Source organism: Nylanderia fulva, unplaced genomic scaffold (genome assembly GCF_048542155.1).
Source record: "Nylanderia fulva isolate GAGA-0341 unplaced genomic scaffold, ASM4854215v1 Scaffold3, whole genome shotgun sequence".
Taxonomy (NCBI): domain Eukaryota; kingdom Metazoa; phylum Arthropoda; class Insecta; order Hymenoptera; family Formicidae; genus Nylanderia; species Nylanderia fulva.
Window position 1 is genome coordinate 4352752 of NW_028190368.1, and position 144179 is coordinate 4496930.

The window sequence follows — 144179 nt, forward strand, 5'->3', positions numbered from 1 at the left end:
CGAGTATATAAAAAGAAATAAAATCGTATTTAGAAATATGTCGACCTTAGAGAGAGAGAGAGATCTCGCTCGAGAACGAAATATCGTTGAATATGAAACAAACACAACAAATGCGAAATAAAATCTAAGCATCCCTCTCGAGAGGAATTTTATTGCGCCTATTGAAAGAGGAAAAGGGTTGGATGTCACTCAGCTGCGATACGCGCGCAGTAAAGCGTTACTGTCAAAAGGACAAGCACGAAGCTGACATGTCCGGCATACATTTTCCAGAATCAAACCAGGAACAGCAATCCCTCGCTATTGGAAGATCGAAGATCGGAAGATCGTTTTGCGAAGAGAAAAACCTCGGGGTGTTATGTGTATAGATATACGAATATCTGGTATGTGACTCGCGAATTACCAACGGTCGAATAAATTCTCAACGATATTTTCTATCCTATATTGGGTGCTCTCATCGCGAGTGCAAAGGTGAACCCTGAACAGAATTCTCGCAACGGTCGCAAAAGTCGCATGAATGCAACACAAACGCTTATATACAGTCGGCGAGCTGCATACAATTGCATACGGATTTACATAAGAACAGAAGCTTAAAGCATGAACGGTTCTGATTCACGAGATGCTATAACATGTTTGTTATATTTCATATATGCCACTTGCATGTACAGAAAAAGAATAATACAAAGATACTTTAAAACATTTTTCTGATATTTTATTAACAATAATTAACGTTACTTTTATTCAAATATTTATATTTCAATAATGGCAATACTAGTTAAGATTTAACATGATAATTTTTATATCATTTCAAATCTTAATCAGTATTGTCATGTAAAGCCAATAATGTAAGCGTAACATCTTTCTTAATTTATCTTAAATTTTTAAAATAATAACTTTATTTTATTTTGTCTCTTCTTTCTTTTTTTTTTTTCATTAATTTTAAGGATTGAGAGAGAAAAAAAGAAAAAGAGGGGGACAAAAAGAAATAATTATAATTGATCGTGCTTGCTTCTACTTTCGTCTTACTTTTTTCTCGATAAGCCAATAGGCAATTTATGCAATAGCTTTTGGGAAATAAACTCGCACTGCAGTTGCAAGATAACAGCCAAGCAATAATCTTATAACCGGAAGTCGTACAAGTCCTTGCGCGCGATTTCCACATTATAGGAACATCTTCGATCGACAGGTCGCGGGTTCAAAAGCTAGTCCTGTAACCCGATTCATGCAGATTGCCCGAATTCAATATCGGGATTAAATCCGGCTCGGCTATCTGCGGAAGTATCCACAGGCGAGAACTTGGTTCTGAGATCTTGGTAAAGTTCCCTTTGCTAGCAAATCCGAACGATCTTATCCGAACTGTAGCTACGCACACTTCGAACCATTTCCATAATGGGTGTTAAATCCGATTCACGACATCTAGTAGTGTATAAACTGATAATAATTAATGGAATAATATCGCAGCCACGCGTTCAAGGGTCGACGTCCGCGAATCCTAATTTGCACGGTTCTTCTTGCGCGCGATACAGAATTGCGGCGCTTTGATATTCCGAAACTACAACTCATGCAAATCCGTTAGTCCTAACTCTGATTGCGATTTTAATTGTCATTTCCTGCCGCGCGTAAATACGTGCTCCAGTCCGATCGATCTCGTCTCTCGCGCGATTTGATATATCTGAATGAGAATTAATTTACCTCTCTTATCGAGAAAATTTGTTAAATATTTTATTCATTATTTTTTTTATCTTATATAAAAATATAATATCTTATATTTAAACATTTTTATTCTCATATTTCTTATTTATACACATTTTATGTTTTGTTATTTAAACACATTTTGAATTGATACTCTAATTAAGGAAAAAATCTGAATGAGAACTAATTTATCTCTCTTATCAAGAAAATTTTTTAAATATCTTATTTATTATTTTTTTTATCTTACATAAAAATATATCTTATATTTAAGCATTTTTATTCTCATATTTCTTATTTATACGCATTTTATATATTTTGTTATTTAAACACATTTTGAATTGATACTCTAATTAAGGAAAAAATCTGAATGAGAACTAATTTATCTCTCTTATCAAGAAAATTTTTTAAATATCTTATTTATTATTTTTTTTATTTTACATAAAAATATAATATCTTATATTTAAGCATTTTTGTTCTCATATTTCTTATTTATACACATTTGATATATTTTGTTATTTAAACACATTTTGAATTGATGCTCTAATTAAGAAAAAGAGCATATAATTTGTTAATATAGCATAAAGATATTTAACGATCGAAAACGTTTGGAATAATTGACGGAACTATTTCATTTAGTGGAGAAAGGGTGTACTGTTGACGCTAGTTCAATGATCTCGGAAGACGACGTCATAATGGTAAAAAGCAATGCTTTCCTACGTATATATCTAATACCGCTCGACCCACTTTGCTTCGCATAACAGGCGATGCAAATTTTTGTCGCGCCGCGCAATCGCGAATGCTATTGCCTCGCGGTCTACTTCCGAAGCAAATACCGCGACATTCTTTACGGACGGAAACTTCGCAAACAAGATATGAACGCCGATTGTAGATGTACCGCGAGATCACGGCTCTCCAACTCTTGCATTACAATTACATTAATTGTAATTTTATTAATAAAAAAACTTAATTGAGAAAGAGAGAAAAAGAAACAAACACATTAAAACGTAATTAAAATTTACCATGCGTGTGATAAAATCCTAAGACACAAATATAAAATTATCATATAACATAAGGTTTAATATATTTTAATTTTAATATAATAAATATTGAATTCAGATAATCATACATTTTTTTCAATAGTTGAATAAATATGGGAAGAACATTGTTATTATTTCATTTTTTTTTCACGACACAATGGATAATACAGATCAGAAATAGGCAATTATTTTTGAATAGAAATATCAGTATATTGTTAAAAACGTATTTGGTTGATTTTAGTTGAATCAAAGTAAACAAAATTTTTAATGCATCTCTTTGGATTTAAAATAAATAGAAAAGAGAATATCGAGACTAATTATTAGAAAATTATTCTATTTCTGCTGTTATCAATTTCAATTGTCAAATACAATTGATTTTCTCTTAAGTTTCTCAAGCAGTGAACTAAATAATTTTATATATAAATAGCTTTTAAACAACAAATCTACAAACTCTCAACATAGCAAAAATTTTCGTGCGACGAATCGAGGAATTACAGATGGAAAGAATAGAAATGAGATGATACAAACAAAGAGTGCACTTTGTTCAATTTATGGTCTTTCAGCATATATAACCCCGTTACTCAAATTACGTTTTACTATTTCGAGTTTGGATTATTTACTTTCATCCCCGAGATCGAAAGAAAGCAAGGATATTTTCTTTCCGCGTTCTCTGTCCTTCCTCATCATACTTCCTGTCGGTGGAGTTGTGTGACGTGGAAAGGAATAAGACGGGTTTTAGCGGATTAGAAACTCGGATTGCTCTTTTTCGTAATGATGTAACGGCCTCTCGACGAAGGAAACGCGATCGCGCGAGTTGGCGAACGCGGGTTCGGGTCGGTGAGAGAGAATAGTGCGCAAGAAAGGTACAGGCGGATGCATACAAACTCTGCGAGATACTCGGATACACGGCACGCCAAGTATACGTGCGCGACTCGCGAAACTTTCAAGTTTGGAAACTTACCAACGGATAAATGGTGATGGTAGTTGCGAGAAGACGTACCTCACGGAAGAGGACAACGCATCTTCTAGCCGCGTTATATCTTAAAACTTGGCAACTACAGCTTTTAAGCATTTTCAGGAGCGCCAGTGTAAGGCATTATTGCGTAACACTGCCAAAAGTCTCGTGGGGGTGCGAGTGACGTTTGTCTGTAAACGCGCGTGAGAAACGTGTCACAAAGACTTGAGAATCAATCGCGCCGAGGATTACGCATTTATATATAAAGAGGGGTATTCTCATTTCAAGGACCCAAAAATAAGTAATTTTTGGTGAATTTTTTAAAATAAAAAAACCAAATTCTTTTTACAATATTTTTATTAAACATAATTAAATAGACTCAGAAATAAATATTTTTATCGGCTCTCAATATAAAGAATATAAATATGCTGTTTTCTAAGTCGGACAGTAATTAATTTTTCGTTTCTTTGGTTCTATTGTTCGACTTAGAAAACAGCATATTTATATTTCATAATTAAATAGATACACAAAATTGTGGCTTAAAACAATCAATCAAAGATTCAAGTTATCCTAGTGTTTTTTTATGAAGATATCCCTATAAAGGTTTTTAGAAAGCAAGATAGGGTCGATTGTCGAAAAAAAGAAAAAACTTTCAAGGTCCCAAAAATAAGTAATTTTCGTGAATTTTTTAAAATAAAAAAACAAAATTCTTTTTACAATATTTTTATTAAACATAATTAAATAGATACACAAAATTGTGGCTTAAAAAAATCAATAAAAGATTCAAGTTATCCTAGTGTTTTTTTATGAAGATATCCCTATAAAGGTTTTTAGAGAGCAAGATAGGGTCGAGTGTCGAAAAAAAGAAAAAAAACTCGCATCTTCTACAAAGGTATAGATTGAAAATTACGATACTTTTATATAAATATATGTACAATACATTTTTTACAAATTCAAAAAATGGTGTTTAAAATAATTTTTAAAAGAGACGAAAACATTGCGTAAAAGAATGTCGAATTTGAGTGCCTTTATGAGTATCTTCTCTCAGAATAATTTTCGGTAAATAACCAAAATTTTGAGCTATTTAAGAAATAAACCATTGTTTGCTAGAACTTTGTCGTTAATTATATTAAACCGAATCTTTCTTTGTTATCAGTATTTCCAAGATGAAACTTTGCATTGTATCGATAATTTATAGAATTAATAAATTAAAAGAATAATATTATTTTTGACGGATATTTCAAAGATAAAAACAGAAAAAAATATAAGACTTTTTTTTATATATACAGATATAAAAAGCATAATCTTTATTTTGATTGATCGCGCATAGACTTGTATTAATGTCATTGACAAATATTAAACGTGAGATCCAATAAAACTGCTCGGCGAGGTTCAGGAATGCAATAAATATCGAAATACTCAGGGGGCCAAAGTTGGAAACGAAGACAATTGCGTAATAAATTATTCATGCATCTATTGTCATGAGAACCAATCCAATTGCGTTGACGCCTGACGCTCCCCTAATGTATGGTCCATCGCAATCGTATTCAATGACATTCAAAATCGTGTACGTTTTCAACGTAGGGTGATCGTTTTGGAAGTACAAGCTTTCGCGAAGCGCAATGATCTGCATAAATTATGCAACCATTACCTTCGTACGTGGCTGCTTTGTTCATCCAGTTTTACCGAAAGTTTGTATACCAGAGAAGCACAAGCTTTGAATAATATACTTTATTTATACACTTGCGATCGCCATCTATATTTTACACTTAAAATCTCTTTATTCAGCTAATTTGCAGAAAAATTCGAAAAAGAAAAAAATACGAAAAGTAAATTGCTACGAATACATAAACTGATATATCTTAATATTGTAATACTCGCGTATATTAAATGATGGAATTATTTATTTAGAATAATAAATGATTTATCAAAGGATTATTTAGATAATATCACTTAAATATAACTTAATTAATAACTATAATTACTTTTTCCCTTAAAGTTTCGAAATTTTGTATTTTCTTATTTTTAGTTTGCAAATATCTCAGATTAATGTCAAAATTATTAAATAAGTATTTTGTACTAATCCTATATATACAAAATTGCATTTCTGAGATATTAAGAAGATTATTCATTATATTAAAAATATTTTATAGATAAAACTTTGCGACAAAAATGAAATGTTGACATTGATGGATTAATCGACGCTAATCAAATAATATTCTATTCGAATAAAAAACGTGATAAATCAATCTCCTTTATCTACAAATTACCTTTTTGAAATATATGAGAAAACGTGTTAAAACTCTTTAAAAAATGATTTATTTAATAAAGTAGCCGAGAAATAATATCGTGGACATTTAGTAGAGAAGCTCTATAAATAACTCGCGATGCCGAAACATAATTTCCCAGCGCAAGGCAAACCATGGACGTTAATATCGACCGGTTAAGCTCCCAATATGTATGCAATCAAGAGGAAGTCGATCGTTCCAAACTATCGGGGAAGAATGTGACGGGGTGTGACAAGAAAATTGCTTTTAAACCACAGTCGCATCCGCAGCTACCTGTTGGAACTAACTGCACTTTTCTCACCCTTGTTCCCCAGCTTCTTCGTTCGTTTCTTACACTTTGAGATGTACTTGGACAGGATCGATTTTATATACCTTGTGAATGGATGTCTTCCGATTATATTGTCTATATATTTTCTCGTTGGTTTCTCATTATTTATGCCGATAGAATGAGATTTATTTCTTTACTTTAAAATATGAAAAATTAATTTTAATATGAGATAAAATATGAATATGTGATATGGGCAAAAATAAAATGTATAAAACTATGTATGATATAATCGCGCGATTTAAAAAAATTTAATTAATTTTTTAATATTTTAACGTCTAAAGTATATTTAGTTATTTAATTAAAATAATTTCGTACTTTGTTAATTTTTTTAATCGTTTAATCGATAAATTAATATATCAAATACACGAATGCACTTTTCATCGAAGTAGAACTAAAACGATAACAAATTAATAATTTTTCGTCAGCAAAATTTATGAAAACTGCAACGATAACAAATTAATAATTTTTCGTCAGCAAAATTTATTAAAACTGCAACGATAACAAATTAATAATTTTTTCAAACTTTAATTAAAATGCGTAGTAGAATATATTTTCAAGCGAAAAAAAACATCAAAAAAATTAGTTTTTTATCCCTTTTTCTATATATATATATATATATATATATATATATATATATATAACTATAAAAGAATAGGTACTGTGCAAATTTTGTACAAAATTATTTCTAGGAATCCATTAATAATTGATATAGTCTGAAGGTTTAATTTCCGTCTGTGTGCAATGAGCGCCAAAGGAGACATCAATTCCGTGGTCGCAGTGGAAATGCATAGAAACGTAGCAAGCCATAGTTTATGTGTGTTCGACGTAATATTACGAGCTCGTTTGCTTCTAATGTAGCAAGATGCCACAGAAATGAAATGTTCGCGGACCGTAATCTGGCCCAGCTAATCACTAGATTGAAACGCGCGTCCATCTTCACGTCACGATACTCTACACGAATAGTAGTCCTGTTTCTCCTCGTATCATCATTCGCGTCTTTTCGACGTCTGTGTTGTAACATCTTTGTTCCCGTTGCATATTTTAATTTTCCATTCAATTTCCACCGCCTCGATAAGAAAGAGATATAACCCTTTCGATGCTGCTCCCGACGTTACATTAATCAAAGTGGAAACAAAAAGAAAACAAAAGAAAGAAAATGGGATGAAGTGGACTAAAGAGCGAGGTGCTGCTAAAAGCCGCGAATTCGATGTGACGACACGCCCTTCCTCGGTTCTGCGCGAAAAGTCGCCCAGTTCGGCGCGGTTAAGAGAGTCGCCGTACTTTCCAATAAGCACTGCGACACTTCTCAAGAGCTTCCGGAAGCCGCTGGATATTACGAGCTCCGTGCGAACGCGTTAAGAGCTTCTGCTCGCGTCGTCGACTTGAAAAATCGACGTCGCGGTTTATCGCCGAGCCGATACTCGGTGTGTCCTAAACCTATTGTCGTTATCTCTATCTCTCTGACAGACGTACCGCAATCGCATAGACATATATCGAGGAGGAAGTATCGTTTTCTCGATCGACAACCACTAAATGATTGTTTTACACACCGAAAAAAAATTAATTTCTCACTAAATCTTTCAACTAAATTACTATTTTGTTAATTGGGCATATATATTGGTATTTAAGTCGAATATATATGTATATAGATTTAATATGTTATAGTTAATTTAAATATGTTTATATGTTCAATTAACAAAATAATATTTAGTTGAAATTATTATCATTAAAAAGATGTCATTTCTATTGAGTTAGATTTATTGAAAAAAGTTAGATTTATTATATATAATATACATATAAATGCAAAATTCGACATGATTCTCTTTTTTCTTTAACATTTTTAGACTTTTAAAAGTGATAAATTGAAAAAATAAATTATACGTATGTCGAAACGAATAGATTTAAAGGCATTCGATCTCGTAAATTAACGGGGAAAAAATGAAGAATAGAAAAATAAAATTCTGAAAAAATGATTAAAAATTCAGAACAATGGGTAGAGAAAGAAAAATTTAAGAGATAATTACAGTTAAACGAAATTATATATCTCATCGGATAACGATGAGAAAAAAATTTGATCAAGATTGAAATATCTCCTTCTGTATTTTTAATCAATTTTACGTCAATTCGAATTGAAATAATAAAAATTTTAGTCATAATTAAAATCTATAACATTATTTTGAAAACATAGTTAGAAAATTAATTATTGCTTTCGTACTTTTGCGTCGTATATCGATTATCTTAGATATCCGAAGATTGCGTAAACTTCACGTAAACTTTGCATCACAAATCCGATATAGTGTACGCTACGCTAAGCAACAGAAACAAACGCCGTCGTATAAAGCGCACAAAAGGCATGAATAAATCACCGAGGTGCAAGGCGAAGTTTGCGGACCAAGGGGAAACTTTTCATAGAGTGGTCGCGTCGATTCCAACGTAGAAGTAACTCACTGGGACAAATTCAAGGTACGCTGTGCGCTGGCGCTACAATTTTTACACAAACACGACCGTAACTCTTCTATCCGCCCGGCCGTGCACTCTCCTTGTTCGTCCCGGTAAATATATAGCGGTATTCGCAGGGTGACTCCGCGCGCTCGTAGGTTTCCTTCTGATTCCACCAGGAACGAAGGTAATTGGAAAACGTTCGATCACACGGCTATAGGGGGTCCGGAGATCGTGGGAATCGAAAAGAGCTGAGCTTCGTAGGACCTTACAATTAATGCGTACTCTAGAGATGGGATATTAGTGACGTATATATTCACTTAACTTATACAGGGTGTTCGGTAACTAACGGACCAACGATTACAAATGGATTCTTTGGTCAATTTGGGAACGATTTTTCCTCAACGAAAATGTCGAAAAAGGTCATCATTTTTTACAACTTTTCAATATTTGTCATTATGTATCTTTATAACTAAGCCTCAAATTAAAATTTTATTATAGTAAACTCTACCTGAAATTAACTGAAGAATGTAATTATGTTAGACTTTGAACTCCAAAACGTTTAGTTTTCAAAAAACCCATTTTTTTCAATCGCTTATAACTCGAAAATTATTGACTTCTCAACATTTTTGCTAAGGAAAAATCGTCTCCAAATTGGCCAGAGAATCCGCCCTTAATCATTGGTCCGTTAGTTACCGGACACCCTGTATAGTTTTCTTTAAAATACCAACGAGCGACGCTTAAATAAATCGGATAAATATACAACTCATTATTTGTCATAATTTGATTCCGCGAAACAATTAAGCGAGAAGAAGGTAATTATATGTTTAAATGATAAAATTCAATTATTTATTATATTAAATAAATCACACCTACTGAGATGCTATGTTTATTCATATTACGATTTATTATAATTAACTTAATTAATTTTGAAATTCCAAAATCCTTCTCCAGAACAGAAATAATTATTATAAAAAAATTTAATTTATATATGTAATAATATAATTAAATGTTTGTCATAGCGGCAAGGATAATGTATACGTATAATTTCGTGAGGAGATTCATCAAATGGAATCTTGATATACTAACATTTAACGTTATTTTGCAAACAAAATAGATAAGCGGGGAAAGGAAAAGTTTTGAATAGCTGACAGATTTGCTCTTGGGTTGTATTTCGAACGAGTCAGAATGAGAGAGGGAAAAGCTATCATTTTTCACACATAAACTATACATTGTATGAATGAGGAATGTAGATATTCTATAGATACAGCTTTTGTCCGAAAAATGATGCTTCTTCACTGGAAACTGACCCGAAACAAAAAAAACACCAAAAAATGTTATTCAAAACCGCCTCGAGTGTTTTCAAAACTTTTTTCTCGTTTCTACTCATATTTCCCTCTATTGGGAATAGCTCATCTTTCAACGCGCTCACGAGCTTATTCGATTTCCGGCGGTTAACTCTTTCCCCGGCGAACTTTACACGGCGAATTACGTAAATGGACAGAGCGCACGATTGAACACATATGAACGTATATAAAATCCCAGACTAACTCGCGCAACATCCATAGCACAATCCAGTTTTGTTAGGTGAATTGTTAAGGCTTACTTAGCAGTATAAGCGTAGAGTCCGGAAATGAAGGGGCACCCTTTAGTTTTCGCTATAAATCACACGCTCGATTACCTCGTCTCGCGGCTTCGCTTTGATAAGGATTTCTTGTCTACGGGCGCTGAAGCCTTTCAAGTTTCGTTCCAGGAAACTAGGCCTTTCTGTGCATTTTCCACCGTCATCACTGCGGTATGCGCTTGCTATTTCAGGCGGGGATGTTAAAAGAGACACTCGAAGCCCCGGTCTGCAACGCTGGCGCAAAACGAATCTTTAGGCATAATTACTGCCGGAGAAAAAATCTCGGGGAAATGCCGGGCACGTTGTCCGGCAGCCCGGCTGGCTGACGGACGGCGAACGTGATTTTCATTCCGGAATACCGGGGGCTCTTGACGAAACGCGCCTTTTTTCGCGCCGAAGGAGCTTTTCATGCATGAAGCGTGCCGGATCATTAATTTGTCATACAATCACGTCCAACGTTCATAGTAAATAAACTGCATAGTCGTTTGTACCTGCAGAATTGCACGATACAGTGGAAGAATCGAAAGACAAAAAATGTGGGCAAAGAATATATTCTGGAGAGTGAAATAAAAAAAAAGATTTACGAGATAATACATTTAATACGTAAAAAATCAGTATTCTTCGTCCTGCCGAAAAATATTTTGTATTACACGTGCAGGCAAAGTGGCACTTTGTGTGCGTGTTTTCTGTGCGGAAAGCGGCCGATTTCCCACGCCGCAAGATGGAAAGCCACTTTGTCTGCACTTGTAATACAAAATAGTATGTGTATCATGTGCGGATTGACAATTGTTCACTCGTGACCAATTGTCAACTTTCCGCACTTGATACACAATATACTATTAAATAACAGATTTTTAAACTATTCTCATATCGATCATATGTTGTCTCAAAAATTTAATCTACGGAAACATATATTGTATTATCTTCATTCCAATTTTTTTCATCTTATATGTAGCAAACGTCGTATGGAAACGATCGTTATCAATAATAAATCATTTTTATGAAAGATACATACTGCGCGCGTTACGCATATATAAGCAAACACGAAGTTCAACCCTTTCTAGAAAGAAAGCAAATGGATCAATTTTACTCTGTTTGATTTGGAGCATGATGGGAATTTATGACCGAGAGTACGCCAACCTTCTCTCGCAACCAGATGGTTACAGCACGACGTCGAGATAAGACCAAGACAAATTCTCCGCAATGGCAGTAAGAAAAAAAAAGAGAGAAGAGGAAAGACGAGGTGAAACGACACGAAAATTCGTCACGGTGAAGATCGATGTAGCGTAAACGCCACCGCGCAACGACGCTCTCGTTAGGAATCCAGCTTCTTCGTTCTCGGCGAAGCGTTTCAATTTTATCCGCTTGGGAAAATGTACTTTATAATAACGGCTTTTGATGATCTCATTTAATAACGAGCATGTCGAACGAGCACCGCGCAGTCTCAATTTTTCAACAAAGACATTTATATGAAGCTAAAATTACAAGGATAGCCGAGGATATATCTGCATTTTTGTCGTTTGTATATTGTATTCGCATCGAATAATCTCTAAATACATCGATTAAGTTTAATTAATATTTATTGCCATCATTTGAAACTATAATAATAATTAGATTAATTTTATGCACATTTCTAATGTTCTATCTTTGATATAAAGTTATGATACTCATATATTTATTAATAAAAAAAGTTTAAACAACATTTCTAAATAATCGAGCGATACATTGCTTTAAATAATTATTTCCTTTTTATTTAAAATAATTACATTATTTTCAAAAGTTGAGTGCTAATTTCAAAAGATCTTTTTAATCTTTTACTTTCTTTTTGTGTCATTATTTCGTGTCCACGAAAAAATGCTGTTAAACGTGTAAGCATATCCTACATAAAAGTTCCTTTTACGCTGTTTACAAATGTGCTGAAATAAATGAGCAAGCTTGTCAGCATGTGAGCCATTTTTTTGACAACCACGAGAGCGCATAAATATTTTTGCGTTTATAGAAAAATTGCATAGAAGAATTTCCACGCGCGTGTAAAAATAATTCTTACCATCTGATACATCTTGCTCTTCCACGAATATATATCGCCCTTATATATATCCCGGGGAGGATTTTCCAAATTTGCGAGATTTCGAGGCAAAAGTCGCGCGTAAAGTTTTCCCACAAGAGCCAACCTTCCCCAATGATTTTATCTTATCCACCCTGGCCACATCAACCGATCGTTCCTCCAAGCCCTCAAGCGTCAACCTCAACCACATCGGAATCGATCTGGTCGACGACGACGAACCGATCGATCGAAAGTCGTAACGGAGCGCGCGAAAAGCGGAAGGGATAATTTTTCGCGGTGATTCCTCGCACAGCGGAGAAGCGTCGAGATAACTCGGTGGCGCACAAGCGAGAGTTTCCATTAGCATCGGTTAAAAGTGCTTTCCATTAGCAACGCCGCCGGGCCACGCCGAACAAAAGGGTTGGGATACGAAAGGCGGGTTACGTGCGCGCGCGATGGCAGGCCGTTGAAACGAGAACGATGGGGTGAGTGAGAGAGAGAGAGAGAGAAACGATAGATGAGGAGGGCAATGACTGGGGAGAGAGCAAAAGAGAGAGGACCGACAGATAATAGGTCTTGCTGCGCGGCCGTTCCTGGCCTAGACCGAGCACGCGCACCTACTCAAAATAATATCGCAGGACGATGGCTCGTCATCAATCACGCTGCGTAATGAAAAGCCCCGCTCGACGTTAAGGGTATGTGTGCCATAGTGAATGGCGCCGATCTGCCAAAGCAATGCGCAACGACGACGTCGCTAGAGGGCAAGCGTAGGATGTTGTTCCTCGTCGGGTTATTCTGCGTAATCGGAGCGACCTTGTCCCTGACGTTCATTGCTCTGCCCTCATATTTTTTATTCGAAATTGATAGAGGATATGCATTCGAGGTTTTTTATATAAATGCGCTATGTTATATGAGATATTATTACATTATTGTTATTGTTGTCTGAAATCTCCTGCGAATCTCTTAAGTTTAAAACTGTCTATTAGTTTCTCAATTACAGTGATTTAATTATTACTATTGTAGTAATATCAGCTGTTTCATAAATAAATAATTTCAGGGTAATTCAATATATGTATATATATATATATATATATGTTGAATTAATCCTGAAATTATTTATTTATGAAATAGCTTATATTACTACTATAAATATATATATATATATATATATATATATATATATATATATATATATAGGTATATATATATATATAAAGAAAAAAGTATATACACTTTTTCTTGTTCTTCTGTCTACTCATTTAAAGAAGGATAGTACATGTGCTTAATCTTTGATCTGAAATTACAATAAGGATTTAGCTAGAAAGAACTTTATCCTCCTGAGAGATAGGTCGATGAAACAGTAGTCGGGAGTGAACGTTTCCGGTTTTCTACTTCCTAGATAGGTTGCGCACTAAATGAGACCTATCTTGCATAGCGAGTAGTTTAGCTTGCAGTGACCCGTAAAGTGATCCGCCAGAGTCTTAGCGTCTGCTGCGTTACGGAAGAGAATTTCTGCCAACAGTAGCTAGTTCTCCTTGCAGTAACACCTATCAGACGAGCTGGCTGCACAGAGAAGCTCATCTGATAGACATTTTACTGCACTAAAGCTCTGTTTATTAGGAACGCACTTGTGATGTGTCGATCAATCAGAGTTCCTTTAATGCCTTATGAAGCTGGCAAGATGAAGAGATCTTAGTAAACTCGTATATATAGATGCTATTCTGAAGCACATGCTTATTTCCGGGACAAATCCATATAGAGATAGTTTCGAGAAGATTCGCTTAACACATATAGCGTATGTATTATAGAAATATAATATATTCTTATTCCATCTATTGTTCACGTTTTAACGCTTTGAATTTTTTTCGCGTACACAAATATTTCTACTCTTCTTGCATTTTTCATCGAAGAATTTCAACTTTTTTTCTAACTATCTGATGTTTTTTGGCCGTTATCGTAACGTGTATTTTGGAAAATAAATTCCCTCCCTCCCAAACTGTAACTTAAACAAGGAAAAGAGGCAAAGTTTCGAAACTTTGCTTTGTTGCTTTTCAGTTGCGAACGCGTTTCAGCGTGTGCATAATCGTCGGCTTGTACCGGAAAAGTGAGGCGGAGTTTTGCGGGTGACGCGTTTGAGAACGTCACTTTTCTTGTAAAATAGAACTTTTGCAGTTTTTTTACACGACAGTATAAAAATACAAGAACGGACTTATTAAAGTCCGCGAACTTATTTTTCTTCCGTAAATATGGCAGATCTTTCGGGCCAAGTGCGTCTTAATATTATATAAGAAAATACTGCGACGGTAATTCACAGGGGGTTTTAAAGCGACTCATCAAGAACGTATTCTTGTGTCGGAATTTTATTATCTTCGCGCTCCAAATGCATAAGACCATTGAGTTTAACCGACAGTGACTGCATAATATTTGATGAGGATTAAAACGAAGGCGGTGAGAGACCGCGAACTTGTATTTAACCTGGCAACTTGTTCCGCTACTTGACAACCGCTTCATCAGAGTTACGTAGTAAAACTTGTAAAACAACAAATCTATGTTGTTATTTTTTAATATCGCACGAATTTCGAATTACATTTTAAATGTAAAATAATAATAATTATAACAAAAATTTGAAATAAAAATGTTGAATGTTGTTATCTACATGAAATATTATATAATGTTATAAAATTAGTAAAACTGTGTTTAGATTCAAGATTAAAAAGTTAAACTGTATAATTTAAAATTAAAGTCTTAAAGATTAAAGATATCTTGCCCGTGTTACATACTTGATCTTATAAAAATCGATCTCAAAAAATCAATGCCATGAAATAATCTTGGATTAACACGTCTAATTTTAAAAACGATCAAATTTATTTTTAAATCTTGTGATTAGAAACTATAAGTATTTAAATCAATAGAAAAACGTTTTTCAATTTTTTTAAATAAATTTTATTATTGAACATATATATATTTAACAAATCATATACCATTGTTGAAATCTAATTTATTGAATTAAATAACAGTTTCTTAAACAACGATTTTGATATTAGGCGAACAAATCCGCGCACTGCAATTAAGTGAACAGAAATGACCTTACGGAATTGAATAGAGAATTGCGTACGTTTAGCATTAACGAACGTATTGTAGAGGAACAGTGAGCACATTTATACGATTAAGGCTTTTGTTTCAATCTTGTAGCTTGCGGATTAATCGCAATACGGCTTCGGATCTATGTATGTCTCTATCAAGCTTGCTCATGCGAACTTTAATTAGCGTCACGCTCATGTTCGTGCGTCGATGGCGGAAGAGAAGAACGGAACGCTCGAATGGCTCCGAAAATGGAGTGTCCGGGGACGAGAATTGCAACGATAATGCGACCACGATGAGAGAACGTCTCTTAAGTTTGATACGCGACTATGTTAGCTCGGTAGACAATGGCTAATAATTGGAAACGAGTGAAACGCATCAGCGCGAAAACTATAGGCGTCAACGCGAGACGCAAAAGTTCGCTCACCAAAGTGTCGCGTGTTTACGCAAACTCGTATTGTTCGTAAACGAGAGGCAATTGCGCGAGAAATAACAGCGCTAACCCACCCAGTGCAGGCGTGTATCACGGTAATTAGCAGTTACTCCCGGATAACAAAGCACTATTTTTGCTGTTGTTTGTTCAGTCAGGAAGCTTCTAAAAGAATGTGTATGATGTTTGAAAAATAGTAGCAAAAACATATAAATAGTTGCACGAATGAATAGATGTATTTTCCAGGTAAAAAGGAAAGAGCAATCACTTAACCATTTGTTTTTTTTTAAAAAAGAATCGTTAACATGTTGAATTTTAAAATACTCTAATTAGACAAACAAAATATTTGAAAATGAAATTTTGGCCTATATGCGTGTGTATGTATACTTTTATATCAAAGTAAAAAGAATTAGAGATTGTCTTATGTTTGAAAGATTAATTACAGGAATTACAAATTATTTACAGGAATTCTATACGGAAATTAAAACACAAGTTATAAATTATTTTCTATGATAGGTATTAATTTAGGCAAGTAATGCAAAGTTTTTCTTCCTTGTAAAATATTGCTTTTTTACTTATTCGCGACGATTTATCTAATTGATTTTAACAAATTTAGAACAAAATATTCACAGTCTACGCAATCAGGCAATGATGTCCAAATGAAATTCAATTATCGGAGTGCAATATTGCCGCAGATTGCTAAACAAATCGGTAACGAGCGACTATAGCTCTTCAAAAAGTCGCGAAATGAAGAGGCAATGCAGTACAGACGTCACAGATCGCAAAATTTGATTAAACTAATTTGACTCCGCTAACGAGTTTAAGTTCTGCCTATGAACTCGATATTCGTCGCAATATTTCCTCAGCTAGATAGCCGAACGTCGTAATTAGCGGTAATTACCACCGAAGTGGACACAGCAGTTCAGTATTTCATTATCGATAATAGTCGTCCCGTTTTATGACGTCGAAACGCTGTTGGCGGGAGACTGAAAATGGGGTCGGTGAGCGAGCCGGTCAGCGAGAGGGCGAAAAGTCAATCAGAAATCGGGTGTTGAGGGCCAACTGGATAGGAAGCTGAGGGAGGAAAGTTGGTTGGTGGAAATGGCGGATTAACCCGAATAATCTGTGGAATATAGGCGAGAAGAGGAAAAGTGGGACTGCATGTTGAGAGCGTGAATGTATATATATATATATATATATATATATATGTATGCGTACGTGTTTTGTGAATGTATGTGAGAGAAAAAGAGAGAGGGAGAGAGAGAGAGAGAGAGAAAAAGGGATGGGGAATGTAGATGGGAGAAATAACGGAAAAAGGGACGATGGGAATACATGGAGCGATAGTTTTGGATCGGCAGTCTGTGAACGAGTTCAGGATACCTTGCACGTGACGCTCGTACGATCTGCTAATTGAAGGAAAGCAATTAAAAATGTTTAATCGAACGTTCGTTTATGCCACACGGTACATATAGAAAGGATGGAAATTCCCAATCGTACTACAGTCAGTTTTCATCAGTGCTGCGTGTTGTCCGACCTACGGATCGCGTATTTTCTTGGTTTCACTTCCGGTCAATAATAAATACTTATTAATTAATGCATTGATATCAATGTATCAAGTACTATTATATTGAATTATTATTATTATTATATATAATTTCCAAAATTTTATAATTACAGTATGAATACATCAAACAGAACATATTTATGTAATTTATATTAATAAAATAAACGCGAAAATCCAGCAATATATTTTTATTATATGCAGTGCTATTTAACTAATTCAATTATATAGAATAATTGAATAGTTCGATTGAATTCATATCACGCGCTAATCTTGATTAAACATTAATTAAGTGAAATTCAACTATTTTTTTATCAGAGCATAAATTATATTAATTTGATTATTATTTTTGTGTATAACATATAATAAATAATCAAGAAGTATGTTTCAAAAATGCTGAGAAAATAATATTATAAAAGTCTGGTTAAAAAAATATAAAATTTTAATACTTATAAGGATAAACTCTGAAAAAATTTTTTCAAAAAGTTTTATTCTTGTGATTATTTTTACTGGCGTTTTTACAAAATATCCTTCTTTTCTTATTATATTTAATACTTATGTTCCGTATTTTTTTTTATAAAATAATAGAAAAAAATTTAAGTAATTCTTATGTGAATAATTGATAAACTTTTCTTATTTATTTTAACAATTCTAAATTTTTTTTGAAATTTTTGCATATATATATGTGTATTATTGCATATTATACACATACTAGTGTACATTAGACATTAATGTAAGCGTAAGCTCATTATTTTATTTCTTACATATGTACAGTTCAGGTTGCAACCATCCTGTTGATATAAAAAAAAAAATTTTTATACGAGCAGTGTAACGGCATTAATCTTTTGTCACAGTTAAACATGACTTTGCATTTAATATGGAACTCTTGTTTGTACATGGTACACATTCAGAGCATTTTTAAAAGATGCTTTTTGGCTAGTTTCATTATAAGAAGATCAAAATGAAATAAGAATTTCTTGTGACAAAAAATAAAAGTAACAAAAAAATAAAATTTTTTAATAATTTAAAAAAATTATTAAAATTGCAATATACGTTCTTTTAATCTACATATTTGTTATATAATAATTTCAATTATATATATCTTAATATTTTCAAATTTTTTATGTATACATGTTATTGGTTCTATTAAACATTTATTGCAGTTTTATTTATAATTTATGTTATATCACGCAGCAGATATATTATTTTTAAAAAATAAGATTTTGATAAGAACTGAATTCTGTTTCTCTATTTTTATTATAAGCTACACTTTATATTGTTAAATTTGCTGCAATGTATTATATACAATATTTAGATGCTGAGAGCTCATAGGATATTAAGAACAAAAATGGGGTTTTATAATATCGTCTTCCTCTCTATCTTGTCAACACGTACATGGAGTAGTGCATTTTCCATTTCCTGCGACTTTGCGTGCTCTCATACCATTTCCTAGCCGAGACTCATCTTTTTCTTGAAGGAAAACATCATGACTTCGTAACGAGCTGGCAAGACGCTGCTCTTTACGCAGTCAGTGCACATCGGCAACGTAACTTAATTATATGCCATATTGCGAGACTTCTGATGGAATAGCTAGTCTTTTGCTGGAATCATAAATATTTTTATTAAACCATCCCCCAATTTACCGTGAAAGAAGCCAGAGTGAGGTTGAGATTCATGGACATTTATGATTAAAGTAGAAAGTGTAGAGCCGATTAGCAAAACGATTACGTCGAGAGATAGAGAATGAGAGAAAGAGAGAGAGAGAGGGAGAGGAGAAACAGAATTTTATTCGTATTTCGAGAAATGCTTTATGCTTCTACATTTTTTAATGACCATTATACTGTATTATGCTACTTAGCCACATTTTTTTCAAAAATACATTCATATGTTGTAATGTCGTATATATGATATTAAAATATGAATATCGCCGTTAAAGCGAAATATTTGTTGTTTTAAGAATTTAAGGCATATTTAATATAGTATAAAGTTTAATGTATATCTCGAAATATTTTTAAACAGTTTTCTGGTAATTGCAAACACGAAAATCGATGAAAATCGAAAATTGATGCATATAAAAAAATAAAATCTCTGTATTAATCTCACATAATAATACGTAAAAAATTAATATAAAAGTAATACAAAAAGTGATATTATCGTGTAATATAAAAAGTAATGTTAAAAGTTATTATTGTGTAATTTTTTTTAATTTTCAAAACATTTTCAGTTTTTCTACATTACAGTAAAATATATTTTAATTAATAACCGCGTTTTAATAATAATTAAAAATATATTATTAATTAAAAAAAATATAAAATGTGTTAATAAATCGACCACAACTGGCAATGTTATTCTTTAGTTATTTATTCAAAATTCAGACAACGTTTTGACCTTAGTTCAGGTCCTTATTAATTAATTTTTAAGTACTTAATCTTACATACTTCGAAATATATAAAAAAAATTTTTTTGCATTTTTTTTTTACAAAATGGCGGTGACAGAGCTCTGCAACGATGACCACTCGTTTCGGACAGTGCCTTACGGGCGACCTACTAGCTGCTCCAATTTTTGCTGTAGAACAAAAAACCAAATTTTTTTTAATTCTTTATATCATTAGCTAGCGAACTACGTACGGAAATTAAAAAATAATTGTTTTTGTAAAAATGACACAAGTTTGAAGAAAAAGTTTCATTTTTTGACGAAAAATTTTGCACAAAATTGTTTGTAAAAAAAAAAGTTTACAACGAAACGTAAAATCCGTACGTAGTTCGCTGACAAATGTATCTTAGAAGCTACAGTTTAAATTTGAAGTAAATCGGTCAAGATTTGTGGGAGTTATGAGGTCGCCCAGTTTGAAAAAAGTGATTTCGAGAAAAACGCGTTTAAAGTTTTATGTAACTTCCAAAAATGACACTTAGGAATTTGTGTTGTTATTTCTTTTATACAAGAACTATGTAGCTTTATGAGTTATAAGTTACAAAAAGTGTCTCTTTGCAGTATAATTCAAGTTTTCCATAACATGTACAATTATATACTAGGTCAATAAAAGGAAATTTGTTCTCATTGCCGGAAACATTTCATCGCACTTTTATGTAACTTGGTTTAAATTAGTTTAACTGAGTTACATAAGGCGCGACAAACTTCAAGAAATAAAGACAAATCTTCTTTTATCGTGCCCTCGTTAATAATCTTTGACTCATCGCGTAATTAACAGCGTGCTATGCCTCAACATTAAGGAGAATTTGAGCAGCGCTGCAAGAGAATGTGGTTGTACGGACCTCAGGTAGTTGTACGCATTGTCCGTATTGTTCGGGAAAACAATGCTGGAATAGCAGCGAAATGCGGCACAGGCGGTTCTATGACGAGCTGTATGTAGAAACTGTCGGTACGCGATGTGAAATCCGGTGACCACTCTTGTTTTCCGGGTTTTGGATCTCACACCAATTTCGAGACAGTAATCGTCCGGTTCATGCACAGATTCACAAAGAGAGAGAAAGAGAGAGACTAAAGTAGTGTAATATTATATTTCGAAATTAGCATCGACTGAACTCGATGCAAAGATGCATTCGACTCAAGTGAAGAGAAATACATATGTAGGTACGAGATAAATTGTATATTTTTCAAAATGAAATCTGTGTATTATCACTGATAAGCAATGTTTTCAGTTATTGCTAACCGAGAAATTTCAATGATTTGAATGAATAGAATTATAATAATTAATTGCGGCTGATTTTTTAATGAAACTTTATTGCCAAAATCGGTGAAATATAAGACAGAAATAAATGTTTACCGAAGATATCAATATAGAAGATTCGCAAATTCTAAATAAAAATTTATTATTGCTTTATGCACTGATATTTTCATATTTTCTGATTTAATTTAAAAGAATAAAGAATAAAAGCAATTTTATAATTATATATTTTTGTCATTTTACTAAAGAGGCAAAATGTGTAATGAAAAATTATTTCTTATTATCCGCTTATTTATCAGAATTAATCATCATAAAAAATATTTTAAGATATCATAAACGTTTCTTATTTTTGCAATTTTCATTAAGGTAAACAAGCACTTGCAAGATTACAAACGTGACTACATTTACGCCAGAATGTAATTTGAAGTATTGTGTCAGAGAGCAGAAAAAATTTCAATTATAGTCTATCAAGATTTCTCTAGACTCCTTATGCATTTAATCGATTTGGCAATTACATAATTATAATTAATAAGTTTTGAATAAGAATGTTAAGATTAGAGAGTGTTTTTATGTTTATTTTTTTATATATGCATATGTATGTGCATGTAAATTATACATTTTAATATTTGATATTTTCGTATATAATGCAAATTTATGGAGGAACATTACATCTCTCATTAAATAAATTAAATTAAATTAAATTTACTCATTAAACTTACGGATATGATTATTGAAGATATCTATATATTTACTTCAATGGCTTATATATTTTTCGTATAATAATTGGAATATAATGTAGCCAATAATCTGATCCTTTATTAAATATTCGAAATAATAAACAGTCTCGAAAGGGAACATACATTTTGCTTTACATTTGCATAATACGTAGTCGTTCAAAAAATTTTAATATAATATATCTATGCGGATATTATCCTTGATATTTGATTACCTACTAGAGAAAATTATGAATGTCTGTTCTCTCTTTTATTTATACCAACGTAACATATATAATAATTGAGTTTTTATACAATTTTTTATTATGCTAAAATGTTTCAAACTGTATAAATGGGAAACGTATTATAATATACATAGTTTAAAATATTTCAGTGAAAACAATATTATTCTCGATACTCGCGCGCGCGCGTTACATAAAAATCAATACAACATCATAAAACAGTATGTAATTTTTTGTTATGGATAATCCGAGTATATGGAAGACAAAAATTGCGCACATTATTGCATTATAAAATAAGTAAAAAAAAACATGTTGATCTAAGTGAGAAGTATTAATATATTTCGCCGTATATATTTTCGCGATTACTTACGACCGAATGCTTTCGAAAATGGGATGTAAATTGAAAAGCATTGAAGCATATTATAGATATTTATAATGGACTATCTGAACATCAGATATACCAATTGACGATAAAAGTACTTGGATAAAATAAACTAAAGATAGAGACAGAGTTTAATTTGCCATTTAATTTGAGTTGTTTCAATATATACTGCATCAAATACGCTTTTACGAACATTGTTGCAGTTTTAAATGAATACCAACCAATGTGGCAAAATGAAAAAATCTAATATCTTTTCAATGCATTTAATTTTTCTTTTAAGTTGGAAAAAGCATGAAATTATATGTGTCCATGGCCTGTAAAGCAAAATATCCATTTACATTCGTTCAAATAACTTTATTGATCTCGATATTCTCAATAAATTTTAGTCATACATGTCGACAAAATATTTCAAATTGAAATGGTATTATAAAATAGCTGAAATGACATCTATTTTGTTATATACTTGATGCATTACTACAAATTTTATGAAAATATTCTGTACAGTTTGGCTAGTTTAATAACTGATGATATCCCGCGATGTTTCAGCTTTATTTTAATTGTTTCACAATCAGTTTGTTTCATCTATTTACACTTTTCGCAAAAATTGTTCAAAAATGTTATGTATTAAGAATATAAAGAAAAAAAAATGAAATATATTTAGTATATAAAGTGCAAGCTGACTTGCTTTCAATGCGAATAAGCATTGAAAATAGTATTTCTCAGAATTGTTTTATATTCTTCAATTATTTTAATTCCGCAACTATATATATATCATTTATAAAATTAATATTATTTATTATTCTTATTATTCTTTTATTTTTTTACATTATTAAAATCTATTTAAAAAATGTATAGACGTTCCATCAATTGTTTCTACACATATGCAAGTTCTAATGAAATTCTAATTCTAATTAATCGCTAACATTGAGTTTTACGATATATTGCGCATTATTTTCTTTTCATAATCTAAACTATAACTATAACGCGAGAGCAACTCTTGCAATTTTTGCAACATGTAATTTTTTTTTATTTTGTGCACGCGCACCGGAACTTGCGAGTTACACCATCGGCGATATATTCGCGAAAAAAATAACGTGGCACTGAAATAAACACTAAAATAAACTGAGTTTTCCTCTTTTCGCCTCGCGCGTTATCGCGTTTGGCAGAGTCTCGGCTCTATTCAAATATATTCCAAGCACTCCAGTCACGTGTGTACACTGTGCATCCTATAAAAAGATTTTTTTTCTCTATTGCCATATGCGCACAACGTATGCACTTCTGGCACTAGAATCTCCAGGGTTTGCTTCTGGTTGAACGTGCCACGTATCTACTTTGCCTTCTACGGAGTATCATTTATATTGCTCAAATGTTATAGTTTCTAGTGATGTATTTCTAGTGATGTGTTTTAAGTAAAAGGAACATTTTAAAAAATCTTTCCAAGCTAAGTTTAAGATTTTTATTTTTTTCAATCAAAATCATCCAACTATTTCATTTACAAAAGCAACAATGTAATAAAGAAATATTTGTCTGTCAAATATTGTAAGGAATCGAGTGAGTTGACAATTAAAAAATGTACAGTTTTATTAATTTTTCGTTTCGATTTAGCCAAAGATTATTCTTTCTCGCAACATTTATTTGAAATATTTTTAAATTTTAAATCACATAAATGAAAATTCTTAAAATAAAATTAACTTTAAATTAGAGAAGTAAGAATCTGTTTTTCATTTACATCATTGAAGCTTAACTCACGAGAGAGAATTCTTCGTCCTGGATAGCTTATTACTCGGAAGCCATCAATGTTTCCGCCATTGAAACTTAGAGCATTCTTCTTCGTTTGGTCCTTTGGCGTTTGTACTATACAGAAAGCACTTGCGAAAATGCATTCAATGACATTTTCCGTAAAATGAGAGAGAGAGAGAGAGAAGGTTAACGAAAAGTTAAACGGAGGCAAAAGAGGAGACAAATTTCTATCGCGCGGGTACTTTAATTCAAAATTGATTTTTTCTTTCTCGCCGCGTAAACCCTCTATTCGACTTTGGGTCCTTTCTGCCTCGTCTCGTCATCTCTAATCTTTCCGATCGATTTAAACTCAATCGTTCTTCCTTTCGCCCTTCCCCATTGCCATTCTTTCCTTTTGGCGTTCTCCTTTCGAGGACACCTCTCCGTTGACCCGATTGCTCAGGTTTTTCCTTCCAGCTTGCTGTTTCGCAACTGCCTTTCCGGCGACTTCGATGCATCTCTCCTCAAGCGATGCGTCCGTGCCATTTCACTCTTAAGTAATTCGTCCAACCAAAATGATCTTATTCTCGTCCATTTCCTTCAATTTCATTTCCGCTCGACAAGCGATGGTGCAGCGATATATAATGATATTGAATCAGAAATAGAAAGGTAGATGCATCAACGACTAACTTTTCTGAAGGAGTATTTTATTAGATAGTATAACATTTTCTAAATATTATTTTCATTGTATATTTACTCCTTTTCTTCGAATTTAAATTTTTTATTAGTATAATAATGATGTATCTTATGTAAGAAAAACACATTATACGTGATTAATGCGAAAAAATATATAATATAAATATATTTTAATATAATTAATATAATATATATAGATATATATTCTATAAAATAATTCAACTAAATTTATTTTTATATAACTACATATTTTTATATACGTATAGTATCTTTAAATGTTCAAACATAATAAAATAAATAATAAAGTGAATAAAATTATATATATCCTGAAAATACATCTGCCATATAAAGCAGAGCAGAAAATATCGCAACAGAGATGAAAGTACTAAATACGACAAATGCGGATCGACTTCATTTTCAATTATACGAACATTACTGCTCATTAGTGTTGCAATGAACTTAATTAAACGTACAAATAGGACTCTAAATTGATCGTTTTCAGGTGCTTCGACATCCCATGTGCCATTATCTATGGCTGCAAATATATAACGCAAATTAGAAGCGCATAGAACTGAAAGCCTTTACTAGAATTTAACGCAAATGACCTAAATGTTATTGTTTAATCACATTATCAGTAATAAATTAGCTAAACACAGAGACAATTTACTTAACCTCCAAATGACGTGTTATAATTTAATATTCAAATGTGATATCGATATATATGATCTTGACGTAAAATACATATATGTATAACGGACAGCAAATATAAATATTGTTACAGAAAATACATTTTCCAGCAGCAAACTGATTTTAAAAATATAAGAGAATTGATTTAATCTGATTTCTCTGCGAATTGCATGAAATTATAATTATATTGTAATAAAATAATTAATATTGTTTAAATTAATAGAATCTTAAATCACACTAGCATCGATTATTATTATATAAATTGATGGTATAACAATTAATTATTTCACTAGTCGCATTAATCTCATACTTTTTTTATCAGCAAGTTTCTTTAACAATATTTAATAATTTTGTTATAGATTTTATTATTTATTTTATTTCAAAAGGTTGGGTTATTAGAATATTGCTCTATCTCGAAAAGTTGAATTTAAGTAGAAATTAATGTTTTTTAATCTAATTGAAAGATTCAAAAGACAAGAAGGTGCAACTCTCTTAACAGGATCCTCGACTTGTAGCAGCGGCTCGCTGTCTGATCTTATTAGAGAAATTTAACGCAGTAATATGCGAAAGGTAAATAAATAGATAAATACAGCCAACGCACTTTGAGATGCCGCAAAGCCGGCTGGCGAGATCAAGAAGCAATTTCCCGACCCGTCAGAAAGTCTTCAGCGTGAACGAATACTTTATGAAAGACAGCAGCGCAAATATAAAGAAGTACAATTTTTACGCGACCAGCAGAGCCTTTGGCACGAGTTGTACGGTGTATAATTACCAATTAATCGCGTGAGCGCTTATAAAGCGCGCACGTTCGTGAGATGTGAAATAATTGCTCATAAAAACTTGATATGATATGACAGATCGAATCTGATAGAGACTATGCTTGAAAGAAAAGAAAAGAGAGAAAGAAAAGAGAAAGAAAGGAAGGGTTGGAGAAGGAAACAGATCTAGAGGGAGATTTAATTTCTTTCGTAAAAAGCGAGATAGTCGTGCAGTTCTTTGAAAACGCGGACGAGAAAAACATTTAATGTTTCTCTGATTGCACTGCTAATAAGAGTGCCGGTCGAATTTGTCTAAGCATCATTGATAAAGCATTAAAAGTCATAATGTATTATATATAAAACATATATCAGAGATAAAATAAATGAATTAAATATTTTTACATTGATATTAATTTTTTTTCTATTTTTACTTCATATAAATTTTCACACAGATACAAGAAATTATTTAATCTTAAAAAAAAATTATTTAATCTTTTATAAAAGATATACATATTATGATACAGATATTTATAAAAATTCATAAATTACAATTTTTATTATTTTATTATTATATATCATTAATATTTTTCACTTATTTTTCGTTTTGACGTGAATAATGTTCACTTTTTTATGTATAAGCAGTAAACGTGTCAATGCTTAAGAAAATTTGAAAAGGTTTTTGAATATTGAAACTTGTATTATCTATTTTAATTATCAATAATATTCTGTTACAAATCTAAATTTAAGAAAGTTTCTAATTTTATTGTATTGACATTCAAGAATGGACATGACGTTTGCGTATGGGGAAAATGCAATCTTTCTTTTTTAATATTTTTTGGTTAAACAGCTGATAAGAGATTTTTCGACCCTCGCATCAAGAGGAATTTCGGTATCTACGTCCGTGGCAAAGCTTTCGCTTACGTAGCGGAATTTCTGAGAGAATCGAGCAAAAGAGTATTCGCAAGAATGCTCCGAAATGAAAAATTCTGATACGTTGCACGCGATATTCATCCTAACTGTTTTAATAATAATGGGTAAAATGGAGATTATACTAATGTATAATATTGTACAAAAGCTCATATGTAAGACAAATTGAAACTGATATTCAAGAATGCGTAAAAAATTCTTATAAGAAATAAATAAGATATATAATTCTTTTTAGAAAGAATTTTCTTCTGATAATAATTATTTTAATAATATACAACTTAATTCACATGATTAATATGTTTTCGTTTAATCTAATCGAATATAATAAAATTTTTAAAATTGCAATGCATAAAAATTCAACATCTAAATTCAATATTCAAATATTTAATAAAAATGCAAACAAATAAAATAGATTTTTCTACAAGAATCTTTCGATCAAAGTACCTGTGCTTCCATTAGGCTCACATATTTTCATACGTCTACCACACTGCACGTCTCGCGCGAGATTGATCATGTCGCATCTCGGTCTCGGCTGGGTTCAGCTTCATTCTTAACTTTGAAGTTAGGTTTGGATATAAGTTGGCGACACCGCATGCGTATAGAGTATTGCGGTCGGTGTGGATCAGTCTTGTGCGAGATGTGCAACGTGGTAGATACATGCATGGCGACGAGCGAGTCTAATGGAAACGCAGGTATTTTTATATATATTTGTATGTATATATTGCAATATTTTTTTTATTTATGCATTGAATTTTTAATATTTTATTATCAAATAATATTTTACTTCATGCACGTATTAATATTTGATTAAATTACACGAAATGAGAAAGATATAAACAAGAGGCATTTGTAAAGTTCGTACTTTTGTTTATAAGCAAAAAATGAAATCATTGAAACTGTACACATTTGTTAGTCTTTCTATATATAAATCCTGCAAAATTATACATTTTTTGCAGGGATGCAATATCTATCGGATTTTAACAGTTGATTAATTTATTAAATTAATTTATATCCAATTAATTTTAATAATATTTTAAAAAACTATGTGTTGATTTTTACAATAAATTGTATCCGACAAATCTTGCATTGTTGGGAGAAATGTGACTCTGCAGGATTCATATGTAGAAAAGAACTAATGAATATGCACAGTTTATATCACTTTATTCTTTTTCTTATATAAGCAAAGATGCAAAAGATATGAAAAAAGGTATAAACACTCTACGTATATGTCCGAAGAATATTCTTCTAATTACAAGATTTTATTCTAGATGAAAGAAGATGCATTTATATATGCATTTATGTATAGGCTGTTTAATGACTGAGATTTTTTTGTAATTATAAGTTCATAAAAAAGGCTTATATCTTTTTAGGCGATAATTGTAATTATTGAATAAATAATCATTACATCTTTTATACCAAATAACATATTTTTATTAGTAATTGCATTTTAAATTCGACATAAGAAAATTCGACAAAATTGTGCCTTGTTAGAATAAATAATTTTATAAGTTCTCTTAAAAAATTTATTTTGCCGACAACAAAGAAAGTACATAAAAAACAATATCTAAAATGTATACTTACAATTAGAATGTTTTAAAGTAAGAATAATGTTTAATAATAGCTCAATATGCTTAAAGAAGAAAAATTCTTTAGTTTATATTAAATAATTTGATATTATAAACAATTTTATAAATAAACTTGTTCTGAAATTTATGCTGCAAAAATGTGATTTTAAGTTTCGAAAAAAGTTGGCGGTTGCAGGAAAATTCGATAGAGATATGTCAATAATTCTCCATGTTATTTCTGTCTTATTAGAAATATTATGCGTGCCAACCATTCTATAACGTCGTTCCTGGCATTACAGTCGCGTCTTAACACCTTTTGATGGAAAATCGATCATTGCAGAAATAAAGGCTGTCACCGCGACTATATGAATAAGACAGATCTTGCAACCCGACCTCACTATCCTTTTTAAAATACACGTAATAAAACCAAAAAATCACTTATACAAACTCATATTGGATGATCGCGTGACTCATCGTTCTGTCGAAAAACGACAGGATCATATCCATACCACAAGTTCCAGGATCACATAAAATTCAACATAAATTTTTAGCAAGATTAAGAATGCAAGGAAAAGAGACATAAATTTAAAAAATATTTTAAAAGAAATATGAGTTAGAGATCGTACTAAAAATCACATATTTGTGAGATTTTTTTATCTATATTTTATTTATTAGATTGAATAACTTTTAATAAATTTCTTAAAAATGCATCTAATTCAAGTTAATAAAAAAATTAAGGAAGGATACTTATAGAAAGAGCAGTTTTTTAAATTAATTTGCATAAGTTTTTAATAAAAATTTTAATTTTATCATTTAACAAAGAACATTAATTTTAATAATTACATGTAATGATTATAATTTATATTGTGTCGAGCTTATTTTTATTTGTTATAGCTTATCCATCTATGTTTTAGAACTTGTTTAGTAAAAGTTGTTCTTAAACTTTGCTTTAATTAATTTAAAGCCAAATCATCAATGAATTAAATTTTCCATAATGTGTATTAAATAACATAAATGTTTTATTAATTTTATTTTATTATAAATTATATTTTTATAAATAAATTACATATTACTACAAAAGTTTCAATTCATCATTTTCATTGAAAACATGGCTTTATCTTATTGTTAGTTAAATTAAATATATATTAAAATCAACGTTCAAGAAACGATCGTAAAATCGCACGATCGTCAATGTAAAATATTTACGCTCCTCTGCCGGCGACGATAATTAGCCGACACAATAAAAGAAATTTCTCTTCTTTAATCTAAAAAAAAAATGCACGTATTTAATAAATTTTCAACGTAAATGAGCATACGCAAAATGCGTTTATTCGTTGACAATAATAAGTATTCGCAATAGAAGGAGGGTTCATCTCCTTTTTTAATATTTGGCTGGAGTCAAAGTGTGGCCAGAAGGTAAGTCCAATTGGCCTTAAAAATGACACAAGGACACATAAAAGCGGTCAAAATGTGTAACAAGCGAGATACATAAAGTATCTTTGAAAGTACGGAAATATTTTGCGTATTTTATGTTTTACTTACGTGCAATATAGCAGGAATGTCGATGTATTCGATTAGTGTTCATCTCATTTTCTAATCTTTGGCTGGAGCCAAAGTGTGGCCAGAAGATAGGTCCAATTGGTCTTAAAAATGAGACAAGGACACATAAAATAGACGATCAAAATATGTAGCAAAAGGTACGTATAAAGTAACTTTGAAAGCGTACGGAAATATTTCGCGTATTTTATGTTTTACTTACGTGCAATTGCAGAAATGTCGATGTATTTAATTAGGGTAAACGAGTAGAGCACGCGAATAAAGCATACGTGTAAAGCACGCGAATAGAATACACGAGTAAGGTACGCACCCCAAATCTCGTATAATTGCGGATTCCCCTGCGGCTTAATCAGCCAAGTAGAGTTGTTAGGACTATTAGAGAAACATCAGTTCTTAATACTCCATAATAATTCTAAAGGAACCAAGTTAGAATATTAATAAAACTAGAAATAAGCTTAAAATATAGATAATATTAAATTTAAATTTATTTAACAAAATTGTTTTATATTTAAATTATTTATATAATTATATAAAATTACATGTTGTAAAAAACTGTGAAGTCACCAGATGATAATTAAAAAATGGTAGTAATTTAATCAACCAACTCTGGACAAATTAAGTGATCTTTATTCAATATTCATTACTTTTTATTTTTTTAATTTTCTAATAATTGTCATTATTATATATTATAGCACTTGATAAGGGCCGAAACCCATGGCCGAAACGTCGTGAATATTGAATAAAGATCACTTAATTTGCCAGAGTTGGTTGATTAAATTACTACCATTTTGTAAAATTACATGTGTCGTCAAATCTTTTCATAACCATGTATATTTACGCGTCTGACCATATAATATCATTTTTTCTCAGATATATATTCACACGCATACATACCCGAAGTATATCATGTAGCGAGTTAGCTCCTTGTATCGCTATCTACATCGAAGTTGTCAGTAGTTGTAAACGGGCTTTGGATTTACACCGAAGCGGATACATTACGAACGAATACGTTAATCGAATTTCGTGGTCTCGGGATAGTTAACGAGGTTGCGGCGCGAGACGTGTTCCGCGATAATACGAAATTGCAAGTTCCGTTCCAACTCATCACCGTTTAACAAGTTACTTGTTAACAATCGCGATATTATTTTTCGCATTACAAATTATTAATTATATCAATCGAGTACATCATAACGTTAATTTTCGTCTTGTCTCCTATAATCCTAGTAGCTATACCTTTGATAAACTGACGCCACGATTACGCAAACTTTAATCGAATCTTCTCGATATACAAACGAGCTGGCATAATAGCGGCGTTACTTATGAGAGAATAAACCGATAACGCAACCCCGAGTCATCCGCCGGAACAGGCTACAAAACTGGTAGATATCCCGATAATAATTTCATTCAGCTTTGCGCGTGCGTCGTGCATCCGCACGTGCACCAGGATAATGCATGATAATCGGGCATTAAGGAGCGAATTATACGGCGCTTAACGTGCATCTCGGAGTTTCGCAAACAACCGGGTTTTTACTCACTTGCGTTGTGTACGCTCCGCCAATTAAGGACACGGCCGCGATTAGAGCGAACGGGGCAAGTCCCCTTTAAGGCTTCGGCCGTTAAGACGGCGCTCTTGAAATGAAATTTGCATAGCTTCTCGAGAGAAGAAGAGAGCTTTCTTCGGCTCTCTCACGCGCGCCTTTTCACCGACGCGACGCGCCAAGTTACCCTGGCGAGAACGGAGACACGGGCTGTCCAAGTTTCACCATTTGTTTCTTAGAAACGACGCTGCAAAGAATTAATGAAGATTAGGGATAAGCGCCCAAGAGTTGTGACAAAATTACGAAAAGATTGCCCGACTATTATGGATTATTTTGCCGAGCGTTTTCCGTTTTATCTCTCTTTTCATTTTATTATTTTCAAAATGCAATTCTAGATTAATTGCAATCGTCATATAGTTAAAACTATGAGTAATTTATTGTAAAATTTTATTAACCTTTAATTTTAATTGTATATCTGCTGAAGAAGGTTGGAAAAGACAACCGAAACGTTCGAACGAATTTATTTTTGTCTGTTATTTAATATGTTATACATCCTTTCACAAATAAATTACTAATTGATAGAATTTAATTAGCTCTTATTGCCTTTTAATTGTTGATTAATTTATTAAAGAGCTTTTACAAATTATATTAAAACTATAAGAGTCTGCTTTAGACGATCTATACAATTTGCGATAGATTTCAAAAGAAAAATAAATATTTATAATGTTATGTGCCGCGTATTTTAATTTATGATTCCTGACATATTCTTCAATTCTTTAAATCCTTTTTTATATTGGACAAAACAAAATCTTTGTTCTAAATTTCTGAATATACAAGTAATTCATTCTGTCAATTTCGCAAATTAACGTTTACAAAATTTTACATTGCATTTTCGCTGATAAAAAAAATATCGAATGAGAAAATATTGAAATTTAATAAGGAAAACAATTAGATATTTAAAGACAAGGCTCGTGTGATATTATAAAATTAAGATTTAGAAAGACAGGGCCAACTATAACGAGCATATTAAATTAGTGAGAGATGTAATGTCAACACATAATTGATTTATTTCTTAGTAGATACAATGATAATAAAATTAATAAAATGTTTCGGCTGTTACCTCAGCCTTCTTCAGTAAATATAAAAACAATAAAAATTCTTTTAAGAAAAATTATGACATATTACGCATTAGAGTCTATTTTTTAATGAACATTTTGGTTTAATAAGTCGATGAATTTAAATTGGGTTACGCTTATAACATTTATTAAATTAGATATTTTTTCTAATCGGCTAACCATTTTTTAGTTAAGATGGTAAACTTTTTGATTATGTCAAAAAACGTGTAAACGAGTTCCCTGTTGTTAGTAGAACAGGTTGACGGTCCATTCCACGTCATCAATTCTTTTGAACATTATTAGTTAAAATTATCGTCAGAACCGCTTGATATGAGAATTGAAAACAATTAGATGTTATCCAGCATTAAAAAGTTAGTCCCCATCATCAAGGATATTTCCGAGTAAGTTCGTCATTGCAGTATATTTCACCGTGATTGTCTAAGTATATTTTTATTTTTTCGGTATATTAATTTATATTAATAAGTTATTTTTTATGTGAAAGATCTTAATTGTGATTAGAATTGCTTACTTAAATTGATGAGTAGTCAAGATTCCGCCAAGTTGATGTGTTCACTATACAAAGTCACAGTATGATGTGTCGAGTTCAAACTGTGACTCCTATTATTATTATTATTTATTTATTAGATAATTCTTCTAGAATGTCAAAATATGACTCGTCAAGCATATCGGTATCTTTTTTTAGGTTTAGACCGTTTTTTTGTTCCTTTATATGGATCATTTCAGAAACATTTCTCTTCTGGAAATTAGATTCGGAATCTAAAATTTTTATGTCTTCCCAATTAAATGAGTGTTGGTAATTAAGAATATGTTAAAATATTGAAACATATGAGAGGCGATAAAATGACATTTACCGCATAACAACTTCTGTCGTGTAAGGGATTGCGTAAAGGAAGCAATTGGTTATGAATGGTGCTAGGTTGATGAGAAGAGCATTAGAGCGCAATGGTTAACCAGGCACGCATATGGCACATCATGGTAATCTTCGACTTAAGCCGCGGCTCAGCCCGATTGGCAATTGCGTTGGCTGGTGAAGCAAGAGGGCTGCTTCCCTCATAAGCTCGTAATCCGAACGGTTGAATTGATCGAAATTCGACGATGGATGGAATTTTATTATCAAAGAAAAACGTAAAATTCGATGAGAGACAATTTTTCTCTCTCTCTCTCTCTTTCTCGATGAAAAATGTGAATGTAAACGAGCGATAACTTAAAAGGCTCGATCTTAACTAAAACTCGCAGGGATTCGGAAAAGAAGCGCTTTCAATGTCGCGGAAATCATGCATAATAAGAAGAGAAGCGAGAGGTTCGTACCCCTGATAGGGAACGATTGTATTATTACTCTCGCAATAATTTCGAAGAGCCGTGTCACTTATCTGTCGATAGAGAATCGTTAGATCGCGAGAGGTCGATCACTTCACCATCGTCGTCCGTGAGCCGCGGAGATTAAAGCACGACGGTCGACAGCTTAATTGATGTTGACCGACAACAAACAACTCGATATTACTCCCGACATCGCCTCCGCGCACGCCATTGATCGATCTCGATGTCTTTGAGTTCACAGAGTTGACGTGAAGCTCCTTGTTTGTGTAGAGATAATGACTTACCAAACGGCAGTATAATCGATTGGGTCGCGCTCGTCACATATCGTGTTGAATTTAATAGATACAGCGATACCGGAATATATTTCGTCACTGACTACGAATGATAGACATTAATAATGAATGCATATTAATAATGAATAGTGATTCAATTTGTGCATTTAACAAGGACATTAATTATTTAATCTTAATTTCTTGAAAAAAATTTTCTACAAAGAAACACAGGCCGAGCGAAAAATATTCAAAATATAAATTACAAAAATAAATTGTTAAATTCTAAAATATTATTAATTTAAAAAATTATTTAATTAATATATTACATTATATGAGTACAAAAATAAAATCTTTCAAACATTTTGTCATAATTTATTTCATTATCATTTATTATCATTATTGTGACAATTGTGATATCACTATTTATTGCGATCCATGTCTGAAAAAATTCGCGAACGTTTTTCCAAAAGCAGCTTACGGAATTCAATTTTTTCTTCTCAAATAAATAGAGATATACGGGAAAAAGGATTAACGCAGAAACGTTTCATGCATTTCGTATAATCGTTTCATGTTTCCTCGGAGCGCAACACTGCTCAGAGTCGTTGCGTGCGCGGATAAGTTCTATCAGTCTATAGATTGAACGAATTCGTAAAAACCGATTCATTCGCAAACGATTTCGAGATACGCCGGTCACATAGCGCTCGTAAAACCACGCGCGACAACAGCGGGAACACAACCCGACGTTTTCTCCCTGTTATCACGGTTCTTTCCCCTCATCGCGTCCTCGATGCTGGAAACAGTTGTAAAACCTGCCGTTTGCCAGGCGGACGCGAAACACATTCTACCGGATCCACTTTAAAATACTCCACGAGCGAGCGACGCGAGTTTTCCCCTTCCGTCCAGGGGTTTTCGAACCACATCGGGGGATGACCCGTGAAAACGTCGCGTCGGAAAATTGAGAACTTTTTTTACCGCCGTTCCTCCCGGCACTCGCGCGTGTTATCAGCTAATCATGTTGACAGCGTCGACCGTAAAAAAGTTTAGCGCGAATCATCTGGCAGTGACGCGCCACGCGCGCAGTCTCGTATATCGTTGCATCGATTCTTCAAAAAGCAAAGCGAATAGTGTCATTGAAGTGTTTGACAGTGCAAAAACGACGTCAGCTCTGTGTCGTTCAGCTTTTTGCCGGAAATGACTTCTTCAATGTATATCGCCGAGAGGATCGAAAGTATATTTCGATAAATAAATATACCTGCTTTCTTCAAGATCGCGAACTGGTTTCTCATGGAAAAATAGCCGATTAGTTACGCATCTCAATCAGAAAATCGAGGAGAAAGATATAAACTCGTTTCTTATAATTTTTTATGCTTGATATGATTTAGACATCACAAACCGATTTGTGATCCTTAATGACTTAATTTAATCACAAAAAGTTTTTTCAAGAGTAAGAAATTATAATATATTATATATTAATTTTAAATAGGAGAAAACTTTTCCAATACTTTATGTATCATAGCTGTAGCATATTAAATTACATTAAAATATTCTTTCCTTATAAATTGAATCTCAAATTTGTTAAGAAGAACACTAAAGATCCTATTGCACCAACGTTATTTTGGCTTTAAGCGGAACTTAAATATATGTGTCTCTTTATCTTTTTTATTAATAAATGAAGACAAACGCATATTTAAGTCTTCCTTAAAACCAAAATGACGTTGATGCAATCAGGTCTTAAAAAATAAAAATGGCTTATTAAGTTAAACAAATTGAGAGGAATAATCATGATTTTTGGAAAAAAATGTTATTCAAAATTTAAAAAATAATCAGCACAATTGCTACAAATGTAAGTTATTTTAACTGTTCGCGTTTTCTTTGATGAAAAATGATTTTTTGATATTTTCCATTTTCTTGATTCACACGCATACACACAAATATAGTTTTCTCAAATCTCTTAAAAAGAGATATTATGCGGTGAAAAGTTTAAGCGTACTGGCAAGTCGCTCGGGAACTTTTATACGCATGAACTTTCGAATACGCCTCTCGAATTACTTCGCAGGAAGTGCAGGCACTGTATATGGATTTAATCTATTTCCGCGGCTTCTCCAACGTGTAAGCGGAAACTGGAAGAATTTTCATGCGCGTCCACGATCCGAATCCGATTGCCTAAGCATTGAGCTGTGCTATACAGATACTTTTATTTGTGCCTCAGCCGGATTTTTTGAGCTTATGCGAAATAGCTCGGGCACATCTTGCCAAAACATTTTATATGCATGTATATTCTATAATATCGTGCACACATATATATATCTTACACTGAATCAAAACTTTTGATACAGTATAATGAGAAAAGTTGGTTTAAAGTTTCAGATTTAAGAAAGGAGACAAATATACATCAAAAATGATAATTCAAAAAGACAGATCATGTATTTTCGATTAATTCTTATTCTCATAAATCTGTACAGAAATAGAACACTTGAAATATTTTATAATAAAATTAAATTTAAATGAATTTTATAATTAAATTTTTAAATTCGTAAAAAATGATAAGCCATGAGAAAAGAGATATGATATTTGCAGAGACTTTCTTCATATTTTTAACATGGCGTAGAAACGTAGAAACACTAATTTTAAAATTGTATATAACTTGCTGTATGTATCCAATTTCGGGGCTATGTGTTTTATAGACGCTCGTGAAAATAAAATATCGCACTAGTTTGCAACATGCGATTCGATATACTAGACTTTCTTTTTATTTCATATCCAACAAATCGAATAAATTGTTGAATGAAAAATTGGTAAACTGTATCATGCATTTAATTCCAGCTTGTTGTACACATTCTATATCTGCAATGATCTGCAGAACAAATTTTTTAGATGATTGAGAACACATACAACTTCTCTCATTACTTTTAGCAATGCGGTACACATATTGCTTTTTAATTATAATATACATATATATATATATATAGGTATATGAATTATATATATAATTACATTTTATTTTTTATATTTTAACCAAAGATAAATTATCTGTTAAATCAGAAGAATCACAGAAAATAAAAATTTATATAATACTTGCGAAACATATATCGACGAATTGTAACTATTACCTGAGTGACACAATCCACTTTTCTCTCTGTAACGTTTTGATTTTATCGAAGTATATATAATCCTTTGTAAAAAAAAAAAAAAAAAAAAAAAAAAAAGACGGACGATCTTGTTACATGATGAAAACGGAATTTCAAACAAATTGATCCATATCCGACCCCATTTATTCGAACCGAATGGGATTTGACACCGGACTGATGAAAATTACAGTTCTCTTTCCGTGTAACACGGACAAAAAACGTTACAGCCATGTAGCAGCAGCCTGGCGAGGTCAAAGTTCTAAATCATCGCATGCAACGTACATTTAAAACGTTCGCCTCGGGGTTACTCGCGCGCGCGCGCCTATGTGTGTCCTCTATCAATTTTATCCTTCACAAACCGCTACCGTATCATGCTGCCTCCGCGGGAGATGCTTGCGCTTTTACCGTTTTGCATGCTTTTCTTTATGCGCTTACATACACATACGTGTAAGATGTGTGTACACGTGGCCGAGCCGCCGATGTGCGCGACAAAGCGACCGATGTTATCGGAATGGCATGAAAGAAAATGCAAAGTTAATACTAACGAGCTTAACTTTGCTCTATAACCGCTGCAAAGCCGGGAGGATCAGACGGGAAAGTCCGCTTTGCCATCTCTTCCTGTCACGAACACAGTGTGTAGATACGCGTCGCCAAATCTCATTTTGCCAACTTGCAGTTGACCCTCCGCATTAGACGCCCTTTTCGGATTTGACAGCGCGGCAATTAAATCCGCGCCGATATTAATGAGCGGCGCGGCCAGTTTCGAGCTATTTCGAGCATGCGTCAAATGAGCCATTGGACGGAATCGGTATGTGACAGTTCATGCGCGAGATTGAGAAATCAAGTACGTAATTTGAAAGTTGTTGAATGTATTGAAAAATATATATAATTTCAGAAATATGTTTTACATATGCTTCTTGAATTTACGCGCGCTTTATTTCTTTATTTCTTTTTCTTATTTTTTTTTTTTTATTGAAAATAAATAATAAATAATAAATATGTAAAAGAATAATAATTTTAATTTTAATCTATACAAAATAACATTTTAATTTATTTTAATATTAGATACGACAGGAAAATGCATTTATTAACTTTAACTATATACACGTATAAGATATATTGTGTTGTTTTCAGACGAGCTATTGTGTCATTTTAATTACACAATATTAAATAATCAATATTAAATTTGTTAAATATAACAGATTTTATCTTCTCTTAGAATCAGTAAATTTAAAGATTTCTCTATTTAAAGTATTTCCTATTTAATTATTGTATTTTCCGCGAGTTTCAACATGCAAAAATCTACAAATCCCTATGACTTGCTTGAAAATATTCTCTTTCTAAAAATGAACCACATAACGTAACGGCAACATTATCAAGAGATGTAAACATTTTATCTTGTCAAATTATGGGAAAATTATTCTCTATATTATATGATCGAACGCCAAAGCCTAGGTTAATTTCGTTTCGTTGACAAGTCCTCGCCCCGAATTCAGACGCGTAACAAAAGCGTGATAAATGATTTATTCGCCACGGTAATTACTCTCGCGAAATAATTCACTCGGGCCCGTCCGTCGTTTCTCCCTCGTTCGCGGCCCATTATTTGCGCTTCGGCTTATGCGAAGGGCCGCCGCGTGTACAGTTTCTCATTCTGCCGGTAACGCGGAACGCGTCCGGTATTTCGGCGGTTGAATTTCCACGCGAAAGTGCATATAGGTATATGTAAGATGTATGTAAATGAGACACTTGCATCAACAATTTATCGTTGCGCCCGTACGTCACCGCCATTCGTACCTGTCGCATAATAACGTACACGGAATATTTTTCTGCTCTCGCATCGCGCCTTTCAGTCAAGAAAATTGTTTGTAATACAAGGGAAGAAAAAATGAAAGAAGTGGAGAAAAATGTTTATTTAAAAAAAAACTCGCCGTATATATTCAGAAAATTGCCTGAGATTATTATATCAAAAGTTACTCGTCAGAAATATGTACATATTAACATCTATTGTATACTCTTCGTTTTGAAGCCTACTTTCAACGTTACTGATTTGAAAACGCAAATGTCAAATGTAAAAAAAAAAAAAATATGACGAGCCGAAAAGAATGTTTGTTGAGTTTCACAGTTAGAAGAGAAAAGAAAACAATAACTCAGTGTTTCCCCGATCTCTTTATTCCCTCGGGGTTACATTATATCGCGGTGTCCGTTTCACAGAGAAACCCCTAATAATTAATTAAAGAAATAGTATACATATATAATCCTCTCCGATAATTCCCTCTAAGATACAATATTTATCTGGGTAATAAGGATCTAAATTTCGCCACTCTGGTGCGCAGGCGGGATAAGAATCAGTAATGAGTATCATTTCCGTTTTACATATTCATATATATAATTACAATTTGCATATTCTATTTATCATACAAAAATATATTTACATTTATTTCCTCGTTGAATAAATTTTAAAGAAACAAGGCAAATCTTCAAGGCAAAATTTTCAATTGTAACAGTGCGAAATAAATCTTTTTACGTATATTACTCAATTAAGCTTTAAAAATGGGGATAAGAAATAAAATGTTACTTTACATTCAATTTATTTTTATTAAATTTTGCTCTCATAGGTTTTTAATTTGCTGGCTCAAAAAAATTTTGTGAACAAATAAATGATGTTTCGGATATAGCCTGTGTATATATGTATATATGAATGGAAAGACTGTATGTCACTGTCAAGATTGCACTCAAAACATGTCGCGCTTGTATACACGTCTAAAATATTTACGTATACCCAAGTACCAGCATGAAAGAATATGAATATCCTGGTTGTCTGATCCTTTGTATCCATTGAATTTAAAATAATGGCCATATTTTTAATGCGTCACCTGAAAGTACATCGCGTCACGATGATCTACTATACATAAGAATTTTTGTATTAACATCCTCCCGGTGAATAGAAATTTCTCGCCCCAAGATTGAGATAAATAACGGTCATTTATCGAAGTACGCTTATAGAACTTAATCGATTTTTAGGTATAAAAAAGAATGTTACCGTAAATGAAATTTATTATACAAAATTTGTCTTCGTGTGTCAAGCCCGCTTAAGTTGTCTAATAAAAGACACTATCTCTTAAAAAGTGAGAATAAGCTATTTGTAATTTTGAAACATTATTCTTTTTTACACCTCACGCGTAATAAATAAAATTTAAGAATATAAACACGATGAGATACGTAAAATGATTATGAGAGATACTGTACTTTGTATAAAAGAATGATGAAAACTGAAAGAAGTTAACAGTTTTTGTTTCATAAAAATATCAAAGTAAAAAATCAATATATTTTTGCGTTTAAAACACATGACATAAAAAAGTTAGTTTTATTTTAATTATTTTATTTTATTTTATTTACTGTGCTTTTATCTTACGGTTCAATATTTAGTGACGAATAAAAGTCATGTATTTACGGTGAATAGGTACGAGGTCGAGCATCCGGCGACATATTCGCCGAACAAGCGAGTGTAGCCGAATACTCATATTCTCGTAACTATGAAATATGGAAAACAAACGTGTGCCTGGTTGGAGATGGACAGTGCTTGTATAGCTCGTTTCAGTCACTACGAATATTCCATTACATGTCGGAGTTGAATTCACTATATATAATTCACTTTATACATTTATAGATTAGAAATTCGAAAGTTATTTTTTTTTTTAAATCTGAATTATATATTTTCATAGAAATGTACAATTTTATTATTATTTTCATGTAAAAACTAAAATTATTATTACCTATCATAAGAAGAATATTGGAGTAAATTTTGGTTTACAAAATTGAAATATTATTGACGTTAAATTAATTTAAGAGTAATATTAAATTTCAAATAAATATGTCATAGAATAATATTTATTAATATATGGTATCTTTCATAAAGGCAAAATTATTATATATATATATATATATATATATATATATATTCATAGAATGTACAATTTTATTATTATTTTAATGTAAAAACTAAAATTATTATTACCTATCATAAGAAGAATATTGAAGTAAATTTTGGTTTACAAAATTGAGATATTATTGACGTTAAATTAATTTAAGAGTAATATTAAATTTCAAATAAATATGTCATAAAATAATATTTATTAATATATCTTTCATAAAGGCAAAATTATTTTAAAATGATATCCTTTTCTCTCTTTCTCTTCTTTTCTCTGCAAAATATATATACATATATATATATATATATATACATTTATTAAACTTTAACATTTTAGTTTACGGACAGAATATTTCTCTTCTTTCTTAAAATTGCAAAAAATTGCAAGTACAGTCGAGTACGTTACGGTGTTCGCATACCGCATTCCAAACAGCAGACACGCTCGAATCTATCGCCCGATTACTAGTCCCTTTACTAGTCCTTCTCCGTGAATGCCCTCTAATTGAGGACTGCTTTGGATTCTGCAAGATCCAAACGCGCGCGAACGGAAGTTGCATAGTCACTGTCGTTAGCGGATGCACGTGCGAGTTCTCGCTCCCCTTTTCCCGGCCTAATTGCGAGGCGCGAGTCAACGAGAAAATCGAGCGGCAGAACTTGTTTGCGGTCGTCAGAAACGAGTGACGAATTAACAGTCGCCGCAAACGACATGCCGATGGTCGGATACTGCGGTTAGCGCGACTGCAACGTTTGAAGCGACACATAGGAGGCCGACGTTCACCCCGTGGGTTTTCATTGAAATTCATCGGGGAGAACGAAACAACTGTGTGACTACATACAATGCGTGCGCGAGGAGTGCGTTTTATATAGAGCACGGAAACGCGGAAGGACAACGGATGGGATAGCGATGGATGGTTGAATATTGGCCCCGACCTGACGCGAATGTGCGACCTCTCCTGCCTTCTCTTTGTGTTTACGGAATTTTTTTGCAATATTCAAAGATTATTAACTCTTACTAGCTCTCACTCACTCGGACTTGAGTAAATCTTTCGTTTCAATTTTTTATCGTAACGAAGAAGGTATGTAAAATTTATTAATGTTAAGCTCTGTATAAAAGTGTAATAACTGATGTTATTTAACAATTGCTAGTCGTCGATTCATATGATCTGGAATCGAAATAATAATGATTATTTAATATTTGAAAATGAGGCAAGACAGATTTGACAGAAATTTGGTGACAAAAGATATTTTTATTATTCTAATTTTCTTTAATTTATTATTTATTAATTTCAGTTTGCCGAATAAAACTATCTATTTTTTTGTTTTGCTTATTTCCTTAGAATATTCAAAATTTCAGAATAAGATACGAAATAAAGCTAATAAAGCTGTTATACAATAAATAAAGATTTAAAAATGAATAAAAATGATCATTTATATGTATTATACAAATTCAACTTAGTTTAGATTAACAAAACAAATTTATTTCTTATTTCTCTTTTCTTATAAAGAATAAAAAAAGCATTATGTATTTGTGTGTAACTTTCTAATACGTAAATACAAAAGTTTCTTAAAAAAGAGAGAACATTTTAAATGCCTATGAAAATGTGAAACAAGTATTTTGTCAAGCTTTTTAAATAAAATTAGTTTGCCATGTTTAAAGATAGTTGGAAAATACAATTAGGTGTTACTGGAATTTTTCAAGCACCGTTTGAGAGGAAATGAATTGAAGCAGTGACTGGAAGCACTATGGGCTTTTATAAGAACTTTCAAAAGGGATTTTAATAAGAAAAGAGTTTTTATAACGCGTAATGCATGAAGAATGAGAATTTCATTGAGTTAAATAAACGGTATAATCGATTCTATGTATAATTCTTTGTAAAACTTTGCGATATAAAGAATGTCGATGTCGAGTACAAATTTAAACCTCGCAAAGTACTTTAGTTGAAAAATTTGATATTGCAAATGTTCGGAATTTTCTTTACAATTACATATCAGCTGAGACAAAATATTTCTCTTTCAGTATAATATTTTTTTTTATGTAATAAATGTGACTCGAAAAAACGCAAAAGGTAAATTATAATGATAGGAAAATTTTAAAATTATACAAATATTAAAAACTAATATTTTATTTTGTCATATTATATAATATTACATTTATATAATATATTAAAAAACAATATCAATTGTACAAATAATATACTTCAAATTTTTAGCGACATTTGAGGAAGTGCAGTTATAGGGAAGAAGAGTTTAAAATTTCTTTTAATTATTTCTCATTCGCCAAATTTTAAAACACAAATATTGCATGTAATAATATCCAGCCTTTCATATATAATACATATATGTATAAAGCACATGAATAATATTTTTAATTATTTTTTATTTAATTTAATCTTATAACATTCCTTTTTGTATGTAATTCTTCATATAATTTTTATCCATTTTAATAAAATTATTTATGACTACATTTTATAGTAAACTAATCCACAAATAATAAAAAAATGCTTTATGCTTATGCTTCAAAATTTTACCGATTTAGCAGTAAAATACACGCATTTATACTATATAATGAATTTTACCGTATTATTATTATTCACGACATATTATTATAATCTGGGCTTTACTGATCTCAATATGAAACGTTTTAATGTCGGTTACATGAAAATTATAAAAGATATTAATAAAATTGCGCGTAATAACATTTTCCGTCAATCACAAATTGTGAGTTTATACTTAATATTTAATTTAAATACTTCAAAAAATTTAAAAGGAATGTACAGATACAATTTAATATTAAATAATGAATTGATACATTAATTATTACGTATTTTCTGATTGCGAATTGGATATCGAAATATATTTTATTTATTATATTTATTTATTTATATGGCATTTAAATTTATCTTGCGGAATATCGTAGTCTGATTCTTTACTTCATTCAATACATGACACGCTTATACATTATGTTATTGCAATAATCGCGTATATATTGATAATAATCGCGCATTATATATACAAATTACATAAGGCGGCCATTTAATTCCTTAACGTACGTACTCTGCATGTAAATTGTAGCATTTAATATGCTGAGTCTTTTTTTTTCTCGTCGCCGCATTAAAGTGTATGTGTATGCGCGTTTACGTGGCACACGAGATTAGATACATTATGATAAATTATTAAAGAGCTAACCCCTTGGAAAGTAGTACGCATCACAGTTATCCAATCTCGCAAGCATGTCAGGTTTGCTTTAACGCTAATTAATTCCAACAAAGAGCACTCGTGCATCAGGATCTTCATAACGTAGAAAACGCGGCGTACAAATGCACGTTTACAAAGAAAACGCTGCTAAAAATACTTTTCCCGATATAATCTACCGTATAATTAAAAAATAAAGATTATATATTTTCTTCGATATCTTATTTATTACAATTTAATACAATAGCGAACTATTCTGAGACGAAAAATTAACTTTTGCGTATATATGCAAACGATTGCAATATAAACTCAAATTTGTTTTACTTATATTAGAAAAATTCTAATAACTGTCTACCGAAAAAGAAATCAATTTTACAAACTGTTTTGTATATGTTAAAACTTGCGGGAAATATAAAAAAAGAATGCTTTATAAAGCAATTATTTTTCTAATAAATTAATTTGCGCGAGCTATTACATTGTTTTGAGAACGGAAATAAATTATATATATTACTTATCAATACGCCATTATATAATGTGTGCAACATAATATCACGGAGAAAATTTTACACCACAAATTACATTAAAAATATATTCCCTTTTACAACATTTAATGTAAAGCTGGAATATAATGACATTATAAGATATTTATGACGCATTTGTTCTATTGTTAACGATTATATACTCCCTTGTGCATTGAAATATTTGAATAATATTTCTTTACGGTAAAATCTAATACGCATATAATATCATCGAACAAAAATATCATAATTTCTTCTAAATGTAATTATACGAATATATTTCACGATTACAAAAATAATATCGTAATTTTACTAATTTTTAGTATAGGTAATAAATATCACACTAAAATCTCTGATGTATACATTGACAAGCGAAAGAAGGGTGAAAGAAAGAGAGAGGGTCACATTCTTATAATTATAAAAATAAATTTTCGCTGCGCACGTAAATACATCGTTGAAATGAATCTATCGAAAAACATCGCGTGTAGCCCGAAAAAATCTCCAAGGTTTCCACGAGAGAAAATCGGGTTTCCGGTTCTATCTCTACCTCGCCACCCTTCTTTCCACCCTTTTTCACCACCGCCGTTATCCCGCGAACGGATAATCCACGACTGGGAGCCGATAGAGCCAACCATTTTCGTATCAGACATTGGAAAAACGTGTCTATCGAATTGGAATATATAACGGTAGTTGGAGGTAGAGGAGATCCGCGTGGTAGTCTCCACGTATCATCTTCCTCATACACAGCTACTCCTTGCGACCGAAAGTACCATTCTTCTCACTCGTTCGTGCACGAGGCGTGCGCCGATTTTCGTGCAAGAGGAGAATATTTCTTCTTATCGACAAGTCGCAATAGCTAGTGTCTGGAAGATACTCGCTCGCTCGGCAAGATGGGCTCTTTATGAGCGAGGCAGATTTACAGGCGCGAAAAAGGAACTCCCGCCAAAAGAGGGCTGTCCCTCTTGTCCCAGACAAGAACCGTGGTTTCTTATCGCGCAAGATACGAAAACAGATTGTATTGAGCAGGTTATCCCGTCCCCAGTAACGTCTCTATCAGACGAACAGTGTAACTTTATAAAAAGCTCGAAGAAGATGCGATAAATTGGCGTAGAATATGTTAAACGAGGAAAATTGGAGACGTTAACGCGTATACTTCTTCAGATGGTACATATAATCGTTAAAAGTTGTATAGCTAATTCCGAGTATAAAAAATAGCATTTAATAAAAAATCATAAAATTTCATATTTTATCACAGAAAAAACAGTATCCTTGAAAGAATGCAAATATGCCTTGATTCAAGTATATTTTATCCTTATAATAGCGCCAAATATTAATAATTTTGGATAAAGGATAATTTATCCTTAAAACAAAGTGCAAAATATTCTTGGTTGAAGCTGAAATTTACTTATAAATATTGCAAGGACAAGTGACAAGTGACATCGGATACAAGCGGTACTTTCAAGTATATATAATAATTCTTAGTTCAAATGACAGTTTTACAAAAAAAATTTGTGATTACAAAGAGCATTCTATGCTTAAATCAATCAAATAGCGTTTAAGAATAAAAATATACTTGAATCAAGGATTCCTTTTTTTCTGTGATTTTGTTTTGATAGCCAGATAATAATCATTATTATTTTTATGCCAATTAGAAATTATTTGATAAATTAACCATTTAATTTAAATACGATTATACTCTTAAATTATTTCGACTGTAAAATTCCTGTTTTCTTTGCGAATTACAAATCCAGTATTAATTCCCCCAATAAATGAGGTACAATCAATACTCCGTGATTTCCGGGTCACCTAATACCGCATGACGAGATCAGTACGTTTACGGGTGCAAAGAAATCCTCGTGCGACGTATTCTCGGTGTGACCGCAAATAGGAACGAGCTCCGTCCTCCACCGATTGATATAACGAGGTGCATTAATTAGACCGATCGATAGCCTGTGATTAACAGGTCAGCCATCGCTACCTCGTGTCCCACTTGTTTGTGTTCGCTTCGGTTACTTCTCGTTCTATTTTTATTATGCCAATAAAGCAGTAGACTGTTCCAGGAGGCCTCAAATACAAAGACTTTGATATACTATCGGTGATGTATGCAAATGTAAGGATGCAGCTGTGCGGTTGATGAATGCATCAGAATATGATAATTAACGTAGACAAGAAAATATAGTGCCATGACTGGCTTGCGAATAATGTGCTGTGCCCATCAGTCTCTTAACGTCAATTCTAAGCGTGCATACTTTATCATTATTATTTTTTTTTTTTTTAAGATTATAATTGAATCGTAAATATTATATATTTTCTGTTTTTTATTTTAATTAAGAACAAACTTAATTCATCTATCAATTTTATACTTAACATTAAATGAAAAACATTGTTAATGCGTATAGATACATATTTAAATATATAAAAAGGTACTAAAGTTTTACTAAAATTAAATAAAGTTAAATACACATTGTACAATATGTTTAAATATTTGTTTTTTTTTTATATTTACTTATAGGAATATATATATTTTTTTTTTTTCATTGCAAATACATAAAAAATTTTTTACAGTAATAATATAAATTAATATGTTAAATATATAAAATCATAAGTCATATTTATACATCAATGAAAAATATAAATATTATTTACAATACTTTTATTATATTATGATATTTAATTTTTTTATTTTTATAATTTCATATAGAAGAAAATGTATCGAGAAAAATATTCGGCAGTTTCGTATTCTAAAACTTACGAGTTTATCCTTATTTAGCATTGCCTAACATTAAGATTTATTTTATTGAAGATAATATAAAATATTTCAAATTGCAATTCAATCTTTTTAGATTGCACCGTTTGAAAAAAATTTTAAATTATGATTCATATAAAAATTCTTATTGAACTCAACATGTAATAGGAAAGGAAAAATATGTAATAAAATTGTTGCAACAAAATTTTCACGAAAAAGTTTGATCTACATTCGTTGTAAAATAATTGGATACAATTTACCTTCTTCAATGGAGCATTTTAGAGAAGCAAATCGGATAAATAAGGTATTGCTTATACATATAAAGATTTATCTATAGAAGAGACAGAGTTCTTTTAATACTCGTATTTTACTCAATGCTTATCCCATTATTGCTTACCTATCCTGAAAAAGAAGCGTAATAAATAAAATTCATTTAAATAATTTAAAAATTAAATATTTAAATAGAGAAAAAATTAAAATATCTCTTTTCTTGCTTTTAAAAAATCCAATGAAGAAGAAATGATATTTAGTTCTTATTGATGAATTATTCCGTATCTACGAATAATTGAATATTTTCATATTTCTGAATAATTAAATATTTACAATAATTTTTAATTTTTTCATAATTCTATCATAATTATTTAAGTGTCACATTCTGTATCATAATATTTTGGAATTATATTTTATAAAATTTATCTCTGAAAATATGGAATCTCTCTCTTTTAGATTATTTATCATACACAAAATTCTTTTTATATTAATTACGTAATTAGTAAAATTTTAGGTAAATTAAAATTTTTCTGAATCACCGCTGATTACATTACATTTTTACCAGTTTACGTGCGATGAGTTGCTTTTATAAGAGAAAATATTCCCTTCTTATCGAGGGAAAATAACATATTCTACAACGGTGAGCCTTTTGAGAAAATAGAATCTCCATACTGCGAAGAGATTGATATACGTATATGTTCAGAACAGGCTTTATCTATATCAGACTGATACAAACCGTTGCCTAAAGGCAAGTAAAGTCAGATAGCTGCTACAGACAATTTCCCAACTTTGTTTTCCTATTGTTAGCTTTCTTTTTCCTACGTTTCTGATTTCTTTCTTTACATATATTTTATCTATATAATTATTATAGTATCCTTTCATGTGGCATATATCTACGTTATATATAAAATACGCTCTTATTGTTATTTCGAATCATAAATAATTTAAAAAGATACGTATAAAAATTAAATAGGACAAGAAATGAGCCAGTGTACAATTAAATAGAAAATCCATATTTTCGCAAGGAATATCGCGAATTCCGTGGTTGAGAACAATGCGACTACTAAACTACGCCGCTATATTCCGCCACGGTAACGTCAAATGAAATGAAACAATGTAAATCGCTTGTCTCCGATTAACGGATCACGCGACGACGGTGTGTGTAATTCCTCCTGTGTGTCGATTCAAATCAGACGTCAATCGATGTGTCTCAGACAGTAGCGGACAACGCTATAGAGAGCGTCTCCGTATCACCGTGATTGGCCGTCGCCGCTCAGCTGAAACGTAAAGCGACGCAGTCGCGCGTCGACAGATGTTTGACTTTGGATTAAACGATCCGTCAGACCTAAACGATCGCCGTTAATCGCTGGAAAGCGGCAGAATCGTGTTACACGATTATTCACGCGCGCGTACGTAATGCGCAATTCAAAGAGAATTACGCGATAGGTGAAAGCCGATTTGCCTCGACGTATCCGGATCGGTTGGCGTGGCGGACGTACATACGTAACATCGCGGAAGCAAAAACACGTGGCTATTACTCCGTCGACGTTAAGCATTTCAATCGTAAAAGAGCGGACGTTTCTTCAGCCGTCATCATTTCGCTGAGAGCAGAAGTGTATGAAAGCGTATGGAGAGAAATTTCGGTATATTAAATTTCGCATCTCACATCGGTGTGTTTCGCCGGATCCCTTTTCCAAATCTTTTATATCAACAGCGTTGTCACTTAAAATTTAGATTCTCTGTTTACATAAATTTTCCTTCTCTACGTCTCCTCAAATCATATGTAATTTTATTATCCGGAAAGAGATGAGATATATAAATTGCTTCAAAAATAATTATCTTTCTCTTTCTTTCCCTTTTTCTCATTTTTCTCTGTATTTTAAATTAAAATTTATGAAAAGTCTTTCTCTCTCTCTTCTAAAAAAATCTGCAAAATATACAGCTGGACTTTATTGAAAAAGGCTACATATATTCGGAACAAATTCATATCGGTTTTCCCCGTCATGTGGACTTTTAAAAAGCGGAGCAACGGCAATACTTAATTCCGCTTTCCCATTGTAAGCACAGCGGGTCATAATTCTGCTTCTTCTTATAAGTATAAACGGCGCTGCAAAACGACGCTTTTACAGAGGTTAAGAAGTTTCTTAAGCTTTTAGGAACACGAAACATTGCGAGCACTTGGAAGCTAAACTCGCCGACAAGTAGAAAAGTGGAAAAATAGCGCGGCAAGAAAAAAAAAGGGAAAATAATGTAAACGCTGTTTCGCGACAATAAACCAAATCAAATAACGATTGCGTCAAAATTATCGAACAATTAATCGGATTAATTTATTAGCACTTTCATAAATAGCAAGTATATAATTGTACAATAAGAGTTTTTTCATACGATAGAGTAAAGGAAAAAAAAATGTTCTTTATATACCTATATAAATTTTTTAATCTATGCGTCTGTTTTTTTAATCAGCTGATATTTTTCTTCAAACGTCAACATGTCCAGTTAAAACAAGGCAAAGATGTTTCCCGATAAGCCTCGACTTTCCAATCCAACATGCACTTTTTCACGCGTCCTAGCTGAATTGTTAGCTAGAGCTATTTACATTGAACTCATATACATATCGCACCGTAATGCGGGAAATTGTCCTCGCACCTCGGACCGGAAATAAACGTCAATATGGCGCAGCACGCCGGTCTGGGATCGCGCGGAGACCCCAAGAGATCGTCTATGCTAATTTATGGACGAGGCTTCCCGCAAAATGAAAATGATAAGCGTTATTTAAATCGCGTATATATATATATATATATATATATATATATATATATATATACCGTCGCGAAAACGCGATCAGCGTCGGAGGGTGGTGTTTGCAAAATACACACAAGTATTATATGACGGAACGCGGTAGTCCGTGCGCGCGCGCGCATACTTTTGTTCGCGTTGCTGCATTATTCATGAATGTACTTATAAGCCACTATTGCATCGCGTCGCGCCACGCCGGCATCTCTCTCTTTCTCTCCTTCTCCACGTTCTCGTGTCCCGCGCCGGAAGAACCGTTCTTCGTGCGGCGAAAAATATCGACTACGCGGCTCTCTGGAAGCACCTAGCGCGATGCTTGTCCCGTATAACGAAAACTTTATCGGAATCACGAGCTGCGCGCTCTTAAGCCGGAGATCCGGCTTATGCAGGATGATGCGGTGCCAACGCGACACAGGCAGCTTTCGGAATCTCCGAAGTCGCCCGGGATTGCTTGACCACGGCACATTTTTGCGATATATTTCGGTGGCATGTGTATTAAAAAAAGTATTTTTTTTTTTTTAATTGTAACTTCAACTACTGCTTAAACAGGATGGCGATATATATAGATGTGCCTATATAAGAACATAATTATCTAACTCGATTGATTTTTGTATTTGTATGAATAGTTAGTATCATATAACAATAATTATCGCCCGGGAATTGCTTGACCACGGCACATTTTTGCGATATATTTCGGTGGCATGTGTATTAAAAAAAGTATTTTTTTTTTTTTAATTGTAACTTCAACTACTGCTTAAACAGGATGGCGATATATATAGATGTGCCTATATAAGAACATAATTATCTAACTCGTTTGATTTATGTATTTGTATGAATAGTTAGTATCATATAACAATATTTATATCGTTGAAGAAAAACAGTCATTATCATTAAAATCAATCATAATAAAATCTATATGTATATTTTTTCTTTATACAAATATTTTTTTATAATGCATTCATTATTCATTAATCTTAATTAATATCCGATATATTTTAATAGTTACATCCGAGAATATTATTCTATTTAATTATTACAAATAATGTTCATATCGCAAAGACTGTTTTAGGAAAGCTAACAGATAATATCAGTATAATCTGTTTGTAATTAATAAAATTACATGTATCGCGTACATCACTTTAGCCTAAATTAAATTTTAATTTAAACCAAGTAATTTATATAACATCTGCTGCTCATACAAAAACTGTGAAAAGGTGTAGAGTTTACATCGTGTATTAATTAATAAAAACATTCAAGAGATTAACTGGTATCGTGTTTCAAAATTGAATTTTAATGAAAAGGAGATAAATCAATTAAATTAGATAATTAATTACGTTCTTTGTATAAAATAAATATACCAACAATATTTATCGTTCTATGTAATAACCTTTTAAAGCATACCATCCTTTGTTTTTGAAAGATGGTTGGTTCTTAGTCGTGTATTTTATAAACTTGAGAACTGAGAGAGCACATAAAAATAAAAAAAATCTCATTAACAACAAAATTCACAAGAAATATTCATGTCGACGATAATTTACAGCATTTTTCAGTTAAGATTGGACAAATATTATTATTTACTAAATTAATTAGTACGTTATTGTTACCTCAAGCTATCAACATCTGAAAGCCTCCACGTCACAATATAACATCTTACTCGATTTAACTGTAAGTCCATTTTTATTCATTTACTTTCTTCAATGTTAATTTTTCGTATACTTATGATTTTATAGACACATTAACAATGGCTGTTATTGAGATTCGCAACCGACCTCCTAACAGAACAATTAGCGAGAGATCTGTTTCGCGACGATTACATATAATGACGTTGTGAGGAATAGAATATATACTAAAAATGCGTTCGCTGCTTTATAATTGCGTTGATCTCGGGTGTTAGTATATAACTTGACTCCGCATATTTTTATTATAATGACAGTGATGAATAATTTATTGTTAATTTCTACTAATCTTTTAATTTTGAATTGATGCGCTGAAGAAGGTTGAAAAAGACAACCGAAACGTACGAATTTACTTCTGTATAATATTTAATAATTTATGTTATAAATCTTTTCACAAATATAATTCTAGTATAGAACTTAATTAGCTCTTATTGCCTTTTTATTTGTAGATAAAAATTTTTTAAAGAGCTGTTACAAATTATATTAAATTAATTAGATTTATGGCAATCATTTATTTGCAAAATCAACGATTTTTCGATAAATTCAGGATTTTAATATACATGTGCCGTTCTTACTTTGAAAGTAACGTGAGCGTAGTGAGAGTGAATTTTCTTCCCGGTAAACACGACAGAGTGAGTTTATGACGTACGAAGAAGCATAGTGTAGGATGGAGCAGATGCCTCGTTAAAACTCTCGGAAGATCATTCCTCGGTAAGCACCGCGCTAGGATGTGAAAATCTTGTTGTGTACTTAACCGCACATAACTTGTCGAAAGTATTTATCGGATGTCGAGGAGATAGCATTCCAGGCGTTCCTAAGAAGCTTTTCTTTCCCATTTTGTGCAAAGGGGTTTTATATATTTTCTAAGCTTGCCATTCCTCTCAAGTCAAGTATTGATCATTCATAAGAAGTTAAAGCATATCGAAAGACTGTGAAATATGTCTCACAATGATATAATATAATATATAAAATAGTATCTCTTCGCCAAATATGATTATCATTTTTCGAGATGATTGTTCAAAATATATATAGTTATATTTATATTTATATCTAAATATATAAATCTATTGTATAAATATATATATATATGCAATCTCTCTCTGTTTTTCTTTCTTTTCTCTCCTTTTTTCCCTCTCGTATAAAAAATTAAAAAATCTTATATTTTTCTGATCGCTTTTACACGGATGCTTTTTTGTAAAAAATTCGCAAAAATATACATCATATTCGGTGTTTTTGCTTCCATCACATTGGTAGCGTTTTTCACTCGCTGTCTGCAATATTTACGAAGCACACCAAAATGTCGCAAAATCAAGTTTTATAGGTACTCGTTTTATTCGCTTTGATCTTTGCGTCTCTTTTACTCAGTTTCCTATTTATTTTTATAAGATATAAATATACAATAAATGATTGATGCTAATATTTTTTCCCCACATAAAAACACTTCTATATCTACCAAAATTTAAATATCATTGTGTATATAATTTTATGCAATATTACCATTTTTTTCTCTTTGCATTTCACAACTAATTACAGTACATAAAAAAATCTCAAATATTGATATAAATGTTTAATTTTGTTCTATACATATTTTACATATATTATTATTTTAAATTTTTATATAAAATCAACCCTCTACATGCTTTAAATAACAGTAGCTTATTGAATTATAACAACAATAATACTTCATTATTGCTGTTATGGAAAGAGAGTATCAAATGTAATTTTTGACGGAGATTTTGTTTATTATCTCCGATATAAGCAATAATTAAAATAGTTAAAGTAAATGTTTAGTCAAGTGAAAAATAAAATTAATTCTCCAAATAAAGTGTAATTCTTTTTTCATTTGCAACTTAACTTCTTCACTGGCTCTTATTACTTTTTATCGTTATATTATCATTTTCGAAACCTTCCGTACATTTAATTATTTTTAACACTCAAATTTTTTCGCAATTAAATATAAAACATTTACATACTGTTATGTGTGCAAAACATTACACTCTGATATTGTTTGTAAAAATTCAATTTTTTTATTTTAAATTTTTCCCTGTTTATTTCTTTTTATATATATAACATTCTTTCTTCTCTCCACACAATTCTGCATTATTTCGCAAAATATATGTTAGATACATCTACCAGTATGATTTGTCTGTTCTGATCTGTATAGATAGGTATTTCACAAAAAAATTCATCTCTCTCACCGTTTATTAGAACATCCACATATATTTGACAGTCATTGACAAATGCTTTTTTTACATAGGTATATAAAGTGTATGTATATTAGTTTATACACAGACTTGTATATACAATCGTCCGAATTTCGCTCAATTCGCCAAGAGCCCGCGTTTGTTTCACATTGTATTGTATATACAATATACGCCCCACGAGAGAGCATCTCTCGACCTGCTGGAAATCAACAGTTTTCACCGTGAAACGCCGATGGCGGGGACCGCAAAAAATGATAGAAAGTTACGGTTGATATGCGTCGCCGGTACGTAATACCCGACGAGAACACGGGAACCAACTTATTGTTGGTCCACGATACCGTCCATCGGATGAGAGGCGAAATGAGAAAGAGGAAGAGGGAAAATGAGTGAGGGAAAGAAACAAAGAAAAGAGACTTTTGTGCGGCGCATCCGGGTATATATGCGCGTTTGTATTTACGCGTGACACGTCGCAGGAGAACGGAACACTCGACAAAATCTCTCCAATGTGACAGTGAAACGGCTACCAAGGGCTAAATTGGACTATAGTCGCGTTTTCGATGCTGAAACTCGAATAGGAAAGCTCGTCGTCAGAAGGACCGAATAGGCGTCACATTTGTAATAAAAACTGTCGTCGATTCGATTTGACAGTTTGTCAAACTTATTGCTAACAAAATTGAAATCTAAATCATTATATTTTAAAATAAGTAATAAATTAAAAGGCCAACTTAACGAGCTAATTAGTTAGGTGTTAAATAAATTTTTTATTATACGTCATGAAAATAATATTACAAATGATAAACGTTTCGACTGTACGACAGTCTTTTTCAATACCATTATCGCTTTGCTAACATATCAAAAAATTAAATAATTTGGAAAGACAGAACTTATTATACATGTAAATTATATAGACTTATAATATGAAAAAACATCAGATTTCTGTAGTTCTTTTTGAATAAAAGTCTAATTTTGTAATCCATGATGTAATAATATGTAATAAGCTGTGAAATATTTAATGTGTTAGCCTGAATATTAAATATTAGATTTTTAAATAAATAGTGATCACTTACATCTATGTCGAGACGATAAAACTTCTTTAAAATATTTCTTATTAAATAACATCATATTTTATGTATTTCGAAGTAATATTCATTAATCAATAATAGCAACATTTCGTTTTTTTCACTGAACTTTCTTCATTTAGAAAAAGAAAAGTTTTTCAACAAATATTAAAATAGAGAAGCTTAAAAGGCTTGATAAACTTCTCGCATTAATTTTTTTATAATAATAACTAGAACGAATGATAACCTCAATTAATTTGAAGAATATACTTTAACAAAACATCACCTATTATATGAGATAAAAAGAGTCTACGGTTTATTTAAAAATAATACTTTTTTACCGGCTACTTATAACCAGGAATAAATAGACTTGAAAATAAATTTCTGATGCTTTTGATATTATAATACAATGTTTTGTAACTTGCATTTTGTTAATCAAGAGAGATTGTCTTCCGGATATACGTCAATCTCTCCTCTTTGGAATTTGCGTGTTCTCCTAATTTATTTTTACTCGAGGCTAGTTAAAGTTTGTTGAAAGCATTCTTGGTAAATTCTTGTGTTTTTCAACGTCCTGACATACAGGGCAGGACGCCTCGAGCGGCGTCAACGAAGTAGCTCCGAAGGGTTAACGATTCTTCGCCGGAAGGAACTGCAACTATTCTTCCATCTATCTTAGCTCCTCTATTTTCAGGCTCTGTCGACAGAGTTTAAATTTGCCAAACTACATTGCGTAACGCGTTGCTCGTGAATCGCCAAAGTGTCAACATCGTTCTCGTGTAACCGATTCGTGCGTGACTGTCCGTTCCGTAAATCAGCCAGAAAATAGGATAATTATTCGGGTTAGATCTAGTTTCAGCCATAGCAATGTTCTACTTTCAATTGACAAATATTGACATTGTACGATGCTATCTATATCGTCCATGTTCGAGCTAAATCAAAGTTCCTGTACCGAACAAGAAGGATACGTCCAGATATTTTTGTTGATTTTTAAGTTAGTTTTGTAAAGAAAAATTGAAAAATCCAGGATTATAGCAAGATGGGGAAAAAAATCAAATTATGCATTTTCCAGATTTCAAAATATCATCTTTTTTAAAAAGATATTAAGATACACTAATTCTCAGATGCCTGCGTATTATTGTCTTATATCTTGTTACTCTTTTATTCTGATTGTCTTAATCATTATCAATATAAAACGGATTGTTTAAGGACAATAAATTATATTATATCTTTAATAATTATATCTTTTGTGCGTTCAGATTATAAATTTTTGATTATGGTATCTTCAAATTGGAAAGTTTCGAGAGTTTTTTCAGAGTGCGCAGATGGCGAATCTTAGAAGAAAGTGTCTATGTTGACCTAGTTATGTTAGCAAGCAATTTGTGTGTTACAAAAACACCAAATACATTTTAATACATATGTGTACCATGAAAAATATTGGATGCAAATATTATATATTCTATTGATCACGAATTCTCCATACACGAATTTTATTTTCATATTTCTACATTAGTATATGTATATCGTTGGAAATGTAACATATCACTTATTCTTATTACTAATACTATTGATTCTGTTAATCACTGCACAAATAATAAATATTTTGAATTACATACTGACACGCATAAGAGCTTTGTTTCTGCGTTTTCGGAATTTTGACAATCGAAATGAAGAGCGTTCGAAAAAATGTACAATACGTACGTCGCTGGAATAAAAAAAGAGAGAAAATCGTTATGGAACTCACACAATGAGTGAGGACGATATTGAACGGCGACTCGCCGTTTCGACGGTGAAACATCGGAATCCGATAAGCGTCGCCGCGATTATTTAATTATTACCGGGGAAACGTGTCGCGGAAACATTTGTGTGTTGGACATTTTCCGAGAGAACAAAGATAACCATGTATTTATATACGTGCGCGCGCATTTCTCTCGCTCTTCTCTGGTCCGTCTATAAACGGAGGAAGCGAATTATTCCGTTTGAATCGAAGTTCGATGAGAGAAAGAGAGAGAACGAACTACTCCTGCTTCTCTCTGTGCGCTCTAGACACACGAAGATATTTACACTGTTAGGAGGACCGGCAGGAGAGTGGATTAGTGCGCGGTCGAATACGTGGGTGCGTTACACGAGACTCAACGCGATTTTCCAATTTACAGTTGATCGATCCGCCGTGCCGGCCCGAGGCGAAAGCCTCGCATATCTCGCGCATAAAGCGTAGCCGGTTTTCATTATTGAGGCAAATTCGACGTGGCGCGCTACTGAATGGCATATTTGCAATTCGAATTAAGGGAAGCGTTAATTTAATGGAAAACGGCAAAAATAAATGCGCGACCGTGCGATATCCGAGTATCCTTAATCAAAAGGAAAATAGACGCTCCGCTTATAATTGAGCTTATTCCGTAGAATATTCATGTTTCCCTTCCTATGTAAGCTCCGGTTAAGGGTAAGGCTCTCTAATTGAAGTTTCTATAAGGGCTCCATGATTTTTATTCTTTTAATTTTATGAATATGCTATATTAGAATGTGTATTTTACTTCATTTCTGTATTAAAATGACCGCAGTTTCTTTATTTTGTTGTTATATATTATGCATCCAATTTATCAATTTTTTTTACGTAAGAAAATGCAATCCTAAAACATCGGATTAGAAAATATACAAGTTGTATATATTCGAATAGCGCGTAAATTGACAGTATGTTGGCCTTAAAAAATTTATTTAAATATAATAAGAAAATTGATCTCTACAGTACAATATTAGACAATCGATTTCAAACTGTATATTAGTACATTCCGCGTCTTTTATAAATCCGATAACGAAACCGAGGGACCTGTCTTTAAAGCTTTGCTGTAGCCGTCTGTGAAATTCTCTTGCGAATGGAAGAGCGATTTACTCGTATTCACGTGCGCGAACATGGACGGACCATGTTTCTACCCAGTGGCAATCGCGTCGAATCTACCCGTCGTTTATGTTTGTGGAACGTTTGTGTCGCACAAACTGTCATTTCCACACCAGTATGTTGCACAAGTTTAACGATTAATTTATTCGTTTTCGGCTTTTAAACGAGCGCGCAAACGAATGGCGAATGTTTAGACAATGGCGAAATGGCTAGTATTATATTGCTTATTGTTCTATCGAAACGTCTTGCAGCGAAACGTGTGCGTTCGAGAAAAATATATACGCAGGCTTAAATAAAAATTATTTTCGCCGCAATGAACACGATGATTCCTGGACGGGTGAGAAAATTCGAACGCGCTCCCCGGCATTTTAAAGCCTGTAATCCGCAAAAGAGGATATAATAGGATTTACAACACGAATTGAATTTCGTATATATAGAGTTTTGCGCTGGCTGACTGAATTCGAGCATAACAAGCGGACACGCGCGATTAAACATGCTATTTATTTATAAAGAAGTTGTTCAGCAAAAGAGCAGTATTTAAATGGTAAATTTTGAAATGGCTAAAACCCATGATTATTTAGGGAAAAAAAGAAAAATAAAATCTAATATTAAATAAATTGACATATTTTGCAAAATCTGTTTTTACGTAATAATTTATGCGAAGCCAAAATGTTATACCAATACTGTGAAAAATTTATGAGCCTTAAGCTATGTCAAATAACATCATATACACGATATTTTGTAAATTCTATATTTATATCCAGCTACAAACTAACTAAAACGATTATGCTTTAATAATAAATTGTCTAGCATTTTCTAACTTTAAATTATTCAATTCTGTTAAGGTAAATTTCTGTTCGATATTATAAAACACATTATATATATTAGGGTGGTCGTTAAATTGAACATCATGTTGGATGGTCATAAATCAGCTCCAAATGTAGAAAAAATAATTCTCTAATTTTTTCAGATTTTTATTTTCAGCCTTGAGTCTCCCTGTTTACACGTGTTATGTTATATTCTTATATCAGTTCATTTATTTATTCATTTATATGTTATTTAAATATTATTTATATTATATTTTTTATAATTTGAAAAAATACTTAATTTACTTCAGTTCTAGATGAAGTCAGCTGCAAAAGTCGTGAACAAAATTATTTAATTTTTCATAAAAGATAGTCATAAATATTATATGGGCTATTCCGCTATTTATATTATTTAACTATTTTATATTATTTTATACTATATTTTTGATATTTTCAAATAGTTTCAACTTTTTTTCACTAAAATTTCAAACTATTTACAACAAAAATTGATGACAGAAGCAGCTGCAGAACTGTGGTATTAATAAAATTATTAATAAAATTACATGCCAACAGGGAGACTCAGGACTCAAAATAAAAATCTGAAAAAATTAGAGATTTTTTTTTTCTACATTTAAAGCTGATTTACGACTATCCAACATTAAAATTTTGAAAAAATCTATATAACGACCACCCTAATATATATATATATATATATATATATTAGGGTGGTCGTTATATAGGTTTTTTCAAAATTTTAATGTTGGATAGTCGTAAATCAGCTTTAAATGTAGAAAAAAAAAATCTCTAATTTTTTCAGATTTTTATTTTGAGTCCTGAGTCTCCTATATATATATATATATATATATATATATATTTAGAAACAGAATTCCCTTTCAAGTATATATACCTGTCGTGAATCATATGAATGACCGCAAAATGCGCTTCATCATCTTTTCTTTTACCGGGACGGTTCTTTTTGCCACAAGCATTGTAGTACAAGCGGCGAGAACACTAGGTGAATCCAAGAAAGTAACGATAATGCTCCCGCAACAGTTTGTCGAGGAACTAATGGTTTCGGACTACAAGTTCGGACGACTCGACGGCGCCTCGCACGCGGTGCATCTCCTGTATGTCGCATCCCGTGTAGAAAATAGAAACCCCCTGCGGTTCGGATTGAGCTCTATGGGATTGCACACAGTTTCCGAGGTTTCGCCGCTATGGCTCGCGGTCCGACCACGATGGCCCGTTGATAACGTCGGTCGATCCGGGCCGTTGAGGATGAGAGCTTTACCTTGAAAAACTCTCCTCGAAATTTAATGATTTTTACGCGGTCGTAGACCTTGAGGAGAATTTATATCACTCTGATGTGTGTGTGTGTGTGTGAGCGAAATTTTACGACGCCTCGATATACAGCGAGCATAGTATGGAGGAATGCACAGCAGAGTAATGCGAGAGACGCGAAAAGGAGCTGAGAATATGAAGTAGAGCAGAGAGATAAGGGAATACAAAGAGACGGATAAGAAGACGGGGACGAAGTGAATGGGGGATAAGAAGAAAGAGACGCGCGTCGTCAAGCGCGTGAGAATAAAAGCGTAAGAATTGTCTTGTCACATTGAGAGGAAGAGAGGAGGAGAGAAGGAAAGAAATGAAGCTTCTCCATAGAATGTGCAAACACAACGCGATAAAGTAGAACATTAACAGAAGAAATACTAGCGCTAAAATGCGATAGATTTTATTTCTATAAAGAAACATTTTATGTAGATACTGATAATATCTTTTTTGTTATGTAGAAATCGCAATAAATTCGAATATTTATTTGCGCTATTTTCTCTTTTTTTTTTTTTTATCGACGTTATATGTGGTCATACATTTTAGTTATGGTTTTACAATATATGTATATGCGGTTAATATATGATATTAAATTTCGTGGAAGATAGATTTTGAATTTTTTCTTGAGAACCAATTTCTGTTAGCAAATCTTAAAAGGCAATCTTATTTTTTTTGCATGAAGAAAAGGGACTTAAATAATATAATACAAACTTCTGCTTTTTTTCTTGCGTTCCCCTTATAAAGAAAATTATTTGTGTCACCAAAGTATTAATAATGGACAGAGTGTGTACACATATATGACAGATAACCTTTTTGTACGACAAGGGTGCTCGGTTAGTAATTGACTGGTGAAATGACGTGACGCGTTTATGATTCTGCGGCATCTTGATTCGTCCACGATGGCCCATCAAATCTTTATGATCCATGATACCAGCGATGCGGTTCTAAGATTTCTCCATACAAAATGCATATAGGCAGCTGTATGTATAGACGGCGAAGCGTTCTTGTTTCAGTTTATTTACTGGTTTTAAATCAATTTTACTTTAGGTTTTATATGCAATATCAATTACGTAGTAAATCAATGTGAGAACAACATTTAAAACAATTTTTATATTTTTATTCATTGAAATTACAAGAATGCGGAGAAATCTTTAAGATATGATATTTATTTTATTATTTTTTGTTACATACATATACATAATTTTGATGATTTTGTTTTTTAATATTACATTTAAAAAAATTATTTTTTTATAAATTTGGTATGTCTTCATATTATTTTATTTTTAATATTTGTAATTATACAAATATTTTCGTAATATTATTATTAATATATTATTTTATGTATTTTAATTTTATGCAATTTCAATAGTGTATTTAAATGCTAATATGGCTATAAATATACGACAGAAAATGAAAGCTAAATAAAAAATAATTATGCACAAAATTATTTGAACATTGTATATATAAAATCATAGTTAATAATTTTTTAAATTTTTCTGCACATAATATAAATTATTTTTATTTATTTCAATTAAATTAAATTAATGTCATAACTCGTGTGCCGATTTAATCAAACTTTAAAAACTAAATTACTTAACGATTTTTCTAGATACACTCTGAATTGCGACTGCATTGATATAAATAAAATAGAAAATATTAGTACTTTGTATCGGCAATATGTAATAGTGCCTTTAATAATTCTTCTAATGTAAAACATGTAACATCTAATGTAAAACAATAACACATTGATCTTCTGGCTTAAGAGGTTTATCTCTCTTTTTTTTTTTTTTTAAGGCACCTACAAATATCGCCGATGTTTATATATAGTTACCGAGGGATGAAAAGGTCGTCGTGTGCGCGCACTCGCGACCTGACGCACTCGTGCGCTCTATAAATCACGATTGTATCGCGCTCGGTCCTCGACAACACGAAGAGAGTTCGCTCGATGTCAACGCTCTCGGGGCGGCGCGTAATCATATTCGTCACGAACAGGCAGCTTTGCCGCGTGAATTTACGAGCGCGGGTTTACGATTTCGCCACGGCGAACGTAACGGCGAATGACAACGAATAGCGCAAGAGTCGATGAAGCGCCCGTCTCTCAATCTACAGATAGCAACGCGCACACAGATGCACCGGGCGAGAGAGAGAGAGGAAGTTGTTGCGGAAACTTCGATGCTAATTATCATCTCGTCCCTATCGTTTGGTCCTCCGCAACTTCGTGACGCGAGAACTTCGATCGATTGGTCGCATCGGCGGAAGTCATTCCCGGCTATCAGGACACTCTGTCGTATCTTTCATTATCTCGTACTTAATCTATTCACCAGTATTGTGAAATGCAGTTAGTAATTGACTTCTCTCTCTTGATCTCCGTAGCTAGATTGCTGATAGTTTCTAAGATCTCGATGTTGTTGAAGCGTGAAATGCAATTTTCGTAAATATATATATATATATATAATTTGAAATAACATAATTATTTCAAATTATCACATTTTCTCAGTTATCATGTTTTGTTTATTCTTAGTATTTTGTTATAATTTTCAGTATAATATTGCTAACGAGAGATTAAAAATTTTATAAGAGCTTTTAAAAATGGAGTTCGCGAGAAAATTTTAACAAAAAATTGCCTCAATCTCCTTCACAACCGCGTACAAAAAATGTGCAACACAATTTTTGCGATTAATAACAATAACTGTCAGATTACAGGATACGCTGTCAAACGTACAATCGTCACGTCGCACTTGGCGCAATATGTATCACTTTAGTATAATACTATATATATATATGTATGTATCGAAAACATTATTTCAGCAATTTTTTTAACGGGAAAGCTTGTCGCGATACTCGTTTGATTTACGACTGCATGCGCCGGAATGCGCCAGAAAATGACTGAATCATCGAGTTTCGAATTCGAGCTCGCGATAGTATCGCCGTAGTTCTCTCGGCAAATCCCCCGCGTGCTGTAGCTCGTTTGCCTTCAATGACTCGGCAGTTTCAGCGAGAATAACAGGACAACCGTACGAAATCTTATCGTAAACTGCAAGTGGAGGACCGTAACGGCAGCCGTGAGTCAGCGCGTCGTCGACGACTGTTTGATCTCTTTTTCAGAGTCCGCGCGATTATAGGAAACGCTCGTCGGAATGAAAAACAATTCCGAGGAAAAATGCACTCGCCATGCGGCGAGTGCATGTTCTTATAAACGCGTCGGAAAAGCGGCAACGTTTATTAGATTTTTTTAGAAACACAATTTTTGTGATAAAGTAAATTCCTCTAGTTTCTAAATATTGATACAATATAACATTATTATGAGCAATATAACATTAGATGTTTATTATAATAGAGATATAATATTATAATAGAGATATAATATTTTTTATAATAGAGAAAATAATTAATTATGAATAAAGAAAATTTTCCGATCGTGTAACAAATAATTTGCACACATTTCGTTCTCTTTTATTAAAATCCAGAAAACTATGAAAAAAATGGTGTATCTATATGTAGCCACGTACGGATTAAAGTATTTTTCACGAAAAATCGCGCAATGTTATCGAGGAAAATAAAGTCATGCAATTTGTCACAATCAAATATCGGCACGCATTTGTGCATACACACGTCCATGCATGTATACGTACATATACAATATATTTATATCACAGTCTCACACGATATCTGATGATCGAGAACGCATACGTTCTGCGAAAAATGCAGCTCACGGCGTTTCTTTCTCGAGTTCGCAATGTTCTCGTTTCAGTTTCAATCGCTTCAGTTTCGGATCTACGTGATACGAGTGACAAACGGGAGCGCCAAGTAGTCAGGGACAGTCGACAGTCAGGCAGGCAGGCGAAGCCGGACGGCCGGTCGCGCGAGACGGTCTTTCTCCACTTTCGTACGTTTACGGTCCTTCGATCGTCGAATGAGCGATGCGTTATTGCGCATTTCAGCGTAATGCACTCGTTCCAGCCTGATTGCCGAGTCAATCACCTATCTCGTATGATAATGAATTGCGGACACATTCGTGGAATAGAAATGGCGCAGAAACACTTCTTTTTACGTTCAGAATCCGATCATACGATAATAATATATCCATTTGACATGTTAACATGTTTGAAATGATGATTATGAATATCCTTTCAAGTTAGTTGAAATTTTATTAAATATTTTATTTGTGTTAATGCTTTCTTAATTTCTTCTATTAATATTTCAACATTTCATCGCAAAATCGAAGCCAACGCGACGTTTTAAAAATAATAATGGATTAAAGGAAAAAGATTTAATTAACTTTTGAAAAATTTTAACAATAACTAGAAAATTGGTTTTGAAATTTAGAAAATTAATTTAAAAATTGTTAAATTTTTAAATTATAACTATATTATTTATAGAATATTTTTGAAATGATACTAATTAATTATTCTTATTTCCAATTATGTGACCTGTAGAGATCTATGGATATATTTAATTTCAAATTAAATAATCAATAAAAACTTATTGTTTTTAATACATATATTAATCGAGTAAATATTTTTCTCGATCAAATAATTTAATAGATATTAAAAAATTTGGATTGACGTTTCTAATTACATCTAACCTTCATTAATTAAATAGTCGTAATTATATTATTTCTAACGAGAAAGGCTTCCTCACGTTCTTAAAAATATATGTTTGTTTAAAGAATCGATATGTACATCTCATTTGACAGTTCCCGCGGAATCTTTCGTATATACTGGGAGAATATTTGGAGGTATATATATTCCATGCATTTTTCCACAATTCCAAGAATAATCCACCGTATTGCAGAAGATCGCATCGCGTATATGCGCCGGTAAATATTGTTTACCGATAGAAAAGTGTCCGAATCGCGTAAACGCTTCGGTGACAGCAAACGAAAAGAGTGGAGATGTTGAGGAGCCGGCTTATTTCCTGAGCCAGAATAGCGAATAGTATCAGAAATCGATGACGGCTCAACCTGCCGTGTATCTGCGCAATAACACGTTAAAGCTACACGGAGGATGAAGTGCAGGACGAAATGAAGTCGATTTGAAGGGATACACGTCTTTGTGTGAGTTATTTTTATATTAGGCCCCATAATCTATATGTACGTCGACGCACGTTCTTGAAATCGAATCGATTCCTCACTTCTTCGGCGAGGAACAACATTTTCCGTTCTTACTAGATTGAGAACATTACGGCAAAAATTCAAAAGATTTACTATATGAATTTCTTGGACGAATAAACACAATGATCGGCACAAATATTACTTTTTATGGATGTTGAACAAATCGAATTCGCGTATACCGATCGTAAAACGAATTTGTGTATATGGCAACAGAATCGTTTAGATTGGAAATAAGACGATCTATAGAGAAGGAATAGAAAGATTCTATCTTTGACTTTATTTTTATTTTTCTTTTACATTAACGCGTTACTTCACAAATATTTCTTAATTCTATTTTTCCTGTTTCTAAATTGTACATTGTGAATTTTTTGACATGTTATTTATATCGTTGTGACATGATTAAATTACTTGTGTGTATATTCTAATTTTTCAAATAAATGTGTTGTTGCGAAAAATTAAATTACAAATCAATCGAAAAATAAAACTGAAGTATTTAATTTAAAATATTTCTTAATTTTATTTTTACTGATTCTAAATTATACATCGTGAAATTTTTCATATGTTATTTATATTGTTCGACGTGATTAAATTGTTTGTGTATATTCTAATTTTTCAAATAGATATGTTGCTACAAAAAATTAAACTATATAAATAAATCTAAAAATAAAGATTCAGATATATAGTTATATTGACTTAAATCCGTAGAATTAATATTTCCTTGGGTTTCTTCGCTTAATTTAATATATATTATTTGTAGGGTTTCTAAAAATTTAAAAGTTTGCGTCACACAGAAAAAAGAATGGAAAAAATAGAATTAGAAATCTTCATGTAATGTTTGAATTTTTCAAAATAAATAAATTATCGATTACTCACATAAGAATGAACGTTAATGGGTTAATTAACTAAAGCGCATAATATTGCTACTGTAATATTGATTACTGTAATAGATTAGTTTGAATAATTAATTATTAATTAATATACGTATAATATCGACATGTTACAGCCCATTAGGATTTTCTCGCTCGCGTCATTTACGCGGATTAATATTGCATTATTGATTTTCCAGCACTAATGCGAAGGATTCTCATAGCCATACATTTTTCAGTGAATCTACAGACTCTCGCACGGATGTCATTTCGACGTCCATCTTACGGTTTCTTTCTTAGGGATATAGCTTCTTTGAAAGATTTATATTTATCCGCTTTCTAGATTCTACAATAAATCGGTTCAACATGTTTCGTAGCTTTACATCGTCGAGCGAAACATCGATCATTGGATCCTTGCGAATGGATGAATATTATGCAAGAATCTGTTTTAATATTTACATATAATGATATATCGCTTTTTTTCAATTAATTTTATTCAGGGAGCGAATTAACTTTTTTCCGCTAACATATACTTTTGCGCGACAAAATAAATTAATTCTCTAGTAATTGACTATACAAATATAAATTTATATAAGAACTAAGAATATTTTATACACTAAACAAAAACTATAATTTGCACTATATGGAAAGAATAATGATTACGCGATACTTATTCATTATTCAAGTACGATTAAAAAAAAAAATTAATTCGTTCAAATTGTGAGTTCATACTTTTATAGCACCGCTATTGAGTTTTTTATTCGCGTACAATCAAATAATACGATTCGAAAATAATGATTACGATACTTATTCATTATTCAAGTACGATTAAAAAAAAAAATTAATTCGTTCAAATTGTGAGTTCATACTTTTATAGCACCGCTATTGAGTTTTTATTCGCGTACATCAAATAATACGATTCGAAAATCTTTCTCCATTTTGGTGCACAATTATGATGTGGGATTTTAGCCGCATTTCACACAGGATATATCACTGTTTTTAACGCCGCCCGCAAATATAGACGTGGGATTACGTCGGGTGAAACGATCGCGGAGGCAAATGCGCAGCAAGCCGAAAATAAAGCTCCGGTATACCTGTGCCTATTTATCTCTTCCGGACGGTGTCATTGAAATGCACACGTGCGACCCGTGTGCACGGCTGTTTCCAACAATAACCGCGCGCGAGCGATGCATCCCGCAGAGGTATCTTTGCGCGCTGAATGCGCCGGCAATCGATTATCCCCGGGCAGGGCGACGATGTCGCGGAGCGTCGGAGGTCCTAACCGAAATACGACAGCCTGTATCATATACAGAAGAGGGAGCCCTCCCGGGATTTCCCCCTGTTATTCATAACCCGTGTCGTTAGGTCGTGCCGTCGTACGGCAAATCGTACGGCTTATCCGGATTTCGCGTGTGCATCGTGGAGATGGATATACATATATATAGTTGCATATATGTATATATAACCCGGTGATAACCTGTACCTCCGGCACTAATGATGACGCACATCTAGAGTGCAGGTTCGTACCGTGATTCCTCGCAGCGAGTCAAAATTCTTCCGCACGCAAGACCGCGAGTGATACCTATTAACTCGAATTAGACTTACATTGTGTACAAAATCACAATGTAGAAATTGTTTCGTGAGGTTTTCATTGCTATGGCGTACTTGAATGAATATGTAGACTAATTAAACTTTGAACATTTTTTCTATCTGATTCCTTCATGTTACTTTTAAATTGCCAAATCACGTTAAAATTATACTTCTCTGATGTATCAATGACAGGTCATTCATTATGAATGTTTAAGATGACATTTATGGAACGCGATATCTAAATAATTAAAAATGTATTCTTTTATATTCTGCTTACTTTAATATACATAGAATTTTCTCTCGTTTACTTCTTCTTGTATTTATTACATTCATTTCAAAGAAAAATTAAAATTATTGACATTTTTTAGGTACAACAATATTTATCGAATTAACATCTTGAAGATTAAAGTATAAATTTAAGTTTCCTATCAGTTGCTTTCATATGATTATATAAGTTAAGATTTATTTTCAAATCTCTTAAAAATCTTGTTTTTGTAATTATTAAAATCCTCCATTTTTTCATATAATATGAAATTGTATGTTTCTCATTGTTATAAGAATTAGACTTACATTGTACAAAATCACAATGTAGAAATTGTTTCGTGAGGTTTTCATTACTATGGCGTACTTGAATGAATATGTAGACTAATTAAACTTTGAACATTTTTTCTATCTCATCCCTTCATGTTACTTTTAAATTGCCAAATCACGTTAAAATTATACTTCTCTGATCTATCAATGACAGGTCATTCATTATGAATGTTTAAGATGACATTTATGGAACGCGCTATCTAAATAATCAAAAATGTATTCTTTTATATTCTGCTTACTTTAATATACATAGAATTTTCTCTCGTTTACTTCTTCTTGTATTTATTACATTCATTTCAAAGAAAAATTAAAATTATTGACATTTTTTAGGTACAACAATATTTATCGAATTAACATCTTGAAGATTAAAGTATAAATTTAAGTTTCCTATCAGTTGCTTTCGTATGATTATATAAGTTAAGATTTATTTTCAAATCTCTTAAATATCTTGTTTTTGTAATTATTAAAATCCTCCATTTTTTCATATAATATGAAATTGTTTGTTTCTCATTGTTATAAGAATTAGACTTACATTGTACAAAATCACAATGTAGAAATTGTTTCGTGAGGTTTTCATTACTATGGCGTACTTGAATGAATATGTAGACTAATTAAACTTTGAACATTTTTTCTATCTGATTCCTTCATGTTACTTTTAAATTGCCAAATCACGTTAAAATTATACTTCTCTGATGTATCAATGACAGGTCATTCATTATGAATGTTTAAGATGACATTTATGGAACGCGATATCTAAATAATTAAAAATGTATTCTTTTATATTCTGCTTACTTTAATATACATAGAATTTTCTCTCGTTTACTTCTTCTTGTATTTATTACATTCATTTCAAAGAAAAATTAAAATTATTGACATTTTTTAGGTACAACAATATTTATCGAATTAACATCTTGAAGATTAAAGTATAAATTTAAGTTTCCTATCAGTTGCTTTCATATGATTATATAAGTTAAGATTTATTTTCAAATCTCTTAAAACTCTTGTTTTTGTAATTATTAAAATCCTCCATTTTTTCATATAATATGAAATTGTCTGTTTCTCATTGTTATAAGAATTAGACTTACATTGTACAAAATCACAATGTAGAAATTGTTTCGTGAGGTTTTCATTACTATGGCGTACTTGAATGAATATGTAGACTAATTAAACTTTGAACATTTTTTCTATCTGATTCCTTCATGTTACTTTTAAATTGTCAAATCACGTTAAAATTATACTTCTCTGATCTATCAATGACAGGTCATTCATTATGAATATTTAAGATGACATTTATGGAACGCGCTATCTAAATAATTAAAAATGTATTCTTTTATATTCTGCTTACTTTAATATACATAGAATTTTCTCTCGTTTACTTCTTCTTGTATTTATTACATTCATTTCAAAGAAAAATTAAAATTATTGACATTTTTTAGGTACAACAATATTTATCGAATTAACATCTTGAAGATTAAAGTATAAATTTAAGTTTCTTATCAGTTGCTTTCATTTGATTATATAAGTTAAGAATTCTTTTCAAATCTCTTAAAAATCTTGTTTTTGTAATTATTAAAATCCTCCATTTTTTCATATAATATGAAATTGTCTGTTTCTCATTATTATAAGAGACCATAAATGTCGATCTATCTCGCTATAAAATATTTCGCGACATATAAAAATTCTCGAGGGGTTTTCAGTAAATTAGAATGTTTTCCATTGAGTTTGGCAGCTTCGTAAGCTGAACTTTTTCGATAACGTTCCAAGCGCTTGCAAGCATGACGCCAAGAAAAAAGAAGGGCTCTTTCTCTTTCTCTCTTTCTCTCTCTCTTTCTCTTTGCTTGGGATATCCGCGTGTGCGGCTGATTTCGTTTCGCAAGACCGTCCCAGGGATTCGTTTCCGCGAATGTCTCGTTCGTCTGGATGTTTCAGATTAAAATGGTGGAGCGGTTCGGTTGACGGAGATTGGTTTCAGTCGGTAGACGGTGGCAAATTCCCTATGCAGGAGGTGGTTTACCAAGATCGAGTGAGGCTACCTCATTGCGCGGAAGCGCCCATCGAACCAAATCGATTCTCATCGCACGTATTGTCCCTGTTACGCCGACATTCGCCATGATAGCGAAGGAACTCGCTCACGTCGTTGCCAACCAGTAGCCAGATGTACTAGCGAACTTGGATAATCCGAGCTGTCAATAACGGATTACCCCCTGAGAACGATGCTCATTTTGTGTTCGCGTTTTTAAATTGAAATATGTCATCGAGAAAATTTTAAGTGACAACATAAGTTCTTCGAAAGATAAAATGAAACCGACTCTCAGTAGAATGAGTTTCTTTATTAGGATGATTATTGTAAAACTATTTACTTCTGTGTTCTCAGATCACGCTCATTTTTTTGCTTTATAGATTAACATCAATTTATTTTTATATGTAAATTAATCCGATAATGTAGGTATTAAAATATTAATATCGAGTTGTAATATCATGCAAATATAATATATGTATGTATGACAAAATATCATTTTTCGCGAATAAAAAAATATACAATATTTTCGCATTGATTTGAATATAATATTTGAAAAAAATAATTTTGTAAAGAAATATGCTTTTATTTTGCTGAATATATCAGAATAATATGTTTGATATATGTATATAAACATAACATCTTAGAAAACATATTTTACGTGAAATATACAATACAGTATTATATTATCTATATATATACATAATTATAAAACATACAAAACGCATGATACACAATTCAATGATCGTTCAATTAGAGATAAGAGAATATATTGCAAAAATGTAACGACTAATTGAATGGTATTGGTAATTATCTTAAAACGTCGACACACGTTTATCGACGAGAATAATTTCCAATGTAAATTCTCGAAAATTGATAATAAATGAAATTATTAATGTAACATAAACATTATCGATCATATGCACGTCCATATGTAAACGTTAAAACAACGAATTGGTGAAACACAATCTTCATTATACTTTGTCATTGTAGCGTAGATAAATAATCCAAAATAATATCATTAATTATTTATTTTTTGTTATGCAAATTGAGATCGATTTGGGAGAGATGTGTGATGTAATAAAAATTAGAAAAGATAATTACGTTTTATATTTTCTAGTCGGAATTTGTGTTTTTATCTTTTATAAAATTTTATCTGTATTTTTCTTTTCCTCAAATTCAATGAATAATTTTAAGATACATTTCCACTATATACTTTATTAAATAAATTTAAATTATTTCTGTGTAATAATTTTTTTTCTGAGATTATATATCTTAAAAATCTCTCTGGTTTCCTCTGGCTACGTGGTCACGGCATGTTTACTCGCTCGCGTGCGATCTTTTTAAGTAAAAAACCGTGACTGAAATGGCACAACTTAATTCGAAATAAAATTGCTAGGTTTATGCGGGTTGCTTATAACGACAACTAACGTCAGAGAGCGTCATGGAATAACTTCCCGAGAGATTACGTGTATCATTCCCCATGGTTAAACTAATTTACAAACGCGCGTTCGTTTGATATTTAATATAAATTAATTAAAACGAAAATTACATTAAACTACAAAAATTGTTATTATAAAAATAGTGAGATTTTTACATCAATTGAGCATTATATTAATAACAATTAATTTTTTTATACTATAAAATTATAAATATATACAATATGTATTCTTGGCGTGCAACTAAAATTTTTTCTTTTTTTTTTAAGTATAAATATATATTGCGTTAAAATAAATGTCGACTTTTTGTAAGGAGGTTAATAAAAAGCTCATGTTGCAACTGTTAGACACCAAGATATTGCTTTCAGTAAATCCTTAACTTGAGATGAAGGAATCTTTAGAAATATTACAAAATCAAGCAATACTTGAGCGAATAGCAAAAGTGTAATAGAAATATCCACGGTGCGCCACAACAAAAAGATCTTATTTAACATGCAAATTTGAACTATAATATTCTGCTTGAAATACTCGTAAAGAAAGACAAAAAGATAATGTGTGCTTTGCTTTAATTCACTGTGAACATGAAAGTTGTTGTTGGAAAAGCATAAGGTTTATATTTGAAATCAGAATTATAGATGCATTTTAGATACAGATATTAAATAATCATTTAGGGAGAGTAACTTTTTTAAATAAAATATTTGCAAAACAGAATAGAATAATTAATTTATATATATATATATATATAATGATACAAATATATGTATTTAAAATATTTTTTAAGTACAATAATTGAAATAATTAAGTAAAATAATTTTTAAAAAATTATCAAAATGTACTGACTTAAAATAGAACATAAAATTGTTACTTACATTATTTATTTCAAAATATTTTATACATTATATAATGAAGAAAATAAGGAAAATGACGAAACAAGCATGCTTTTATTTCAAAAGCAATGTTAGCTTAATGCTAATTTTAAAAAAACTATTTGATATATGTAATTTAATAAAATACGAATATATAAATACAAATTTAAGAGACGGAAGTTATAGGAAAAGAATAAATAAAATGAGTACATTATTAATTCATGTGAAAATAATATTTAAATATTTTACCTATATCACTTCTGTACAACAAGAAATAATTTTAATTGATTACTTGTAAAAATTGCCAATAAAAATACTTATATATTTAAAATATTTATAGTTGATTTGTAAATCTAAATGGAATTTTAATTAACAGGCCAATAAAAAATTTTTATATTATTTCTTATAAAATGATAAAAATAGATTAGGTAAATACTTTTTTTTACAAATATATTATTTTTTTATCTAACTGTAGAATAGGATAAAGAAAACAATTTTCCATACATTACTAGAAAAATATTGGTTATTTTTACTTATATCTTCTCTCTCTTTCTTCTAATGTCATATGTGTTATGTAATAGAAGATGTTTTTTCCTTTTTTTAAAAGAATAATTCTATTTGGTGCATGTTTATGAGATAGTTTTATATCATTAATGCCCACAAAACCGATATATCTGGTATTTTGAAAAATACGAAATTAACTATACTCATATTGCTTCACATTAAATGCATCGCAAACTCTCCCTCTCTTGTCGCCCTTCTTCATGACCATTGATTTGTGGCCGGGTATAAAATATCGTGGAAACGTTAGAGGGCTCGAAATTAATCGCGGTACGCTTTTGAAAATTGCGCAAGCCGCTCGGAAATGGAAATTAATCGATTTAATTACGAGGCATCGGGTTAATTCCGCAGATATTAATGCCAATTCGTCCAGCGTTACGCGGTCAATTTAACATGCGGTTGCGACTCGTCGAGAAAAAAAGAAAGGTTGAAACAATCCTCGTAATTTCTTGTTATAATTCTCTTGAATGCGACACGAAAGAGACTGGATAATCCATTTCGAGGATCTCTAATTTTATTTCAATCTCAATCGCTCAATTTTGAGCGGTATATACTTCTTTAGATTCTCGAAAGAAATCAAATAACAAAGTTAATATGAATTGTAAATTGATTTAACATACATAAAGGCATGCATAAATTTACAACTAAAATATATTTTTATTAAGAGAAAACATTTTAGAGCAATATCAAAGTTTCATCAAATAAACAACAAATAAGAAACTATTGTGAAAATTGTACTATTTTTGATATTTTATTAGTAGAAAAAAATCATACATTTTAGCTTATCACTTTTTTGTTTATTTCTGAGTGAATTATATTAATAAAATTTTACGTTAATCAGAAAATTATTCGTATATCGTGGCGATATTTATAAAGTGATTATAAATATATTTAATGAACTAGTAACTACAAAAAAATATAAATCTTAAGTTTAGTTGAGAGAGAGAGAGAGAAAGAGATATTAGTAAAAAAATTAAATATTAATATCTAACTTTATTAATTTTTTTATTTATAAAACGTTTTTTATAAAAGATTATAAAAGTTAAGCTCCTTGACCTAAATATAGGATCGAAAGAGCAAATATAAATTTTCAACCGGAAAAATCTATTTTGTACTCATTGACCAGCATATTTTAAATTGACAAGTTTATTTCCGTAAACCGAAGATAAATATAGATCCTGAAGATACAATGTCAGGTAATAAATATACATACACGTGTGCGCAACATTCTCTAGACAATTATCTTTTCAATTGCTTTAAAACTAAAATATTAAGACAAGTTTTCATTAATACGAGTTTAAAGCACGACGAGAGAGAAAAACGAAAATTCTGCTTTATTATTTTTTTTCTTTATCGTACCTTAATCTCACGTTATTTAAAATTTGTCTCGGCTTTTTGCCCCGCTAGAGTTAAAAAGATATATATCTGTCCCGGAAACTTTTGCACGGCATCATATATTACGTATGAATAACGCAGTCTCGTGACAATGGCTTTAATTTTACTTAATATACCTCATTTTTTGTTCCTCGTAATCACTATTGAGTCAAAGAGCAAAAATGCAACGAAGGGAAGAAAAGTAGAAAGCTATTGAGAATATTATTCGTCATTGTCATACGATAGAAAAGAGGAAGAAGTCCGCCTTTCGCGCGCTATAAGAGTCCCCGAAGTTCGCGAAAGAGCTTGTCAATTTGTGTAATTAAGAAAAGCCTTAAATTAAAGCCCGGCCGATGTCAGGCGTTCCACACGCCGGAAGATTAACGCCGGCGTGAGAGTCCGCAATCTCAACGCATCGCGGCGGAGATTTATCGCTCGTGAACCGTGGCGAAGGTGACGATAAATTACAAAAACATCACACATAAATCGCGCCACCGGTCCGGCGTTTATAAAGCGTAACGAATAAAGAGCGCGACTATTCCCCAGTAACGACAATGCATTAACGTCGCGGGAGGAGGATGCTATTGTTCCCGGCTGCGAAAACGCAACGTGAAATTAAGCCGAATACAATTACACCGTAATGAATGGCCGTAATAGTCCAATTGTGTCACATTCTCAGGAATGCGCAAGAGTGTTGCGGATTGCGCGGTAAGCCAAGAATTGCTTCGCAGGCCGTTGTAACTCATGGAGCAACAACTCCTAATTACGCCATCATAATACATCATCGTGACAAATTAGCGATCCTGCGAGACTTATCTGACGAGTGGCCATGTGCTGGGAGTTTCGTTTATTTACGCCATTATTAACCAATCTTGTTATCTCTTTAACGATTTTCGTACGTTCAACCATGAAAAGCAGCTTTTGATAGATTGGGTATCTTTATTATTTATTAGAGTAGTTATGTTAATTTCAAGAATAATTATATTATATTCAATAATTTATATAGGAGAGGAAATTTTTTTAGATCGGTTTATTAAGTTAGTAACTTTATTTGTTTTATCTATAGTTTTAATAGTAATTAGAATTTTATTTGGATGGGATGGATTAGGATTAATTTCTTATGTCTTGTAATTTTTTATCAAAATTATATTTTATTTAATTCAGGAATAGTTACAGTCTTATGTAATCGTATTGGGGATATTGGTTTATTAATATCTATTAGAATAATATTTATATATGGAAGATGAAGAATTTATATTATAGATAGATATATAAAAGGGAGTTTCGTTTATTTACGCCATTATTAATCAATCTTGTTATTTCTTTAACAATTTTCGTACGTTCAACAAATGCAAAAGTACGTAGGACGTGATATAGTGATGGAGACATTTTTCAAGAAATCTTTAAACTTATTTTTTTAGTGATGACAGGAATTTAATTTAAAAGCATTTATTTTTTACAGAAATAAAAATGTTTCAGCAAAATTTTGTAAAAGTTACAATTGTATACATAATAAGAATTCATATTCTCAAAATGATCAAAAACGTGTTAATAGATACATATATGGATTACATAGAGAAGAATATAAAAAATCAATTTAAAATAAGCTAGCTATTGAGCAAAATTATTAATATATCATTTTATTATTTGATTAATATAATATATTTAATTGGAAATAAAATTTAGCCATAAAAAGTTTTACGGATGATCATCTCTAATATTCTTTTTAATTAATTATCGTAGAAGTGAAATCTTGTATTAATGCGTTATTATGCGTTGAACGCTTACAATTAGTAAGTTACGTTGAATGTTACAAAGTTTATAAATTCTGTATAAAAATTCTTTAATTTTTATTCTCCGCACATGTAAATCAATTTTTTGTTTTGCGAGTACGTGCTTTATTCAACAACAATGTTATTTACAACACTGTTTCAATTTACACATAGTTACGAACTTTAATTGTAACAGAGAATCGGAGAACATCAAGGAAGTCGTCTAGAGAGTTTTGTCTAAGTTAACGAACCCGGAGAGCCTAGTATCGGTCCAAGTTTGTTAATCGATCATCGAAGATTCTTAGAGATACCTCGTGTGGTAATTGCTAGGTAACTTTTGAAGTATGTGACAAATTTTCGATACACTTGGAATCAACTAAAATTTCAAAGCATTACTCTTATAATGAAGTTTTCATTAATTAAAAAAAGAATGTCTATTATATGTAATATAAAATAGCTACAAAAAGGGATGAGAAATTATTATTTATATTCGATTATTATAATAAGTATAGAATCTCATTCTTATGCATAAATGTTTTATAAAGTAATCAAGAAACATGCGATAGTATATAGATATCAAATATTAAGATGTTGAGAAATTATAATATTTTTAAATAATCATATTATTTCACAAAAAACATGAGATATCTGATTGTTAGTGCGCCATTTTTAAAATATTGAATATGTATTCGTATTTCGTCGTATATTTCGTAGCATATTACAAAATGTTTATATTGATATAATAACATCCAGAGAATTATCGGAAGTAAATTAATTGAACAATTAAATTTATTTCATTTTTAATTTATATCAGTTTTAATCAAATACATTGCTTAATTATTGAAAAATAAAAGTATGTCAGTTTAAAAAAAATATTTTTTTCTTTTATTAAAAGGAATTTGATAATCAATTTATTTCTTTCGTGGAAACACGCTTTGAATTGTAGTACAATTTTATCAATAAAATCTTTCTTTTATTGTTTTTACATACATACATGTTTATTAGAGACATTTTTTTTTAGAATGTATATAAACTCGTCCTGCCAATCACTTGTCAATTGACAAAATTATTTATTTTTATGTAAAAGTTGTTCTTGACCGCTGCAGATACCAATTTCGTGTATAAAAAAAACTTGATTTATGGAAATATACGAATAAAAAACATAGGCGTGATCGATCGCTTTTCAGTATTTTAATTTAATTGTCGATGTTATTTCGTACCGATGTATTAAAATTGACGTACCATGGAAAAACTGATACAGTAATTGAGGTTAAAAAATAAAAAATTTTAATTGGATTATGTGAGAAATCTACAGTAATATTAACAATATATTTCATCATTGTACATTTTAGCGGTAATCATTTAATTTTGTTTTGAACTTAATTACAGTTTGATAAAACTATTTGAAAGATGCCACTTTTCGAATTAAGTTGTAATTTGATACAAACTTAGGAAGGATGACAGAAGGTTCGCTCTATATCATAATATCTTATAGAGAATATTTCGTAAAGTAGTAAGAATATTTCATAAAGTATATCAACGTGCTTCCCAATCCAATAAGTATATAAGTATATATAAGGAGAACGCAGCGAGAAGAACAGACTGTTCTATCAACGATTAAACTTTCTACTTAATTTCCACGGGGAAAATTTTCACGAAATTTTCCGCCAATCCATCCTCCGGTCAGAATAAAGCAACGAAGCCATTCCCTCGATATTTCGCGAAAGGAAGCGGCAAATTTTTCAATACGTTTCTGCCATTTGTGGATTGCGGAGAAACGGCATAATGTGACGTATTTTGATGGGGGCATCGTGAATTTGACGCGCCATGTTAAAATTTTCGCCGACGAGAGAGGTCGACGAGCGCAAGCGGATCGCCATGAAAAGCAGCTTTATTCGTGGCGCGTGCACGCGGCGTCTGACGTTAGGGGAAAAAAGGCCTCGCCTAAAATTTCACGTCACGGGACGAAGTGGAAGCAATTTGACACGCGTTCCCACCCCCGACACGTGTATATCAAATTCAAAAAAGCAGCGCTCGGATTCCGTTGAAATACGATAACGCCCTGCTTTTTTTCATATATACAGCGAGCTCGCATTTCTTTTCGCATTAGTGTGCGTGAATGATGTTATGCGATGTAACACCATTCGACACTTGTAATAACAATAGTTATATGAAGCATTTGTTTGTTGGTCGTTGTATGCATATATGCTCGGTTAAACTTGATATTATTGAAATAACTGAAGCTGATGGCGCGGGATAAATATTCAGAAGGAAGAAAATAGATATGTAAAAGATGTAACGTATTATTTTTATATTTTATATGCAGTGTTACGATTACATATACCATGCAGGGAGAAAATATTAAAAACTTTAATGAGACTAATGAAAGTTTTTTATATAAAATTGTTAAATGTTGATAATAAAAAAATTTTATAAGAGATTTTATAAGGACAAAATTATATCGAAACAGAAATTATATTATTTTATTTCCTAACGTAAAAAAGCGGATTTTCATAATTAAATGGTTTTATTTAAACGTAACAAAATTTCACAAATGTATTTTAGAGTTGGCAAATATTTCATAAAAAAAATAAATGTATGTTCTGTGAACAGAATCGTTGGGTACGTTTACACGCAGGTACCACAAATTACGGTTTTTACAAAAGAATATCATGTAATTTGCATGATCATTTTCCATTTAATTACAAGTTATAACGTTGCATTTACGAGTATATGTGCGTGAGGCACACTGCAATGTTATTTAATCTAACTCAATTTAAAATCATTTCTATTGTTATCGACCAAATTAGATATTAAAACACCTCTGCTATCGAATAACAAAATTAGCAAAAAGAATAAATATGAAAATTTGTAAAACATATACCTAATATTTGTATTTTTTTATACAAAAAAAAATTTTATTATATAAAATACACATAAAAGTATATTATTATCGTATTATTATCGTATAATTCTTATCATATAAAAAAATATGTTGATATATCGGAAGCATATAATTTAATTATTTCAGAAAAATAATTTTAATTATTAGTAGAGGTCAGCTTTATATATACATAAGAAAATTTAACATCTTTTGTTTAATATCACTCTGTATGATAGAAATGGTTGTTTCTATTATCTTAATGCCACATTGCGAAATATTTTCGAGTTTATGTTCAACTCTGTTAACTGCATTAATGTTTGCTGCAACCGATAAGGCTCTTCTATTGCGATATTCCTGTGGACACGAAGCAACGAAAGCCATTTCGAAGGATAAGGATGGTAACGAAAAGGAGGATTATCAGGTTAATCCTGAATTCGCTTATAATAACAAGGATCGTCATAAAGACGTTTACGATGCCGAAGACCGTAGAGATTGCAATGGAGATCGCGCGCTAATGATTGTTGCTTATGTCGCGAAATATGTCGCATTATTCTACCCTCGTTACTATTAACAAGGGAAGTGCACGGCCTTTCCATCACCGATTTTAACGAAAATTTTTTTATGTGTAGTACTTAATTAGAAACAAATTTTGTTAAAGCGAGAGAATGCGCTTCTTAAGCGTTTGTCTAAAAAAAATTATTATTGTAAATTATTATTGTAAATAATTAATAATTATTATTAAAAATTATTATTGTAAATTTATTTATGTGTTCAATTAATAGTAATATATTTCTCGTACAATATTAAATATTTCTTTATATTATATTTTTGACAGAAAGCATTCGAATTTTCTTTAAATATATAGAACAACATGTTAAAAATTAAATGCCAATAATTAAAAAAACTTTATATTTATTTATTAATGTTAAAAAATATTCCTAGAAATAAAAAAAAATAAATTACACAAAGAAAAAAAAATAGTAACGGCTTAAGACATGCTGGCAAATCTTTAACATTTTTTTTTTAGACGAACGATTGAGAAGCGCATTCTCTCGCTTTAACAGAATTTGTTCCTAATTAAGTACTACACATAAAAAAATTGTCGTTAAAATCGGTGAGAGAAAGGCCGTGCACTTCCCTTGTAAACATGAAATAAGAAACGCCATCATTAAATGCATCGCGTTTCATTCATTAAAAGTTTCTCGACGCAAATCTGGAACACGAATTAGTTTAATAATCATACATACTTTGTTGATGCATCAGGATATATAGCAGCTATATTAGATATAATTACTGAATAATATAATAGAAGAGTCTCTGGAGTATGTCTTCTAATATTTAATAAAATTGAAATATAATCGAGGGATCCGTTTATTTATAAAAAATGTGATTACCTAATGTTTACTTTTTTCAAAAGTCAAATTTTATAAACTGATGAAAAATATATTAAATTGTTTTCTTGGTTTTTCTTGTGTCTAATATGTGTGTTTTTGAACGCTTTATATATCATGTACTATCGTTTTAAACATGTTATACTGCAGAATTCTTTACAAAATCTTACGGGAAAAAATGCGTTATATTGGAAATAAATTAAGGACGCAAGATGCAGAGATGGTAGGATAAAAATTTTTCTCTCGTAAGAAAATGTATTAATAAATATATTAAAAGGATAAAATGTATTATTAATTTTTTTCTAATTTCAAAATCAATTCTCTCGAAAACGAAGCTTCTCATGAAAAAAAATGTATTCTACATTTACGATTTATTTCTGTACAACAAATCATCGTGTTTCGATTCTCTATGCATTGACTATCGAATATTTCTCGACTTACCCAGTGTAATATAATGGGAAATTCACATAAATTGCCTTCGCGCTTTGCGGTTGCGCCTAAAAACAACGAAGAGATCGAGCGAAAGCATCGAAGGATGGATAATCAAAGATTGATGCTGGCACCTGCCGCGCTTCGTCCAATATCAGTCGGATGAGGTGATTGATCGAGACATCAAAACCTTTTATGGCTATGCCGTCTAAAAATCCGCTGGGATATTACCGAGAACAGAGGCTTCGCCGCGAATATTTTCGTTCGCCACTATCTCGTCCGTCTATTCGTGTTCAACTTTAAATCGAATTTCATACTTTGCGCGGAGTCACGCTCCGCGAACCGCAAAAAGAGACGGTTAGCATATGATGGGATTTGCTGGGGAATCGCAATTAAACTTCCACGCGCTCCCGGAAGCTAAAAAGATGATCGTCGAAACGACGGAAGTGAATGCGAATGGTATAGTGAAAAACCCCGCTCTTCTTTTATATAATCCAATTTTCTTCTATCTTATAAAGATAGTGGAAAAAATGAAAAAAAGAATGAAAAAAAACTTATATCATATAATTTATATAAAATTTAATATGAGAGTATTACAGATTATATCTATTAAGTGACTTATATTTATTTCATATTTTAATTATTCATTTGCATACATTGAAAGAAAAATATGATCAGCGAAGAAATTATTTCTATTAATAATAATTTACAAAGTATAACTGCTTATACGTATTTACAATTGCGACTAGAACTCTATTTTGTAATATAATTGAAGCTTGTAATGAGATTCTATAATCATCCAAAATCATGAATACTATATACATATTTTTTAAATTAATAATAATATATCTCATCTCCATTTGTATGCATATACATTAATTTCTATATTATATTCGATATGCACAAATGTGTACATGCATATTTAATTATTTAATTATGTCATTAAATCTAATACTAGTCAATTCAATCTGCATTTCGAAGAAAGAAATTATCCTTTTCTTACACGTAATATCTCTATAAAAAATAAATAATTTGGATATTATAAGATAGTAATTTTTACTATCTTATAATATATGTTAATTTTTTGTTCTCATTACATACTTTCTTTCAGCACATCAAAATTTAAATTTATAGATATCGAAGAAAAAAAAATAATTGATAAAACTGCATTTTTAGTTCGCAGATGGATCCTAAATCACATGCGCATAGAGTGATAACACATTAATGGCTGCTTGCCAACGCAGCTATATCCTTTCTGTCTCCGTTGCGACGCATCAGGGGAGTTCGACTATCCGGGAGTTTAATTAGATACCGAATCGCGTATCGGGGTTTGGATCACGTTCAGCGTGACTTTGTGTCACGATCGCAAATTAAGTGTTTTTTTCGCTCTCCCTCGTTACGACACGTCCATGACCGATGCAATTAAGCACTTAACAACACAATTGCATAATCCGCTCTTTTTATCTTGCAAAGTATTATCTCGCTTCCGATATCGGAAACTAACCGGACTAGCCGGGTCTCGCCTATCGCCGATCGGCAATTAAACGATTAACAATGCTGATTGCGCAACTCGATATTTATTTTTCAAACTGCAGCGCAGAAAATTCAGTTTCGAAAAGCATAGATCTTGTTTGAAACACTTTGGTTACGAAATACGAACTGTAACAAAATATCACAAATGAGGGCTACACAGTTGATGAGAAAGAAATTTGTGATTAGACAAGAAAAGAATAGAAATGTATAAAAGCGATACCGAATTACGATTTTTTTATTATTTAAAAAAGAATAAAAATTTATATAGATTATGTTTATGGATAATGGAAGATATCTAAACTAAATGTATAATTTGTAAAAGAATTTTCAAAATGAAAAACTGTATATAAAAATATCACACATATTTTACTTTTATACATATAATAATATAGACATGCACAGCATATGTTGTGCGGATTTCATGCGACATGTTGACGATTTTAGTGCGGCTCTATGCTGTCAATATTGATTTATTTTAGGCAAGAGAGAACTTGCGCTCGCAGAGATATATTGGACATATTGGTTTTTCGACTTTTCGATAGGTATTATTCATATATTTTTTATTGTCTAGGATAAAATATGTATAATAACACATCGTTTTTAAATATAATATATATAAACTGTGCAACACAACAGAAATTAATCACACAAGTAAATAAATGTGCCAATTGTTTTATTTATTGCACTTCAGATTTTTTTTTTTTCAAAATCTGTGAAACCAATTTTACATTATATAGTCTGATCCCTTTTTAATTAATTTAGATCGCTTGAATATTGGAATGATGATTTATAATTACAGTTCGTTTACAATCCGCTTAAAATATAGTAAACAATTGTATATACGTGTGTGTGCTTTATGTAATATCAAATTCGATCTTATATAGACATATATACATACATTTACAATGCAACAATATTATTCAATATATTCTATAATTGAGTAAAATAAATTTAAACAATTTCGTGAATATAATTAATTGGTTTTTTTTTGCGTCTTACTATAAATATTCACTATAAAATTTTTGAATCTCTAATTTCAATATTTGCGTTTTATATCAGCGTAACGTTTATTGCGTGTCGGTTTCCCTTCTACTTATTCCGTATTTCTCATATATGCAATCTTGCCATCATATCTCATCTCTATGTCCCGACTTTAAGCACCGAAGCGTAATGTGATTTCGCGCATGCGCTGTTTATGCAACAAATGCATTTCGCGTGTGCACGTTTTGCATGGGACGCATCGTAGTTTAGTGCCTGTTTTACTTTAAAAGCCATAACGCGGCTTGACGCGTAATTTTCCACAATGCGCGGATCATGTAACTCAGTTTGCCAGGTAGAGCGCGTCTTGTTCCACGGAGGATTCCTTCCTTGGGAAGGATTTCGGGATTCGAGTTCACGGATTTGTTTCCTTCGAGTAGAGAGGTTTGGCTACGTGTCTCGTGAAGAGATGATTTTCATCGAAGCGAAAACGCGGAATTCGTTCCGCTGTGAATTTAATCAGGAGGCCTCGGATAGCGAAAGTTTAATCAGACGCCTAACTGGTCCACCGGTTTCGATCGTCGGCGTTATTTTCACAAATTACTGAACTCCTCCCACCAGACTTGGGACTGATTACTTGCTCGTCATTACGTAGGACCGCCAGCAATCAAAGATTTAATCAGAGGGGAGAGCACGAGTGGATCTTACATATTAAATCATGTTGAGATATGCAAGCGTAGGGGTATACAAATTTCCATCTGCTTTAGATAGCGTTTACACTTGTTCTCCTTAAAGGTCGAGAATTATGCATTATATAGCATAATGACGAAGATCTTAAATGCATATACAATAATATTTAGCGCACATAACATATCTCTCGTCGCGAATCTAGCTCATTTATATTTCAATTTACATTTTGAATGAGCGTTCTGTTAGCTGATACGTTATTTATTCCGTTGTTATTTTTAGTTTTTTTTTTTTTTATATTTAATTTAATTCTGATTTAATCAATTATATTGTGCCTTGAACGAATATGTAAACTTTTTAATTTCCGAATTTAATAATCATATTATTATTTCATAATAATAAATTAACGCTTTGTTGTTACACTTAAGTAATTTGCTTTTAAAAAATTAGGTTAAATATAAATTGAAATTACATGTAGCATTACAAGAGTATAGATACTGAGAGAGATTGGAAGAAAATAAAGAATGAATGAAATGTGAAATTGAATGCGAATAAAGAGTTATATAATGAGAAAATTTTAACTAATGATATATACAGACGCAAAAATAATTAAAAACGTCAGTGTGAATGGAATCGATATATCTCTTAAAAAAAATAATAATAAAAGCAACCAACACATAATCATGGAACGTTAACAGTAAACGGATAATCTTTGGACAAGTAAAATATATTACGATATTTTTTTTATATATAAATCAATATTTATAAATTTTTTCTACCTTTTCCAATGTAAAATAATTCTGGAATATACATAGATATAGAGATTAAAAGACACAGAGCTCGAAATGAAAAAAAAATGTATTCCTACGGTTCTTTCATCGTCTTTTATTAAGCGTGCATTAAAAGCAGACACGAATTCTGGCAAGCACTGAGAAGTACTGTAATATCAAAGTGATGCTTCAAAAGCAATTCATGCTTATTATCTCACCTGCGTGTTCATGGATTCTGCAAACTCGCGCCCATCTCTGAATCCATTATGCCGATCTGAATTACGTGTAATTAACTACGGGAACAAAGAGAATATATCTAGCCCGATTAATGCTGCTTCTTCTGTCCTCCGGATCGGACAAAGGGATACATAATTTTTCGAGAGGGTGCGAGAGGGACCAGGAAGGGATGAGTCAGCGACAATTACGGTTTTATCGGAGCTCATTTAAGCCGCGCTCTCTGAAATATAATGTGCCGCGTATAATATAATATTATGCCGTTATAGTTTCTCTCTTTTTATGTTACACAATTTATTACGATAATATAAATACAATAATAAAGTGGACATGTGTGCAGGGAACCGTTTACTTTATTACCGAAACGCGATTCTGTCAACTGTAAAAACGAGTAAAAAAAAAAAAAAAGAATGCATGGTTCATGCATTTAACGTACAAGTTAAATGTGCGCGAAAGTTATATTAGTCAACGACGGATGTTTCCCGCACATTAATGAGCCTCCTTATTTACATACGTCTGCTTTTTCGCAATATTATATAGTACATATCGTGTATACGAAGAAGATATTGCGGCGGTGTAATGTGATAAAGAATTCGGGACGGAGACTGCTTTAATTAAAAGCGGATGAGATGTAAGCATGAAATTGCCATCTGAAATTCTCTCAAACGCTTCGTCGTCTCTGGCCCCTTTTTAGCGAAGTTTGCGTAGTGTTTGTTTTAATGACGTCGACGTTTCGGTAATGATCTAATTTACAGAAACCTACTTGTACCGCGACATTTGTGGTTTTATTACTTCGATTTATATTTCGCTGTTATTTTCACCTTTTTTCGTGACCTTAATGAATATAAAAGTTGGCGCTCGCGAAGATTCTTAAATTAAAAAATATGTATTATCACACAAAAAGTGTGATTAATCTAAACGGTATATATAATTATGCGTTATCATAATTACACATTTTTTGGAGCAAGTTTCAGTAAAATCCATGTGTTATTTTCCAAATTAAAATATAGCATTTACACAAATTTCTTTAAATTTAAATTAAAATCCAGTGTAAGAGATATATATATTAAGTTTGCTGCATAAAGTATATAAATATAGAATTCTTTCTTGCTTTTCGCCAAAATTATATATATATATATATCTTTAATAAGTTGTGCTAAATGAAACAAAACGGCACGCGAGTAAACAAATTTTAATAAATTAGCATAAAATGCTTGATTAGTATACATTTCGAATTGCTTTCCAACATTGTTCGCGCTATACGCGCGATGTTTTACATATCTTTTGAGCGTCCTGCGAGCTGCGCATACGCGAGAGCATTATCGTTAGCATTGCATTGTCCATGATATTACATATGATATCGCTACTGGCGTAATTTACTGACTCGGTAATTTGAACCCGTTTCTATACAGGCAGCTAATTACAAATTCCTTTTGCATTAATACGGGTCCGAACTAGACGAAGCTGCCTCTAAGCTGATGGGTTCACCTCGACTTGACCTGTGACCGCTTGTGGGTACCTGGCACGCGCGCGAGAGTCTCTCAAGGAACAGACGGGATCGCTTTCATACAACCGCCATATAGAATTACAAAGGCGTTTGATCCTTCACGCGAACAAAGTGTTGCTAAACCGCATTGCCTTAAGTGTCACATTCAGATATGCGCGTGATATGTTCTTATTCGGTAAAAAAAAAAAAAAAAAAACTGCCCTCACGACACTTGTGTAATGACAATTACAATTCTTTCTGAAATTGATTTATATTAGGTATATTTAAATTTCTTTAAAATTTTCTGTCAAATACATATGAAGAGAATTAGAAAACTTAAATGTTTCAAAAAATAATATATACTTTTCTTTGTCTTAAAAAATAGGATTTTTTTATATATCAACGCATTTTATCTTAAGCATAATGATATAATTTCGTCAAATTGTCTCTAATGAAAATCATATGACGTATTATCGAAATAATTTCTCAGTTTTCTTTTGTAAAATAAAATTTTCATATTTTAAAAGAAATTATATCATTTGTTTTTTTGATTGTTAAGTTATAAAATATTTTAATTTATGACATTTTTAATTCTATCTTAATAATGTAAAGAGATGAGGTCCAGTAACGCGAGTTTGTATTAATCGGTATAATCTATATACGCGTAATACACCATCCATGTAATATAACCCGCCGTGTCGTAACATATAGCATAATTATTAACGTTATTTCTATATATATGTACATATATAATACATATACATATATATGAATGTATATTTTAATCTAGCTCCCGCGTTAATACATCAAGTGACTTAGCCGTTTATTAAACGAATAACATGATTAAAAGTGTAATTGATCACTCTCGCTCATTGACCGTGTGAATTTCCGCATTGATAATCTCGCGAGACAACGTCATGCGGAATAAATCACGACGTGACAGTTCGCGCCACACGTGTAATACAATTTTTCGCGATAAGAACGATAAATGCGCTGATAGATTAGAAACGTGCGTATTACCTACCGTACCGTTGGTAGCCGTATGAAAAGGAAACCGTATGCGATACATCAAGTCACATATAAAACTCTAATCTCTATCATTAATAACTGTGAATAGCATTTGCGAGCCCCCGGCTGTCGCGATGTGTTTACGAAGCTATTTATCTTTCTCGCGCGACGCTAATCATAGCCGGAGTAATTGTGGTTGGATTTTACCATTAATGAGAAACTGGTTATTGACGCAAACGCGGGTCATTCTGATAGTTTCGCGCTATTTCCCTCGGGACAGCAATCTCATTGATAAATCCAAAGAGATTTCTCTACGCAATTTCAGGACGCATCTTCATACAGATAGCTAAACACAAAGATCTATTGAAGAAATCAATTCTAGCATTATGTCTTTTAATAGAAAAACAAAAAATTTATATTATTATGTAAAACTCTCTTGTATGTGATAAAAAACAAATCCTGTATTTCTATCGATATATATGTATTTCACAATTTTTCATTTCCCTATATAAAATATTTTTTAATAAATTGATATATAATATATTGAGAAAACAAATCAATTCTTATCGTAGAATGGGAATTTGCAACATTCAGCTTTCTTCTATATATTATGTGTAAAACAAATAGCTGCATTTTTAGAATATTTATATTCAAAGTTCGTTGCGCCCATACGCAATAGCAATTATTTTCGAATGCACAGACTGTACGTGCTGTTTGTTGTAATCGATAAGTAACTGCGAAGCGAAACAACTGCAATTAGCAGCGCAAAATGTATAAAACGTGATCAATTACGTTTCTATCGTTTATCGATATAACGTTGAACACCCACGCGTTTGAAAGCATCAATAATTTATTACGCATGTAGTGAATTTTGATTCCGCATAAAATACATATATTAATTGTTATATCATTTGTTATAAATACGTTAACATTGTGATTTTTGCACACGGTAAATATAAATTCATAATACAATTATATTTATTATCATGTACATATTATTTGTACATGATAAATAAATAAAAATAAGATATAATGAAACAATAAGAGATACAGTTGCGAAAGGTGTTCTCTTAGAAACAGCTGGTTAATAGAAGGGCTTTCAAGGGCTATTTGCATGACCAACTTGGTTGAAGTGCGTTTGTTTGCGTATCGCCGAAGCACGTGTCGGACATGGTCCGGTGACGAGGAACTTGATTGCGCTCGATCAACAGGTCTTAAGATTGCGACAAGCTGCACGCTTTAGCACATAGAACGGAGGTGTCGCGCTTGCTTACCCAAGCGCGACAAGTGCAAGTGTATTGGAATCTTGAACTTTGATTTACGTAGCAACGTCGTCGTGTCGACTCGTGAATGATCGTTGACAGCTCGTTAACATGTTAATCCACGAATGTCACACGTGGCCAAATGTTCTATCACAAGTGTCACATTAACGAAGAAGAGCGATGCTCTTTAAAAGAAGATCGTCCAATATCGAAAATATACTTCACTTAAAGCTCCTTTAAATTTAAATAAAAAATGATAAAGTAAAGGAAGAATATAGCAAGAGATTATATTTTAATTTCTTATAATCTTGAACTTTGATTTACGTAGCAACGTCGTCGTGTCGACTCGTGAATGATCGTTGACAGCTCGTTAACATGTTAATCCACAAATGTCACACGTGGCCAAATGTTCTATCACAAGTGTCACATTAACGAAGAAGAGCGATGCTCTTTAAAAGAAGATCGTCCAATATCGAAAATATACTTCACTTAAAGCTCCTTTAAATTTAAATAAAAAATGATAAAGTAAAGGAAGAATATAGCAAGAGATAATGTTCTATCACAAGTGTCACATTAACGAAGAAGAGCGATGCTCTTTAAAAGAAGATCGTCCAATATCGAAATATACTTCACTTAAAGCTCCTTTAAATTTAAATAAAAAATGATAAAGTAAAGGAAGAATATAGCAAGAGATTATATTTTAATTTCTTATAATCTTGAACTTTGATTTACGTAGCAACGTCGTCGTGTCGACTCGTGAATGATCGTTGACAGCTCGTTAACATGTTAATCCACAAATGTCACACGTGGCCAAATGTTCTATTACAAGTGTCACATTAACGAAGAAGAGCGATGCTCTTTAAAAGAAGATCGTCCAATTATCGAAAATATACTTCACTTAAAGCTCCTTTAAATTTAAATAAAAAATGATAAAGTAAAGGAAGAATATAGCAAGAGATTATATTTTAATTTATATTTTAATAGCTAGTCATTAGCTTTTAAAATATATTTTGAGCATTACAAAATTGTATATTATTAATGTTTCGTATTTATAAATATAAACGTATTTTAATTATATAAATTTATTTAATAGCTGATAGATGAATTAAGACAAATAAATTACAATTTGCAATGTATTCGCCATAAAAACTAGAATTTGTGCTATAAAAATTAATTAAACGTAATAATATTTGATGTTCCGTTTAAAGTGTATATTTATTATGACTTTAACGAGCGCATCTTTGTTGATACGAGTGTTATCTTAATTGTCGTTTGTTCGTCGACTGCTACATGTTACGGAAACAACACTCGATATATGCCTTTTCGTGGGACGTGTGAGTAAGTTTGTGAGTAATTAAGTACCGGAATGAAGATTGATTAACTATACGCGGGTGCTCGTTAAGATCTCATCGCTTTTGTATTGTGAGTTTGTCGAAAGCTCCTCTCGCCCCGGCCCGTTTTTGTGGTCACTTGGAACTCGAGGAAGATGTTAACGTTTTGATCGGGGGAAGCATAAAATGGACAGCTGTAAATGGTGGTTTTAGTTGCATAAAATTGATGCCATGAATATAATTTTGTATAATGTGCAATTAATCCTAAAATTAATATCATAATTTTAATTCTTATTCCTCATTCTTAATATAAAATTTTTATTAGCTTTCAAAATATATTAAAAATATTTTAATATTTGTTATTAATATTTTTAACATTTGTTTAATTAATTTAAACGGATATTCGTTTTAATTCTTATTCCTTATTCTAAATATAAAATTTTTATTAGCTTTCAAAATATATTAAAAATATTTTAATATTTGTTATTAATATTTTTACCATTTGTTTAATTAATTTAAACGGATATTATTCGTTAAATTCGCCAAAGAATTCATAGTTAAAAAAAAACGACAGTAATTCTTGAAGATATCACGTACATACTATTATCCATGTAATAAGAGGGCAATAGAAAAATAGTGCGCATGAAAGGGTCGCATTTCTTGATGTGTACGTTTCACAACAATTCGTAGCGCGGTATTCGCGGTCGGAAGATTAATTCAGCCAGAGGTTCTCAGCAGGCGGTACGTGACGAACGCGAAAATTAAAAGCCCCCCATACTCGCCGGTTATACGTCGCCGAGCATTTTGTACCTCGGGATTAATCGCCAAACGCAATTCGCAACGGTGCATCTAGACGAGTCACGCTCCAGGCGTCGCGATACTTTGCGAAGGGCGGATAGAATTATGTTAGCCTTATCGCTAACCTGCCTGCGCGCTCCCATTTTCCAAGTGATACGTACTTACCTAAGGTCCGCCCGCTTGAAATTGCGGCGAGAAGAAAAATAGCGGCGAGAGAAATTCCACAACGCGTTAGTGTGTCGTACGACGACGGGATAAGTGTCCCGGGCGGATGAGAAATTTCCGTGGGAATTTTAATTGAGCTTCTGACGACCGAAGAGCAATAAGCGCGTGGGAGTTTCGTGTGCTTCCGCGGCTCGTGATATCTCGTCCGTTACTGCCGGGAGTATAAAAGCTCACAGCTTTCGCGCGCGGTCTAAGGTTCGCGTAATTTGCGTAAATATGTTTTATGCGCTCGTCGCTATTGACATTTGCTATCGCTTTTCATCCGAGTGCTCTCTTGCCTCGCTTAATTCGACAAACATTTCGACTTTTTATTCTATCATTAAACGTGGTATTTTATGATTAGTATATGATTAATACAGTTTTATATTCTTGAAGTAAAGTTAATTCTATTCAAATTAAACTTTCTTTTATAATTGGTATAAATATCAGATTCTTTAAACTTTTTTCTTTATTTTACTATAATGTTCGGCAGAATCTAAATCTTTAAAGACATCCAATAAAAATCTTTTTACTTTATCTAAATATGAAAATAATATTGTTATGTTTATCTATATTTTCTTTTTATTTTTTTTTATTATTATAAACACAATTTTATCGAACGTTTTTTAATACACGTGTTTACTTCAGATACTTCAACAATTTGTTTTGTAGTCATCTGCGAATTTAATGCCACTTTCAAAATTGCTCGTTTTTCACAAGGTGTTACCACTGCAGGTCGTTTTAAATTACCTCTTTTCCGCCATATCCTATTTTTTAGATTTTTTAACATTTTTATGACAATTTTCTAGCATTTACATATTTATGATACAGCACATTTTTTTCATTCATTTTTGTTGGACAATATTAATATAATTTATTATTGAACTATTGTAAGGTTAATCTACAGAGCCACGATTCATTTATTAGATAAACTTTACATGAAAATCTATATAAATAATTATCATTTTCATCGAGAAATGACTGCTAAGAAGTTTCTTGTCACATTTTTATATAAACATGTCGAATAGATCTTGAATAAAATTTACGAGAGTAGTTTTATTAAAATTGAGCCCAATCAAAAGTTTTCATTGACATTGTATGAGAAAAGTAACATTGAAGATTTTTCATTATTAGTTCTTGAAATGACTAAAAACATATTTGAAAAATTTTGAATTAATTATTTAATAGCACCTCGTTTTTTCATATACTTAATATCGAGACTATATATCTCTCTTTTTATAATTTAAAATTATTCGATGAATAAGGTATAATATATTCTTATTTATATAATTATAAGTTATAAATGTAATTTATTATCTTTGTAATAGTATATAATATTATTATAATACGCGTTGATTTGATTCTTTCTCGTATACACGGAGAAAAATATTATTTCTAATTCATATATCGATGCATCTGCATCGGATGAAAAAATATATCTTATACAATGCAAGATATTCACATTAATACATCGTTTTTATCCTCGACAAGGGAATGAAGCTCTCTGAGAAAAGAGTCGTCAACAAACCTTTACCTTCCGCGATCGCGTCAAGTGCAAATTGAGTAGATTCACCCGATCTGAGTCGGATCCTCTCTGCTGCAATTGCGACCCAAGCGCTTCACGATTAAAACAAATCTGCAAATGCGGTCGATCCTCTTTGAACAGGTTTCCCTCGGCGCGAAAGAGCGAGCTCTTCTTTCTCTCAGCCGAGAAGCTCCATATCGCGTCGGGAATCATACTTACTCCGAGATCGAGCTTCTTGATTTACGGCTTGAAATACGAGACTGTACCTTTTATAGCTTAGACTATATTATATATATATATGTTATATATATATATAAAGCTCGGATCTCTTCATACTTTTCATCGAGACTTCCCTCGCGAAACCGTTTCGCGGAATCTTAACAAGAGAGGCTTCGTGCGATGTAATGTGGATTTAATGGGTGGGCTGAAGCAGCACGCGAAATACAAAGAAAGTTATCACGGGCAAATTGTACAGATGCAATTAAATTATAATCGATCCTTAACTTAAACACGAGATGAGGAAAAGTCACGCATGTAATACGAGATCGAGGTCATTGACATCTCGAAAATAAAAATGTATAGTAATAAAATTTATTCGAAATATCTAAAATTATTCTCCCTGTCCTTCCCTTTTTTTACGAATTCTTTCAATTTCGAACGCTAAAGATATCTGGATCAAGTGTCTGTTGATATAACTGGTATACAGATATAACTATAGTGTCTCGATGTTAAATTGCAATTACAATAATTAAATTGATATCCTATTAAACTGATTATTCATAAATGGCAAAATACATATCTCGATTCGCGCGAGGGATATCTGCAAAATGCCAATTAGTTTAATCGAGTCGAGCATTCGAACTTCTGACGTGCGTCACGTGCGAAACGAAAGCATAATACAGTCGACGACGCGACGTTCGTTTACAAATGTTATGTCGGGACGATGGAATCGTGCGGCGTACATTATTTATGCCGGTTTTATTCGATTGCACGCTCGACCAGTTTTTTGTGCCAACTGTCAGTCGTTCTATGCATGCATGTGTTGATGAATTTGGAATTCAACAATACTTGTTGTCATCATTATTTGTTCGCCATTATTCGAAAAATTTGGATACCTGAGGACATGACGAGAACATGACAGGATCAATCTATTTAATTATAAACTTTCTTTAAAAAAAAGACAAAAGATACATCATGTATAGAAAGTATCTTATCGTATGCGATAAATAGAATAAAAAAAAAAAAAAAAACGAAAACTAAGACATATTTATATGTATTTGACATTTTTTATCATGAAATGAATCTGTTATTTACCGCATAACAATAAAAGTTAATTACATTGATTTATGGTAGAAATATAAAATAACATTTTTATAGCAATACTCAAAATAATTAATATTTAAAAAATCTTTTTCTCTTTATTATTTAAATCATCCCAAATATTAATAATTCATTCTTTAAAACAACAAGCAAAATTGTGTGATTCTAATTGCTTTATTGTACGCAAGTTCAATAAATTGCTTAATAAAAATAAATACGCCATAGCTATATGCATTTACAATATTTGCAAACAATATATGTAAATAACATATTACAATTATGTGTTAATAATTCAAATTCAAATAATATTTTTTTAAATAATATTAATCAGTACATCATATATATATATATTGATTAATTCTAAATGATATTATATATGATAATATTAATGTATTATTTACTTTTATGTATTTATTATAATGTAAATAGATTAGCTCTTTAAAATACAATTATTCTACAGTTTAGTACTTTTAATATATTTATATTTTTTAAGTTTATAATACTTTTAAATACAAATATATCGCTACTTATATTATACAGAGAGAGAGAAAGAGAGCGGAGAAGGGAAATCAATAGAAAAAGATAATCAATAGAAAGTTTACATCTAGATTATACAAGAAAGGTACCGTTAGATTTTTAGACTTCAATCTTAAAGATATTTTAATTGAAGATATTTGACAGAAGATTTCAGGATAAGTTAATTGGTAGCATCTCGACAATATGCCGTGAATGACACGATCAATCATTTTTTATGTATAATATTTGGCATCATGACGTCGCCACGTTGCTTGATTTTTAGAAATGACAGAATGGAAAGTGAGCGAAATAATACGCTTGTATTCTCTGTACACATTTTGAAATGTCAAATATCAAAAGGCACGTATTAAGCCGCATGTTTATTGACATAACGCATTTGCGTATATTTTCTCGCAGTTTATTACTTTTAGGCCATTTTAATCCGAAACGCATTATATATAATAAAATTCTCTCTAATTTGCTTATTTATTAACTGTGAAGAGAGCTTATTTGCAAAACCGCGAAATTGCTCCAATTACCATCCTTTGTTGCGGCGATCCGGGACACTTCCTTTACGTCAATTTTATTACCTCGTGCTCTATGAAGTCGAGGAGGGTTAGTTGATTATCATTGCGCGTACAGAATATCGCGTTCGACTTGCTCGTCGAGAAGCAAGAATATTATGCGGAGAAATATACAAAGAGCGGGCACAAGTGCGATACGTTTATAATCGTTTGATGCGAAGACACGGCAATTTGTGCCGTATGTACGCGCTCATAATGGAGCACATTTATATTCAGCGAAGAAACAAGCGTATCATCGTTTCCCCGTCGACGTCGAAACAGCGGTTTGTGTCGTTTCAAAGGTTTGTCGGATGGTTAATAGCGGCACAAGGCTTTAATACACGTATTTCCCGTAGAATTTCTCTGCTCACAAAAGAAAATCCAATTAGCGACGTATGGCGAGTGCTGACGCGGCCTGTATTTCCCTTTACGCGTGTTCATTATCATAGCGCAATCCATTAATCGGGTTATCAAATGTGGTGAGGTCGATCGTTAACGTCTATCCTTATTGGACATCGCCATAAATCCCGCCAATCAAATTACGTGTCGTAGAGGTAATGGTCATTTACAATAATAATATATATATTGTACTATTATAATGATATACATGTATTATTAACTTAAATATATATATATATATATATATATATATATATATATAATATATATATTATATAAACGATAGCTTATTAATTGTGCCGCAGATTTGCAATTTACACGTAGCATCACTTACTGTTACAAATAGACAAATCGTGCATGAATATATATCCTTCATATATACGTGATATTGTGGTTTACACTACAATAAATAAATTTCTAATAAATTATAAATAAATTAACTATTGACGCTAATAGAAGACTTTGACAAAATCAAAGAAAGATGCGCATGAATTTAATTGAGATATAATAGTGTCATATATTTTGTGTCGCTCTCTCTTACGATGCAGAAAAGACGAAAGAAATTTCCGTAATACATAGTGATGCGATATTTCTTATCGTTTCACAACGAAGAAGGCAAAGAGGATGCCTTCTATCGAGCGCCAGCCAACTTTAGGCTGATTCTGTTTCGTAAAAGCACAGTATCTCTCTCTCTCTCGGAGTGCGTTTTAAACTACAAAGAAAAAAAAAAGATTTTATGTCAATCTACTTCAGCATAACGTTGCTCTTTTTAATATAAAATATAAAAAACGAATTATTAAAAAGGAACGAGGCTTATTGTGTAAGTCTTTTGTCGATATTTATAAAGAAGTAAATAAAACTAGAAAAACATAATTGTCGGAAATTATTGCATTAATATTGTAAAAAGTAAAATTTTTTCAATGATTACTGCTTTTATTGTTGTTATTATTTATTTATTGTCGCTATTATTCGATGTATAATACAGCATTATAGACGAAATCTTATGTGAATGGACCTGCGCTTAAGAATTGCTTTTCACGCGAATAGACGAGTCTTGTATAAGGCGCTTTGGGTTTCCATCAAACCAGATAATCTTAAAGAAGAACGCTATTGGACAGAATGAGGAAAAATGATTTTAATAAATAATACACAATCTGATTAACTTGAGGATTGAAATATTATTTTTATGCAATTTGAACTTTAACATATCTTTGAAAATCATCAGGCAAACGTTTTGACAGATAATACACTTTTTATACAATTCAATATTTACTTTTTCAAAAAAAAAATAAATAAATAAATGAATATTGCAAAGTACAAAAACGATGCGCAAATATTGTACAATATTCATAGTCATATTTAGCTAACAAAATGTATATAGAAATATCGCGCAATTTCTTTCGCAAATTTTGGTGATTTTAACAAAAAAAAAAAAATGATCTACACAAAACAATCTTTTAACTAATTTTAGAAATTGAAAAATAATTATATCTCGTATATTATCGTTCCAAATAACAACGACATATTATATGTATATGTGCATAATTACAATATTGATAATAATTCGCAGATAAACATATTTTCAATTATATAATATAATTTAATATAATTTCTATATATGTACATCCATCATTATGCTTTTTCCATATTGATTCTCGACGTATTATTATTATTAATCTTTCTTTGAAATAATCTTTCGATAGTTTGAGAAGTAAGATTTTCGTTTAAAATGAAGCTCTGAATTGAGAGATAAAAATTGATTCTCTCAAGCCAATCAAGTATTGCGTCTTGATGTCGAGAAAAGCTCGCGGCAATATCGCATCGTGTATCTCACGGGAAGAAGGAAGCCATTCGATGCGGCGCCGGCTGAGAGGAAGGAAGTGATCTTATACGATCTCTCGGATCATTTTTCAATGCATGCTACACGTAAAGATGCGCTGTCTATTAATACGTAATCGGTTTTATGACATTGCGAGTCATCGTGAAAATCGCCATTTGGAACTCGTTCCGGCTCTTGTAAAATATAAAGCGTATATAATACAAAACTGTCAATAAAAATTTTATTTAACTTTACTTCTAAATAGGATACTTTTAGGATAAATTGCGTTTCCATTAAAAATATAGAGAAAAAGAGATATATATTTTGAATATCTTTAAAAATGATAACATTTTAATTAAATAAGTTCTCTAAAGATATATTGCTATAAAAATATAAACATTTTATTATTACATTATAATCATTCATTATTTTTCTAAAATAATCCAAAATAATATTTTTCTGTCTTAATAATTATTATTCTTTTCTCTTGCATGTGCGCGCATAATGCTAAGAATTATTATAAGCTATAATTAATAAATATTACAAATTTGCGTTGATGTGAAAGATGATATATATTAAAGACGTTTATTTTAAATCAAATAATTCCATGCTCTATCCATGCTAAAATTTAGGTTTAAATAATAAAAGCTATCTTTATATTTTATCCTTAAGTTCTTTAAAAATTTACTTACATTGAAGATTTCATAATTTTAATACACATTTATAAATGCATCTGTATTAGCTATTTTTGTTCATTCTCAGTCGTACCGTTCGATTTCCTCGGTTTCTTTCTTTAGATCATTCTATGTGCAAATGAAATTATGTTTATATAATATGTTCATGTTTATTATTCAATTGATTATTATTTATATTTGTGCTCGAAATTTGTATTCTTGACCACCTCTATGTGACATTTGTCTAACTCTCTCGGAAGTGTATCTTCATCCAGCATCTGTATTCGTGTCGGAACCGGAACCGGGCGCGGATGTACGCACATATGTATGCGTGGCCGCGTGTAAGCAGAGCGAGCCGGTGTATAAAAGCCTAGAAAATACGCTGGTAAGTTGCAGTTCTCATCTGGCCGCCTGAAATATCGTAATGGTGGAGATGACTTTCAAGGTAGAGTGTCGAAACTCATCGCGAAGGAAGAGGAAAAGTGACGCGGCGCGGAGAAAGTGCTCGTTAAAAGAACCATTCCGAGACATTCGGACAAAGAGTCGCAGATAGGGAAGACAGTAGTAAGAGGGAAAGAGTAAAACACACAAAGAGGGAAATTCTCAAAGGGGAATAAGAGCTCAAAAAGCGCGACGGATTCTTAATTGCCCGTAATTACGAAGGTGTAAATGGCGCGCGCAAGGGTTTACGAAATAAATAATTCGAGATGAGACAGAAAAGAAAAAGTAGCTCTCTACGCGGTTCGTCGGAAACCCGAGCAACACCAATGTCGTGAATATAAGATGGAGTTAAAGCGTTCCTTAACATTCAAGTTTGCTTCATGTAATTAATTTGTTTAACCAAGTCGCGTCGCGAATATACGTTTTTACAAAAAAGTTAAAATTCTGGGGTTTAACTCTATGTACAGGAAAATTAAAAAGTGCACATTTCTCTCTAATCTATGGTAAACGGTTTTTTTAATTGAATTAAATACCGTTCTTTTGCGATTAACTAATTTTCAGATCTTCTTTCTTAACAATAAGTTTTTATAGTTTTTCTTTCCTTATTAATTTAAAGTTTTTATTATTTTTCTACGTATATGCATATTAATATAGTTTTCTTTTATATATTTTTGAAGCAAATTCACATTTTGTTCTGTACTGTATGGAAAATATTGATATAAAAAACTATTTTTTTAAATTTAATTATAGCAATAATAATAATTATCTTAAATATATTTATATACTATACATTTTCTTTAAATTTTGCACAAATTATGATGAGTATAACATTCATGTTTCCTGTGATAAATATTTAATGATTCGGTATACATAACACTGTACAGTTACGTAAAGCAAAGTATGCAAAATCTTGCATAGTGCACCTTAACATACATATATTCTATCTTTTTGCATATACTATACTATATTCCTAACTTGGACATGTATTCATAAGCAGTGGTGCAAGTTGTACGTGCATAAACAATTGTTCTAATATTGTCTATTCATGTTGTCAGTTTTGGCAAAATTTGCATAAAATAACTTTACAATTCATGATTCGCGGTTTCATTTTTCGCATTATTAATAAATTTCAAATCTCTCGAGCATTTATTTTCAACAATCTATGAATTATTTATATACAAATATAGCTGTGCTTACATCATAGATACATTTTTTAGTTAATTTTGTTGGACGAGGTGTAACGATTTTTTTTAACGTTCCGTTTATCTATAAGTTAAATAGATGCGAATGTCAAAATGTGAATCGATTATAAGGAAGACATAGAGATCAATGAAACGTAAAAGCAAGAAAGAACGAAGAAACATTTTCTTTATCACGTTTATTCTGCCTTTTCAATCGAGCCACTTCAATCGGACCGGTTCGTGTTGGGTTGAACATTGACGGGCTCTCGGGACCCCTGTAATTAAAAACGAGAGGCCGACGAACTTTTTCTCTCGCGAGAGAGATATGTCGATATATCGTAAATTTCTAGAGGCATTTCATCTCATGGCATTGAGTGAGTTTGTATACACAGGCAACATCGATTGCGTATAGATCACGGTTACATTTCAGCGCAATTTCGATTCAACGAACATTCTGCTAGTTTGAAATGTCCCAATTCATTTGGCCATATATATATATATATATATATATATATATATATATATATATATATATATACATGCACGCAGTATACATGAAAAAGTATTTAACTAGAACAGGCAAAAAAAAATATTTAAATTACAATCCTTTTTCCACTCGATTTTTCAACGATTTTTCCCCGTCATCGCGACATTATTCCAAAAAATTGTTCGAAAACATTTTTCCCTTAAAACAAGGCGAAAGAAGATCCAAAACAAAACAAAAAGCTAATAAATATAATCCGATAAATATATAAACGACGCTTACGTACCTATAAATTGACTCGGTGGTTCATGCGGTAACATGCGCTATTTACATCCATGATCGATAACTCGATCGTGGAGAATCGAGAGCGTGCCATTCCGTGCCGGAGGTGAATCTCCGGGACGGCGACGCGACGATGGTCGGCGACATAAACTTCTTGTGTCATAGGTCAACGTCGCGCTAACCATCGGCCTCGCCCTGGTCAATCGATCAATCACCGGCGTGATACCGCTGGACAGCGGCGCTCACCACGATCATCATCGCGTCTCGGTGGCGAGTTCGTACATGCACTTCCACGGGCCGGTGCAGGGCCCGGAATACGAGATAAAAGTGCCCCACGTCGTCGTCGACGAGCACCACTTTGGCGAGCACAATTATTTACACGGCCTGGACCATCAGCAGGAACATCACCATCACGATGGTACCTACACGGTTGATTACGTGGCGCATCCCAAGTACGAGTTCTCGTACGGCGTCGAGGATCATCACACCGGCGACTTTCACGGCCAGAAGGAGTCCAGGGACGGTGAGTCGGTCACTTTTACGCCTTCGTGACTTTCGCGGCGGGAAAACGACAAAACGGACTCTCCGGGACGGACTTGTAGGGGGCTACCTGTGGCGTCGCTTTACCCGATTTCCACGCGCTGACGTCGGCAAAAATTGCCACGGGTGAAAAGAAAATTGCATTTCCGCGAAGGCTGTCCGCGCCCTCCAACACGTCCTAGAGTGTACATATGAGTTTGTATGTGTGCGATTGCGAATCGCGCGTGTGTGTATGTATTCCGCGACACTTCTTCAGTTGAAACTACGTTTTCTCACTTGGAAACGTGAAGTTGACTCGAAGAATCGTAAACTGGCGTCAACAGCGCGACGGTATGATATCGCAGTTGTGTGCAGGAGTTTCTGTATAAAGGTATAAAGTTACCAAAAGTGAGCAAACTTTACAGGTGTATTTTTTGACCAAGTTTGGAGTCAATTTTTCCTCAGCGAAAGTATGGAAACATTATTATTTAGTGCTGATGCTATTTAGCTTCTTGTATTTCTTCGAGTTGTATACGGGCGATTGAAAGTGAAAGATTCTACAAATATTTATCAAAAGTTTAAATAAGTAAGAGTACCTTAACCTGCGTTTTCAATTTAAGTAAACTTTACTATATAGAATTATTTTAATTCTCAAATATCTTATATATATGTACAATGTTTAATGTTTATCCGCGAAGCCGCTAAACAATGTGACATCATGGTAAATATATTTTTTGATATAGAACCGTGAAAAAAAAAAAACTCGTTAAGAACGAGATATTTCACAATTGAAAGCTAACTGTCGATATTGTTACACTAATGGCATCTTCATCCGTGTTTTATGTTTCACCATCCTGTCACGCGACCTAGAAGGGTGAGAATTGAGAGATAGCAATCTTTTTGTCTTCTTACTAAACTTCTTTCTTTTGACAGGAGGCAGCGTAACTGGAGAATATAGCGTAAAAGATCCAGGTGGCACTTTTCGGGTCGTCAGCTATCATGCGGACAAGGAGGGATTTCACGCTGTAGTGCACACCACCGGGAAAAACGATCATTCAGGCGGGGTGTATGGTGGTCAAGGACACGATACGGAGACCCAAGGTCTACCCCTTCATGAATACGCCGCTGCGTTATCCGCACACGCGGGATACTGACAAGAGTGACGTGACATCAGCGATGGCAATCATGACCGATCGCTCTTTTGTACCTGGTATAATTAAATTCTTCTTCCTAGATCGTCAATATTGATGCGTGTCCGTTTTGTATACCAAAGGCAACAACATGCTATCCGTTCGATATTACATACAAACGCGGAAATAACGTATTCCATACACCGTTGTAAATATTCTTTTTCCCCTACGATACAAGCTCAACAGAAGATACGTATATAACTGTTTGCTGGTATTATGAAGTTGAATATATTGAAAAGTTATTGATAAAATGTGGTAAAGTTGCTGTACATAAATAAGGATTTATGTAAAGTTAATAGAGGTTTGTTTTTTTTTTTTGATTTGTGGTTAATTTAGCGTTCGCTTAATATAGTAATCGAGAAATAGTGACCAGAAATATTTTTCATTGTATACATCTCTCTAACTCTTTTTATATTTATCGGAAACCAGTAACACTTTAATCGAGCATTCGCATTTATTTGAAAACTCTTGTTAAAATGTCGGTATATAAAAAATTTAGTATATAGGTCATCCATAAATTATATACTTACTCAATATACGAGAATTCCTACACTTTATAATTGCTTCATGATTGAAGTTTTGGTTTAAAAACCAATATAATATATATTTGAGAAATATAATGTTAAATATGTAAAAATATAATAAAATGTTTGTAATAATTGAAATCTTGGTTATAATATTTCCATTAATATCGGACATACTTATGCAAAAATATCAATATTATTAGTAACATACATCTTTACTTCTTCTTTTTTTTTTTTTTAATTAAAGGTTCTATATGGAGATGTATATTAAAAGTCTGCGTGTTTACATACAAAAATGCATTTCATTGTAGAAAATAATTATCAACCAATTAAAATGTTATTAATTATAAAAAGTTTACCAACTATGTAAAGTATAACACGTTACAAGAATTCTGAAAAATAATAGTAATAATACATATAACTATTTTAAAATTATGTACAAATTATCCATTGCATTTTAATGAGAGACATGACACATGCATATATTATAATAGCGTCGAAATCGATGTTATGAGATAGCACCTTATTATTGTGTTGGTGGTGATTAATATTGCAACGGCTAGAAGTCCGCGCGCAATATAGATATATATATATGTATAATGACGGAGGGAAAGGATCGCATTCTGTGCTAATGAAAATAAACTGCGCATAACGGGGGCACGAGAAATAATTCCTGATGCTCTGAAGTGCGAGAAGATTCCAATTGCCGCTAATCACGTGGATTATCCGGTAACGATGGTATAGCGCAAGGTCGATCTCCAGCGAAATGAAAATCCAGGTCACGAGATTGAATTATCTATTGAATATTACAGACCGGTAGAGGGAGGAGTACGGGGTTAAAAGTCCGTGTCTCAGCGGCGCCATTATAAAATAATCGTGAAAAAAAAAAAGTTCGCTTCTTTTAATATGTTTTAACGGAGCGTTAAAAAGCTCATTTAAAACTTCGTAGCGCATAAATATCGCAACATCCTACCTAATTCAATTTTTGCAGCAAAGAATATTTTTTTGATTTTTTTGATTTTTTGCGAAAGATGCAAAAATAACGTGAATATTTTGTTTATAAAAAAAGATATCAGGTATTGTGAATAACCGAAAGACAAAAATCATACGTGATAGACATCGCGAAGCGATGTTTTGTAAAAATCGTTTTGCAACGATTTTTAAACAAACAAGCTGATAAAAAAAAATGGTAAAAAAAGTGTTGAAAAACTTAGCAAGGTAAACTTTAAACCGCGATATAAAAATATATGAATTTATAGCTAAATATTTAGAAGCGATTCTTCCGCAATGCATTAACAAACGAGAATAGAACAGGAAAAGAAGAGCCATTTAATTTGATCTTATGTCAAAACATTTTATGTCATTTCAAAGATGGACGCGTCATTAAACCGCCATTTTGTGCAATCTGTCCGATAATCGTGAAACGTCGTTATCAGGAATATCCAAAAGAAAACTGTAATCTGGTCAAAGATACCCGATACGATAGTGTACGCGATTTATAGGGGAGATAAAAGAAACACGTTTTCAATCTCCTTTAACAATGGCGAAGAAGAGGTGCATGTCGATGAAGAGAGTAAAAGCGAGGGAAGGTAAAGGATGGCTGAGAAAGAGAAAAAATGAATCTTGCTCTTTCGAAAACATTACGTAATTAGATTAATGTCACTTTTTTCGATAAAAAAAATGTACTATCGATTCCGACGAGATAAATCGTCGAGATAAATGTCGAGACGTATACCTAATAACTTCAACTCAGATCGTTCGACTCGCGTTTGCAAGTTTGCACGTATCGAAGTCGTACTTTATGCGGCATCGTCGTTTCAAACGATGTAAACGATCGCGATAATGACTGTATGTATAGATATTTCGTGCTTCCAGCCTCGGTTCTCGAAGCCGGCCGCCCGTGGTAATTTCCGCAGCGTCGCACGAGCTACTAATTACTACTGGCATCGCGCTGATTATTCCTCCCGCTGCTGCTTGCATCCTCCGCAAATCGCTCGTGATCGAGCCGCCAGTACGTGAACGTCGTACACATTGCCTGGCAAAAGCGAGTTTATATGCTTTACTTCCCGATGATCCCGAGCGTGTTCGAGAACGTCCGTTTAATCGAAGGTTGAATGTCGCCTTCTCACTGGGTGGTACCAAGAATTTCGTGCATTCGAATATACAGGGTGTCCGGTAACGGACCAATGATTAAGGGCGGATTCTCTGGCCAATTTGGAGACGATTTTTTCTTAGCAAAAATGTTGAGAAGTCAATCATTTTCGAGTTATAAGCGATTGAAAAAAATGGGTTTTTTGAAAACTAAACGTTGTGGAGTTAAAAGTCTAACATAATTACATTCTTCAGTTAATTTCAGGTAGAGTTTACTATAATAAAATTTTAATTCGAGGCTTAGTTATAAAAATACATAATGACAAATATTGGAAAGTTGTAAAAAATGATGACCTTTTTCGACATTTTCGCTGAAGAAAAATCGTTCCCAAATTGACCAAAGAATCCATTTGTGATCGTTGGTCCGTTAGTTACCGGACATCCTGTATAGGTCCTTTGCCGCATAAAATATTTAAAGAAAAAGCATTTCATTATCAATAGATGCTAATAAGTTTTTTTTTCGAAGTAAGTTTATAATAAATAAAATTATAAATTTTAAGAAATTAATAACCTTAACAGATTATTATATAAAAATTAGTTTATAATAAACAATTATTAAATACTATATAATTGTTTGGATGTGCATTTTTCCTAAGACACAAATATCATCACGTTTCATCAACCAATTGGTAATTATTGCTGCGGCGAGAACGAATTAATAATTCATACTGCTGATTGGAACAGACGGTTGCTTTAATCAAGGCGCCTCGTTAACATGATGTGGACGCTGTGTATCGTGGTTTTATTTGCGTATACGCAGTATTATAATAATTAAAATGTGAATATGCATTATGCTGAATCATATTATTGTATACGCATATATCTATGGAAATTTCTATCACTAAAGAATCAAACTGTGAGAGAGTAATTCAAAAATATATCTAGAAATATATTCTTAATAAGCTATCAAATTATAATATAAAAATCTTTATTATAAACTATTTATTTAAACAGGAAAACATTAATCTTTTCCAACTAATAAATAAATAAATGTTGATTTGAACATAATTTAATTGTAAACACTATTATACGGACATTATTGAAAAATTGCAACAAGTAAAATTTCTTTTACATTTTTATTAAGAAAAAAATTAAAAGTTTGTAAAATATTTTTTATCTAAATAATACTATAAATTGGAGTTGGTTCAAAATGTTTTTTGCCGCACGTTCACACATTCTCTACGTTATCAAAATATAAAAAATATAGATAAACCGATTAGGTTTATAGAGTATAGACGATAACGTTTACAAGAGTTTACCGTTCGCATATCCTATTTTACAAATCAAATTTTGCAAGTCGAAGGGATCAAACTTTACACTTATGTTTCCACTTTAAAAGCTAGACGTTAAGAACAATTTAGTTTGAAAACGACCGGATTTTATTTTACGAGTATCACATTTTTCGCGGTTGGAGAATAACTGTATCGATCTAACGGCAAATTTGCCGATAGCCGGGCGCGCAAATATTTTCAGCCCGGTAATTGAAGTCAATGGACAGTGACGAATTGTTGCATAACCGCACGTGGCATGATCGCAAGGCTCCTAAAAATTCACTCTTTTATTCTCAAAATTTTTATTAACTTTTAATAACACAATATTTATTTTTCACGATCTTTTAATTTTTAATACTTTATTTTTGCGTACGTTTAAGTTTACAAAATTAAAACTAGAAATTTTAAAATATGCACACAGTTTTTATTTTCTTTTAGAATCTTAACTAATAAACAGAATACATATATTATACATACATATATACATGCATATATTATAATAATTTTATTTTATTAATTATTATTAAGAAATTATCGTTTACAATTTTATATGAAATATATTATTCAACAGTTTTGAAATTCCAATTTTTTAAATCGAGTATCTAAACAAGAAATGCTTTTTTCACAATATCGTAATAAATATCGCAATAATTTGTTCAAATTATTAATTAACACAAATTAGCAAATACATGTGTACATGCATATATTATGATAATTTTATTTTATTAATTATTATTAAGAAATTATCGTTTACAATTTTATATAAAATATATTATTCAACAGTTTTGAAACTCCAATTTTTTAAATCAAGTATCTAAACAAGAAATGCTTTTTTCACAATATCGTAATAAATATCGCAATAATTTGTTCAAATTATTAATTAACACAAATTAGCAAATACATGTGTACATGCATATATTATGATAATTTTATTTGATTAATTATTATTAAGAAATTATCGTTTACAATTTTATATGAAATATATTATTCAACAGTTTTGAAATTCCAATTTTTTAAATCGAGTATCTAAACAAGAAATGCTTTTTCACAATATCGCAATAATTTGTTCAAATTATTAATTAACAAAAATTAGCAAATACATGTGTACATGCATATATTATGATAATTTTATTTTAATAATTATTATTAAGAAATTATCGTTTACAATTTTATATGAAATATATTATTCAACAGTTTTGAAATTCCAATTTTTTAAATCGAGTATCTAAACAAGAAATGCTTTTTTCACAATATCGTAATAAATATCGCAATAATTTGTTCAAATTATTAATTAACAAAAATTAGCAAATACATGTGTACATGCATATATTATGATAATTTTATTTTATTAATTATTATTAAAAAATTATCGTTTACAATTTTATATAAAATATATTATTCAACAGTTTTGAAACTCCAATTTTTTAAATCGAGTATCTAAACAAGAAATGCTTTTTCACAATATCGCAATAATTTGTTCAAATTATTAATTAACAAAAATTAGCAAATACATGTGTACATGCATATATTATGATAATTTTATTTTAATAATTATTATTAAGAAATTATCGTTTACAATTTTATATAAAATATATTATTCAACAGTTTTGAAACTCCAATTTTTTAAATCGAGTATCTAAACAAGAAATGCTTTTTCACAATATCGTAATAAATATCGCAATAATTTGTTCAAATTATTAATTAACACAAATTAGCAAATACATGTGTACATGCATATATTATGATAATTTTATTTGATTAATTATTATTAAGAAATTATCGTTTACAATTTTATATGAAATATATTATTCAACAGTTTTGAAATTCCAATTTTTTAAATCGAGTATCTAAACAAGAAATGCTTTTTCACAATATCGCAATAATTTGTTCAAATTATTAATTAACAAAAATTAGCAAATACATGTGTACATGCATATATTATGATAATTTTATTTTAATAATTATTATTAAGAAATTATCGTTTACAATTTTATATGAAATATATTATTCAACAGTTTTGAAATTCCAATTTTTTAAATCGAGTATCTAAACAAGAAATGCTTTTTCACAATATCGTAATAAATATCGCAATAATTTGTTCAAATTATTAATTAACAAAAATTAGCAAATACATGTGTACATGCATATATTATGATAATTTTATTTTATTAATTATTATTAAAAAATTATCGTTTACAATTTTATATAAAATATATTATTCAACAGTTTTGAAACTCCAATTTTTTAAATCGAGTATCTAAACAAGAAATGCTTTTTCACAATATCGCAATAATTTGTTCAAATTATTAATTAACAAAAATTAGCAAATACATGTGTACATGCATATATTATGATAATTTTATTTTAATAATTATTATTAAGAAATTATCGTTTACAATTTTATATAAAATATATTATTCAACAGTTTTGAAACTCCAATTTTTTAAATCGAGTATCTAAACAAGAAATGCTTTTTCACAATATCGTAATAAATATCGCAATAATTTGTTCAAAGTATTAATTAACACAAATTAGCAAATACATGTGTACAATTGTCAGTTGGCCGCACACGGGAAAATACTCGACTGATTGAGATATATATGTGTGTGGGCCTTCCACCCTCACCTTTTCCCTCTCGGGAATTTCGACGCATAGCGATGTTGGTAGATATTCGAGCGATCGGCAACGGCAAACCTATCGATTATCTGGACCGCGCGTTTCTATCGCTACGTCCATTTGCAAACTGATTCATTATAATTGTAGCGTCAAAGTGGCCCCGGCCGCTGATGTATGCGTGATTTCGCGCGCTTGTCGTCGTGTCGGTACGTTTACGAGTTTATTTTACGAATAATCCGCCTTCCCTGAGCCATCGCGCGATAAATCCTCGCTCGAGTTTTATCTCGTAATTGAATTTCCCCGACGCGGCGGGAGTTACGTTAACGCTCGCGCGTTACGCGGAACGACAGGTTACGTTACGTTACAGGGGCTCTGATGCTGTAACATCGCTGTTACAAGCCTTCGCGCTATAGCCCGCGCTATACGCGAAAATTGACCGCGTGCGTTATTTATACACGCTATCCAAAGCATATTACTTTGATATTGTTTATCATGTTTATGACGCATACAGTTTATATAATATAAATAGCGTGGCATATTACGTTCCGTGAATTGTACGGAATGTTAGTTTGTTGGTTGAAATCTTGTTTTAACGGGGCATTGTTTATTTTAGCGGAGGTCGCTATTGCTTCTACAATATAAACACTGCCTTTGTTATTATTACCTGCAAATGCAACTTGAATCTATTATTTAGAAGTATCTCGTGTACAAACAAGCGTAAATGTTTATATACAATATCAATGTAGGGAATTGAATTTGCAAAGCACCTATTTATAATTTTTATTTTTACGAAACATATATGTATTATAAAACCGAGCATTATTAGATTACTTGCACATAGCATTTCTAATAATACACATATTTTTATACATAATTTTTATGACGCAAACAACAGCGTTTATAAATAGATGTAAATATATCAAAAAGAAAAAGATAACTTTTTATAGCACATCCTTGTGATGATTTCTTCGATGTGATAAAAAATTAGTAGGTTATTAAGAAAGGGAAGCGCGAAGAAAGTGTATTAAAAATGAAAGGAACAAGAATTGCCGCTCAAATAGGGTATATGCATTTTCCGAGTCCGCCCCAAAAGTTTATAGTAACATTATTAAACGAATAGTCTAAAGGTACCAGTTTTTAACGGCGAAGAAACTTGGCGTTATTTTTCTAACCATTTCGGGAGGCAGCGCGAAGAAGGAGAGTCTAGCGTTAATAAGCTTTATTTTTACGGAACGGCTTGCTCCGCGAGAGTTAAACTTTCCGTGGGAGGGAGGACGGTTTTTTTTTCTCTATTTAATTTGGAACACGTCAGGTGGTTAGCAGTACAACGTTCGCAAAGTAGCTAAGTGGTTCAATTGCAGTGTGGCACGAAGCGCAGGACGCGCTACGGTCGACGGTTCTCGTGGAAAGATTTTCGCGTGGACCGAGTGTGCCAAAGTGCCAAACGGAAGTGACAAATTTTCGGCGGATAGAGTATTAAAAAAAGAGGGAGAAGGAGCGAAAACTATTTTTCTCTCCGCCGTCAAAAGTAACTTCCCTCCGAAATGAGTAGCGTGAGAATCAAGCGTTCGCCAAACTCTTGCGAAACGATCGAATGGATCTGGCTGAATATTTAATCTCTCTCGATCCCTTCGAAAGTACCGTCCCTGCTTGGAAAGAAAAGCCGGAGATAGACGAACGTGACTTTTTGCCCTCTACTGTGCTCACGAAAACTGAATTTCACATGCGCGCGTGAGGATGCACGAATAGGGCGAGTTTTGTCATCGATGACAGCATTCTTTCTTTACACACACATATATATATATATATATCAATCTATAATGTTACACACACACATACAGTGTTAATTAATATGATGAAATACGCATTGTTAAAAATGTTTATTAAATACTCCAATTTTAAGAAATTAAATATGATTGTTGTTATAATTGTGACTTTATTATTTGAACGTCTTTAAAAAGATTCGAATTGCAATCTATTTTTATTATAAAATATTAATTAATAAAATCCATTAATTTATACCAAAAATACATGCGCGACAAAAGAGTTTATTAAACTGGGAGTGATTGTCTGTGAAAATAGTATAGAGAAAAATGAAGAATTCGACAAAAAGAGTTTTTCGCGATTATTTTCGTTTTAAAGAATTATATATTAAAATTATTTCATTAATACGTAATTCTTTAGACGGAATATAATTATCAATTCAAACGGCATTAAGACTCTGTGTATGTTGAACGAAGAAATTATCGCAATTATCGAAAGAGAAAGAGAGAAATTGAAGAGGTCAAACGAATTGAGCGGAGGCTGTGTTTAAGAGCGAACTGAATCAATAGCTCAGTCTACTGTGACCCGTAGGCCAAATGTGGGTCATACTCTTATCCAGTTCTCGCTCTTTCGTCCCTTCGCTTCGCGTTCGATGCCACCCTCTTTCTTCCTCTCTTCACGCTATTTACTCTCTTCGCGCCCCTTATTTCCGCTCTCGTTCACTTCTTGCTCGCAGACACACACACATACATATATGTGCATGTCTCTCGCTTTATTTGCGTTCATTCTTGCACACTTGGTGCAATGTTACTGCAACCCTACTTCCTTGCGCACTGATGGTTTATATATTTTTCATAAATAAATTCTCCAAGAATGTCTTGCGCAGCAATCTTTATGGTTCGTAGCCAACATATAGTATAGTATATATATGCTCGCGAAATTGCAAGCGTATCTAACACCGAGATCCGTTAGGAAAAACGACGATCTTATTATTTCTTTCTCTTATCCACATTACCTCATATAATCTGTCGAATGAACGCAAGAAAACATTTAATTCGGAGACACACGTGTAAGCAATTACGAAAACAGGTCAAGAACCGTATCAAAATTTTTTCTTGTAAAACGTATCAAATAGCAGCTGCAAAAACTCCTCTGTATAATGGAGCTTTCCGAGGAGATGACTTCCCAGTCGCATCCCATGTGTAAACTGCTTTGTTACACAAGGTGCATTCTCTAGAGATTGCATGTATGCGCGCGCGTCTGTTTCTGAGACTGACATTTTGGATTCTCTGGAAAATTATGAACTTTATTTAGATTAGATCAAAATGTAATTCATAAGAGATAGAGAGAACATTCCGGGAATCGGCGACACTTGCATTAATTTGTCCCGGTAATAAAATTTCAGAACATTATTCCTTGCAACAATTTTTCGTTATTAAGAAACATGAGTCTTAGTGAAAAAGATATTGAGTTTTTACACAAATTCTTTAACAATTATTTATAATATTCTCTCAAATTTTAATTAACATAAAATAAATTGTAATTATTTTAACACAAATTGTTATCAGATAATGTTCATTGTAATGATGACATTAACATTTCTAATGTTCCTTAATCTTATTTTAATAACGGTAGTGAAGGAAATGTGGCGTCTTCCATGACGTCATGTGACGATCATTACCTACACTATTTCCGAAAAAGAAATACGATGACGTGAGTCAAGATAAATCGCCTCCTTACAATCTTTCTGAGGAGATAAGCGTATGGGACAAGAATTTATGAGAAAAATTATCATAGACAAAGAAAGAGAAAGAGAGATTTCAGGAAATGACGCACATTTAGACGCTTAGATATCCGTTGTTTGTACACTCCGTTTGCGCATATGGAACATTAGCATATGCAATCGTACAACGTTTTCGGTGCATACGATTTAATATTAGCAATTTTATCCATATTAATTGCACTTGCAAATTGCAAAGATTCATACAAAAGATAGTCATCATTGCAACCGGTTGCAACAATCTTAAATAAATCTCGATTAGCTTCACATTTGCGTACATAAAATGTGTAATCTTGTGGAATACAGATAATGTTTATTATGAAATCACAGCGCTATAATTAATTAATTAATAACACTTGCTCATTATTTGCTAATTAAAAATACAGAAAAATTTATATAATTGTAAGTAACACAAATATTTTTTCTGTGGTTTTTCACAATGGGATAATAAAGAACTAACGAGGCAGAAGAATATAATAAAAAATAATACTAGAGAGTGATAAATTACACATAAAATTGACTTTTCAGTGAAGAAAGAGAGGATAATACATAAAATCTAATTTGTATTCCAATATTATGATCATTTAATGTCAGGGAAAATTATTAAGCCATTGCTGTTTAAAGTTTGCGTTTAATCGCAATGTCGATAATAAACAATAAATTGTTTACATTTCATAATTACCGATAAATAGGTAAGTCATTATCGAATTTAATATTTCCCAATATGAAAAGTTATTTCAATAGTGAAGCGTTGCGTGAATAATCGAGAAAGAGGGATATATACAATTGCGCATTATGTCGGAATATATATATATATATATATATATATATCACGTGTTTGTGTTTTTCGCGTATTTTTTTACAAGCGTTGTACTACAAGGGAAGAAAAAAGTGTGCGTCCCTCTTTTCTGCGATCGATCGTGTAACACTCGGGCGATTTTATCAGTCGGGAAACTTTTTACACACTGCGCATATCGAAGCGAGCAGAATCGATACTTCACGATCTATAAACCCGATATGCCTCGAGGACGCTCCACACAGAGGTGCATGATACTCGACGCGAGTTCCTATGCATCCTATAGAATCATGCACGGTTTGGTGCCACGACAAGTATACGCACTCATTTAATGAAGCATGGTGTGTACAATCCCTGAGGAGACACACGAGGGGATATTATAAAATAATATCGGAACATGAAGAAACGCGTCGAAACATTACGCAATAGTAATTACATTTAAGTGCATAAAACACTTCTAAATTTATGTTTCAATTAACATAAATTAATGCATAGCATATTGATATTGAGGCTAATTAAAATTTTAATTATTTTTATAATAAAAACCTACGAATAAAAATAAAGAATAATTGTTTAAGATATTTGTGAATTTATACATTTATTAAGAATATTTTTATATAAAGCGCGACTTGAGAAAGAGTAATTCTTTTGGGGCGAAAGACGAAGAGGATGGAGATAAAAAATTCTGAAAGGAGCAATGGGTTAAGTATGCATAAATATATTAAATGCAACATATATAAACATAGAAAAATAATAATTAATCGGAACGACATAAATACAAATTTAAGATAGATATACACTAATAAGAGCCAAGAGCAGAAATTATATATATAGACGCAACAATCATATAAAATACTTCTCTATAAATTGAACGTGGTTTTCGTTATTTCTTTTTTAGCAGGTTGAACTAAGAAAAATTTGAGTGGTCAATACAGTTTGTATATCACTGAGGTCAGGACATACAAGCTATCCGAATTTTTCTTACCTAGTCAATTTGCTGAAGATGGTCCAAAGGAAAAGGATCGATACATTCAATTTAAATAGAGAAGTATTTTATAACAACATTGTTGCGTCTAATGTCTACGTTTGGCTTTTTATCTTGAATATATAAAATGAAATTTTGTGAGTAATTTTTGTACTTTAATTTATATTATATTTTAAGTTTTGAGAATCATAAATAATTAGGTAACTCAAAGAGTAACTTTTAAACGATAAATCTCAAATATCGCCTTATGTTGATACTCGAGTCGATACTCTACGTATTTCGAAAAAAGTTCAAATATTATTTTCCAAATTAGGTTTAATTTCGCTTTAATCTAGTTTTAAATAACTTTCACAATTGCTTTACATTCCTTAAATATTGATTTAAAGCATAAAAAAGCTGTTTTAATTTACCGGAACTATTTTACATCACGCTTCTGTGCTGTGTATGTGATTAATTTCGGAATCAAATCTGCAGAGTGCAACTGAATAATCGTTCTCTCCATTGCAGAATTTTTTTCGTTAAAATCGACCCTTTCGACCTTTTGACATTTAAATTTTATAAGAAATATATCCCATACTCGACATCTTTGAATCCTCAATTACAAATAGCTCATCGTTGATCTCACTGACAATCACCTCCAAGTTGAAATATTACATAAAACCGTTTATATCCTTCTTTCTCCCCCGATATGCGCGAGGATAAAGAATCCTGCGTGAGTTGAACAAGCCTAAAACCACTTTGACGACACGTGAGAGTCTCATCCAGTTCCGTGGAAGTGCGCAAATCCGTGAGATAGACGCGTAAGCGGTCTCCGATAAGAGAGAAGAAAGGAAAGAGAAGTCTCTGGGGGAAGTGACAAAGGGGTGTACGATCAGACAGGCGATTTGGGACGTGGCGAGGAAGACGGCTGAATATGTGCGACGTCACATTTCGCATTCGGGATGACGCCAAATCCTCCGAGGAGAGACCGTCAGGCGTTCATCCGTGCCCGACTCCTACTCAGACGGAAGCATTCGTTCTGCGCCGCCTAGTATCATCCTGGCACCTACTTAACCCTCGACTGGCTCCCGCGAGATTGCTGCATCGTGTACATAAAAAGGAGTTGAAACGAGTTCGGCATGACGTTCGTGATGGACGCGCACTCGGGGAGACGCTCTCTTCATATTACTTGATATTTTATGTACAAAGCGTTTTACCTGCTTTGTCGAGAGGTGCACTTTAGAATTAATGAAACGGCGCAAATAACCGCTGGACGATCTTGCGGTATCTCGTTAGCTTCGAGACATCAGGGTTTGTAATATGTATAACGAAGGATGTGCCCGTTAAGGGAAGCAAGTTAATACACACATACACATATATATTTTTCAGATAAGAAATATATGTCGGCTCTCAATATTAATAATAATAATAATATATGAATTTTAAATCGGCCAATAGAGCCCAAGCGCGAAAAATTAATGGTTTCTCCATATGTAAGTTCGAGATTAATTTATATATGGAACTTAGTAATCTCAAACCAAGAGATACAGTTCCGAAGAATTAATTTGTCGCGCTTGCGGGCTCTATTGGCCGATTTAAAATTCATATATTATTATTATATATATTTTTCTTCCAAATATTTCTCTTACTTCTTTTACTTCTGTGTAATAAGTAAATATTTCATCTTTGAGGTAGTATTATTATATGCTCAATTAATCAGAAATTGGTGTATCTATATATATATTAAATTGTGTCGATTCTTTTTATATTTGCTCCAAGTATTTATCAATAATCTCATTATGCAATTGATGTTGGTGAAGATAAATTATTAAAAGACATTTATTATAAATATTGTCCTTATTTGACAGGACAATTGTACATTGCTGAATGTGCAGTTTGAATCTTTGTTCATTCCTTGCACGTACTTCTTTAAGATATTCTTGCATGTGAGAGCGTAGTCGACCACAGCAGTAATCCTTTAGAGATTTCCAGGATTTGTTGGCTCTATGCCAGACCGCAGAGGTGAAAATGCGGAAGTATGATTCGAGAGATTGCGTTACAAAATATTACACTGTTGTAATAATTTTCTTACGTGGCACTGAATCGATTATTATATTGAAAGTATAATAAGTCATAGTGATTAATATATATGTGAATATATAAATTCTTACAATTTTTTTTTTTAAATGGAAACTATTTTTTTCCGTGAAAAATAATAATTACATATTTTCAACGCTGTGTAAAATAATTCAAATTTTTCATATTCATGTCATTTTAACGTTCGATATTTATAATGTAATGTCATAGTATAACACAAATTTTGACAGTTCTTTTAAAAGCTTTTATAAAATCCATTTCTTTATTTGCGAATGACATTATGTTGTCACGAAAACTTCGCCGCATAATCTAAATGAGGTCGCACGAATGAGATTCTATAATATTATAAGTCGTTAGGTGCACCATTCATGTAGAAAAGATAAGAATCGTCCGTTATTTCTAAAAGACCGAATGTTCTCATATTCCCTGGCGCAATTCTCTCTTCCACTGTATAACAAGTTCGACTTTGACTATTCGCTTGTCGAATTATCTGTGTGCGCGCATTTGTGACGTAATGAAGTCTTCATCGCGGTTTGCGCTTGAACTGTTTCGATCATCGTCAGAAGAAGCTGCAAGACGGCAATTAGCAACTTGTTCAAATTAAAGTATCATTGATGATAGTATCTTGAAGATACCGAGGCACTCGTAAAATATACGAGTTGCATTAAATACGAGATCTTTTCATCTCGGATTAACAACGAGTGCTTGATAAAATGTACATATAATATTTTTAAAAATACGACAATTTATTGTCGTAAATGTTACATCATAATATTAATCCAAGATTACATAATTGAGGAAAAAGTTTTATTGATCAAGGATTTGTTTAATGTATGGATTTTATAAATAACAATTGTCGATTAATTATATATTTCTTTGTGCCACATTTTATTCTAATTTTAGGAATTATTAGCACATAAACGATTTTATTGTTCATTATATTTTTCAATCAAAAGCACGATAATTATAAAAGATTGTCCTACACTGAATTAATTTATTATTTCCTTTAGAAACAAAATGTTTCGCAGAAAAATCTTTAATAAAATTTTTACTTTAATAAAATTGACTTTTACAAGAATAAGAACAAGCATTATAAAAAATTTTTTTTTTTATCGTAATCAATTTCTTTCCAATAATTTGTTAAAGTAGCTGTTATGAGAAAGAGAGAGAAGGGTAGAGGCACGGAGAGAGACAAAAAGAAAGAAGAAATCTGTTTTGAAAAAAAATGCACAGCCAATACAACCGATAATTGACTATCCGCCAATATTTCTGCAGAATGTTGCGTTTCACGCTCTACGTTCGCGCGCGCGTCAGCGTTTTCATAAAAATTCGTTACAGATAGGCAACCGATACGTCGATATGCAAACACGCCGCGAAAATCGTTCTGTTGCACCCGCTCGCGGATTACGCGCACTCGAGCAAAAAAAATCGGACAGAGACGGGGAGAAGGATGAAGAGAGGAATGGAAAATGCGGAAGGATCCGTTCCGTTTCGAGGCTTGGCAATTGGCCAATTCTCGGCACGGACTAGATACGAGGGTGAGCGCGAGCCTCTTCTCGCGCTCAAGTGGCAATTGAATTTTTATATCTGTCGAGAGCGAGAAGCGCGCGAACGGCATCGGTAAGAAAAAAAAAAAAGAAAAAAAATGTCGAACTCGACTCTCATACCAGCTCTCAAGTTTGCGCAGTATGAAAGATGCCGAGACATCGAGAACCGTCATCTGTCTGACGCGACGTGTCTGTATCTACTACGACCGCTTTTCTCGCCGCGTCGTGACGTTTCGTATTTTCGCATATCATGGCTCTGCGCATTATATCTACACTTTCATTCTATATTTTATTATCGCGTTATATAAGAGAGTTTTATAAAGTAGCGTGCTACTTACTATTTATTGTGTTGTACGGAAAATCAAAACTCACGGTCTTTACAAGTTCTATCGACGATGACATTTTATATTTTTTTTTTTTTTTTTTTCGGATAAAGTCCTGTGACGATATTAACACTCTTCCTTTTTATCTAGTTTTTAAGTGCAAACAACTTAGATTATAATAAGTTTTTTTTTTTTTTTTTATTATAAATCTTGGAAAGTTTGCTTCTGTACACATTATATTAAACGCATGATTGTACGTATACATATAAATTTGAAGTTAAAAGCGTAATGGTTGCTGTTTTTTTTCCTGCGAATAATTATCGTTTAGCATCGTATTGCATTTTAGTAAATTTCTTCTGCGGATACGATACACACACAATCCTAGTTTCGTATGGAAATTGGTTACAAAATTTTCGTAATATTCCGGCGAACTGTATCGAACAACTATTGAATTCCGGTGACGGCCCATTGAATACCAACGGAATTTTTCGGTAGTGGTCCTGCCAGCTCGATCCTCACAACTCACTCGATATCCGTTTTCTATCTTGCTTAGAATATTTTTCCTTGGCGTTTGCATCCCGATAGCACGTTATTGCTTCCGTGGCATTCATTGCCGTCGAAATATTTGATATGATGAAAAATATCGAGCGGATTCTTGTGGCATGCGAAATAACGAAACGCGACCGACACGTTAAATTTCGGACGGAAGATGCATTAAATATTATTATTGCACAGCAATTTCATGATTGATTGAGAAAATATTTATACATACACGATTTATTTACGTTCCTCGATCGATGAATAGTACAGCAGGAATTTTTGCGAATTTAACACTCTGATTAAAAACTCTGTGAACGCAGCTCCGCTATAATTAAAAAATGAATGATAGTACGGAATATATGTCATGTAACGTAATAATCAAGGCGCGTTCTGGATAAAACGAAGAAATCGGATTAAAAATTTGACACATACAGGTTTTTATGATATTGACGGATTCTCTTTATGGGCGAAAGTGTACTCCGTGATATTTGATTGCTGAATGATGTATACCTTTGCTTTCATTTCACCTCTTCTCGTTAACGCAACTGACATCACTCACGATTTCTCCTCTCGAGCTGTCACACACATGCGCAACACGTGCACGCACTCATCTCTTCATGTACGAATTCAGGCTTCATGCATGCAAAGCAAGGCTTACGCCGGCGCGCGTGTTTAATGGAGGGCCTTATTGAGACAACGAGTTAAGGTGCGACACGACGTAACTCTTGTTTGGCGCGCAAACTAAATAAATTAGAAACTTGCTTCCGCGCGCGCGCGCACATCTGCCAGATGCCGCGAACACGTCCCGACGATCCGTGTATGCCATATGACTGCTCATCCCCGCGAGTCAATTACTTCCTAGAGAAGCAACGATGGCAACGAATGCACTTTCCGCTACCGTCGATTTCGTCTCGCAAATGAAGCCTGTCGTTGGAAACCGCGACGGATTTAAGGAACGTTTCTGGCGTGTTCTTGCACTGAAAAGAAATGTGTTGAATTTGAAGAAATATTTATTGCAATACTGTCGAATAATTTATTTATTTGAAATTAATAATATTTATTTGATATAAGAAAATTCTTTTCAAAATAGATAATTTGAATTTTTTTTTTTTTTTTTTTTTAAGTAAATAATTTATTACGCAGTATTGAAATAAATATTTATTACAATAATTTAATAATTTTTTTTCAGTGTACATATGTATATGTACGCTGCTTTCTTTTAAATTTATAATGGCATCACGACCAGTGGATTTACAGCACATTTACACACGTCATATTTATTCGATCTCGTCTTTTTCTCAATAACTTTTCGATTAAAATTTTATTCAAATTCTCCCCAAGAATCTAGTTATACGAAGTCCAATGCTTGAACGCTATACTCATTTTAGGGTTTATATTAGTTGTAGTTTTCTATTTTTTGATAAAGATAAAGTAAAAATAGATATTGATTTTTCCGTATAAGAATTACACTTATCTTTATTTTTATTTACATATGTGTTTATTTGTATACTTTATTTTCTAGAATACTCAAGGATATTGTGTTTATTACACATTTAATTGAAAACATTAGCATTTTAATTCAAAACAAGGCATGCTTTGTGAAGACTCTGTAAAAGGTTGTTCTTATCTGTTTTTTAGCTCAATTACTAAAATAACTCAGTCTTTATAGTAAGAATAAATGAACTAAATAATATTGTCCGTTAACTCTGCAAAGGCAACGCGTGCCCATTAACTTGTAGATAACGAGGAAAGTTTGCATGTTAATACATTTTTTAGGAGTCGTTACATAATAGCTTTTCATCAACGCATCTATTCACGATCTTTCAAAACTTGCATTATAAACTCATCGACAAGATTCATATCTCCTTAACTTCTACATATATTGAAAGAAAAACAAATATATATATATATATATATGTATATTCTGCGTGAAGAAGAAAATTACACAGTTCATTAAAGAAAAAAATATTCCCTGTAGTTTTTAATATCGTATAATAGTTCTATGAAGAAGTCTATTATTTGTCATTGAATTTTAAGAAAATTAAGATTATAAAGTAAAAAGTTCCAATAAGCTACATTTCCCACGCTGTTAATTACACATTATATCCGACAACAAATTTAAGTATATTAAAAGATGTAAAAATCTCTGAAGTCACCAGATGATAATTAAAAATGGTAGTAATTTAATCAACCAACTCTGGCTATTTAATAATCTTTATTTCATATTCACGAAGTAATGAGTATATATAAAGAGCTTGAAACCAACACAATAATATAGTTAATTGTTTCACATTATATCATGTCACATTTTAAGATCAGAAATTAAGTTTCTATATAGAAAGTTGTGTTTTAGGTAGGATACATATTAATGTGTGGAAATATTTATTGTTACTCAGTTACTTTTTAATTAATTTTTTAATTTTCTAATAATTGTCATTATTATAATTTGTAGCACTTGATAAGGGCCGAAACCCATGGCCGAAACGTCGTGAATATTAAATAAAAATTATTAAATAGCCAGAGTTGGTTGATTAAATTACTACCATTTTTAAGTATATTAGTTATATAAAAAGAAAAAAACAGCTACAAACTCCAATCCAAAATTGTTTAGAATTGTGGTAGGACGTTATGGAGATTGAAGAACCGTGTACTCTGGTAAAATTCTGTTTCGTCGAACTGTTTCACGTTTCACCTACCAAATGTGCAACCACTCACACTTTTAACATTTGCTCGTTCCGTCCTCGAAAAGGAAACAATTCAAAATGTCCCGGCATTCGGAAATCACAATTTCATCCGGGCTCGCGGTCGTAACCCTGGCTGTAAGACAGGCTCCTCAATCCCTGTAAGTGAAACGAAAATCCGTAGGAGCTGCGGGCGAGGTGGAGTCGACGGTATCTCGTCGACAGGCTTGATCGGATATCGTGAATCCCCTTGCGAATATATCGATCCGGTTGCGTATACGAAGTGTAACGACGGAGATGCAACAAGAAAATGCACCGAGGGCGCTATATAGCCGCGCCATACTCATCTGCATCTCGCAACTTGGGAGAAAAAAAAGCTCGGATGAGAAAAACGTTGTTATACAGGCATCCACTCTATTTTTCTTTCGTAAGGAAGACGTTTTATGCAAATGCAATAATCGATATCGAGGTGGAGAGTGCGAAAGGTTTACGGCTCGGAGAGAGAAATGTGTTAAATATACAAAAGATGAAATAATAATATTTAAAATTCCGATGCGCGAGAGTCTGAAATTATATTTCTTCGGGAATATGCAAGAGTGACTTTAAAAAATTATTATGGTAATGATGGGGTACAGAAATTGCAAATTGATTTTCTAGAGCAATCTTTATAAAGAATCTGGAATTTTTCCAGAAAACCTGAGAAAGACTATCTTTTGAAAATAATCTATAAATATGTGAAATGAAGTAATATACACATATATTCCAAATAATACTTGCTATCGAAAAAAGCATACGCAAGAAGAGAGAAAGAGTTACACACTTTGTTTATAAAATAATTAATAAATTAATAATTCAAAAACAAAGACATAGCCTCTATATTTTTCTCGTTCTTAATATTATTTTATACTAATTGTGTAAAAAAAAAAAAAAAAAAAAAAAAATTAAACAAGACGCTAAATATACTTATTACGCTAAATGCATTAATTAAAATGATCATCTATGCACGATACGCGGTTTCTCGTAGAGAAATTCCAGCGCAGCAAATCCCTCTGCGGATATCAATCGATATCCGCTTCGGTCGTATCGGCAAGGAATCGGAACGATAGTCGCGTACGAAGTCGGCTCTTGAACGCATTTGTGCGTGACGCAGAGGGATGCTACGGGAGCGTGTTTGCACGCATAGATAGGTTGCGTGGAAGTTTATAATGTGGCGGTTCGCAGCCGATCGCGTACGAGGATCTCGATCGTTAGACGTCGCCGCGACGCGCCTACGATAGATAGATGCTGCAGGTCACCGGAGGATACAAATTGGCTCTCGTATCGTACTGGGAATTGAGGTCCCGTCGGCATAACGAAGCCAATTCAGATGAATCGGGGACGCGTGTGTGTGCATATACATATATATGTACGTACGAAGGACTTACGCAGACGCATTGTTAGGGCGAGCAATATAAAACTAATGATATAAATGACGACTGAAACGAGATCTATGACTAACAAACAGTTGGTTTTTTGCTAGAAATAATATTATTTATGAAATTTTTAATACATTCGGCAATTGCATGAATTCTGATTATATATGAATTGATTATATAACTCTTATATATAGAACTTGTAGTTTTTATATATATTTTTTCCTTCTTTGGATTTTTTTCTTTTATTAGCTCGAGAACATTTTTATTTTTCTGCAGACGACCATTCTATCGATCGTATTCTTCGATCGTAATTGATACTATTTTTTCATTTTATAGAGTATAATTACATTTTCAGCTTTTGACTACAGGATTAATAATATATCGGCAAATTTTTAATTGTGAAACATATTGCATTAATTCCTGTTGTAACGCAGTATGAAAAGCTTTTGCAATTTAATCTCTTGTGGGTCAACGGATAGCGTACGACATCGAGTTTCATGGTATTGAAGAGTAATATCGAAACGAATTTTATTCGCACACATAAAATTGGATGCCACATGTAGCAAGTGATGGTATTGTACGTTTATTTGTAAAATAGTATGAGTTTGACATGACGTTATTTTGCGAGCAGCCCTCTCGCCAATTGGATCATATAATCGATATTGCTATAGTAAAAGAAAAAAAAATTTTGAGAAATTATAGATACTCTTATCAAATTTTTTTATCAATTATAAATTTTACAAAAATTCATTGGTATCTAAGTGCGTATATACATTTTGGCAGTATAATTTTTTATAAAAGAATCAAAATTTATATATAAAATTATTTTTTTATAGTTTTTACTTTATTCTCTTCTTTCTCTCTGAAAATGTTTATACGAACAGCTCAGATTCAATCATAACAAGAAATATATATGTCACGAAAAAATAGAATGTTGAATGTTTTTTTAAATATACAGGGTGTCCGGTAACTAACGGACCAGTGATTAAGAGCGGATTCTCTGGCCAATTTGGAGACGATTTTTCCTTAGCAAAAATGTTGAGCAGTCAATAATTTTTGAGTTATAAGCGATTGAAAAAAATGGGTTTTTTGAAAACTAAACGTTTTGGAGTTAAAAGTCTAACATAATTACATTCTTCAGTTAATTTCAGGTAGAGTTTACTACAATAAAATTTTAATTCAAGGCTTAGTTATAAAGATACATAATGACAAATATTGAAAAGTTGTAAAAAATGATGACCTTTTTCGACATTTTCGCTGAGGAAAAATCGTTCCCAAATTGACCAAAGAATCCATTTGTAATCGTTGGTCCGTTAATTACCGGACACCCTGTATAATGATCTTAATATAACTGAGATAAACAGATCAATTCATTGTTCAAATTACTACAAATATACATGATACCAAATTCCAGTGCACAATTAATATTACGACAGAGTGGATTCTTTGCGCAGTTTTCCCTGCCGAACCCGCTAAGGTAATCGCAGAATCTAAGCCGCTCTGTGTAATCGTCGCCAGCAGATTGCATATAAAAGCGTTCGGGGATGAAGAGGAGAAAGAGATAGAGAGAGAGAGAGAAAGGTGGAATGGGACGACGATGGGATTCGCAATACTGATTTCCATCTCGGCGGCCGTAACAGCAAAATTTCGTCTCGCGGACTGGCGTGGAACTGGGCTAATCTCATTCACGATTCGCGTCCGCGGCATTTATGGAGCCTCTCGCCCGTATCTCCGTAAACTACGCGCTATCCTGTGCCATTTATTAACATCACGCTACGCGGAGAATTTACTTTCAGCGTCTCGAGTCTCACGTCGGGAAAACGTACTCATCTATGTATGTATCTACCTATCCTATCGCTTTGTCGCGCAGTTCCGAACTGCTGATTAATCGTCAATGAGAACTTTCCAAAGTGGAACGAACCGGAGATACACAGCGGAAGACGCTCCAGAATCTATCAGGCGAGGTAATTAGTATCGCTGGATTAGTGAATTTAAATTGCAGGTCGCGCGATACCGTTTCGAAACGTATCGGATTTGAGATAATACACCAAGTATATAAAAGAATCAAATAAAGCTAAAGCAATCCGGTCTGAAAAAATATAGCAAATTCAATTGATCAAGAAAATGAAACAATTATTATTTTTCTTTCTTACAAACAAATTAAGTAATTATAATTTGAAAAAAGTTAAGTCAAAAATCAATTGTTTATTATTTATCTTATACTTTTAATGCTTCTTTTAAAAAATAATATTATATAATACGGTAGAGAGGAGAAGAGAATAAATAGAGTCGAATGTAAATAAGGATACAATGTGAAGAAATATTTGAACCGTAAAAAGAAGTCAATTTTAAAAATGTTTAAATTGAGAACTTATATTTTATACGTGTATTTTTTAATGCATTAAGTACACGTTAATCCGCGTTTAGCTCAACACTGATTTTTGTTATCCTTTTTTTGATCTTACAATATTATTCTTTAATCATACGTTTTCATTTTATCCATGCTCGACTCGAAAGTTCTTTTTCCGATCTACTTCTCTTGATTTTTTAATCATCGAAAGGCTTTTCTTCGAATATTTTCTTTCCTTTTAATATTTTTTATTATAATAATTTTTTTCATTATAAAAGGAAATAAATCGAGTTTGTTATATATGCACGTTTCAAGTAACTAAACGTTTCAAGCAATAAAATTGCGATTCGAAAATGCAACTTGCTGTCTTGGCGAAAAATTACACAAGAAGGACGACCCGATTCGCGCGCCGAGAAACGAAGTGATAATTTAATCTGATCCTTTTTATTTCGAAAGTTTCGGGCAACTTTTCGTGCAGGCGACTGAGAGAAAACCAGGTTATACTCACTGTCGTCGCACTCTTGCCGATCAGCGCAATGTAAAGCATAGTGGATAATAATTTGGCGCCGTACCAAAGTTCGGGATTCTGTTAGCCGGCTCGGAACTGTCGCCGTAGAAAAAATACGATTCCCAAACATATCGGGGGAATCTGAGTGTCGTTTGTATATGTATGTGTACGTAGGTATGTGTGTGTGACGGCTGCTATTCAGCGGAACTTCGAGGACACGCCAAAACTCGACACTTTTTTTTCTTTCCACCCTAATTTTTTTTCCCTTATGCGCAATTCTTCGAACAAACAACGAACGAGTTCCAATAGATGGAATAGCAGTATGATTGATTTTTTCGCGAACGCTTATTTTTCTTTAATATAGTCCGCAGCGTCAATTTTTAACTGCAGAACATTTTATAATATCGAAATGTTACGTGATTTTACATGATTATTATCAATTCCTATAAATGGCGCATCGTGAAAAATGAAAAATATCTATTTTCTTACTACGGGTAATATATTCTTATGCTTTTTTTTTTATCGATATTCTACAGAGATTCTCAAGATGTCTGCAATCTCAGGAGAGTGCCAAAGTATAGATTCGAATTTGAAGCGAAAGGTATGCGCTCTCCAGAATATGTCCAGAATTATATGGAATGGTAGGCCGCTGACCACATCACGGAGCCTAACTCTCCAGCTTCATATCCACATTCGAGAATTCGTGCTGCCAAGAATCCCGGACTTCATGGATTCAAGAATTCTGGTATTCATAGAGGTGTGAGCGGTCACGCGCGCTCGGTTAGATTCTATAAGTAGTGTGCATTTTAAAAAGTTCTTTTATTATCGAATTTAATATATTACGGTGTTTTGATAAAGATAAGATAAATTACATTTCGAAAAATGTGTGAAATATTTATCTAAAACGATTAGTTTCAAGAACTGTCATAAATCTAAATCTTTTTTTTAAATAAAGTTATAAATATTTATAGAAAAATTATATATAATTGAAATGTAAAATGGAATAATTTTATCATACCTTTCCAGTCTCATCTTTTCACATGTTATATATAAAGATTTTATGACTTATGTATATATTGTTAATTTTATAACTTTTTTAATACTAATAAGAATATTTGTAATACTAATTTTTTAATACTATTCTTATACTCTTTCGGAAGGAGTCAATTATCTTTTCCAAGTAATTTTTTAAATATTAAGAAAAATATGTGGTTTCCACATAAATATAATCATTAATTTGAATATTTAAAACATTATTACAGAAAAATACATTGCATTATTGCATGTGTTTTTCTTGCAATTTTTGCACTTTTCTAAAAAGTACTCTCGCGTTTTGAAGGTTCTCGTGTAGAAATCAAAATGGTTTACATACTAAAATCTCGACTGTTACGAAGAATATATATGTATGTATGTACATATATGTATATCTGTACGCTATGAAAACTCGCAGATCTCGCCTGTTATTACGACCGAGTCCGAAAGCATAAATTCGATATTGCTCAAATCCGTGCATAAGCCAGGACGAAGGGAATTTAATTCTCCGTGCGAGTATAACGCGGCCACACCTACATATACATGTACGTATATATATATATATATGGTATATATATATGTAAGTGTGCACTACGGCGTGGGGACAGTTTCTCGTCGCAAGGAGAGCACGTAAAATCCGCGTAATCCTCGTAAGGGCCGAAATAGATTACGTACCGACTCCCAAAGGGTCCGAGGAGAACATTGGTTTACGGAAACGGGTTTCCGTTATCGGCATAACGCTGGAGGTTCGATCCGCAGGGTTATCTTTCTTAAGCTTACTGATTCGGCCTCGGCCCGTACATTACTCTCCACAGCCCATACTCTTTCATATCGTACTATATATACAGGGTGTCCGGTAACTAACGGACCAATGATTAAGGGCGGATTCTCTGGCCAATTTGGAGACGATTTTTCCTTAGCAAAAATGTTGAGAAGTCAATCATTTTCGAGTTATAAGCGATTGAAAAAAATGGATTTTTTGAAAACTAAACGTTTTGGAGTTAAAAGTCTAACATAATTACATTCTTCAGTTAATTTCAGGTAGAGTTTACTATAATAAAATTTTAATTTGAGGCTTAGTTATAAAGATACATAATGACAAATATTGGAAAGTTGTAAAAAATGATGACCTTTTTCGACATTTTCGCTGAGGAAAAATCGTTCCCAAATTGACCAAAAAATCCATTTGTGATCGTTGGTCCGTTAGTTACCGGACACCCTGTATATATATATATATATATATATATATATATATATAATGCGCACATAAGAAAAGTCATGTGTGGCTAATGTTAATGAGGATCATGGAGATAAAAAGAGGTTTCGGACCTTTCGATTGATGCTGATCGTTCTGGATCTCTTATCGAGATACTCATATCGCGTTATAATACAAACATTATTCTTCATTATAATACGTTAATAATCAAATATATTAGCAAAAAAGAGAGAGAGAGAGAGAAAAACAGAAAATTTGGTAGACATAATTTTTAATCTAACAAAATTGTTGTGCTACGCAATTATAGTAAAAAGAGCATCTTTGAATTGCAAAAATTGAAAAGATTAAAATAAAAAACAATTTTATAGGAACTTAATTAAATTAAACAATTATATTAAGAGTTTATTTTTGAATTCTACATTTTTATTATTTTATATCATAATTTGCTTTTAATCTATTTTTATTAGACTTAAGTGATGTAGAAAATTCTGTCGTTTAAAAATTTTTACAAATATAAATACAAATCGGATTTATGCAGAAAAAAGAATAAAAGATTACGATGACTCCAACTTGATGAAAATTAATTTCATATTTGCCTAATTTAAAAAATGTAAGGTGCATAGATTTTAATGCTTCCATATATAGCAGAATTTATGAATTACACGTATATATGATACTTTTTATATCTTATTTTACGGAGCAAAATATATACGTCTAACAACGTGGGAATTTGTCAATTAAAAGCACATTAAAAGATTAGGAAAATGTAAGCAGATTTTAAACAGTTTTATCAACATCAAGACCTAGCAGACTTTCCTTTCATGTGAAGCTCTATAATCTGTAGCCCTGTACGTCGCAAAGAGCAGAGCTTTGCGTAGATGTGAGCGGCGTAAGTACATGATAATTAAATTTCGTACGTGGAAACCATCGACGCTTTTCACAACGTCATTTCGGAATAATCTTATTATTCGATGATAAAAAAGGTAAAATAACACAGCAAAAAACTTTGCTCGTGACGAAATATTTCGTTTTTTCAGTATCAAGATTTCAATATGACACTTGAATCAATGATTTTTCTCTCCCTTCGGTTACCAAAATGTACGATAACAGCGCTGCCATTCAGTCACTTAAATCACTTTTTGTCACTTTTTTTGACAAGTCACTAAAAGTCACTATTGTTCAAAATAAGTCACTATTGTCACCTTTTTTGTGCTGATGTATATATTATATCAATTAATTATTATTTATTCTCACTGAGTATTAGTCTGGCGTTTCAGCGTTTGATTACTTTGCACCGCGAATCAAATAAATGGCGCAACTAAAATAAAATTTATAAATTATAATTATCAATTTTCCGTAACGAGGCAAAAGAATTGCCGCCGAAAGGATTGAACATGTTCGCGCATGGTTTCGCGCATAGTGGATGGCGCGACTTATCACGCTCAGTGATGCTGTTTTGCTCACGATAATTAGTTTCATTATTTGGTAAATAATAAATTTATTTTCCTGTTTTTTTTTAATTAATAATGTTTAAATTTTTATTTTGTTTAGACATTTAGTCTTTATTTTATTATTTTAATAAAATGTACTACTTAATTTATTTAATAAAACTACGCCAAAGAAATATATTTTTATTGTATCGTATTTGTATTAAGCATTTTGTCTATATAGTATATTTTTTCCATATTAAACTTTCAAGTCATATGCGATGAAAAAATATGCTAGGTGCCAGATTGTTTAAAAATGGATTTAAAAAAATAAGAGTTAAACATTTTTTTCTTTTTGTATTCAAAATTATTCTAAAAATTTGATTAAAAATTTCACTTTTGGTTACTATTTTAATATCTGAAGGATTACTTTTTATCACTTTTTTATTAAAAAGCAGTCACTATTTCACTTTTTTTTAGTTTGATAACTGGATGGCAGCGCTGCGATAAGTGTGGTAACAAAAAAATTAATAAAGAAACATACTTTTCCATAAAAAAATGTTCCTCTTTTTTTTAAATTTTATAGCGACTAGCATCCTGATAAACAAACACATAAAAATTGCAAGAACCTAGCACGCGCACGTCAATACGTATAAAATCGTCTGAACAATTCGAAACATTTCCGGCGCAAAAATTGTCGCGCTCATCGATGGCTAGTATTTAATGACCGCATGTATGTTTTATGGAATGCAAAGCTTGAAAATATGAGAGTCCAAAGCGTTTCGTTCGTCAGAATTTCCGAAAGGGCCGCTAATATTCTGGCAGCGTGCAACCGATATCTGCACAAAATTGATAACGTTGGAAGCAGCTCGATACAGCTTTATGGAATATAGGAATTATGCAACGATTTAACGCGATATAGCACGTAGGCTCGTGACTGACATGATTGAAATAGAAAAATTTTAAATTGTATAATTAATAGTTATACATCTTATTATTTTTCTTACCATTTATAATAATTCCAGAAGAGGTAAATTACATTTAAAAAAATATATATGAAAAATAATAAAAAAAAAAACGAGCTGATTATTATTGTCAAATATATTTATTATCAAATTATTAAATTCAGAATTCACAAACATCTGCGAACTTAATTTATTATTAAGCTGGAATAGTATTTATAAAATATTTTGTTCAGAACTTTTTAATTTATATTTCTATCTCTTTAAATATAAACGTCTTTAAAAAAGAGATCTATCTTCTACCTAAATTTACCTCATAAATTCGAAATTATTGAAGAGTATTATATTAATAAATCAAACTGAATTAGTAGTACCAAATACGTCAGCTGTGTCTCATATTTCAAAAATTCGGTCCATCTCCTTCGGAATTACTCTATACCGTAGACATACGGCAAAGTGAGAGGAGATAAAGACATATAAAAATATGTATGAGTAAGGATCTCGCGCGGCATTCGAAATATCCCACGCTGCGACGAAACTCATTTCCCGCAGCGCGACGCGTTTAATTCCGAGTGGTGCGTTCTTCTCGCCTCCGTCGGCGACGACGTTTCGCGCCGCAGGAGGCTCCCGGAGGCTTGATTTAAAGTCTCGGGCAATATCGGACGCGGCCTCGAAAGCGCGGAATTGGACTCTCTCCGGGGTATGCCGGGGTAGATTCCAACGAACCCCACCTCGGCACGGCGGCATGCCGGCAATGTCTAATCAGTGCCAACTCAATTTCTCGACGCGTCTATTGTCACCCGATTCCAGGCGCGTCTCGACACCCGACGTGCGGATGCGCGGGCGCGCGCTGGACCACGTGTGGGTGTAGATGCGGTGGGAGAAGGGGTGTGGATGACCCTTTAGGGGTCTACACTCTCGCTAACTCACAGGTGAAGGGATGAATCGGGGAGCTATATTGGTCCCTGCGGAGGAATAGCGTGCATCAAATTAACATTCTGCAGAGATACGCTGCAAGATGATCAAATTCGAACTCGAAGTAATCGGACGCGTATCGTTATAAATTGCATGCTTGATGTGATACCGGGAAACATATAAAAGGCGTAGCCGACATGAAATGACACGGAACAACCATATCGCGGCTTACTTCAGATCGAATTGAGACGCTTTTTATTTTGTGCGGATAATCTACTCTATAATTTCGTTATATCGCGGATTCTCGTTAATGTGCGCTCGATACTGTGCACATTATTACGAAAAGTAATGTTATTAAATTGATAAAATGAGATGTGATACAAAATATTTTATACTATCAGAAAATCAGTAAAATAATAAAAAATACTTTACTAATAAAACGCTAATATAATATGCAAAAATTTTAAACATTGTTGTAATACAGTATAATAATTGCATATTTTATTTATATACTGCATTATAACACTATATATTGAAGTAAATTATAAAATATCTTGTGAATTATTGATTTATTATTAAGTTTATCTTTTTCATATGTAAAATTATAAAGAAAATCTAAGAAAAAAAAATAGATACTATTTTTATAAAAACAGTGAAAACCTCGAACTCTCCTTAAAAGCTCTACTTAAAAGCTACTAACAGAATCGTGATTCAGAATGTCTTTTTTGAAACAAAACGACTTTTATTTTTGAAACAGTTTTTTTATAAAGAATATTATTTATAATTTAATGACGATTATAATCCTTTTAATGAAGTAGATTTATCATATACACACACACAAATACAATAACAAATATAAAAAAATTTGTAGGAAGTACAAATACTAAAAAAGTGTCTCAATCATTTTACTATATGCAAGAAAAAAATTATGTGCAATTTTCATGAAAATATAAATATTTCTAAAAAGCTTAAAGAGATAAATTATAAAAAAATTCTATAAGTTTTTTCATATATTATTTTCAAACATTATATAGAGATTATGTATATATACCTATAATATTCCGTTTACACACATAAATCTGTAGAATTAAACTATGTAAAATAAATAACTCCAACAAGTGAAGAAGGAAATATTTCTGAAGCGTAATTAACATATATTTTCGTATTTCTTAATAAATTAAAATGTCTAAGTAATTCAGTTTACTTGGTTATTCTCGCCTAAATAGAAAATGTTGGAACAACTCATAAAAGTACAGTCCAATATTTTTCGCAAGGGTAGATCTCGTCGAAAGGGTATTCTTCCTTCGGCTTAGATGACGTCACGAATTATTTACAATTTTGCAAAGTGGATAAATAAAGCGATTCTAGGGCGGTTAAAGATTTTTATCCCTCGAATTCAAAGATATAAAATATCGTGATTAAATTCGAGATTTTATCTTAGAGAATAAGAATAATTGCTCGTCTAAATATTATACATTAAGAAACCGACATACAAATAAAGAAAATATTAAATAAGAAAATGAGCACGTAATATATAGCGTACATAACTTTGTTTCGTAAATATTTCATTAAAGTTATAGAACAAATGAAAACTGTCGCATGATATAAAAGACAATATGTTCGATCGACATAACGTGCTAAAATGAATGTAAAACATGCAGATAAAACAAAAAATGACCTGAATGTAGATGATAAAAATGCGAATATTTTATATTTTTATATTTTATATTTTACATTTTATTATTAAAATTTGCGTAAAACAGAAAGAGAGAAAAGGGAGAGAGCGACGCCATCGTAAAGAGATATTTAAAAAAAATCTTTTTTTAATTAATAATATAATATGTTTTAAAGATTATTTAAAATAATAAATATTTAATTTTCTATTAAAGTAATGAAATGGATAATATTTAACACACAATTTTATTCGATAACTAACGTTTTTTAGCTGCGTTTAGAAAGACCATGACCTTAAAGTAATGACAATAGATCATGCAATTTAGAGCGGAATGTTGAACCATTATTATAGTGAATGGCCTATAATTTTACGTAAAAATTTTCAGCCGCAAATTCACGAATGGACGATTCATGCCAGTTGAATGTAAACCGCAAAACTAGGTAGGCACATTTTGGCTTTGCCGCGATTTTAATTCATTACGGTCTAAGCGGACGGAAAGCGCATTTTCCACAATTTCGAGCATGCTGTATATATCGACGATGAAACGTATGATAAAAATTCAATGGGACGCGTCGGGATGATTTTCGTTATCTCGTATCTACGGCGTAGGATGGATTATCGATCGCTCTCGTTCGCTCACTGTTATTATATGTATAGAGGCGCTAGCTCGTGCGTGGCGTGCGCAACCCTATTTCACATATACGGGGTGTACATAATAACGGTATACACTAGCAACGCGAAATAAGATATAAAGGCGTTGGTGGAACATATGGCGAACGTGCAGATGTGGTTTATATATATATATATATTTTTTTTTTTTTTTTGCGTCTTTCACCCGCTTTTCTTTTCCTGAGGCAATAACTATGCGGTCGGCGACTATAACGATGTTATTTCTTTCTTGTTGCGGTTGTTCCACGTGCACGAAGATATTTGATAAACTTCCGAAAATTCCATTCTTCAAGCTGCGCGATATACACGTATGCAGTCTTCTTAAGAAATATTTTGATGCAATTAACGTGCTTAAAAAAACAACTCGTGCAACACATTTTGACGATCTTTATTAGCATATATTATAACGTATGATCTGTAATCGTATATACGCTGCGCAATATAGAATCGACGCAAATTATGTTGGCGCTGTTATAAAATGCAAATTTGTATGAATCGCGCGTAGCGATAAATTAATAAGTATAATGTAATTATAAATAGGCATGTTACAGTTTAGTGAATCGTGCAATTGATTAATATGTAATTATCTGTTGTAATATTCTGTAAGCTGTTCAAAATTTATTCTATTTTACTCGATACGTTTCGCGAGAAATTAATATTGTCCGCGTTCTGCCGAGATTATTTATACAATTACAGATTTGTGTACATTTAAATATTTCATCTTAATTCGCAATTTGTTGCAAACATTTGTTGAAATTGAGTGTTCCAAAAAAAAAAATTAATTGACAATTTTTCCTAAAAGAAATTATCGTGTTTTGCATTAAAAAAATCCTCTCTCCTTACTGTCTTTTCAATACAATATTTCTTTTAAAAAAAATCAAAGTGAGGAGGAAATAAAGTGCATCTGATTTTAAAAAATTGTCAGGTTTCTCGTTGAAAAATGTCAAATAATAATTTTATTACATTATTTATGATTAATTTTTTCCGTTTACATCAAGCATATAGTTTTTCTGATAAAACGAAATGAGCGAATGCACAGATTGCCGCCTGAAAGACAAATAATTCAAAGGATTAAAAAAGACGAGATAAAATATGTATAAGAATTTCCATTTGCTTAAATGGTCTGTAGATCATTAGTCGTAAGAAAGTGGAAGATTTTACTAAAACGCAGTTCGAAATAAACGGGACATCGAAATCAGCAACAGTTTATAAGCGCGGATAGAATTAGCTCGATGAATTTATACTTTATCCTGTCGAATCTCATTATACCTCAGTAATGAGCAACGCTATTCCATAATGATGTTTATTCAATTTAACATATATAACACGTATACCATCTAACTGCAAATTGCATGACACATTAATGAAATCAATCGAGAGAGTTTCACTTATTATAGCAAATAAATTGCAACAGGTCTAAATGGAACAATGCGTCAGCAAAAAAAGGGACAAATGATCTTTTTCTGATGATCATGCAACATGCATAGAATTGCATGGAGAAAACTCGACAGATGAGTAAATGCACAACATTATCAAATACTAATATAACACAGTTGGAAATAATTTTACTAACTTTCTTTAAAATTGTTGACACAATTCTTACATTAACAGTTTATTAAATTTAATTAAAACAATTCAAACAAAAATAAACTAATACACCATAACAAATAAGAAAACATTGAATTATTAGAAGAGAGAAACTTATTAATATATTTAAAAATATATATATATGTATAAAAAGATACTTAAAAAATAAATAACAAATTTCACGATTTTTTTAAAGGTATATATCAGATATTTAAAAAACCTGAGAATTTATAATTAAAGATTCACACAAAGGATTATTTAAAAATAAGTATGATGGTAACTTATTTTCTGCCATTTCTTATATAAATCCTTTTTCGATGCAACTCCATATTTTTGCGCACTTCTTACTTATATTCGCGAATAAATGAAAAAGAAGAGAGAGCCCAGAAGAAGATCCGCGCATTAGCGCGGTACTTTACTCCTATATTAGCTCAAGCCATTTACTGACAACCGGTTTCATAATTCGCAGCGAAGATACCGCGAGCTTACCGCGGATCTGAACGCTTTCTTAAAGACTCCGGCGGCGCGCGCAGCTCTTCCATTTCCGCCGCAATCGGATTATGAAAGGATTAAATCTACACCTTCCTCTTCGCGCTTTAACTAGTCTCTCATAGTCGTATATTCTACAATGTGAAGAGAGAGAGAGAGAGAGGTCGAATTTGGCAATAAAACGACGAGTCCGAAAATTTTCACGTAAATCACATTACGTACTCCATCTCCGGTATTGCAAACGATAGCCGCGTGTAGCGTACTTTATCTCAGTTTATATCCGTGTTAAACGGATATCGCGCTCACGGCGGGCTTATTGATGAGATATGAGCAGAATTCGATTATACACAGCAGTTTAAATATCTAATTGCAATTGCGGCATTATCCTCTGCATTTCCGATGCCACTGTCTAGCTCTAGATGGATAATTGACGTCACGGAGAGAAGAGGAAAACGAAAAGAGAGATAGAGATATTAATGAGAGAAACAAATATCTTATTTTACATATACAGCTGTATGCGATGTATACTAAGGCTCAAATATTAAGTTTCGCATTTAATTGACGTTCTCTGCAAACAATATATTTCGTAATTTGATAATCAAAATATATATTATTACCGGAATACAAACACACGTGCAAACATAAATTCTGGTTAAATTACATAAAAGGCAAAGGAATATATATTTCGAGATATAGTTGATAAACATATGAATAAATATAATATATAGATGATGAATTAATTTAATAAGCAATGATATAAATTAACAATGAGTATTATATCGCATCATCTGATTTGATAGTTATTAACGACTGCTTTATTAAAGGGTAAAACAAAAATCGCGATATATCTGATATTATTCATCGTGCAAAAGGCATGATATATGCGGACCAAGAAAAGAAGTAAGATGCTCCGATTTAAAGCAGAAAGCGCGCAAAGTTACCAAATATTACCTAAGAACACGCCAAGCGACCAAAGACTTGCATACATATACATATATAGCTCGTCTGGCAGGTGTGCCTAACATCCAAGTGTTTTCCTGCATGGTCGGAAGCACGCGGTCTTAAATCAGCTCGATTATCGCGTATAGGATATTGTACTTGGTGCGCGAGCCCTGTGCATTACGTTCGACCATTAGGGAATCAGGAAGCCGACCATTACGCTAGCGTGTCCGAGAAGAATGAGCGAGAGAATCAAGAATCTGTCCGACGGTTTTTTCGACCTATGTCAACGAGAATAAAGCCGCCCGGATGTTTCCTCCGAAGTGCAACTCACGTCGGAGACTAATCGCTCTTTATTACGTGAGTGTAATTTATATTAAACGCTTCTCGCTTCAGTTTTATCGAAAAACATTTTTTTTTTTTTTTTCAGATAAAAATCACTCTTTGTTTAATTCAAAATTATCGCTTTAAATAATGAACGCTTTATTTAACATTTTACTTAATCATGATAATCACATGTTTGGCAATATAGGACATAGATAAATTTTTTTTATTGAAAAGTTGAAACTTTAGAAAAAAGGTAAGAATTTTTAAGAAAAGATTTTTTTATATTTATCATTTTTTGTAAACAACACATTCGAAATGAGTTTCTTGGTCCGAATAGATAGAAAATAAGCGAAAGAATTCTTACGAAACGTGTGTGATTGTTAAGAGTTGAAATCAAGAAGTAATTATTTTCTACGACACGTTATAAAAGTCGAGAGAAGATCGTATAATAAAAATACATTCTCCTGAGATTCGTCCGCACTTCGGCTTTTAATCGTTTTCCTTTCTATTTGTCCAGTGATAGGGATGTCGAAATGATGAGAAAAGAAAAAGAATTCCCTGTGGAAATCATGACACGGTATAGATGGCTATCTCTCACACAAATATACCTTTAGAACTATACTTATTTTTTTATCAGTGTCCGGTCCAATATGTTTATTTACCCATTTTCTGCAGATATTTCTCTCCGGACTATGGAAAATCCATTGAACGGTGATTTATGAAGCGAAAGACGAGTTAATGGTTCAAATGCACGATAATTCGCAATACAATCAGAGCACAAGTAATTTGCAGAAATAGAGAAATTTTCCATTGTAGTATTTTTTCACATGATAAATCAGATACAAATAATTATTTCAATCTTATAAAAATATTGTAGTTATTCAGAATTTAATTAAAATATATAAAATTTATAACTTATAAAATATAAAAAATTTTTATATAATTTTTATATAAAAATTCTATATAGAAAAAATATCTAAAATCTATTATTTTAATTTTTAAATAATATATCACTCTTTTTTTTGCATTATATAAAAACATTGATTGCTGAAATAATCTGTTTTCTGGCCTGAAAAAGAACGACAAATTCTTCCCATTATTCTTACTGTTAACGACAAAACACATTGCGCTGATGGCGGATAAGCTTATCTTCGAGACATGATACGGCAGACGGAGGACAAGGAGGAAATTAAAATAAGACAGAGAATTATTGCAAACGAACTTAAATCCTGCACTACTCCCTGGGTTTCGTGCCGCTGCCACATATACGTCCGATACCGTGATAATCTCTGTCACGTGTCGCCGCATCTTTTGTCGGATCATCTTTTCGCTGCCGCGCATGGAAGCAGAACTGAGAGACGAAGACCCGGGATTTGCCGTGCCATCCCCTGTTACTTAATTCCGGCGATAAAATTTACGTCGTTTTCGCGTGCGCGACTTTACTGTATTACACGACTATACTCCGGTCAACAACAGTTTCGATACTACGCGCGAAAGCACGGGAAAATTACGTCGCATACCGCACTATACTTGTTATTTTCTGCTTGTGCGAGCGTAATCGAGAATCCATTTAAATGGCACAGTTAAATGCAATGTATTATTACGACTGCAAATGGAATTAGAAAAAAAGGAACAACATAATCGTGAATTGTTTTCTCGATGTTACTCGAAGTGGCGAGAATCAAAGACATCGTAAATAACTTCCGGCAATAAATTAATTCACAAGCGTGCATTGTAAAAGTTCCATATATTTTTACATGGAAATTATTCGTTCAAACCTGGAAAAATCACCTGATTATCACTGTAATGTTTTTTTAATATCTTTTAAAGCGAAAATACATATCAATATAAAAATATATGTAAAAAAAAATATAGGTGAAATTACTACTTTTATGCAAAAATTAATTGTAATTTAAAATTTAATATTTTTACTTTATTAGAACTTTTCTTATTATTATAAGCATTTATCCATTTTATTTATAACATTTTATATCATTCATATATTATTAGCATTTCTTATGTGTAATTCCATGTTCACAGGGGAACATTTTTAATCTTGAAAATATATAAGAATATATTTCATATGAAATTACATATAACCTTCCATATAAATAGCAATATTGCATGATTATGCCGGGTCGAAAAAACCCAGCATAATCATGTAATTTTACACAAGTATTTTTTTCAGTGTGATATATTTTTGATTCTTCAAGCAACCATATTGGCAATCGCGTATTTAAATATTTATTAGATATATATTTTTTAATTTAATACTGTAAATTTTTATTACTTTACGTAGATAACCATTTGACCCGACCTCTCTTGTTTAATTTAATCATACTTGATCATCATTGCAATAACTTAATTTTCTCTAAAATTTTGAAATTTAATTTTCCCCGAAATTTTGAATGTTATGCAAATTTCGTCATGGCATCCGTTGCAACGACATTACTTCCGTTTCGCGTGCGCGTGACAGTAACGCGTTCGTGATTACAAAGTTGCGACGAAAAATGGCGGACTTTGAAAGTACGCGAAAACTTTAGCTAATTTTAATTACAACTTGCAATATCTGCGCGATATATACGTACATATATACGCAGGTCTCTCTCTCTCTCCCTTTGCGAAACTATGACGATGCTGTCGGCAATCCGAGAGTTGCGGATTACTTTTTTGTTAAAACCAGAGGTTGAAAGAATCTCAAAGAACTTTTCGTCAGTCTGCTTTTAAAACTATATAATTAACAACGAGCTTGCATAGTCGAAGACGGTAACCAGCCAATTTCCTAATGAAAAAAAAATTAACATTAGACTAATCCTAAAAAGGATTATATGCATGTATATATTGTAATCCTTCAGACAGCATCAGTTGCAGCTTTAACTTATACACGATGGATTAGTTGAAAGTCTCAAAGTTTAAATGAAGCTCTCTCTCTCTCTCTCTTGTCTAATGTATAATTTATTTCCCACTACAATCTGCTTAAGGGAAAAGACGAAGCTTATTGTATCTAGAAGGATGCCTTGACATCGAGAGAGGATGCCTATGCTTGACATTTTGCAACTTGCTTAGCTAGTGCTTAATGATAATAACAGTATTACCATAACGTGAAACAAGATGGACGGATCTTGATGTTGAAACTATTAAAAAAAAAAAGATTATATGTAATTTGACTTAAAATTATTGTTAAAATTAATTATAAAAGTAGCTCGTTTGATTTTGACATTATGTCTGACCATATATGGACTTTACTACTGTTTATCATTCTAAATGAGTCTGTTTGATACAAAAATTCTCGTTCAAAAGCTTCATTATTAATAAATATAATAAACCGCAAAGATACACATTAATCGAGCAATTTAATTATTTTATATACATGTATAAAATTCTCTGATTTAATTTAAATTATATCTTAATTATGCTTCATTAAACGGCTCAGTCTGCTGGAGGGAATAAAAAAAATTCGCGAGTTTCGTTGAAACGAGAATAGAGCAAACTTGGATACGTCGCTATGCGAGCGACGTATCCTTTGTTTTCATATCACGAAAAAATTTGGCGTTATGCACACTTCGTGTCTGTCTAGTCTTAAACATCGTTGCGAGTTGCGAAACGCATGCGAAAAAAACAAGAACGAGACATAGCCGACGAAAATTCAACAAGGTTTTTTCTCTCTTCTGCCAAAAATGGACAAAGTCTCTATGTATACACGCATTTTTCCCCCGTACACGATACGGCTTGTTTTCCTGCGCGCAGAGTTAATTGCTAGTTTCGCGTTGCATATTTTAGGAACCGCCGCGTTGAACCAAGTTGAGAGATACGCGCAAAGGGCGCGTATAGAACCGAAATAAAGCTTTCGTCGCTCGCGCTTCTCGGCCGAAGCTTCGGAAAGCATGAAACCGCGAGTCTCTTTATGGAGCGAGGTCGTTTTACGAGCGGCAACACGTCGTCTAAAGCATCTCGTGTATTAGCAGACGAAACGAAGCGAAATTCTTTCAGCTTTTGTGTCGTCCTGTCGACAATGTATAGTATAAGGCGCCGAATACAAAAACAAAATAGCGCGCGGCGCTTTTATATACCAAGCAATGGATCGACATAAACTTTTAGTGCCGGAGAAGACCATAATTTTGACGCTATTTTGGAAAACTCATTCTTTTATAACACGACTGGGCTCGCGGGTTTATATCTTTGTAAATTAATTCTTCCCGTTTCAACGTAATATTCTTGGGAAATAAGTGCATCTGAAATATTGTAGCGTGTGGTTTTTTCACTACGTCAATAATATAACGTGAAAAATCATCCATTTGTCGCTGCTTGTGTTTGAAAAAGATTTTGATAAAAAGCTTACAAATTATAATCATGCTAGTTTGAATAGTAAAAATTTACTGTTTAATTTTTTTCAATAATTTTTATGACATGTTAGAATATGATGAAGAAAAATAATAATTCTAATGTATATTTATATATAAAGTTTTAATAGCATATAACTTGTTTTATATTAGAAAGTTATTTCTAAAACTAAATTGCAACAAAACAGAATATGTAATAATTATTAGATTCCTATAAAAATACCTATAATATTAAATATTTTCGATAAATTATCCGCTCTTTGTTTCTTTATATATCCATAAATTTTTCAGGTATCGATTAGAAAAAAATATCGTAAATATTTTCTTCAATAAAATGTTAAAAATTATTACTTTACAATATTTTGATTTTTTACATAAATCTGAATCTCTTTGTTTCTTTATATATATCCATAAATTTTTCAGTTATTGATTAGAAAGAAAATATCGTAAATATTTTCTTCAATAAAATGTTAAAAATTATTATTTTACAATATTTTGATTTTTTGCCTAAATCTGAATTTATTAATGTGATATTTTAAACAATAGAAACCTAAGAAATACATTTCAAATTTTAATTTTTTACTAAAATTATACAGTCCATGTATAAATTCTTAAATATATTATTTATTTAATATTGAACAAACTTAAACAATGATCCTATTGGCGATTTAAATTGTTGTTCAATTATTCAACATGCTACACAAATTTATGAGAAAATGTCAGTCGAAAATTTTGTTGCATCGGTTCTTAACAGTTATAATATAGATATTGAGGAAGAGAACAACGCATCCGCAGTATATAGAACTGAATTTGCCTACGGTGATTCGATAATGTTAGTAATTAGGAATATATGTTCGCATGTCTCTCAGTGCAATGCAGGAATTGAGGTGGTTTCTGGAAGTTCTCTGAAATTTCAATGATGTTCGGTGAGAGAGATGTAATTATTCACGGTTGTGTACGTATATATAACTTGCTAATTTTCACTATTAATACACACGCGTAAATTTGAACACGAACCTATGTGAATTAGATTTTGTTATCGTTGTTTATTATTAAAATTAAATAAAAATAAATTAACAGATTAGCATTATTAAATGACAGTAGATCGTAGTTATGATTTCTGAACAAAAAATAAAAAGAATATCTTTTATATAAAAAAAGAATTAAAAAACAAAGAAATCAATGAATAAAATATATTGATATTTTAAATATTGAATGTATGTTTAAGACATTATAATTATAACAAATGCTGAGTATTTGCTACAATATAATATAATTAAATAATATGCGAAAAACAATAAACTGGATGTACCTACTATTAAATGTTTTATAAATTGAGATATTAAAATAATATAATTTTTTCAATGTCATTGTTTATTTACATCATATTTATTAATATCTAATAATATTTTACGAAAATATTATGTTTGGTTGCAGGCGCGTGCAAAAAGTATAAAAGTTTACAGAGTATATTTTTTTATAAATTATACGAGTTATTTATAATTTTTTATAAATTAATCGCAGAAAAGCACAAAGCACACACAAAAGAGAGCGCGCGAATACATATATTTATTAATGTAATAAAACGCAAATAAATAAACTGTTTTTCAAATAAACCTCTATCCACACTTTCTCAAATGCGGAAAAATCTGAATGAAGAAGGTCCTTATTCTTGCCCCAAGCGCGACATATTCGCGCGTTCACCTCTCATCTCGACTTACCGGAAGCGCTCTGATGAGACCCGCGGCGGATCTCGCGCACACGCGTGCGCGGCCGACTGCGGCGGACAGTTCCGGACGCGGAGAGCCCTCGTCGTTCGTGATTAATCAGCGCAGACATTTCGTAACGACGTAGCAACACAACATATGCCGTGTGCCGCGCCACTAAACGTCAGTCCAGAATCCGGGCCGACAAAAAGCGCCCGCCCGTTATGCACAAGGGCTCGCCGGCTCACCAGTCATCCAC

General features: G+C 32.0%; 1 protein-coding gene and 1 long non-coding RNA gene across 10 annotated transcripts; one reads left to right on the forward strand and one right to left on the reverse strand.

Moving 5' to 3' along the window:
- Positions 1 to 29968: 29968 nt before the first annotated feature.
- Positions 29969 to 92551, reverse strand: LOC114929301 (uncharacterized). Of its 3 annotated transcripts, none has more exons than XR_014925055.1 (5): positions 92358 to 92551; positions 31303 to 32193; positions 30611 to 30780; positions 30394 to 30494; positions 29969 to 30116 (listed from the first exon to the last, which is right to left on the reverse strand). It is a non-coding gene; the product is annotated as an uncharacterized LOC114929301 (long non-coding RNA). The 3 variants fall into 3 exon arrangements; XR_003819230.2 differs by having other exon boundaries at positions 30719 to 30820; XR_003819229.2 differs by having other exon boundaries at positions 30611 to 30820.
- LOC114929268 (uncharacterized) lies at positions 65000 to 103915 on the forward strand. 7 transcript variants are annotated; one of them, XR_014925050.1, is made up of 3 exons: positions 65000 to 65346; positions 65882 to 66268; positions 71302 to 72991. XR_014925050.1 is itself a non-coding variant. In XM_029300780.2 (3 exons), the coding sequence occupies exons 1-3, from the start codon at positions 99637 to 99639 to the stop codon at positions 103271 to 103273; spliced, it is 600 nt and encodes a 199-aa protein (XP_029156613.1). In that variant the 5' UTR covers positions 99442 to 99636; the 3' UTR covers positions 103274 to 103915. The 7 variants fall into 7 exon arrangements, 1 of the variants encoding a protein (XP_029156613.1); XR_014925051.1 differs by having other exon boundaries at positions 65909 to 66268; XR_014925054.1 differs by having other exon boundaries at positions 66007 to 66268.
- Positions 103916 to 144179: the final 40264 nt, after the last annotated feature.

Coding starts and splice junctions, on each gene's coding strand:
- LOC114929268 (XM_029300780.2), top strand. CDS start 99,637: ATGGTGGAGATGACTTTCAAG. Junction 99,658..101,765: donor TGGTGGAGATGACTTTCAAG/GTAGAGTGTCGA, acceptor CTTGTGTCATAG/GTCAACGTCGCGCTAACCAT. Junction 102,124..103,052: donor CCAGAAGGAGTCCAGGGACG/GTGAGTCGGTCA, acceptor TTCTTTTGACAG/GAGGCAGCGTAACTGGAGAA.